General features: G+C 38.5%; 1 protein-coding gene across 1 annotated transcript; it reads right to left on the reverse strand.

Annotated features, from left to right (window-relative positions):
* Positions 1–9,339: 9,339 nt before the first annotated feature.
* satb1b (SATB homeobox 1b) lies at positions 9,340–81,043 on the reverse strand. The gene is made up of 11 exons (XM_030158528.1): positions 80,770–81,043; positions 75,853–76,029; positions 74,017–74,143; positions 67,221–67,344; positions 55,176–55,287; positions 48,762–49,255; positions 44,711–44,923; positions 40,438–40,509; positions 39,671–39,826; positions 15,985–16,191; positions 9,340–12,077 (listed from the first exon to the last, which is right to left on the reverse strand). The coding sequence occupies exons 2-11, from the start codon at positions 76,022–76,024 to the stop codon at positions 11,409–11,411; spliced, it is 2,346 nt and encodes a 781-aa protein (XP_030014388.1). The 5' UTR covers positions 76,025–76,029; positions 80,770–81,043; the 3' UTR covers positions 9,340–11,408.
* Positions 81,044–144,179: the final 63,136 nt, after the last annotated feature.

Consider the following 144,179-nt stretch of genomic DNA (forward strand, 5'->3'; position numbering starts at 1 on the left):
ATCAATATATAAATGAACTACTTACTGCTCCTGTGCCCTGTATGCTAATGCTAATGCTAGGTACTGTGTGTATGTATTAACATGGGTAAAATGCAGAGACCGAACGTATATACACTTTTTTTTTTTCAAATATTTCAAACACGGTGTGATATTCCTCCAGCTTTTCACCATACAGTGAACGAATATTAATTTGGTAGATTTCATAAATTCATGCAACTTGGAATTATACTTTTCATAACAACATTTGAGCCTTTTAAGAGGAAAATGGCCAGTGTGTGAATAGGTTCAGTGAATTTTTCATTTTATTTAAGCATAAATTATACATAAATGAATGAATGAATGAAGGAATGAATTAGTGAAAAAAAAAAGTTAAATAAATAAATAAAAGGCTGTTGCTGAGATTTGGACACTGTACTTATTGAGATTTGCATAATATTTTTGTGTTAGAATCAGATTTAGGGTCACATTTGAGCCGCGTTTGCCCCTGGTGGGATTTAGATTCAAGTTTAAACCACATGCTAAACATAGAAATTTGGTGATATTTCAGCAAAAATGAAGTATAATACATATATTTTGGCCTTAAACTTCTACCAGTATAAAATCCTAACATGAAGTGAAAGGTCCATGAAAAGAGTGGATGTTAAATGTTTCACTGTTAAAGAGAAGCAAAGGGAAAATGCACTCCTTTAGCTAAAATCTCCATAAGACTAGACTCAAAACCCTTCTGTTTTTAAACTTCACCATGTCTAACTGGTATTGTACAATAAAATGAAGTAAAATGAAACACAGCATTGAGTTCATGAAAGTAAACAGCGGTCTGAGTGTGACTTTAGGTGGATTGTATTTACAAAAAGCTGGTCTTTTTGTAAATACAAAAAGCTGGTCTGCAGGGCCAGTGTCTTTATTTAGAGCTGTTAGCTGATAAAAAAACAAACAAAAAACAAACAAACAGCCTTAAAACAGATGTGTGGAATCTGCATTTCTAATTTAAAGCCATGTGGGTGTTCCTGTCTCTTCCCTTCCAGTGGTGTGTGATGTGTTAATATAAACCGCTGATTGACATCTTCATGAGTGGAACATCCTCTGGGGGTGGAGGGTGGGGGGGTGTTCAGCCAAGCATGTATATGTTCTTTAAATGTGTCCATCCTACAGCTACAGACTAAAAAAATAACATTATTTGAATATGCAAGAGTGAAGTTCCACTCCACAGTTTTTGTCCTTATTTTGTTTAAATTCCAGTTTTCATCCTCTGAGCGAATTTCTGAAGTATTCTAACTAATATGCCACTGAGTGTTTTCTGTTACTTAAATTATCACCTGAGTTAAAGCTGCGCCCGTTTTGATTTGAGCTTTAAGGTGTGACATACAAATATTTGGAGTTTACAGGAACTTTTTTTTAGCAGTTTGACCTCAGCCGTTCCACCCAAAGCCTCGACCGTCCACTGAAACCTTCATGTGGCGACTGTTTATTTACCCCGACACCAAATATCACAAGCAGATACTGTACCTGCTAAATGTGTGTCCAACGGGGTGAATGCTTTCTGGTATCTCTCGCCTGCTAAGCCTTAAAATAAGCGGCGGCGGCAGCATGAGCAGCCCCCGGTAACAGAGTCAGTGATTCATCAGTCACCATTCTTGTCATAATTATGATTTCTATTTTGACATCTGGAAAACTCTTTGAAGTGTGTGTATGTGTGTATGTGTGTGTGTGTTTTATTTATTTTTTTGATGCCGAAGAGAGCGTGGAGTTTAAACCGCTGTGTTTTGCATCATATTGGAGCAATCGCCCATGAAACCCCCCACAGAGACACTCCACAGACAGAGAAAAGCCTTTATTAACCTGAAAACGAAGCCATCTCTACAAATACTGTGTACTTTGTTATTGAACTCAGTACTCTTGTGGTAAAAAAAAAATCAAGGGAGACGTTGGGTTTTATCATATAGGGACAGATAATTTGTGCTGATGACAGCGCAGAGGGTGGGACACTCAACTAACGTTATCTGTTTTGCTGAGCAGGTCTCATATTTCAGACTGATCTCAAAAAATGGCGTTGTATGTCATGTCAGTTCTTTTGGCATTTGGCGTGCTATACCTACGCATTTTTGACATGACGCATGTTATTCAACACCATTTGATCGCATGTCAATTTATGCCAAGGTCTCTGGTTCACATAACCCTAACCCTAACTGTCAGTGCGTGTATATTTACGCGAGTCATGATATCACATTGCATATTAGACACCCCCCCTCGCAGCTGTATATAAGAAGTTGGGGTAACAAGACGCTTAAGCCCGGTTAGCCAATCACAACACAAAATACGAGACAAAAGACCAATGAGCTTTCCTTATCATAGAAAATCTCCACACAAAACTGAGTTTTCAGAAACCTTCGTTTTTGGTGGGCGTGGCCATTATTGTCATGTAAACAATAGGCGCAAACGCAGAGAAAAATCTGTTTTGCCAGATAACCGGCTACGTGTAAATGTCCCCTATATGTCAAGCCTAACCTAACATTACATTAATGCTAATAAAGTTGTTAGCTAGCTAATGTTAGTTAACAAGGCAGAAAATGTAAGCTCCAAACCTCAGCCGCACTGTTTACCTTTATTTATTTATGTATTTTTTATGACTGTTTTGCACATACATTTTGCATGTACATATTTACATATTTATATATATACATACAGGGTGGGGAAGCAAAATTTACAATATTTTGAGGCAGGGACTGAAAGACAGTGTATGACCAATTAGTTTATTGAAAGTCATGAGAATTTATTTGCCACAAGAAAATTTACATAATAGAAAATGTTTTGCATTTTGCAAATGAGTGCATTCAGCAAATCACACACTCTTTGACGTTTGCTTTCCTGATTACTCATATGGGCAAAAGTTTCTGAAAAGGTATGGATAATAGTGTTAAGTATGATTATGACATCAATATACGTTTGGTTTCAAAACAATTGACATAGCGCCTGCTGAGAAAAAACAACTAAATGTTCATTGTAAATTTTGCTTCCCCACCCTGTATATTTTTAAAATCTTTTTATCCTCATGGTGTTCATGTAATTGTTTTTATCGTGGCCAAAATGCACTATAATTTCATTCTGCAGTGCATCTCTGATGTAATGTCTGAATGACAACAAAGAAATCTGAATCTAACGTAAATGTTAGCTGTGTTATATCACGAGATTCTACCTTTGGTGACTGTCGTGGGTGAATAAAAGTAATGACTGCAATTCCTGACTCCTGATTTATCTATTAGGTTATTCATATTCTTTGACTTTTTTAAGAACCAGAAGTCCCTCAGAGAGCTTTGTCCTCCTGGTCACTTGGCCATGGAGCTGAAATTGTACCTGCGGGTGCTGGTACGACGCTTACTGACGTCAATCGAAGAATAATAAAATAAGAAATCCTGTTGTGTCATTGCATGTGTGTGCCCTCTCAGCCACAGTGTTTTAATCAATATGTGCAAAACACCCTAAATGTTGAAATAGCTGTAAACCACATTCATTGATCAAATGACATAAGGGGTGGAAAGGGGGGATGGCAGTTTTAGAAAGGGGGATGATTTTATCTGTTTATATTTCATACTCATTTTATACTCATTCCTCCTCAACTCAAGTACAGTCTATACTTGAGTTTTTATCTGGACTTAACTTGAGCATTAATCTTTCTGTCAAATGTTTATTTTTTCTCACTACATTTGAAAACAAATATCTGTACTTTCAACAGATCTATTCAAGGAACCAGAGGCTCACAACAACCACGCTGTGTAGAAAAATATTAAATGCAGTTCAAAACCTAGGATGAAAAACAGAATAGGACAATTTCCAATCAGTCCCAACATGACACACAGTCACAGTTGTGTGTAAAAGTCTTATTCCACTTTTATCTTAGTTGTTTTGTCAGGGCTTAAATGATCATACATATTCATTTCTCAGTCTCGTTTCTTCAGATACAACAAGAAAATACAGGAAATATCTGTACAGCCTTAAAAGAGACAAAAAACTGAACTAAATGTGTTGTAAAGGTTAATGTGACTATTTATTGTGACCTCTGACCCCATGACAAAAAACAGCACAAACAGAAACATCACGTGTTGAATGAAACCTGGTATAAAATATCAGTAAATGAATGCCATAAATCTCCTATAGAGTAAACTAAAGGGTTAAAAACTGTTAAGTTTAACAGGAGGTCACACTAACCACAACCACTTTGGTTTATAAAAACTGTCTTTAACCTGAAACTGTTGTTTTTCCTGCTGTTCATGCAGATTGGATCTAAATACAGAGTCTGACTAATCCATATGTGGTCATGAGAACTTTAATGAATCAACAAACCTATTATTGGACATAGAGTTTTTGACAGAACTGTATATAAATTAAATTTACAGACAAACTATGCTAATATTTGTGTTTTTAAACATGACTTGGTTAAGGCTCAGTCTTTTTTTTCTTTGCTTGGGAGGATTAAAGTGTTATTTATTTGTGCTATTTATTTTCATTTATCGTGTCCTCATCAATTGCATCATACAAAAGTGATGTCTGGCACAAAAGACCCTCCAAAAAAACTTCTTCTTGTTCTGGTTAGGAAAAGGAGTTGTCTAAGAAATTAAAAAAAGAAAGCTGAGTAATGATCACTGTGTTTGTTACATTAATAATCACATTATTATAGAATTATAGCTAGATTTGCAAAAGACATATGCAGTTAGGGAAAGGGTTTGGGGGAAATAGCTAAAATTAGAAAAGAAAGACAAACAATGTAATCTTGATTTGAATAGATGAAAATACAAGTAACAAGTGAGAAAGTAGGCGGAGCTTACTAATATCCCCACCCAGTCGCACAACACTTTGGCCCTCCTGCTCACCGATACCCTGTCTACCCAGGGGTTCACTTTGAGTCTTAACATTCAATCTGTTCAAAAAACTTTTTAAAATTTTGTAAAAATAAATAAATAAATAAATTGAGAGACATGCACATGTAACGAATGTGTGTGAAATGTGAACATAATCAGGTGAATAATGTTCGAGAAATCGGTTGGACAAAAATCTCGGATGGACGGAGGTCATCATGGTCATCAGATGTGACTATATGGACGTTCAGAGGCTCCGTAGTTAATGCAGAAACACCGTCATCTTCTACCACACTGAGCCCGTTTACATTCACGCCAATACTCCGATCAGTATCCGATTTCTGGAGTTGTTCAAGTGATCATGTAAACAGGATAATCTGATCTGTTTTATCAGGTAACAGCAGTAATCTGATTATGAGAAATCTGATTAACACAACTGGATTTCTCCCCAATACCCCGAAGTCTTCCTGCATGTGTACAGGTTAATCTTTCATTCTTTTACACCTGCACATGTATAAACACAAGTAAAATTATAGAAAACAGAAGTTACATAGTCAAATGTAGGTGGAAGACAACAACAGAAAGTTTGATTTTACCATCACTACGTATGTACGTACTCTGAAAGAAATCTGATAATGGACTGGAGCGTCGAAACCAGGGTTTTTCGATTATCGCATTTCTTAAGTGCATGTAAAAGCGTTAAATCTGATTGCAATTACACTTGCAACAAGTCGTGCCAGGCACAACAAACCCCGCCCCTTGCACATATTGAAGCTTACTTTGGCATTGATCCAGCTGATGTCATCATGCCTATGCGTGTGCTGATGTCAGCTGAGACATAGACAGCATAGACACATTTCAGCCATCATAAGTAAATGGGGGAAAAAGATTTGAAAAATTCAAAAAAAAAATTTGAACTTTGACCTGCTTTTCCCAAAATGAAATCACATCTATTATGGGTCACTGGCAATCTGTAAACCCAGCTTGGTATGAAATGAACCAATAGTTTTGCTGCTAAAATGTTAATTAACAAACAAAAAAACTGAACCTAAGACAATACCCTTTTACTCCTAGTTATCAGACTTTTATGCTCATGTAAACAGGATCATGGATTCACCAGTAAAACCCATGGAGTTGGATCAATGACAGTGGATGGAGACACTTGGTTTATGTTCAGTTAATGATAGATTTTGTTGGAAAAGTCACTTTTTGATTTAATAACCTTTGAATTTAATGACATTTTATGAAATCTACATGATCAGAGAATCAAATTTTGGAAAATACCTGATTTTCACTGAAAAATCAGGTTTTTTTATATGGAGGATAAAATTATAAAAAATGGTAATAAGACAGAACATCTCTAATTTGCACATATTTCGATGGCACACTATTTTATATATTTATTTAACAGTGGCAGCTGCTCGTCTTTCAGACAGGGGAAGGTCATTGTCGGCTTACATCAAAAAAATTGTCAAGTTATTTCAACATACATTCGGCCCTCCATTCCTTTTTAAGAAAATGGTCAGTGACCTTATCGTACCAAGAAGGCGTCTTTTCCAGGGACTGGACCAGTGTGTGACGATATCAAACTCAAACAAGAAATGATTAAATTATGTAACTGAAACAAGAAAACGCTGAAATTATGTTAAATTGAAACAAGGAAGTCCAATGAGTGTGTTTTATTTACAGTGCAAGAAATGAACGAGTAATTTCGTAGTGGTTTCTCTCTCCATTTCACAGCAGAATGCGCGACGGTATTAAACTGAACTGTGTCAGTGAAGGAGTAGATCTCTAAATAGCTGTCAATCAAACGGGATTCAGCCTTTCAACTGATCCTCCAATCAGCACGTGGAAGCCCATCGTCCAGCCCAGCCAAGGTCCGCCCACAGCTCCATTCACCCCCAGAGACGCCCGGTGTCCGGGGGCGGGACAACATCGTGGCATTTATCCAATTAAAGTCCAATTTTGAGGCAATGAAAAAAACTGTTCCACTCAGTCCCATTGAAGTGCATGGACGCTGAGCATCTACGGACAAATGCACTGAGCAGAGATCGAATGAGAAAACAGCGCAACGGGAATGTATGAGAAGTGAACAACATCGAGTCTGATAATTTGGGATAAAGCTGATTCTGAACGAACTCATCTGTGAGATGAACGTGTTCTAATACATTTGTAGTCAATGAAATGTCAACAAAACCGAACATATTTAACCATTTAATTTTCGTCTTTGAGAAATCGCCTCTGTTATTTAATACACACCTGTATCTTATTATTATTATTATTATTATTATTATTATTATTATTATTATTAAAGCCTATTCTATTCTATTCTATTCTATTCTATAAATCACTTGGGAAAGACAAAAAACATTTGGAAGTTGTGACAAAAATCGTGTGCGTCTTTCAGGGTTAACTGGACAAATGTGTGAATTCAGTAAGTCTTTCTCCTTTTTGCCTCCTTCTCCTTTTAAAAGAATATTTTACTTTTATTATTGAAGCACAATCCCTTTCAAAATAACCCCAGAAATCAGTGCACAAACTCCTCCAAAGCGCCCCCAAAGGTTCTTACCATTGTTATGGGAAGTATTAGCCATCTGTGTGGAAAAACACTTAGTAAGGCTGAGGCAAACATGGCTGATCCTTCAGAAAACACTTCTAATGAGGAGGAGCATTATGCTGGAGTTCCTGTTGTTTGTTGCTGCCGTCACCTCTGTTTGTCAGTGAGGAAGTCACTTGTAATGTCAAATTGGAGAAATAATGAAGTGTAGTGACGCCTCTTCTGCTTCCCGTTCTTTACGAAGACTCCATCTACAGCGATAACGTATCTGTACGATCAGTCGTCCACGTCCATTTAACACTTTAATATCAACCGTCGTCCAATGATTTTATTCTTTTATCTCATGGCTTGTTTCAATAGTTTCTTTTAGTATTATTTTTATGGTGTTTTATACATGATAAGTGGTAAATAAGTACTGCATCATGGCTGCGACTGGCAGTTATATTTATTATTGATTTGTTGGTTATTTTCTAGAATCAGTAATTTGTATTTTGGTTTTGTAAATGTTTTCCAAAAAGTGTTTCTGAAAGAACTTAAATGTCTTGTTTGATCCAAAAACCAAAGTTGCTCAGTTTATGGAATAGAATAAACCAGAAAGTACTCAATTTTTTTGTTGTTAAATCAATATCAAAATAGCTGATTAATAACTGAAAACTAGTTGTTTAATTGTGGCTCTGAAATGGTTGGTGAATATTCGTTAAGAAGCTGAATCCATTTCTTCTAACTATAGTCTATAATTTTACCAAGTGACATATATGGACCTAAATATATGTACAGTTCAGTGGGACAGCTGAGTCTCTTCAGATTAAGTCATTCTCCAAAAGTAGCTGAATAAGAGGAGGTTGAATTTTTTTATTTTTTTTTTCTGCAAGAATTTCAGTATTTTGAAGAGATCATAAACAGAAAATCAGGATCTCATTATTGTGAGAAGTTAAACCTTGTGAATTGTTACATATGAATTGCATTGCAAAAAAGCTCCTTTTGATTGAAGCACTAACATCCAAAATAATGACGTGTATGTTATTTGTCCAGTTCCATATCCAACAGACGACATAAACACAACTGGAAAAATGTAATTTTCTATTCAAATACGTCAACTTAGAGGTCAGGATCTTGTAATTATGAGAAAATATGAACCTGTTTATCAATTAGTGTCACATAATGTGGAAACTGATTGGAAAAATTTTTATTTTTTATTTTTTTTTTACAAAAAACACTTCATATTAAATATAAGCAGTAAAATCCATTGAAGTAAGTTGTATCTTATTGATTATAGAGTAGTTCAATAATTTGACAGTCTGGGACTCACTGAGTTGTACGACAGGGAAAATATAGTCTTTTTTTAATGTTTTAGTAAAACAGTAGTGCAAAAAAAAAAAAAAAAAATATTGTATTTAAACATCACTTAAGCTCTTTCTTAAAATGTGTTATCATGTAATTGAAGTAGCCGATGTTAAGATTCCTCAGTATGTCTTTTAATTCAGATTTTAGTGCGATTCATGATGGTTTTGTTTTTAAAAACATTTTTTGAAAAAGTCAGTTTTTATTTTTGAAGCTCGGGCTCAACATCTTGTAACTGTAATTAGTTATTTTCACATAACCTGGAAATCTACTGACATTTGGATTTTTGCATAAAAATTGAGGAGCAGTGGAGATGTACGAAAAAAAAAAATCTAAAATGAATTTGTTTTACACAAATATTATTACTGCACTGGACAAATATGCATGGCTTGTTGAACTTCTAATTTTTTATGAAAAAAATGTGCCTGCTGTTTTAATGTAGAGATCAGAATCTTGAAATTACAAGATAAGGTGTATTTTTCTGTGTGGTACTCATTTGTTTTTGTTTTTTTAATTCTACTCCAACTTTCCCCTCACCCTTCTGTACACTCTGTTTTGTATGATTTCTTTTCTTCTGAACACACACACTCGTACACTGTGGCTTTTTATTCAGATTTCTTTTTCTCGTTATTAAAAACATCAGTGAGCAGTGCAGACGTGGCTGCCACACATGGCCTGGTGTGGAACAGGTGAGGGTTGAACACCTGGTCACCACACCTGTGCACCTCCGTTATGTTCTACCTTCGCTCCCTGTAGAGAGCACTCTCTCTTCCTCTTTTTTTTGCTATTCCAGGTGTTCACACCTAACATTTATTTATTTCAGATTTCACAGGTGCTTATTACAGCAGTAGAAGAAAAGAAGAAGAAGTGAAGATGCAGAAGAAGAAGAAGGAGGAAGAGGAGAAGAGGAAGAGCCCAGGGTACAGTTGCTCCAAGAGAGAAGAGGCACAACAGAATTTCAATCTGGTACGGTGAGCTCTTGCACAAACTTCAAATATATTTACAATAAACAATCAATGATTCATAAGATGTGATATTTACAGTTATTACAAATACATGTGTTGAGTGACTGCAGCTGAAATGATAATGATCTTAGCAGGAAAAACATTTCACATTGTTGCTTCTTTCGGTTTTGCAGAGGAGGAAGAAGGGAAAAAACAAACCAAAAAAAACAAAAAAAAAACACCCAACCCTCCTCCTCTTCCTCTGGAGTCTGGTTGAGTTAATGCCAAGAAAATCTGTGGTACAATACAAACAGTTTAATCGTGTCATTAACAATCAATAACCACTTCTAGTTAGAACATTTCTGCAGAAAGGAACCGAAGAAACACTTATAAAACAGTCAGTCGTAACAAAATAACTGGTGTTCTCATTGAAATAAACTCATAAAAAAGAAACACTTTTATACAGAATATTTATACAGGAATAGCTTCTTGAATTGGATTGTTAACCAAAAGGAAGACACATCGCAGACATCGATTTTCACACAGATTGCATATGTTTTTCTTTCTAAGGTGTTTCTATAGGTTAGTCATTTTACCTAAGCTTATTTGCATGATAGTAAAAATTGCATACAACATTAAATTGTGAAGCTTGTAGCATGAGTTGCTCGACATACAGCACTTTTTATAGGCAACCTTTAAAGCACATTTCTCCATTTAAAACGTTTAAGACACTTTTTGTTTTTACTGCCCATCGAAAATTACATTTATAAATAGAAAAAACATCGGTGGAATTAAAAATAAAACAAAAGAGAAAAAAGCTCCATGTAACACAAACTCTTTAAAAAAGTAATTACATCAGAAAAACACTGCATGAACTGCAAATAAATAAGAATGGAGGACAACATAAACATGGTGCAATTCACATTTCAAACTGTGGCGATTCAGAAAGTTACAGTGACAAAGGTTTTGCAAAATAATCTAACATCGGCAGTGCCGTATAGTACAAGGCATTTGTTGGCATAGTTTCTTTAAGACTGTATTTTTTACAGTTACAATATATGTCTATATATATATATATTTATATTTCTTCCCTAACAAATAATATGTAAAGACTGAGCTATTCTTGAAGATGCACCTGGGCTGGGTGATTCCAGAGTTTGGAGTAAATCACATTATGCACTTTTTAAAAGAATAACTAATCTTGCCAGCAGGCTCCAGACTTAATACCTCATCATTAAGGCCTTGTCAAACCACTTGGTCCTTGATTTGCTATTTTTTCTTAAAAAATCCAGTTAAACATCACGTACGTAAACACCTATCAAAGTCCTAGCAAACTCCAGGGGGGACTTCGTCGACTTTTTTTTTTCTCTTTTTAAATAGAATCAGTAGCTCAAAAAGTTAATCAGTGTAAAACGACAGACATAGAGAGTGCAGTCAGCAAATATCCACGGCAACATACTTAGAATTATTTTTGTGCAGGTTATTTAAATGATGCATCAGTCTTTTACAGTGAATAATACAAGTTTTACAAAATCCAAAAAGTCTGAAATGGGGGGGTTCCTTTCCAGTGTGAGCCTTCGCGTCGGCCTCGTGTCAGTCTGTGGCTGATACATAAACCCTCCTCCGGTGCTCAGTAAAAACACTACTGTTTCTGTTCGCAGTGCGGTGGTTCAGCTCCGTTACCTTCAGCACAGTCCTGAGTCTGTGTGCGCTCCGTTACTCCTTGGCCTGCTCACCGTCCTGGGCCTCCACCCCCCCTCCTCCTCGGCCCAGCTGCTCCTCCATCTTGATGGAGAAGATGGTGTTATTATTGTCGGTCTGCGTGCTCTCGTCCAGATCCTTCAGCAGCTCGCCGCTCTCTCTGAAGTCCGTCATCTCCTCGTCGAAGGCCGGGCTGCTGCCGCTGCTGCTGCTGCTGGTGTTGTTGTTTGCGTTGATGGCGCCGCCGCTGTTGTTGTTGTTGCTGCTGGGCTCTTTGGGCCCCGCCCTGGCCGGGTGGCTCACATAGAAGCGCTGGTTCTGGAAGAAGTTGATGATGGTGAGCTTGGGCAGGTCAAGCTGGGCCGACAGCGTGTGGATGGCCTCCTCGTCTGGGTACAGGCCCACGTCCTGGATGAAGCTCTGCAGGATCCCCAGGGCCTCCAGGGAGATCTTGCCTCCGCCGGAGCCGCGGGACTTGACGCCACCGATGCTGCCGCCGCTCGCCACGCGACTGCTCTCGTCCTCCGTCTCGGCCGGAGATGCGGTGGACGGCTGGCGAGGGGGTAGACGGGGGACGGCCAACGGCTGCTGCTGCTGCAAGGGCTGCTGGGACAGTAGGGGCTGAGAGGGGTGTTGGAGGGACAGGGAGGGCTGGTGCTGCTGCTGCGACTGGAGTGGCTGGGCCTGAAAACACAACAGGAAGGAACAACGTATCATCAGTGACCAGAGGAAAATCTCAAATCTGTAAATTCTACTCTTTACTCCTTACATTTTGTAAATTTAGTTTTAATCACTTAACGCCTGAATTTACCAACAGGTATATTAAAAAAATAGTTAATTATTTCTATTTATTGCTTTCAAGCAGATGCTAAATTCAGCGGACATTGTTAATTTAACTATAACATAAAATACATAAAAATTTAGGTTTGATGCAAATTTGAGACAACAGTCATAATGGTCAAAAGTAATGACCTGGTACTTGTACTTTTACTGCAGTTAAGACCTGGTACTTGTACTGTTTACAGCAGAAAAGACCTGGTGCTTGTACTTTTACTGCAGTCTGCGCTGTATGTGTACTTCTCCTGGAGGAGGAGACATGTAGGTTTGCTCGAGGGAAAGGAAAGACGACAGGGATGTTATCAGTGAACACTTATCGGCGTCCTAATAAGGCCTTTCATTAAAATCAATTGAGTTGTGTGGGGAAACGGGCCCGCTGTGTACAGAGCAGCCACTTTGGTCAGAGGAATTTTCGATGTAATATCTCACTGAGTGTAATCAGTTGTGCTGATATGATTTTTCCCTTCTTTTTTCAGTGGGAGATTTTGTCTCATTGTGCAGAAGAGCTGGAGCACACACACACACACACACACACACACACACACACACACACACACTGACTAGAAAGACACAATGTCCACTACACACAGTGGGAATTCACAGGAAAACTAGCCCCTCTATTCTATCCTTATCAGGTTCTATTGCTGAGCAGTGACAAACAAACTCCCCGTGCACACAATTGGCGTTGTGATGCTCGTCCTGATTGGCCTCTGTGTGAGAATGCTATCGATGGCTTTCACTCGGCCGTTAGTGTAAACGCATGACATTACTCGTAAAATGTCTCATTGTGTTGTTTGGAGGGGGAGTGAGTGGGCTACTCGTGGTCCCTATTGACCCCAGAGAAAATGGGCGCTCTTTTTTATTTATTTATTTATTTTCATTTCTGAGTCACACACTGTAGAATAGGTGTTTCATAATGAAGTTTACAGAACAGCACTTTGCAGATATTCGGCTGCCAAGTTGCATAAATGCGCCCAAAGATGTGATTTTACACTGAGCTATGATGGTTCGTGTTGAACAAATTTGAGCTAATGTGGCTAATGTGTCGAAATATTTAAATACTAGTCTCTTATGGACAGTGTAAACAACACCCTTAGATCAGAAATAATCCCATTTTAATCTACAACGTTGCTGTTTGCATGTAAAGTGTGCACAAAACTCCCTCATTCCATATCAGCTGCTCAAATTCAAATTGTAAAAGAAATCCTATTACCTTATTTATACCCACTAAATGGCAGCCTTTGTGAAACACTGGCCATGTCTCCAAGTAACCAAATAACTAATCAAGCGCTCAGCTGTGGCTCCGACTTTTAATAGAAGTATTATTGTACTTCATTAAGATAGTTCGACCGTTCACCGAGCCTCTGTGTTATTTTCCATTCATCTGCCAGATGTCGTTTATAAAGCGGCTCTGTTAAATAAGTTCAGGCTAATGATATCTTTCAGAACGGCTTTCACTGAAAAGTAGGAACTTTTAAGTGTTTCTGTGTTTCTAATTAACAGGAGTTCATAAAAAAAAGCCCCTAAGTGCTGTTTATTACAAAATGCCTGGAAATTAGTAAAGATTAAATAAGAAAAGCAGGGAGAAATATGCTGTTTGTATTTAGTTTTGATACAGTACTTCAGAAAATGTAGGAAAATATGCTCTAATATAGTATGGGATGTTCTATAGAGAAGTGTGTTTTTATGTTTTTGTCGCTCTAATTTCAACTGTCTTATCTTTATCCTACCGTCGTTTCAGTTGTTTGGATGATGATATGTATATAGGGTAAACAGCTAAATGGGGGTACAAAATAATGAGACTACTCAACAGAGAGTTGAGAGTATGAGAGTTAAATTTCTTTGTAGAAGATGCTTAAATTGAATAATAATAATTACGTGAACCATAAACTGGATCATTTTAACCTGGTATTATATCAGTTTTACTAAAAGAATTTCTCAGCTTGTGAGTGTTTAGCCTTTGATCCTTTTAATTGTTGGAATTATTAAATGGATAATGTATTTACAGTTATTTAAAAATAAATACTCACATTAGTCAACAATGTGGTTATTGAAAAGCTGAATACAGTATCAGAAGTTGCTTAAAATCAGTTTTTATGTGACATTAAATGACTTTTCAATATGACTTTTAATGATCTAATTACAAAGGATTTATTTAACAATATTTTCAAATATTTTTCCCGCATTATTGTACTTGTAACAAGGTTGTATCCTGTTACCATATAATTTCAATCCTGTTACCCTATCTTTTTTTTTTTATCCCATTGTCATTTTCATCATTTAATAATCATGTTTCATGTTCCTGTATTTGATCTGTCATGTGAACATAAACACTGAAAAAAAAAAAAAAATGAAATGACTATTCAATGTAACTTTCTTTACATAATGGTGAAGGATTCATGAAAAAATTATTCATCAGGTTCCTCAGTACTTCTAACAGAGTCATAATCATAGCACATAAATTAAACATGTAAAAATGTATGTTTGATGCCTGGAACAAATCAAATTACCTGCTGGTTTTTCTTAAACCCATACCAGAACAACAAAGTTGAAGGCAGACCCATCCACCTGCAGTGTGGCGCAAATATTTGTTATTTTACCCGTGTTTGTGTTGGCATGTTCCTCTTTTAAACTGTCGCCCTGCTTTACATAGTATGCTTGTGAATTACATTCTAAGTCATGCACATTAACTTTTGTTTTTTGTTTTTTTTTGCGTTTGTGTCACAAATATTTGTACAGGATGTGTTGAGTTTGCACGTGTACATATTTGCATTTAAGCTTGAAGAAGAGGCTGTTCTAACCCAGGGAATCTTGCAGTGTGAGTAAGTTCTGGCTTAGTGTCTTAACTAGAAGAACTATGTCAACAACATTTCTCCAGGTTTCAACAAAATAAAATTAAGACTTTTAAGATTATTAAGAAAGCAATTTAAGACCTGTTTCTGTTCTAAGGGTCATTGAACTTGTACTTGCCCTTATTAGAAGAGACTAGAGCTGAAACGAGTAATCGACTTGAAACAATTAAAATAATTAGTCGGCTTGAGGTGAATTTTCCTAAATCGAAGCTTCGTTTCCTTAATTTTGCTCCCACAAAACATTGGTTCCACTGTTGTGTTTCAGATGGACGCTTATTGTGACGCACATGATGCCAGGATCAACACAAAGTTGTGCTAGTTCCATCTTAAGTTGTTAACAAGTTGGATCCAAATGTATTGAAGACTGCAGTGCACATATTGTTTGTAGATGTCATTTGACTTGTTTGTTGTTGTTTCTATCTATAGATAATTTTATAGTTATTCCTACATAGATATTTTTGATACATTATTTTACTTTTAAACATTTTGTGGTTGTTGTTTCAACTTGTTCTGGAATAAGGGACAAGTTGTTTGTCATCTTCATGGATATCTGTTTCACATTTCTACTATTTTTTTTTCTTTACCTATTCAAATAATCATTTAATCGAAGAAAATAATTGATGATTAATCAGTTGCAAAAATCACTAACAGCTGCAGCTCTAGATGAAACACTAGCTGAAACTTTTAAGTTATTAAACATACATAAGAGGTCATTTCACTGCATTGGTTACATTAGTGCTAGTTTGTTCAGTGGTGAATTTGTTTGTGGTTTTGTAACAATGTGTGTATTTTCAAAAGACACTTTAAAGAAACAAAACTTACATATGACTAACTTCATTTAAGTAAAATTACCATCATGACTCTGTCACACATTGTGATTCTTCCACGTGGGTCGTACTCACCTGTAGCTGCTCGGTGGAGATGTGCATCAGGTGCGACGGCCTCTCGTTGTGGTGCTGCTGCATCGCGCTGCTCTCCTGCTCGTAGATGGCGTCCCGTTCGGCCTGGGACAGGCTCAGGAAGCGCCTGATGGTGGAGATGTTCTCCCACAGCGTCCGGTTCTCTGGGGTGGGATCCTCCTTCCAGCGAAGGAGCTCACAAAGCCAACCCTGAGGAAGGATCAGAGGGGTTAGCATTAGTCTGGACATCACGAAATAGAAAGAAAATGTCTTTACAACCTTCAACTGATGCTGATTTGGCACAGTAAATAGCGGTGTGTATTGGCAAGAATCTGGTGATGCAATACAAATCACAATACTAGGATCACGCTACTGTTAACTAGGCGATATTTTTTGGTTTGTTTCATTTCTTTCATTAAAACATTATTTCCTGGAAAAATTGAATTACATCAGAAACATACAAATACTAAACACATTTTTATTTGATCAGAACAAGACAAAACTTTCCTCTGTAAAAACTTAAAGTGCAGGATTTGGATAAATAAAGTTTTAACATCCCTAAAAATTACGTTTTACAGATATTATGGTTTAAGATCCTGCTCAAATGTTCATATTCTATTAGTTCTGAAAAAAATGCGTAGTACACATTCCCTGAATCAACATCATAAAATGATTTTTGTGCAATCCCAACAACAATCTGCCTCTTTCAGACAGTAAAAAGTGATTTTAGGATGCTTGAAATAACCATTATTTAACAAAACACTATTATCAATAAAAAACATGGATGACCTGCGATATCACAATACCACTTTTTTTAGTAAACAAAATGCCAATATGAATATATAAATTAAGAGCTTGCAGAATTCCCAAAAAATATTTAAAAAAAACCCCAAAAAACAAAACTGAACCTCTGACATGTCTGCATTTGAATACATACCTAAAAATATGGATACAGTACTTTTTATTATCAGTATAGTATCATGAAATGAAATATCTAGATATATTGCAATATTTTCTTAAAACCTCTACCAATAAATGTAAAAATATTGGACTTTAGAAAGAAAAATAAACAGACTCTCTTTAGCAGAGATGAGTAGAAAGAAATAGTTGCGCAACTGTTGAGGAAAAGTGAACTGTTGGATATTTGTTTGGCTGTGATATTTCATCTAAAACCACCCAAATGTTTCTGGGGCAACTGAGCAAATCACAACAGCACTGGGATAAACCAGCTTTAATACAACACCATTTCAACTGATTTACCAATTTAAATAAATCAGAGATATTATATTGTTCTCAGTAGTGCTGAAAATAAATCACTATGAAAAATGGCACACGTACATGAAAGAAAGCCCATGTTATTTGATGAAAGCGGCACCTGCAGCCCCCTTTTCTACTGTGGGGGAGCTGAGGATGTGAATTAGCCAAGGTCAAGCAACACAGCAGGAACGAATAATTTAACATGACGAGAAACACACACTGGCATATTGAAAGGCACCCTTGGGAGGAAGAAAGTGACTCCCATATTTGAGATGCTCCAGCAGAGGGCCATGAAACACAAAGCTGAGGAATGGGACAATCAGAAAAGCTCCAATCTGGGAAACAACGGCTGCACAATTAGCCCGAGTCTGATCACTTTTTTGTGATGCGTAAAAGACACCGACGCAGCAGTGGAAGGAGAACATCATCTAAATAACTGAGGTTTGGAGAACGATTCTCTTACAATAACATGGTTTCAAGTTCACTCTCATTTGTGATGAGTTTGATCATGTGTTTCTTGCAGACTTTTGATATAACTGTGGGTTCAAGTTCTTTGCTCTATAAGACAATAAAATCTAGTATTTTAATACTTTTAAAAATAGCTGTAACTTTTGTTTTTAAAGCACAAACCACCACAGGCCTAAAATGTAAACAAAAACGTTCACTTGTGTGTGAGATTTCAGAGCAGTACTTGGGTTTCTCTCACACATCACAAAACAAGCACCATCTGCCACAAATCCTCACACGTAAAAGAGTAAAATAACCACAGATACAGTATTTCTAAGAGATTCAAAAATGCAACAAAATGTAATATTTTTATAGTAAGTGTATCAATAAGTTCTTAGGAGTCAACAGTAATTTTAAGTTTTGGAGTTGATAACAGAAATATGTGGTCAGACATGCAGAACGGCCGTTGGAAATTCATGAGAAAACAGCAGCCTATAGTTGAAGCACAAGCATCCCAGACTTTGGATTATCCTGGAAAAGAATAAAAGTAAAAAGAAGTTGTCTAGTTGGATTATGAAAGGCCAGTGAAAAATGACACTTTTGTCATAGTTGTTACATGAGAAATAAAACACTTTGACTATGGACAGAAACATTGAGCAGCTAGAGCCCAAGCGTCACCCTTATACAGACTTAGATTGTCCTGAGACCCAGCATTTTGGTCCTCTGTAGTGGACAAGAGTTTCACAGCTTTACTTGAACGCTGTCTACTGCAAAGGCATTCCATAAAATAAATAAATGAATGTACTGGGGGAAAAAAACTGTGGCATCATGCAGTTTCCAATCAAGGCTATTATTTAATGTAAAAAAGTCAGACCTTTTACTTACTGGGTCTCAAGAGGACATACAGATACTTAAAATAGTTGAGATTATGAGCAGACACAAGTGGATCCTTTTCCCAAACCTGAACCCTGACACTCAACTGAAAGGACAAGTGTAAAGAAAACGGAAACGTTCAACCCCCTTCCTATTGACAATAGAACGATGATGAGATGTTTGAGGATCAGGACATTTCTACAGCTGACAAATGATGGCCTGATGACTTCTAAAAGTGAAGGTGTGCGACGTCATGACCCAAACCTTCACAGTGTATGAGTGAAAGGAAACAGTGTGTAGAGCTGGGGTTAGCCTTAGTAAAGCTATGAGAGAGCTGTAAAGGGACAAGAGCTGATGAAGGAGGAGGGCCGGTCAGGGAGTGGAACCAATGAGGAGGAAATGCAGTGTCAAAGAGACGCAGCGAGGTGTGTGTTTGTGTTTGTGTGTGTGCGTTTTGGGGGCTACTCGCTGAGCCGGGTCGGTCCTGGCAGTGTGACAGAGCGGCGCTGTAATCTCCCGGCCAGTGAGCGGCAGCACCTTTCATTTCCACCGGATTACACCGCGCTGCTGGTCCACGTGCGTGCGCACACACACGCGCGCACACACACACACACAGTTGTGTGGACACACACATAAACATGCACACACATAGGGCAGAGCCACGCCACCACACTGCATGCAAGAGATAACTCAGCAGTTTGGTTGTCCCCTGTTCCAACTCCTCCCATAAGCCACATCAAACCCAGGAGGGGTTTTGGAGGAAGCCGAGAGGGAGAGAAAGCGAGCGAGAGACATAAAGTGAGACAGAGGAGAGCGAGTAGAGGGGGCCATAAAGCCTGCATGCCCACCTTGTTCCTTTGCCACGTTTATTGTTGCGTTTTTAATTTGCATGCAGAGGGATTTGGACGGCGCTCTGGTTGGGCTGTCTGTGGTTTCAGCTGATTCGGTAGTGAAGGAGAACACACACAAACACTGCCCCCCCACCCCCACCACACACACACACACACACAAACAAAACACAAACAGACACACAAACCACACACCATCTTGTCAAAGCCAGAGAAACAGTACCCCAGCCCAACGATGGAGTAATCCAACTCAAACACTCCCCAAACCAGCAGGATTAAACCCAAAGTAGCAGAGCCAATCAAACAAAGGCACGACGTGAACTCCATTTCAATGCCAGGAAGTCCATTTGATGAAATAAAGTACAGAGTTATTAGTTCACTAGTGTGAACGCTTGTTTTGTGGGACTGAATATGTTTGATAATTTCTGCAGTTTTTTGAGCTGACATTTGGCATTTACAGAATAAACAAAAGAAAGAAAAAAACACTTGCTACGAAAATGAACATTTGCTAAATGTTTCGACGTGTTGTACAGCAAACAGCCGTTAGCGCCGCTCCCGACCGGCTCCGTGGACACTGGACAGTCAGCGTTTTCCAGGGCAGTTTCAAGAGCTTTGTTTGTGTTTGTCTAATTGCATTGCTTCCACAGAGCAGGCAGAGGCAGAGGGAGGGGGAGACGCTCACACAACTTTAACTACTCTTTGCAAATCACGACAAAAACTAAAGATAAAATAACTAGTTTATAAACTCATAAAACACATCTCCTCTAAAAATTATTTCATTTAAAACTTTATTTATTTGTCAGTGTACTTTACCGAGAAGCACTAAATCATTAATATTTTATGTTTAGCATTCCTGCACTGTGCTGATGTTACCATACTGCTCCAAATCTGTTTTCCTCTTTATTGTTTAATGTAATTTGTTGAGACTCTCCACCGCAGCTGACAAGCACCAACCGCTCTTGATTGGATCATGGAACTTGCTGCCCCTGCTGCTAAAGTGTTCCAACACTGTCCAGAAAACAAAAATCTAGGGCTCTTCAATCCAGTGTACTCTCTGTTTTGTTGAAGATCATTAAGGGCCCTCTATAAATAAATAGCACAGGTAGTTGAGAACAGGCCTAGTTATTGGCCAACAGTGAACACACCGTACACAGGATTTTACATTAAAAGTCAGGGACAGCAGACACTTTTTGTGCCCGAGTCACATTAAAATACTGCACAAATCTTGTAAAATTAACAAGACAGCCAACAAATGACTAGATTATCACTGACTGAAACCTCTGAGAGGCTACCGAACAAACATTTTGGTCATGAACATTTTATAGTTAACTTGTATAAAACTAGAGATTTCGACCAATAACCCAGGACAAGTTGCCTCATATAAGCACAAAGAACTGAGAGTGAAAAGGTGAATGATAGAGTAATAGAGTAGCTTCCATTGGTAATAAGGATGTTCACACTCTGCTTTTTGTCACCTGCTAGTTATGTAAGGAGGCAATATTTGCTCAAACATGAAGCATATCAACCTTAACTCTTAGACTAGATTCTGTCTCCTGAAAAATTAAAATGTACTATTGTGGGCATGTGGCATAATTTGGTTTTGTAAAATTAGGGGGATAAAACAGTGCAATGTTACTTGGACGGACTGCCCAGGTATATTAACAGCCATCTGAGTGTATCTGGCAACATGGGGCATATTTTTATTTATCCATCCATCCAAGAAAATGACACCATCCGCAGTCGATTAACAAGTGGACAGCGGCCACTCGCTCTGCCCTTCCTGTGCCTGTTCAATCTGCCGGCAACACAAGGGTTTACAGACAACGACACAAACTGTAGACAAACACCTACAGAGGCATCCTCTGGCATTACAGCAACAGATGCAGCTATTTATTGGACGCACACTGTATATAATTACTGAATAGAGAAACCGTGATGTCACCCACTGATTTCTGAAAAGCTGTTCTGAAGCTATGCTTTGCTATTTGGTCATGGCCATATTGTTTTTTAGAGCCAGGAGTGACTATACTGGGACAGAAGGGGCTACAAAAAGGGCTAATGCTAAGCACCAGCTTACCAACTCAGTCAAACTATCTGCCATGAAAAAAATGTGTTTTATTAAACAAAGCAAAAAATAAAACAGTTCAACTAGACAGGCAGCGAGCTGTCATACAGACATGTCAATCAAAGTGCAACATCGCAGACATTGAAGCTTCTATTTGACCTGAGATCTGAACACAGGAAAAATGTAACGATGGTCCAGATCAGTCAGAGCAGAGGTGTCAAACTCATTTTAGTTCAGGGGCCACATACAGCCAAATTTGATCTCAAGTGGACTGGACCAGTAAAATAATAGCATAATAACCTATAAATAATTAGAATTTTTCTCTGTGTTTAAATGCAAAAAAAGCTAAATTAAATTATGAAAGTTTTTACATTTCCAAACTATCCTTTCACAAAACTGAATAACCTGAAAAACCTGAAATTTCTTGAGAAAAATAAGTGCAATATTATGCCTATACTAGATTTATACATGTGAGTTTTATGTAGACCACAGTGGATCTACAAACGTACCAAACATTTAGGAACAGACACAATATTGTTGGAATTTGGAGTTTGGAACTAAACTGAATTTAACACACTTGACTATTAAAATAATGTAAATTAAAAAGTGTAAATTTCCCTATGGGATGAATAAAGTTATCTATCTATCTATCTATCTATCTATCTATCTATCTATCTATCTATCTATCTATCTATCTATCTATCTATTACTATCTTTTTACGCAAATTCATCCTGCAGGCCAGATTGGAATCTTTGGCGGGCTGGTTTTGGCCCATGAGCCGTACGTTTGACACCCATGAGTTAGAGGGTCCAAATAACAATGATGTTGGAGTGACTTGTGAAAATAACACTGACTTAGTATTATTGGAAAGTTTCACTGTTTGTGAATGTGAGTAGACCCCAGTGGCCGTCAGTAGAATCACAACTGTGAGATATTTCTGCAATGCCTTCATGTTGGACCCGAGGTCTTCACCTCACTGTTTTTATTTTTTTTATATTTGCTGTGTTGGCTGATGAAGTTTCTCAACCTTTAAAGTAAAATAAGTGAAATAATAAAAATCACGTACATTTTCGATGCTTAGTTTGTTGTACAAAAACTGGCTCTGATTGTGGCTGATGAGGTTTCTCAACTGGAAATACCTTTAAAGAAAAATAATAAGTGAAATAATAAAAATTGCCTACATTTTTGATGCTTAGTTTGATATTCAATTCCAATATACTGAGTTATTCATTTAGTTGATTACTTTGACTTAGGTGCCCATTTATAATAAAGAAAAAAAGAACAGTGAAATTTCCTTTAAAAAACACACTATTGGTCTATATTTTTATTACTATTATACTTCTATAGAATAAATTAACTATCACACCCCTGCTTTTGTAATTCAGTCGTTAAATAATGCCATAAGTCTACACATTCGTAACTGACTGACTCAAAGTGATTAAAATAACATCACTAGTTTTATGACATTTTTGTTGAGTGAAACCATATTGTGCATCTACAAAATTAATGAAACACAAAAAAACTTTTAAAGATATTGCTAAATTTTAATCTTTGGGATTATGCTGAATATGACTACCATTGATAAGAGCAGTCGTCATACAGTTAAAGGTCATAAAATATGCAGAAGATTTCTCAACAGGAAAAAACTGCCATGAACCTTAGCACTCATGCAAGAAAGCTAACTTTGCTTACCGGCCGCCAAACCTAAAACAACTTAAAATAGCAACCTATTGTAAAAAAAAATTACGAAACTAAACTGAGACAAAAAGCTCACAGGAAATAAAAAGCTAAATTATTCTAACCTGTGACTGATATATTCATTCATGATATATTCTTTCATTCTTTCATAATCAAACTTTCTTTTGATTTTGTTTCAAGTTTTGTTCATTTTACAGCTCACAGCTTGCAGACGTCAAATTGCTCAATACAGTTTGTGAGGCACTGATAGAGGGCACAATTACGCTGGAAAAAAGAAAAAAAAAAACAACAAATACTGATAAGCTTTTCAATCAACTTCCTCAAATAAAGCTGTGCATTTTTCAACCCAGATTACCTGGTAAAACTGTGGAGTGCCTACTGAACTGGAATGCTGGCTTATTTTGTAGCTAAATGCATCTTTCAGTCGAAATCACAGATGCTGCAAACAGGTTCATCCAAGCACTAAGTACTGACAGGCATAGGATTATTTTGCTATGTTGGCACACACCTGTGACAATATTGCACAATAATCCGCTGCCTCTGGGTCATCGTCGCTTAATTATTAATTAGTTTTAAACAAGGCAACTGGCAATCAGGAGGGGTTTTTTTTGTTTTGTTTTTTGTTGAGCAGCAGACAGATCTGACCGCAGAACTCTAGGGTCATAAGGTGCCAAATTAAAAAGGGTAATAAACTCTTCAGCAGCCCATTGTATGCTCTTTGTATAAATAGCAACCGGGTGTTCTGATAAAAATATTTCCCTCTCAGCACAATAGTTGAATTCATGCGCGAGATTCAACCAGCTATGCAACGCTTATACACCGTGTATGTGAACGCTGCAGTCACAAGCTGCCAATGAGAGCATAGGCCTGCTCTGTCACAGAACAGCATGGTATTCACCGCCCAAACCGCCCACCCGTTCACCATTCACTGCCACAAGTACGGCTCAAGAAAAAAATTTAAAAAAGAAAGAAAACCAACATGTAAGCTCACAAAAAACCCGCTAATGAACAACTGGCTTTGCTATCAAATAAGGGACCAAGGTGGTGGACGAATCTGCAGTTGTAGGGACAGTTTGAGGGCTGTCACACGGCCCCGGCCAACACCTTCTCTATAATCTCATTTACTTCTTATCAGTCCCATCAGGCTGACCTCGGCCACAGCAAAATAAATAAATAAAATAAGCCAACAGATGTCCATCAATTTGCCTTTTTTCCCTGCTCCCTCGGATTGCTGCATGACTGAATGTAAAGCTTCAGAGTCGAGAGCTGAAAAAGAACAGGGTCGTATATTCAATCAGAGCTGGAACAAACTGACTCTGGAATAGATTTATTTTCTATGAGGTTTACTGCAATATTAAAAATAAAGGAATTTTCAACAGTGGGCTTGAACGGTTCTATTTGGAAAGACTTAACCATTGCAGAGTGATTGGGGTGATTGTTTTATAGATGGAGTACATCTACATAGAAAATTAACCAAACACAAATACTAAAAAGCTGAAAAAGGATTTCAGTGCAAAGACAGCCCTACTAGAAAGAAGCCAAAAATTCTCCAATATAACCAAACTGACATGTATTAAGCAAAGAAATCCGCCAATGGGGTAAAGACAAGCAACAGAAGACCACAAACAGCCTTAAAATTAGAAAATAAATAAATAAATACAAATTAACCACAGTCAGGTGGGCTTAATATTTGGAAAATGACAAGATCAAGTGTTCACACCCTTAAAATGAGGAAAACAATCTAGTTTGTCTCCTGTGAAATTATACAAACTGTTGTTTCAGCTGTAGTGCTAAATCCAGCTCAAAGTTAGATATATCTTCTTAAAATGAAATTACTGTTCTAATGAAAAACTAATGAGAAGACTGATTCCCCAGAAAAAAAGGAGTTTTTTTTTCCAGTGTTTTTCTTGTAAATGTCAATGCTACACTTGGATTGAAAGCATGAAACACATCAGCAGGTGAAGGCAGGGACGAGCCAAAATAATTCAGTTCTACTGACATTACTTTTCTTTTTGCAACTTCCTTTTTGTTGTTTTTTTTTCTGGTTCCTCACTTATTTTCAGGTTGTAGTTTAGTTAATCTGCCTTATTTGACAGTGCATGTCAGTATTGTGTGACTAGCAGCCGCACATTTCAAAGACGAGGCCAAAACCGTACATTGTGCAACCCTATATGGAGCTCCATCTGGTTAATAGGGTTTCAGTTTTTAGATGGCCATGAAGACAAAGCCTGCATGATATGCCTGAAGATGAAGAAAGGAACGATCACAGATAGAAATGATTGTGGTCATTGTTGTGGCGGGCTGGTCTGGGGGACAGGACTGGTCCAGAGGCGTCCAGACAAACCTCTCCTGTGTCTGAACAAGAGGGAGAGAAAGAAGCTAAAAGTAGGGGGAAGACAATGCATTATTGTCTGTCTTCCTCCTTGAACCTGGCACAGACCCAGGACTGGCAGACAGCACAGTGCAGATAAATGCAGCCGATAACACGGTGCATTCAAACCTGTTTCTCCTCCCTGAACAGGCTAAACCAGTGGCTGCACGTGTGCATTCGAGACCCCCCCCCCGCCCCCCTTCCCCCTCCCCAAGTAAATGTGTGCTATGCTGTAAATACATTACGCCACGGTGAACGCCCATCTGCTGACGACGGCGCTGTCTCGAAACGTTCCTGATGCTTGCACATATGTGAATATCCCACAACAATAAGCAATAATTGACTGCACAATTCAGGGCTGGCTTTCTGGAGAGAATATGTCTTTATATGCAGAACAGCTCACAGTCACTATATGAATGGTCTTTGGTAAAGTGAGGAGGAGGCAGGGCAGTGAAAACGGGGTCAGCGGCCTGAACTGAACTGAAACAGCCGTTACAAGAACAGCCATGATATTCCATTTATCTCTTTCATTCTTCAATTTGAATATTTGGAAATCCAGGAAAATGTTAATGTGAGGAGTGGGGAAAGCGAATAAAAACACTATTTTGTTGCCATTCATCTCTAAAAAGGCTAAACTGAGTAATCAAAGTCATTAATGCTCCTTGCAGGGGTATTCTGGTGGACTTATTCGTGTTCATACATCAATTATTGCACATGGATACAGAGTACAGGACCGGGGAATGTGATCAATATATTGTGTGCCCAAAGTAAAGTCATTGCCCTTGTATGTTTGCAAGTTTCTTTGTTGGACAGGATCATGCAAAAATTACTGCAGCGATTCTAAAATTTGCAGAGATTGCCAAAATGCACCAGCTTAATATCTGACAATATATAGACTAATTATCAGAAATATTTACATTTTCACATCAGCCCCAACTATCCAGTAAAGGTGTGGAAGTAGTGAACAAGCTTCTTGTTCCCATTATATGAACAGATAATCAGGATGAGGAAAAGAAAAACCAAGATCATAGAGTATTAAATATGACAAACATGATTTACACATAAAGAAAACTAATGTGTCTTATGTGTTGTTTATACAACATCAAGGGGCTGTTCGCCATATGGTGATTAAGGAGTTGAATGTACAGTTTGCCCATTTGCATGTATTTTCATAACATCTGACTTTAATTCACATGCTGCATCTGAAAGTTGTGCAGAGGCACAATATAAAAACCATCGCAGTGAGGGCTGGACGTATTTTCAAATGACAGATAGGCCCTAAGGAGTGTTGGATTTGCAACCAGAAATGGATGATGAAATTTGTAGCTCTTATGTGTACTAAACATTAAGCCATTTCTCCTTTGAGGGAAGCTTTTGAGGATTAAAACTGAGTCATCTAAATCATTTGAAAGTTGCCTTTAAAAATCTGAATTTTTTTCATTATTATTAAATAAGGTTGATATAAGTCTGACGTCTTGTCAGAGTGGAGGCTTTCCAGATTGCGGTTGCCAGATTGTGTCACTATCCTCTTTTGTCAGGATGTCAGTAGCTGAGCTTCAGGAGAGAAAATTTGCCAGTGTGAATCATACATGCCAAACAATTAATCTCTATTGGAGCACCAACATGGAGAGGTCTTAGCCAAACAGTGAACATTCCCTGAAAGAGGGGTCGCGACCTCTGCAGATACAATAAGCGAGTTGACAACAATAACAGACTGACAGCTAACACGGCGCACATTGTGGAGGCAAAGCATGACTGTGCAGGAAACAGCCCTGTCTGTGTCAGCACCGGCTCCCGAAAACAATACCAACCAGCTCTGTGGTGGTTTACGTCATGGCTGCCGTACCAATAAAGTGTGCAGAGAAATTTTAAGTGCCCAAATAGAAGCAGATGGAGCATAAAGAATAACCAAAGGCAAATGACCAGTCCATCTAAAATGGAGCACATTAAACATCTGTGTGTGTGTGTTTTTTTTCATTTGTTTTATTTTTTTCCTGCAAAATCCTGCCTCACACAACCTGGGAGATCCCCAGTATAACCCTGGTTTGGCAGGTGCTGCAGAAAAATGCCTTGCTCAAAAGCTGTGGTTAAGTGATTAAACAAGCCATTTACCTTTAAACATTATGATAATTGCCATCTGTAAATTGGAAAACAAAGATAATTTAAAGGTCTTTCCACACTGTCAATATACGTGCCTACATGTTTTGTAAGGTCTTTTTTTTTTGGTATTTTTGTTGCAAATAATTTGCTTTACATGTCAATCAATGACCAAAATCTGTTCACTTTGCCCAGTAGAACACTACAGCTTCTGTATTTGTTTAAAAAAATAAAATGAAAATCCAGTCCGTTTTGATGTACCATGTGCGTTTTTGTACCAAATATTAGTGTTGTTCAAACTGCACAATAATCCACTTTAGTTGGGCGGTGGTGGGCTGATATTTGGGGAGCAGTACAGTCTGCACACAGCTCCGCTCAATGTTCAAACGCTCTTCTCCCACTCCAAATTTACCTCTTATTTATAATCTTTTCTGTTCGATACTGCTGAGGCAGATGGAGAATGAATGCACAGAGGACAACAAACACAGCAAAGATGAAGTTGGGAGATAAACAACAGCAGCAGCAGCGACGACATTACAAACGGAGAAAGCACCTACATGGAGTCTGATTCCATCAATTATAAGAGCTTGATTGAGATTTAATTCAAAGCTGGGGTTTAATTGCTAATATCAAAGCATAATTAAGATGATAAATCATGACTGATCTTATTGAATTAGGGATTGAAATAGCGGAGAACCTGTAAATTGTCTATGTCAGCTAAATAAGTGTTCTTAATTGGCCTACAAGTTTGCTTCAGATACTAATGAAACTGAACAAATTTCCTCCAAAATAGTGTTCAGAAATGCAAGTCCATGTATGTAGTTGCTAGTTCACTTTTATAGTTGTGTTGTCTTCCACTTGAACCTCAAATGGAATATCTACACAAGTGGCAACAGGCTAAAAAGAGCATCTGAAATGTGTGTGGAGACTTTTGTGTCCTCCTTCAGGCACTTTTGTAGAACATTGCAAAATCATTGAATAGAGATTAAGGACTGATCTGATTTATTTCATTATTTAAGGCATTTATTACTTTGACTTAGATGTTCAGTTAAGCAGTTAAGTTTCTCATCGAGTCAAAGAGCTGTAGTGATAAACTGGATAGAGACGGTAGCGTAATCAACAACTGTTTTGTTGACTAAGAATTGGTTTGAGTCATTTTTGCAAAATAAAATTCTGTATTCTGTGATTCTTTGGATATGAACCACATGAGATATCTGAGGACGTCATCTTGGGTGTTCTGCAACTAATAATTAATTTTAAAAATAATTGAGCAATTAATTGGGAATGAAAATGATTATTAGCGACAGCCTTATTTCCAACAGTGACAGATTTTTTTTTTTTCGAGTAAGGATTGGTTACTATATCATCTATTAATCAGCTTTCACCTGCTTCCTGTTCTGAACTATTATCATCATGATGACTTTTAGATATCTTAACATCCATCAGGCCATATGGAGACTTACTGTAGGTTTAGGTTACATTTGTACCTTGTTTGAGTTGTGTTTTAGCCACATGACAATGCACTTAGAATTGCACTCCTTACGATTAAACAGATGTTCTATGAAAAACGTGAATGAGAAAGAGTAAAAAAACTATTCCATCAATCAATTGTTCAGTAATGGAAACTGATTAATATCAATTAAGGAGATTCATTATTAATATACATATACATTAAAAAGTCTTGGTGTTAACTTTTTGTCTACCACAAACACAACTGAATCAATCACTGGATGCTGATTAACCCTCAAAGACCCAAATATCCACCATTGACCAAAAACATTCACTAAAGTAAACTGTTTAATACCTGTTGATCCACTAATCCTATCAATACATGTAAATCATTGGTGTAAAATGCAGTTTGTCATCTTTTCATGGTCATCAGATATGACCCATTTGGACATTCAGAGCCTCCGTAGTGAACGTGGAAACACTGCCATCTTCTAAAACATTGATTCACCAGTAAAACCCATGGAGTTGAATCAATGACAGTGGATGGAGATGCTTGGTTTATCTTCAGTTATTGACATATTTGCTGAAAAACTTTCTGTTTTGATATAAAAACCTTTGAGTTTCCTTTCATGAACTTCTATATGATCTACAATGATTTACACTGAAAATGTAAAATACAGAAGATAATATTATAACACATGGTAATAAATCACTTAAGAAAGGCTAAATAGAGAAAAAATCATTGGGAACTGGTGCAAAAATAGCACTGGGTCTATAAGGGTTCACCTTTGAGCATATACTCTTTTCATGGAACCATAAACCTAAGACAAGGTTCACTGAAGTTAGGATTCAACAAAATGTATAAAATTTCATTTGAATGAGAACATGTTCTAATTTCTAATGTTAAAGCCTTATGGCTTAAAAACAACCTAAACTACTTCAGTTTCAGTTCAGTTGTAACCCCTAACCCACGAATCTGAGACGTTAGAATGGTAGATGTTAGAAAGTTATCTCAGTTTTATTAACACTACAAGTAAAACACTGCTAGTGACGCACCGTAGGAAAAATGAATAAAGAGATGAGTACAGAAGGATTGTGAAAGACAGAGGGAGAGAAAATAATACGAGAAAAACCAAGTGCACACAAGCACCAGCATGAGCACTTGGATAGGCCTAATGTCTCCCCATGCGCTTCCCACTTCTAGACACACACACACACACACACACACACACACACACACACACACACACACACACACACACACACACACACACACACTTTCTCTCCCCTCTCTCAGACTGCATCTGCTGGAGCTAGTGGCTGTAGTTAAATTGAATATTTCCCGGCGTGTGTCAGAAGCATGCAGAATGGTAATTATGACAGATCTGATTAGGCAGGCCGAGTCGGGCGGCTCCGGGCTGCAGGTGCGACCTTGTGCATTCCTGCGTGTGTAAATAAAATTAATTACAAGCGTAGGGGGCGCGCGGCGCGTGACATCAGCGCGCGCAGGGGGGACTCCCACGGGGGGCACCCTAATGGAATATTTTCCCCGAGTCTAATAATACAGTTGGTATTGACTTGAGGTAATTAGGGGGATCATTAAAGCGCTTTTCCCGGCGTATTTGCCTGCCTGATCAGATTAGCGAGAATGGGCCTCAGAACAAGCCCTGTGTGGTCTGTCAGGAGAAGTGGAGACAGTGGAAGAGGGTTAGCTAGCTAACATTTGTAAGAGAGAACTAGCTAGCAACATCCATACAAGGATGGCCATTTGGGAAAGTGTGCACATGACTAGTAACATCAGATACACAACTAACAGGGTGAGCCCTGATCAGACCTGTGAAATGTGCGAAGGCTGCTGAACTATTAGTGAGGCTACCTAGCAAACAGGCTAACATTTTGCCCATTTGTCACTGAGTAATGTATCAGAGGTGATGATGAAGAGACACTTTGGAGTCCTGACAGGAGAGGCAGCCTCCGAGTTTGGACTGGAGGGTAGGTGGTAGGCAAGGAAGAGGAGGGAGGGAGCTGTGCGATTGGAGACAGATGGGGTGAGAGGTGGCATGTAAGGCGTAAGTGAGAGAGATGGAAGGAGAGACACACACAAAGTGCTCTGGGCATGCTCAGCGAGACCCCCAGGCTCTTGCTATAAGAGGATGAGGAGGAGGAGGGCTTGATTTAAAAAAAAAAAGGCAGTGAAGAGAAAAACAGGCTGGTGGGAATTCCACTGTCCATTAAACAATAAGAGAAAGGGTCATTTCAGAGGGAGGGGAAGACTTACGTTAGTGAGATAATTCATTCGCTAAATTAATTATTCAGACAGCTGGGTCTCTAGTTCAAGAAAATGTGTCTTTAATAATAGAGAGGATCTGGCCTAGCCTGTTTCCCATGGCAACCTAATAACCAAGCAGGCACTGGAGATAAATAAATAAATCAATTAATAAACAGTCACGATCTTTTAGATCCCTAGAGGCTGTGATATGCTCAGTCTGAGCTGCCTAATTTAAGGGAGATGTTCGGAGATCTATAAACCCATAAATGAAAATTTAACATGGTTTCATACTTGTTCAAACACATTGAACACATTGAAAAAAGTAAACTTATAGGGGAAAAATGTGCCAAAAAAGTAAAACTCTGCAACAGCCAGCAGCAGCTTGCAGTGTTCCAGATTAGAGATAGACTGATCAATTGGTCTGGATGATCAGCTGGCACCAGTAAGACACTTTTTGGTTCTGGTATCAGTGGAACTTGGCTCCAATAGTGGCCTTTGCCTGATGTTAGGCTTGTCAACAGGAATTAGCTCAAAATAAAAAAAAAATTGCTAGTTTGCTAAACCTAACCCAACATCTATGATTTTTTTGTTTCCTCCTCCAAACAATTGATATATGCGCCTTCACAAATCCACTATCAGTTGACCTCTATTTCAGATTTTATGTGATTTCCAAGTCTGTCCTTAGACTCTTGTTTGTATAATTGCACATGCACAACATGACTTCTAACACACTGACCCCAAGAGCCTTCTCAGTAACAGACGAGCCTCTGAACGGTCACAATCTAGAAACAGACACCCAAAAGGTCAGCCATCTGCCCCTCTTGAAAAGCAGCCATTGGACGGAGCAGAGTGATAGTGGTTGTGTGTTTCTGTACGTGTGTCGTTGGTCTGGTTGGATGGGTCATGTGCTAAATCTGCGGAATTAGAGCTAAGAAAAGCATTTAAGCCGCCATAAAACATGACAAGCGCATACACATTCCACCCTGTAACAGGAAATTAGTCATTTTTGAAACATGGAGGAGGCTAGTAATTCTGTCAACCCTGTTCCTACTTGTGTCAGTGTCCCCGCCCGCCCCCTCCGCCCCCTACACCCTCCCCCACCCACCTCTCCCACACCTCTCCAGACCAGCGACACACTCACTCACTCCACCCCTACCTCCTACCGCCCCCACCCTCCACTCCAGGGACTGCCGTGCCAGGCGGGTGCAGGGTGACAGATGGCATACACCACCCTCCCTCCCTCGCTCTCCTCTCCCCCCTACTGCACCAGCCCCCCTGCCCGGCCCCCCCGGTGGCGCAGCGGCAGACCAGATCAGTGCCATTCTGTCTCATTAGAGCCTGGCTAATTAGCGTAGCCTCTTCCAGGGGAGAATGACTGAGTGAGAGAGAGACAGAGAGAAAAAGAGAAATGGAAGGGGGGGGGGGGCATTGTTGGCGGCAGTGGTTTGCGTTCTCTACTCTACTGGTCATTGAGGAGTCGGAGGGCTTTGAACCCCATGGTGCGCTGGACTCCCAGGGCGCTTGTTTTATGACAGCAGGGACTCTGATTCCATCCGTTGCGCAATTCCTCTCAGGAAGTGTTGGGTTGTTTCAACATTAAAGTCGTGTTAAAGGAATGTCCCCAGCCCGATGTACCCCACCCTCAGCTAACCTCCCATCGCTCAACTGAACATTAGCCATCCTCTGCCAGGCTAGCCAACACAGCAAGCCTTTTCTGTTACCGCAAATGGAAACAAAGCACTGTTAACCATCAGTATTAAGTACAGTCTATCAGATCATAGTCTGTGTTCAGAATCTACTGGACACCACACGACCACATACTTACACTGACAACTTACTGATACTACTATAACTACTTACTACCCAATTACTTTAATATAAAGCACTGTCAGTGAAAGCCGTCAACATCAAAATGCTCAGTGTCAAACAAAACATATACAGGTAAGTTATGTAACTCTAGTCGTTTAAATGAAATAAACTACATGCTGCTCCACCATTTATGGATTTGATGTGTTCATGGCATCGTTTAGCTTTATTTTTTGCTTGGTGCACATTCAGCAGGTTACATATTAATGTTTAACTTCTTTTCATTACAATATAATTGCTATCAGACATTTTTTGACAGTCAAGAGTTTGTTGTTTTTTTTGGCGGTGCTGCTTTAAAATGAAAACATCCAGACCTTAACTTCTATTATATTTCAGAAGTTCGACAGTCATCAGTGTTGAGTACTGTGGGGAGGACAACACTGTCCAGTCTATATTTGGGTGTTTTTAGTAGTTTCACCACATTGTGATCCAGTTCAAAACATTTGTGAGAAAAATCACAAATAACTGACTGTAATACATTATATTAAGTACAAGTTGCATTGCTCATTGCCTTTTCAACAGGACAACTAGTAATTTGTAACCTTCCCAACACTATACGCTAGAATCACGAAAAGCAACTGTCCATGTCGGTTTCCGGCAATTAGCCCTTTTCAGTGTCTCAAACTGAAAAAGTATGTCATCTGTTTGAAAAATGTTCTCATTTTCAAAGCTCCTAATTCTGTTTTTGCCTAAATTGGCTGCATATCCCTATTGAGTTTCTATGAATAAGGAACTCAAGGCCTACACTCCAGCATAGTAGGTGGAAGTAATGCACTTACTGACATATTGCAATTCTACTTCTTATGCGAATATGTATATAGCCTACAGGGTTTTATTACTTACTACTATTATTTTTTTGCATTGTGTGTATTTTGCATCTTTATGCATGCACCTTTTCCTGCATGTTATTCTGTATTTGCCTTGACCTGGGAATTACCCTGTTGTGGGACTAATAAAGTTTCATAAAGCTTCTGATCTAATCTTAAACACTAGTTTCCATCTGCCATGAAACAAAAGAAGAAAATGAACAGAATGCATTGAGGAATGCATCACATCATGCAGGCATTGGCACAACCTGGTAAGTGTAGTATTGATTAGGCATTTCTGGTATTTTTAGTGTCGAAAGTTCTCAATTCAATTCTCAATTTAAAGATCAACTGTAACACAGAGATCCTAATATCATAATACATGTGAAATGTATTCTAAGGTTTACATGCAGATACTGGGATTAACAAGATGCAGGTGAATACCATAAACTGTAGGAGTCTGACTTTTGAACTTTCTAAATAATATGGAGCTCGGATTGATCTGCTTTTATTAACTCATTAAACTGAGGATGTGAAAAGCAGGCGAATCTTGAATCAAATTGTGACGCCAGAGAAGATTCACACCTCTGTTTTACATACTAATTTTCATGTTTGTCACGTGCGTCTTACTTCTGGTGCAACTCAACGTGCCAGTCGTAGAGTCAGCCATTTTGAACACAACCTCAGTATGCACCTCTGCAGGCAAAAATGAAATGGACTGTTGACTGATACTACCTACTTCTGGCAGTGTAATCTCTGGATCCAAACCAGTTGCTTTCTCCAAGCCTCCTGAAGCTAAATGGAGATGAAGCATTCTTGGAGCATTCGATCAGTCTGAATCACCGAGGAACAGATCAAGAATAATGATTTTGATTTTATCACAATAAAGTTAATATCTGCTCTAATAAATCAGAGTAGCTGCATGGATGACTTCAAAAATAATATGTATGCTCAGACTTGAAATGAACAGGGGCTGTAAATCTGACAAAGTAATACATCTTGGGTTAGATTCACTGCACTGTGCTTATATGCTGAATATGTGGCAGTAAAAGGGTGATTGAAATGCAACATTGAATATGGGTGGGGGTTGGTGGGTGCGAGTTAAGGGCTGGCAGTGGCCTGCTGTGGTTACGAGCCTGAGGAGGGGACAGGATGGCAGCGTTCCAGGAACCCCCGTAACAAACATACACACCAAGACACACAGTCCAAGCCCAGTGCACATATTCAAATGTACAGCATATAAAGCTTTATCTGATGCACAGCCGTTTACTGTCGATATGGACGGTGCACCAACCAGCTCCTGTTTGCCTCTTCTCCACTCAGACCTTCAATTCTTCCCCCTTTTCTTTTTAACAGCTCCACCTCTTCTCATAACTCCCATCATTCCCCTATTATTTGACTCCAAAGACACAAATGCTCACTTCACTACTAACATCACCTGATCCTGTGTCTGCATAAGCATGGTGGGAAATCCCGAGCAGGTCGTCAGAGGCGGAGGGCGAACAGCACGCCGAGCTGACAGTCCAGTGCCAGCCTCTGTGATGAGGCCTTTTCCCCACCCCCTCTTATTATTTCCCAGAACCCCATATGGGCGTGCTGCCAATCTGGCCCATCCTCCATCCTCATCACTCCCAACCTCAGCACCAGCCGCCCCTACTGCCATGGCGCTGAGCTCCACCATTGGATGGCACTCATTTTGTTCCCCCTTTATCCTCACTGGACATAAAGCTGTGCAGCGACACAGACCAGGTCGTTTAAATGTCTGTTGGTGCTGAAAGATTCAAGCTGTAATCAGCTTATGGACAATTTACAGTGACCAACCTGATTTGGAAAACGGTAACATAAGTGATCATTTCATTGGTTCAAGGTGTGTTCAGATGTTTTGGGAGGAAGTGACTGGCTAAACAAAGTACCATTATTTAAAGCAACTTTCTAGAATTTTATGGCAATTTCTTACATTTTCCGCACATTAAACATACATTGGGATGTTTTTCTACAAAGAGGACTTGTCTATGTTAGTCGTCTCTGGTTAACACTAGGCTTCCCAGTTACTGACATACATACTTGGCATTACTGACTGAGATCACTTTAATATCAAAGTCAGCTTTTATTGTCAGCTTTGCCATATGTACAACACATACAGAAGACTGAAATGGCAAAACTACGGTGCATCAAGGAACACACTAAAAAAATAGAATACAACAATATACAACAAAGGGCTGAATAAAGAAATAAAACTTAAGCGAAACCTAAGAGAATAAAGTTACAGCATAAGGTACTTGTTCTTCTGTTTTTTTTTTCCTTCATGAAATGTTTTTGTGGAATTTAGAAGAAAATATTTCAAATGGAAGAGGGCAAATCAGACTTTATTCCTATAGCCATCTAAATTAATTTCCTAATTCCTCATAGTGTGCATGCTTAAATCATATTTAATTATTTGTCTTTCAAGGTGTTCGTTGCTTACATGTTTACTTCAAAACGCATCTAACAGGGTTAGAGATGTTTGACACTTGGGGAAAAACATAAAATAAAAATCAGCTTTTTCCAGCTGAAAATATAATCTAATTACTTATTTGGTCTTTCTATTCCTACTGTTGGTTGGCATGTAACTGAGCCTCCATCAAGTCTATGCCATTCCACCAAGAGTCAATTTTGTGTTTCTATTGTCAACAGAGCAGAAGATCCAAAGACAAAGACTACCTTTACTTTGAGAATGATGTGAAATATGTAAAGTAACATCCAAAACATTAGAACTCTGTCTTTTAAAAAGCCCCAAAGAATCAAAAATAATTTTCCAAATCTGATCTAATTCCACATTTTATGAAAAGGAAAAGAGGAGAATGATTTGAAATTATACTTTAGGGAAACAAAACAAAAAAATTGTCTTGTGGGCATTGGATTTTTGAGTCATTTTTGGGTCATCATAGGTCTGGATGGTGCAGGAGCAGCAGCCTCTGGCCCGGTGGTGCTGGTAGCTGTGGCAATGCCGGCTGGGTTCGTAAAGGGGGGAGACCAGCTGCCCGCCGAGCGCCCATTACGAGATGGAGCCAGAGATAAGTGCTCTCCCAGGCCCCCTTTCACAGGCATAATTAGCACACTTCTTATCTGCTGCTCAATTCACATTCACACCCGCCTGCCATGAATGAAAACGTGAAAGAGAGGCAGAAATCGAGGGGGGGGGGGGTGAGAGAGAGGTAGAGGAGGCAAGGAAGGCAGAAAGAAGAACAGGAAGGGAGGGGAGAGGAGGCGGCGAAGGCACGGTGGAAACCTGTTCCCAGACAAACGATCATTTGAGAAGAAGAGTGAGTTAATACTGTGACTGCCCCCCCTACGCACACACACCTCCCCAACACACACACCTCCCTTTCTCTTTCTCCATCCTTCCAAGGACTCTTTGAACTCCTTAACAAAAACAGTGGTTTGTGCATCAAACTGCAATTTGGTAAAACAAAGCTATCTGAGGGTATAATCATCCTAATCAGCAAGAAAAAAAATAAAGCCTTTGCAGATATTTCCAGATTATTCCGCCCTTGGTGATCTATTACCCCTCCCATCTTCTTCATCAAGCACAATTGTGGAAATCTTCCCCAACTTTGCCTCAGACAGGCAAAACCTTTAATAAGAACTCCTAAGTGCTGCATTTGAAAATTCCTTTTAATAAAGAGATAAACTAGCGGTGTGTTTTCTCTCTCTCTCTTTTTTTTCCCCAGTACATACACAAGCTGGTATTGTGCAAGCATTCTCTGGGAGAAGATAACAGGGGGCCCCCTTCGTCTTAGCCAGCGAGGCTAATATAAACAGGTTTGTTTGGTGTTGAAACAGTGTCGGCTGCTAAACTCCAAACCCGCAATAAGACAACACATGTCATTATGGTGATAAATTATCAGTCATGAGGCATGCTAAGCTGAATTTCTCCTTTTTTTTTTCTTACCTTTAACAAATATTTTACTGTTTGTGCTGTTATTCAAACCCAAACACCTGCAAAGACAGTTCACACATTCTGTGACCATGGGAGTAAGAGATCTATATGCATTTTATTGCAAATTTATGTAATGTGTGAAGTGCATCAGTTTCCTAAGGGTATCTGGAAGTCAGCTATTGCCTTTAGTTATTTTCTTTTGATTGCCACAGTCTGTTTAAAACTGAATAACTCAATATAATAGAGGGTTTATTCTCCACCAGGTCACCCGACCATCTAATAAACGGTTAGACTTATAAAAGATGTGTAATGCTGATATTAGACTTCCTCTGAAAGGGAACATTGTATAGTAACTATGTTGTAGCTGAAAAACAACCTAAACTACCTCAGTTTCAACATGGCTCCAATGTGATCCTACTGCATCCTTGCAGACTAGAACTACATCTGCAAATGGACGTCCATCAGTCCTGGTGCATCTATAGCCTGTCCGTCCATGGGAGTGGATCTCTTCTTCACTGTGGTTCTCCCCGAGGTTTCTCCCTTTTCCCACTGGGTTTTGAGTTTTTCCTTGCCGAGAAGGAGGGTCTAAGGACGGGGGATGCCCTGGACACTACTCATTTTCTTGCTGTTTATTTGACTGTTGTTTACTCCAACTGCCTCTGTAAAGCCCTTTGAGATAACCTTGTTGTGATATTGGGCTATACAAATAAAGTTGAATTGAATTGAATTGATGCTGTTCGATTTGAAAAGGCTCAAAAATAACAGAGAGGCTAAGGACAACATCTCTACTTTGACTCAGCCTCTTTTCCATTCTCCTCTCCACTGGTCTCATACTCATTACATATGCAGCTTCTGAACAAATATCATGTGTACCATTAAGAAACAACACACTGATAACTGTAACTGACTTCTCACACCGTACATGCTGTGTTCTAAAGAATAATGGCTCATTTTAATCTTTCACTTGCAAAATGAGATTTTCTCAGTTGAAAATTTGAATGTCTATACACCTTATTGTCTTTTTGGTTAAATGGGAAATTGGTTCTGAAGAAGTATGTATCGTTTAGAATCAGTACTGCAGCAAATAAAGAACCTTGATATTCAGCCACATATACTGAACTTCATGCTCTTTTCCCTCTCAGAAGGATCGGCTGACTTTTTGGGAATCAGTGCTTTGCTAATAGTAACCTGTGCTCTTAGCTTTTTTCACGGTTTTTAAGACTTTTTTTCATGACTGCAATTTAATACCTATTTTTGCTGAGGCTGGACTGATGTAAATACAGAACAATACTGGATGATAGAAGATGTTTCCTGGTACTTTCATGTTTTTCTATTAGTTGCTTCCACTCATCCACAAACACTACATTGTTAACATTACTGGTCACTTGTATCTTTATTTATTTTATGTTTGACTGAAATAAATATCAAGCTCGACTGGTCATGTGTGGACTTCTCTTTGCTGCCTTTAAGTCCGGTTTTGACAAATGCCATTATACAAAGTTTGTAATTTGAGAGTTGTGCAGAATTCATATTTGTTATTTTTAACAGCCTTCAACCAAGAAGTAAATCCAATTTTCTGTCTGCTGTCTGTCTGCTACTTTTCTGTCAAAATCATATTTAAGACATTTTAAGGCCTAAAGTTCAGATGATTGGGTTTCAGACGACTAGATTTTAGAAACCCTCGTTTTTACTGAGTGTTGTGTGTTTGTCTAATGGTACATACCTGACTCTTGGAGGCAGCCACCTTGGCAAAGAGGGCCTGGGAAACCTTGGCCCTTTTCATCTCTTGCTGGATCTCGTCGTAGATGGTGGAGTTGATGTTAATGACACAGCTCTCTGTCTTGCCGTTCCACTCGCTGGGCAGAGGGGATGGCTTCACCTGGTCAAACAGATAGAAGGAAAAGAGGCTGAAGATGATCCTAAACATCCAAAACAATGGGATACAAGGCAACACAACATGTGTGAAGTACAGTCTATGGAAACCTCAGTGTCCAACAATACTTTTCCAAAGTGTTTGAGTCTAAGTTACGGTTAAAACAATATATATGTTGAAGGCCAGATGTGGCTGTTTGGCATATAAACAATTTGAATGTATATCTTTCTGTTTCAAGTATTAAAAAAAGTATTGATATTGATGGTAATGCGTTCTTTATCCTAAGACAGCTTTCCAAAAATCACACCAAAAAAAAAAAAAAAAAATCATTATATATCTCCTTATTTAGGGCTCCATAATAAACAGAATTTTTGAGCCCTGCATCATCATACAGATCAAATCGCCAGATGCTCACCCATATACAGCCCTACTGTCTCTGGCTGTCAAAAACTGACTTTGCACTTAACAGATGTCACATCTCCTAATTCTGTTATCTGCTCAATGCATTTGTATATTCTTTACCGGCAACCTAGTGAGTGTTTTAAGATGATCAACAGTATTTGTGTTTTCAGGTTGGTCATGGTGGGGAAGTGAGTTGGGTGTAGTTATTTGCTCACAGGGGAAATGCCCACGGGGATTCTGGGATTCCAGTCCTCAGGCCTTACGCTGTTACCGTCTTCCCTCCAGGGCTGCAGTGTCAAAAAACACAACACAATCATGTTTGTTCAGGCTCACGTGAGGAAAAATAAAAGGAGTGGGATGGGACTGGGCTAAAAACATGCTCATGCATGAACAGTCACACACACAGTGGAGTATAGATATGACCCATGTACAACACCGCACACTCAGATGAGCTGGACTAAATGGTGTTATTCATTTATAAAGCTGAAGATTAAAAAATAAATGCAAGTTAAGTGAAACTGAAACATCCTCATTCACCGGCTTGCTGCGTCTTGACAAAAATCCTTTGACAAGGTAACAAGTATCCTAATAAAAGCATTAGCCAAGAACTATTAGCATATGAATCATTCCATCAGTGAAAGGAGACATTGACAGGGAAAAAATACAGGGGTGTGAATACGTTCAAAGAAACCATAATACCAACTGTCACTACCACACAACACTGTGTGCTCATAAGTCACCTTCTATTTATGGTATATATTCTAGCTGTCGTCTAGACACCTAATAAATACATTCAAAACATTCAGATAATCCTCAAATTTAAGGTGGAACTGGAATGTGGGAACACCAGGGGGTGGGGAGGGTGGTTTTATGACAACTTGACTTGTCAGCCAGAGCGGTAGGTTACCATGTCGAGCTAATTGTTAAGGCTGGGACGTGCACTAACTGGCTTTGGGGAGTCGAGCAGACCCATCAGCACACGTGAAAGAAACATACCTCTGCATCTGTTTTTATGAGGCCAATAAAAAGCCTCCTCTGTCTCGGACTCAATTGCCACCCTGGCTGATTTATGTGCTTAAATTCACACCGCATTGCTCCATAGGAGAGGCTGGCAGATGGCCAGGTGTATGAGTGTGCGAACCAACAACGTGTGTGTGTGTTTGTGGGGGTGTGTGAGAACTGCCTTGTGTAGGAGCAGGTCTACATGATAAATGTCAATGGGCTTAAGTCATACGGGCGAAGTATATCAGACCTCAAGTTATTGTACTTTTGAGCCAGCAACCCTTTGAAATAATAGGAGACAAATTTAAAGTGCAACCCGGAGGCTTTTTGCTCCTGTTAGTTACAGATGGTGTAGCATGTAGGATTCATTAGTCATATTGCTACCTTACAAATATATACACATTTACTCAAAATTTTATGACCAGGTTCAGCAATACTGAGGAGTCCCAGTCTGAAATCTCAACCTCAAGTTATGCTATTTTAAAGGATCCAAGCACCAATGACAACACAACCATGTTGTTGCTGTAATATTTTATCATTATTATTTTTATTCAGATGGTAAAAACAGGCACTAAATTTAACATGGTGCAAAAGTGAAATGACAAGGGGCCCTGCAATTAAAAAAAAAAAAAAAAATTAATGAATCATAGTCATACTAAGCTGCGTCAGCTGATACAGGTCGCTGATACAGTTGTTTTTTCCACAAAAAATTAAAAAAAAAATAAAAATAAAAAAATAAAAAGCAAAACTGGCTTCAAACATAAGCTGGTGTCAAATCAAACTTTGGAACATCATAGTGAAAAGCTATCATATAAGCTATACGTCTCCATTTTGCAAGTCATGTGACATTTACATCGTTTGATGCTGTGGTTACACTTTTAATTTTCAGATTAAACACTTGACCAGACAATTTACAAAAGACACGAGACAGTTTATACACTTGTTGAGTGTGTGTTCTGAATTCAGGATTTAAAAAAAACAAACAAACAAACAAACAAACAAAAAAAAAAAAAACGGATGTGAATACACATCTAGAATGTAAATCTTTTTATGGATACTTAGGTTTTTGTTTTTTTTCCATTTTACACAACAAGTTTAAAGCTAAATCTACACATTAGTAGAGTTGTAATTAGTTTTATTTAGCTTTTAACATTTGTATGACTTCTGTGTTAATGACTCAACATTTATCTAGTAGTTTATTCTGATCCTGAGGTTTTTGGAGTCATCATCTGCTGGGCTATACATTTTACCAAATGTAATTTTTTTTTTTTTTGTTTTTTTTTTTAATAATTTGTAATGTACAAACTGCATATTCAAAAACCTCTTATCTATGTATTCTTTGTAAGAGGATTCTTTGTATGTTCATTTCAGTCTAAAAACTGCATTATGAAAAAAACAAAGGCGTTACAGCTCTCAGTTGCATGCAGGGGCTTCAGGTTGGTATGTATCATGTGATGGTATTAGGATCCTGTTATAACTGCTTACAACTCTGGTTCAAAACTTCAGATATTTATTTTAGCTTCCGAGATGCTAAAGAAAACACAAACAGTTGGATTGCAAGCCTTCCAGGTTTTTCTTTTTTTTTTTTTTTTTGTTAAATCACAAGACATTCATAGGGACAGATTTTCAGTTTCTCTGACTTTCCTTGGTTTGAATCTGTGACACAGTGTCTGATTGTGAGAATAAGCCGTGTTCTGCAAAGTGGCCCTGTTTAGGTTCAGCACCGCTGCTTCAGAATGATGCCCTCACAGTTTTTAAAACACAGTAACTGTGATCACACTGAGCCATTTAAAGAGAAGGCTCCATTTTAGAGGTGGGTGGCCTTCGAGGAACTTCTCTAACTCTTTCTTTTCATCTCCTCACCTCTTCACTGAGGACAGGACAGGACAATGACGGTCTTTGTCCACATCTCTCACCTCCCAGATACAGATGACCACACCTCAAATGGGCTTAAGTGGTGCAGAGCTGCCACATAACTTCAAATGATGGCCACTGATTTGTGGTAAAGGGAGAAAAAATGCGATTCAGTCGGTGGATAAGTAGCTAGTTTGTGATTTACGAAGAAACTGACAAGGAGAGGAAATGATGTTTGATCTTCCACAGAGCTTATTATCACTCACAGAGCTTTATTTTGAAAATGGGAGGGCTGTTAATGCTGCCTAATGGATGGTAAAAGGTCAAATTAGCACAAAAAATTATCCGTCATTTGTGCACCATTCTCACCTGTGTGGTGAAGGTGGGGATGATGCAGAACTCATTTACATGCAGGGGGAATGTAAAGTATGTTCTCTACTGAGTACACTGTTGGAACAAATTGGCTTGTTATTCCTCATGTTCCCACAGAGGTTGCTGCCTGATGCAATAGATGGGAATGAGAGGTGTGGAACGAGGCAATGTGCTTGGGTGGTGCTTGTATCCATACTCACTGTCATCACATGAATACAATAATGAGTACTTGCAGCATGTTCTTACAGTCTGATATACTCTAAACTACAAAGGGCTGATTTCAGATCTGACATTAACCTTTAACTTGGGTTATGCTCCCAACGGTACTGATACTATTAAAAACTCAGTAGCAGCGTAGATAAACAAATGCAGACACTGACCATAATATTTTGAGTCTACTGAGTACAGAAAAATACCTCAATATTAAGTATGAATTTCAATATTGGAGGAGTAAAGATCTAAAACAGTGGTGGTCATATGACCCTAGATGCCACAGCTTAATACATCCCATCAGTTTCACAATGAACCAAAACTATTTTTTAACTTCTCATAACAAATGATTTTCAATATTGTGTTTTGTGTTTGGCTAAGTGTCTGTGTAAAACCAGAATTACTGCTCAGTTGGTATGCTTTTAAGTTATTATAATGTCATTGCCCAAGAGGCAAAAATACACATAAACACGCCTGCAGGTTCAAGCATACTAACTTAACACAGATGCTATATCAGTATAAAAAGACTTAAAGCCACTCATTGGTTCTGTAATGTTATTGCTATAAATTAACATTAATGAAGTTGGAAGGTTTGCATAGCAATGTCACTACATCATGCAATAGAGTATGTGCATGAGATATGCACGGTTTTATACATTCTTTTTTACTAGTATTATAACAGAAAACTTCAAGCCATGGCTAATAAGTTCAGTTTCTGTTCTGTAAAACTGCTTTGAAGTAAAATGCCAGAGTGCTGAAACAAAAAACTAAAGAATTGTAACAGCCAACTTAAATTCAACCACATGGTGGTAAATATGTTTAGATTTTTTATGAAAGTGCTGAAAGTATAAATGCCAAGGAGCTAAAAAACAAAACTAAACATTCATCTAGAACTATAATGAGTATCATTAATATATTTTTTTTTATTACCTATTATAAAATAGTTATTGAGAAGGCATCAAGGAATAAAGCCAAGGTATCAGCTCAAGCATGGATACCCAGCCCAGTGCAGTAAACCAGGGTTAAGAACAGAAGCATGCAGGGTGGTACCTGTACAGGCCTGCTGGGGGGGGTACTGATGAGGGGGGCGGAGGCCATGGCCGACGCGGCCGTCAGGCTGCGCTCCCTCTCCTCTTGGTAGATGCGATCACGTTCTGCTTCTGGCAGCTGCAGGAAGTTCTGCATGGCACGCAGGTTGACCAGCAGAGACTGGGATGCAGTCTTGGGGTCCTCCTCCTTACGTAGGATCTCAGAGAGCAACCCCTGCATGATGGAGTGGGGTGGGGGGTGGGCGTAGGGGGAAAACAGCAGAGCAAAAGGAGAGAAAGGTACAAGGAGAGGTGGTGAAGAGAGAAGAGGAATAATCACATTAGAGAATTCTTAAATAAGCCTGTGAGAGAAAGCCTTAAGTGAAAACTGAGACTGTAATGACAGTGGAAATGTGGCGCTCTGGTACCTCCTTAAACTGAAAACTAATACTATTTCACTGATGCAGTTTCATACTCCAGTGTTTCAGTGCAGCCAGGTTTACCTGACTGCGGACATCTGAAGATCCATCACCATAACATCTCAGTCAATCACAGACAGTGGCCTTTTCTGTCATATTCTACTTTGAGCAGCAGCTATCCATTATTTTTGTAATTAATTAATCTAGCGATTATTGTCCTTGATTAGATTTGATTAAACACTTATTTGAACAGGCAAAAGAAATAATATTAAAAATGTGAAAATGTCAAACAACTTCTTGTTTATTCCAGAACCAGCTGAAACAACCACAACAAGTATAAAAGTAAACGGATATATAAAAAAATATCTATATAGTAATAACAACAATAACAGTATGAAAGTATATATAAAAACATCTATAGATATAAACAACAACAAATAAGTTGAATGACACCAACAAACAATATGTGCTCGGCCGTCTTCAACACATTTGTATCTAACTTTCTAACAACTTAAGACTGAACTAACATAACAACTGAAAAAAATAAAGACAAATGTTATGTGAAAGATTAAAAGTTTAATGGAGTAAGTGATGGTTCCAATGTAGAAAAGTGAACATATGACATTTTCTGCCTTTTTGTCCTCGTCTCTTTTTAGCTACACTCCATGTTGTTTGTGTTGATCCTGGCATCATGTGCATCACAATAAGTGTCCGTGTGAAACACAACAGTGGAACCAATGTTTAGGGGCAGCAAAATTAAGGAAACAAAGCTTTGATTCAGGAAAACGTTTTTTTTAATCAATTAAAGTCGATTAATTGTTTCAGCTCTGATCCTACTGCTGTTTCCAAACTTAATAACTTCAATGTTCACATTAATAACATGGATCTGCACTATATCAACAGTCCAGTAGAGCTGTACGACCTAATAAAGGACTCTGCTCATTAGACAAATTACTTCATGTGTCTGTTTGTCCCTAATGTAAGGCAGAAGACAAATGACAGAGGTTTCATTTTCCTTTCTACTGTCAAATTCTACTGTTGGCTCTTGATGGATTTGTTGTGTGTTTTTGTATTGACCTTATGGTGCGCTAAATACCTTAAGAGGGTTTTTGTTGTGATTTGGTTCTACATACAGAAAATTGACCCGAGGCTAAAATGAAATGTCCTCATTTTCAAGGGAAATATTTAAACTTTTGTTTTTATATTATTATTTTTCTGAATTACACCATTAACTCACATATTGATCTACATTTCAAATGATTACAAACATGGGTGTATGATCCTCTGCCCACATCTACTTGTTTTTCAGTCTCCGCTTTCCTTCTTTTCTCACTAAAGAGGCCTTTGTCTTCAATTCCTCAGGTGATTACAGCAAAACTACTTCATTCAACCACACTGCCCGGACCACTTTGATAGTACATTTTCTTGGACATTTTCTTTGAGCTGTACAGTACTTTAGATAAGCGCTTGCAGATTAAAAAAAGGAAAACCATACAGCTGAGATGTACAAGTCTTGTACGGCGGGGTAATCAGTGTATCCTCTGTTTACTTTTCAATAGCGCTCAATTCCATCATTATGAGTCTACGATGACTCCATTATCAGAGACGTGTGATTGGGCCTTTTCATCAGCTCGTGGCCACACACTGTGTAAACCATCGCTTTCGCTTCCCTCACCATCAATAGGTGTGATTTGGTAATAAAACAAGGTGATGGAGAAAACATGCTCCCGTTTATTTATTTATTTTTGTTGTTTAATTTATTTATTTATTTATTTTTAAGAGGAAAAGTCCCATCGGCAAACAAAGAATGCTGCAAATAATTGATGTCTATTGAATATTCTATGCATCTATATGTGGTTGAATGTGTTGCTCTCTGAGGTATTCCGACAAGCACGCACATGAAATCAGATGCACGCTGATGTTTTTATGGGGACTGTACAGAAATGTACACAAATGTTCAGAGACAGATTAGTGGCATTTAGACTTTACTGTCTGTCTGCATTCTTCAGTGTGTACATGCTTATCATTCTTCACTATCAGTCCTTCTGTTTATCTTCTCAATCAGTTTTTACCTCTAAAAAAAAAATTCTCAGCTCCTCCTCCTCTACCTTGTCTGATTCACCTCCTGTATCGACAACAGCCCCTTTATGTAAAACCCTCCCCCATTTTCTCCTTTTATTAAGACATGAAAAAAAGAAAAGCACACATGCACACATGCCTAATAAATAATTCTCTAAAGGCAAATTCTCCAGTGATGCATTGGGCTAATTCCTCATATCAGCCACAGATAAGAATGTGTTTGTGCAGGAGCTTGCCAGGCTGCACCGCTGTCTGTCTGTCTGCTTCTACTATGTAATACACATATTTATTTATTTTTTTAAAGGGGGTGGGGGCTGCTGCTGTACGTTCCAATTTCAATAGATCTTTATCACTTGTAGCTTTTTTTCCAGTTTCATACACTTCAAAGTGATTGCAGTAGTAATGAGGTTTGCCGTTCACCTCATCTGTAACCCCCCCCCGCGCCACAGTACATCTTCAGACATTATCGCTGCCGTCTTTGTGTGTGGGACTATCAAGTGAAACCACATATTTGAGCAGGGAGCGAACGCACTCTACCAGAATGAGCCCAGGTCTGTCACATCAGAGCCTGTCAGTAAGACTGGGGTGGAGGTACTAGAATTATGAATGAGCTTTAACAGCTTGAAATGCAACAAACAGACTTTTCATAGTATCAAGGAAGCCATGGAATATTTTCATGACTTCCTTAATGTCAGATATTTCCTTCTGAAACCGGATGTTTGGGAATGGAATGGACAGAAGAGCTGGGATGTTTGAAAACTTCAAACTTTTAGCTCATTGGTAAAGACAAAAAATAGTTTTCATGGAAGTCCAAGTGATTGTGCAGCTATGGACAACATGACAACTCTTCCTCCTACTATGTCATTAATTAATATTGCCTAATTGCTTCTGTACTGATTCACTGTCATTGCCATTACAGCTGTAGATCACCTGTTTCTTTGAAATTACCAAATAAGTAAAATAAGTAAAATTAACAATGACTTGGCTGCACGTCGGCCTATACAAGCCCACTCAAAAAGACAAAATCCTCCTTCCAGAACAATTTTTAAGTCATGACACTGTGTCAATTATTAACAGTTTTACTCCTCTAACTGCTTTTGTAATTGTGTTATAGATTTATAATTTTGGGCACTTTACAGTGCATAAAAACAAAAGTTTAGTTTTGTATTTCTGGAATAAGAATAAACCTTATTCCTGTTAACAATGGACTGGTCAAAAAATTAGTTTTCATCAACATATTTGATGGAAATGGCTTGAGGTGGTTTTTGGACAGGGAAACACCTTCGGAAATATTCCTAAAAATATAAAAAATAAAAAAAAAAAAAAAAAAAAGGCTAGTAGTACAACAGGTGGTGTGAGATGTTAAGGAGACCAACATTTTCTTCATCTTTATCCATGAAAAAAACATCAAACCCACTTTAAATACAAGTCAGTCTGGCTTCTTCTACTCTACGTCTTATGGCCACATAGACTACAGCACCACCTGCTGTCAACACTAAACAGCCTAGTTTATTTACCCTTCACTTCTTTTTGGAAACCCTCTTTTTTTCCAGGTCATTTGTGATCCCTTCTCACCTGTGTCCTGTTGAAGGCCACACGGGCGAAGACGGCCTGTGAGATGCCTGCCCTCTTCAGCTCATCTCTAACCCACTGGTAAATCTCGGAGGACACGTCAGTGTTGGATGCCACCTGTGGCTCCAGGGGCTTGGTGTGGGAGCTGCGGTTGACAGGAGGGTGGTTGAGGTACTGCTGCGACAGGGACTGCTGTGCCAGCAGCCGGTTCACTGCGTACTGCTGGTTGAGGATTTGGGCCATCACAAGCTGCTGGTTGACCAGCTGGGGGCTGATGGGCGTGGACACCAAGCCCGGGTGGTGCAGACCGGGAAGCTGAGGCTGCCGGCCGCCTGTCTGGCCGCCATGAGGAGGCGGAGCATGAGGCAGTGGAGGAACCGGTGAGGAAGGAGTCTGCTCTGCTGTGCTGCCAGGGATGGGCTGCTGCTGCTGGGAGAATCCCAGGTGGTTGTGGTTGGAGCCGGGAGGGGAGAGGTCCGACAAGCCGTCCATCTCCGCTGGAAGAGAAAGAAGAAAAGCAAAGAGAGAGAGGATGTTAGAAGTGGATTCAAATCTACCAAGTGGCTATGAACATTGAAAGGAAAAAAAAACAAAACAAAAGCATGGCCATGTGTATTTACCAGTCATTTTTTACAAGGTCAAAGTGCACAGTTGAATATGGTTAAAAAAAAAAAAAAGTTCCTTAAATTGACATCTTCCACTGTTCTCCAACATTGTCAAAAGTAAACAAGCTGGAATCTAAAATATAAATTTTTATGCTACATTTATATGCTGGGCACTTGATACTTCTTGCTTCCACTATGTCGTTGTGCACCAGTGTCTTCAGTTTTCCACACCCCTGTGATATTACATATTGTACTTACAGGTCCACCTCAAAAATTAATTTAAAACTTGAAACACCGACTTACACAATGTAAACTTGAAATAAAAACACTTACATTTACATTTGTGTAAAGAGGGAAAAAAAAAAGAAAAAAGGTGCTCCTTACTGGGGAATGGAAACTTTTCCACAATCTAAAGGGACAATATTGCAGAACATACTGTAATCACATTTGACAAACAAAAAAACCCAGCAGCTGAGTGTCAGTGTGTTCTTTTCCTTAGCCACTTTCCTCGCTGATTGGAAATGACACAGCTGATCGGCCAACGAGCAGTTTAAAAAAAGAAAAAGATGGAAAAGACAGATAAGAGCCTCATTGTGTTTGACCTATGTCTTGCACAGTCCATGCCTTCAAAATTAAGTTCAGAACGTCTGTGGCCTCATCATGTGAAAAAACAATCTGGGACAGACAGTGGAGTGTGTGTACATGGAAGTACAGGGCTCACATGTGTGTGTATGTGGCTGATCAGCACTGCTGATAAATCGGATTCACTATTTGCATCCTTAATTCTAAAATAAGGAACATAAGCTTGGTAATATCACATTTTATGGAGGGCTGACCTTGGTATCAATGAGAGGATGAGTAATTAATGTGTAATCAGGGCTGACCAAGACTGACCAAACGGAAGTAAGCCGTCTATATGGGAAAAAATAAAAATATTTTAAAAAATAAAATCACGTGGTGTTATTTCACAACAGTTTGGGCAGGGGTTCACCAACAAGGCTTAATTTAATCCAAGACTGGGTCTAATGAAGGTAAACCAAGTTTCAAATGAGTAAAAACAGATGCACACTGTTGCACACTTACAAAAGTTTATGCTGAAATTGATGCTGATGCTGAAATAAAATGGAGTTTAATCAATACAGAGATGATTGATAACCTAAATTAAAACAAATTAATAAATTATTTACGATTAATTTGCGTACTGTCACTACTGAAGGAGGATGTTTCTAATCAATAGTTCAAATCTGGCTAAAAGTCACTATTTAGACTAAACCTAATTACTTGCTAAAGAGGCTTTTAACTTTTTCACTTTGAAGACAAACCTGTGAGCTGAATAAATGAGCACTATAGCCAAATAACAGTTAAAATAAAACATGAAAAAAATGGTTGAGTAAAACAATTGATTTGAGCCAAGTTTCTTACAAAAAATCAAATCATACCTACAAAGTCGCTAGCTAGTTAGCGTACTCTTAGCAGAAAAGCTCTAATTTCTTTCCCTTAAGGAAAATTTTGAAGCAAATAATAATAATAATAATAATAATAATAATAATAATAATAATAATAATAATAATAAGCAGCAGGACAAAAGCAGAGATATACATGATGTCAATTAACTTCATTATTTTCCTCAATCGACCTCAAAAAGGCAGCTATTTTAAAAGTTAAACCTCCTCAAATCTAATGTTGAAGCCGGATCAAGTTTAAACTTCTGGTTCAGAAAGATTTAAATGTAATCTGTATTTAGAGTAAAAACTAAAAAGAGATGTAAACTTAATCTTCATTCCATGCTGGTTTTAAAGTTTGGTGCAATGTAATTTAATGTTAAACCCTGATTTAATGAGATTTAAAAATTAATCCTTGGTGGTGAAACCCAGCCTTGGAGTTTGTTTTGTTGCATGTCTTGCTTTGCCAAATCTTTACGTCTATAACGGCTGAGATGGAATATTTTAAGATGGTTTAAAATTATGTACTCAGATGATGAAAACAATGATTTAACATTCAACGTACTAGCCACAGTGAAATGAATGAGCATTTGGAGCTGAATGTGTTCAGGGTTCCTCCTCTTTTTAAAGAAATTCACATATGCCAAGGCTTTTCGCGTCAGTTCACTAAGTGAGTGAGTGAGGGGGCAGAATTTAAGATTTCTTACGGATGGCAACATTAACACCTTAGAAGTGTGTTGCGGCCTCCACATCCCACAGAACAGCATCATAGGGATTGTGAAAAGCGTAAATTGCTTTTATGGCGATGAGGGTGGGGGGGTGTCTTCAACAAGCTGAATTTTTCAGCAGATGAAAGATTAAGTGCATGGATGTTTTCCAAAAATACCCACAATAATCGTGTGTTCAAGCTGCCTGTTTCTTAACTGTAAGCAAACCACTAAACACCCAGCCAAGACGGGTCTATTGAGCATTTGTCGAAAACAAATGATGTGGGAAAAACACACACACATACGCACACATACACACACACAAAACAGAAAAAAGTCTTGGTAATAATCATCTCTTCCCCATAATCCCTGGCATTCCCTGGCTCTGATGGTATGGCGTGTCTATTCACTCATATGTGAATGTGTGTGTGCATATGCTCGCTCACATAGACTGCTGGGGGGCATGCTCGCTACACACAAACTTACACACACACATACACACACACACACTGAGGCATTTCCATGCAAATTGAAAAGAGAAGGGGTGACAGAAGAGCATGGCAGGCCCTGGGAGAAAAAGGCTGCCACAGAAGCGGGAGTCCTCGTGTGGAATCCTGCCACAAAAGGGCCCCGGATTAAACACACAATGGGAATGGGATGTGGGCTGAGGGAGGGAGGGAGTGTGTATGTGTGTTTGTGTGTGCCTGTGATAGAAGGGAATGAAGTAGAGACACACACTAAGTGACCCAACTCTGTCCTGCGTGGCCGCCCTGTGCTGGCTTTGCCATGTCAAAAGAGGAGACACCAGTGCTGGTACTTGAGTGGCAGGTGGACCGTACCTGAGCCCAGGTACCCACTCCACACCACTCCACTCCACTCCACTACGCTGGCTGAAAATGGCTCATGGTGAAGTAAATGCAGAGTCACATGTGACGACACTGCCAAGGCACAAAGGGATGCCCATCCTCTGCCTTCCAAACCTGGCGCCTCACCATGGGCTCAGACAGACAGCGGCCCATCATGAATATTGAGGTCAGGGGTGGGGGTGGGGGGTGGCAGGAGCCGCCGCAGGCCTGTGGTGGGCACCTGACGCTCATGTGCCAGGTTTCTGAGTCTGGGGTTTGGCTAACATGACTCCAGGGCACTAGAGTGAGTGCGGATGTGTGTAGAACATCTACAGATGTTATCGTTGCCTGTGTGTGCGCATACGAGTACATGTGTGGTTTCGGTCTTATCAGTGGAGAAAGATGTGAGAGCCCCTAAAAGGATGGCAGGGCAGTTTGGCAACCCAAAGTCAAGAGGAAACAGCACTTTGATAAACCATATATGATGAGAATATTGATAAACGGTGATATCGTGTTGGTGCTCATCTAATTTAACTTAACCAATTTTTAATACACAGTATAGAGCATTTCCACATAGAAATATCCAAAAGTACTGGGCCTGTGTAGTATATTCTACTGACTTCTGCACTTAGACTAACGTCAATGTTTTCCATGATTTAAAAATTCTGATGAATTCATATTTTATTAACTGAAAGAGTCTGTTTTATGTGGCCAACCACCACCTGTTTGCTTAGTTTCCATTAACATTATGGCTATATCACTAGAATGAAATAGTTTGGAAATGTACATTACTAAGTGTGATGTGAAACAACTGTAAGCCATTTAACTGAGTTCAGCTAAAGATTATATATATATATATATATATATATATATATGTATATATATGTATATATATATATATATATATATATATATATATATATATATATATATATATATATATATACACACGTTATATATAAAGGTAATTTATGAATCTGCAATTGTGGGGCAGTTGATATTATTTGCTACTGTTTTGAGTGGAAGAGTTGTAGAGAATACATACTGTGAGTTTAAGTTAAAGGCTGACGTGAGGGAATAAAGGAAACAAGTGGTGACTGGGTAAACACGAGATGTCAGAGATGTAGCTGATGGCAACATATGACCAGTGGTTGAGTCACCATACTTATGTGTACATAATGCTAACAGCTAATAGTGTTCAGTCAGAATTAACATTAGCTAATGTTACTTGCAGTCATTTCAACAGAATCCAATGAAATATAGAGTATGTCACTAAGTAAATCATCATGTGACATGATCTGGTCTGTAGACACGAGCTCTAACTGAGTCAAGTTAGATCTTCATCACTAGTGATGTGGGCTCCCATGATCAGACTATGCCTTTTGCTATTGTTTTGACTGAGAGACCCTTCATGGCAAAAATAACACACTGTGTGTTTAAAGCCAGTCATAACATGTTTGAGTCTTAGTGTGTGTCATAATGTTGTATGCACGGCAACACTACAGAGACAAAGCAGGTACTCACAGGGTTGAAAGGGTGAGTATAGTTAGTGTAACGGTTGAGGTTTGATGAGTAGTGGTAAAGGTTAAGACAGGTCTTCAGGAAACAAACCAAGAAACCAGTGTGTGCGTGTTGTGTGTAATGTTTGTGCCCATGATGCGACATACCTAGTGCATTGGCACGCGGACTCTCACGGAGGACACATGTCCCCAGGTAGCCCTCCAGCTGGGAGGGTTGGCGCATGCCTGCACAGTCAGATAGCATGGCACGCACATGTACACATGTCAAAAACACATGCACACACACACGCACACACACACACACACACACACACACACACACACACATATACAACAGAGTGAAGAGTTGTGAGGGAAAAACAAAACAGGGTTAGGGCTTTCTACAGTACTTCTCTCCCACTCTAACTAAAGCAGAATACGACTGTTCAGCCACCACTAGCCCCACTTTTGAAGACAACAGGGAGAGAGAAAACAATTGTGACAGAAAAATGTGTAGGAGTATGCAACAGAATACACAAGTACAGCAGGTCTGAAGTAAATAATGTTCCCAGCATATGTTCCCACTTTAACAGAAAGAAATAAACATCAGATAAGATATGATCACAACACGCTATTTGCATGGAGGATGTGAAAACAGTTTGATATAATATCTCTGTTATCAGTGCAAGCAGTCACACAGTGGCAAAGAAAAAAAGATTGTTCAACAGATTGTTAAGGCTAATATCTCAGCATTGCCTTATAAGTCTCGCAACACAGTAGTGTTCTGATTAATCAAAAACATAAAAATATATCAGAATTCTATCTCCAGCTAGGGTGCTACTGGAATTATATAACCTCATTTCCTGGTGGGTCAAAGGGGATTTTTTTGGAGATAATATAAAGCATGCGTTGTTCGAAGGTTGATAAGAAGATCTAATTGAATTTCAGACTAGGCGGTGGCTAGTTAAAGTCATCACCGCCTTTTGTTGGTGGCGAACTAAAGAGCTCACACACAAACAAAAACTAAAAGCATCAGAGGCCTCGATTTGGCTGCATCATTATTGTTACTTACAGCAATAATAGATAAATCAAAGATAAAAACTGTGCTCAGCAGCAAAACTGTACAGAGAAATCTTGAATTATTAGATAACAAGATAAATGTATTTTTGCTTCATGCAACAGCGGGAAGACAAAGAGACGGTTGGTTAGAGAACATATTGTAATAGTGACTGGTGTGTGTGTGTGTGTGCGTGTGTGTGTATGTGTGCAAAGAGACAAAAGTGTGAGCGCCATACTTTGCACCCCTCCGTTTTGCTTACCCATCATATCTTTTGTCTTCTTGAAATGTTTATACCAGCGCCCAAATTCCTGACACTTTGCCGCCGACACATTTGCATAGTAAGTGCTGTTCACAATGGAGGAAATCATACTCTGAAAGAGAGAGATTGATTGAGAGAGAGAAAAAGAGAGAGAGAGAGAGTAAGAGAGAGAGACTTTAGATTCTCATTGTAGGAGAAAGAAAAAAAAATACAGACATAATATTAAAGCTTGTGAAACATGCAGTAAGCGCTGTCTCCTGTCAAAGCAAAGAAAAGATAGGGGACAGAAGTAAAACCCAGTACTAAAAAAAGCCAACTCATAAGTATCACACATGCAGGAATTTGGATCTCGTCTTCTAAAACAAATTAAATGAATCATACAAGACTTTGTCTGTTTTATTATTATATATATATTTTTATCAAATGCCGTTGAGTTTGTCTGTGGGTAAATTATAAGGGTGACTCACATTGAGAGCAGGTGGTAGGAAAGATATTTACCTTCAAAAGAAAAGATAGAGGCTTACTGAGTATCAGCATCTGGGGAGTTGGGCGATGTAAACAGATAAACCTCTTTTATTTCCCGGTTCTTTATTTATACAATCTGTTAAAGACAACAACTTCAAGCGCTTTGAGGGCCGCACTGAGCATGTAGCTCTTTGACGATCGTGTGCTCCCATCAGTCGACTCTTTGCCCTCTCTACATTTAATTCAGCCGTCCTCCTTCGCCTGAGAAAAAAACAAAGATTTTTTTTTTTCCTCCGACCCCCCCCCTTTCTCTTCCAGTTTCATTAAAATGAATGTTTTAACACCTTGCTGGCCTCCAGGCGAATAGCGAGGTTGGTGCAGGAGAAATTGTTTTTGATTGTTATAAATATTCAAAAGAACCAAACCATCTGTTTTCAAATTACAGGTATGCCATCTTTATCATTTTCTATAATATATGCACTTGGAGGACGGTGGGGGAACCTTCTGGCAGAGCAGCAAGATGGTGGTGGGAGCACAATGAAATGGTACGAGATAATTCTGCTGCTTTGGACAAAGCATTAAAGCAGGGCAAAGGGTGGAGGCTGGGCTTCAGAAAGTTGATCTAACCCTGAACTCCAGATTCAACAGAGTCTAGAAGCTTCAGTCCATTCCTCAACACAAGACCTACATTACTTTAACCTTTGAGAAAAGTAAGGAGAAAAAAAAGGGGGGGTGGAGGCAGCACTAGGACATGCAAAGTTCCTTTTCTTCTTGACAATTAAAACTTTCGCAGGGTGAAATATGCTCTAGGCTGAAACAGAATATCAAAGAAAGAAATGTGTCTTATGCATGAAAGCTTAATACTCAACTAGAGCTGTGACTAATGGTGACACTAATAATGTCTTGATAATACAAGACAGAGATGAAAGCCAAGTGTTTATTGATCATCCTGAGTGGGAAACATGGTTGTAACCTTTGGCTTTTGGAGGACTTTTGCATTTAAAGCTTTGCTGGACTAGGATGAAAGTTCAGTTTCCTTTTTATAAACAGTATGTGAAGTGTGAAAATCCACCAGCTCCTGGCAAACTGTTTATAGGGTTAAGGTTAGATTTGACAGATGAGTTATGAGGTCTGCTGAGTCCAGATTGAGCATGTTCCAGAGGAGAGACGTTTATGAAATGATTACCCATCATGCCTAGTGCCTACAGGACAAGCCTTTAGCAGCAGTGTTATGATCTGAGGTTGCTTCAGTTGGTCGGGTCTACATTCAGCAACGCTATGTGTGCAAAAAAAACTGATGGAAATAAATGTTCTGACGTTAATAAACTTATTGAAACATGCCACGTGAATCTGTGCTGTAATAGATAGATAGATAGATAGATAGATAGATAGATAGATAGATAGATAGATAGATAGATAGATAGATAGATAGATAGATAGATAGATAGATAGATAGATAGATAGATAGATAGATAGATAGATAGATAGATACTTTATTAATCCCGAGGGAAATTCAAGAAATAATGTGGGACTTGTTTTTGGCCATTTATGTGGACTTAGCCTATATTTTTCTGAAATGCGTTCAGTTTTCATTTGCACACCAAAGACACAAAAAATCCCGCAGAAACGCTGACTTTACAGTGTCAGTAGAACATGTTGCTCCTGCAAAATTAAGTGGACAAACTGAACACTTTTAGTGCCAACTATAAACAGACATACTCACTAGCCTAGCAACATTAAGGCCACAAACAATCCACAACACAATGCTTTCTGTAAGACACCATATTTAGACTTGTACTCAGACCAGCACTATCAGAGACAGCAAAAAAAGCAAAATGTCATGCTGTCAGCTTAAAAAAAACACAACTTGATGTGTTTGCAATTAAATTTGTTCTTTATATTGACAATGTAGTTATTATTAATACCCCCCCCCCAAATAAAAAAAAGTTGCACAATACATCACATACATTTGACAGAATGCAAACTGCAAACTGTTATAGAGAAGTAACAAATCAGTTTCTTTACTTTTACAAGCTAAATTAAATCCACATCATTCATTTCAAATTGGATTTGCTGTAGCTGTCAGGAATTTGCAATTGCTATGAAAGGAGCTGCCAATGCATCATTTGGTTATATGCATTATATTTCTATTTTCACATTGCAGATATTAACATACCAACCCAATGATTATTCACAATAGCTGTGCATACTTGTTTCTGTCAGGTGTTGTCAAACACATTTATATGATGCCCACACCTACACAAGATCCACGTGAGGCAAACGTCACACTGAAATCTGCAGCAGAGTGTGAACTTAAACTAATCATATGTGTACTGCATCAGTGTATATGAGAGAAGTTTGTCCTTCCAGATACAGTGGTGAAATGTAATTAAGTGTTTTTTTCTAAAATATTCTTGGATATTTGCTATACTTTGAAATACATATGCCAAGCATTTCTATTTTCTCCAACTTTATCTTCTACTCTACAACACCTAGGAGGCAAAGATTGTACTTTTTACAACATTTGTCTGACAGCTTTTTTCCATCTTCATTTGCATTCTACTTTTTTTCCCAGTGATGTATTGATGTGTTCAATATATGTTGAGTTTCTTATTCAGCTCCTTCTTAAGCTAAATAAACTCTTTAAAAACCTTCCTGGGTTCACTTAAAAATACATCACAAAGTTGTAAACAGGCCTGACAGCCAAAAGCCTATGATGATCATATAGAAAATTATGGTTTGCTGCTGAGCTCAACCTTAAGCATGCACAGCAGTAAAATGTGAAATAAACATGAACATAGCAGAAAAAAAATAAATAAATAAAAAATAAAAAAATATCCTACATAACAGTGACAGGGGCTGTTTCACTGCACTACCTCTACTTTCATACTTTGCATACTTGGTGTGATATTAGTACTTTTACACAAGTAAAGAATCTGAATACTTGTCCTGCTGCTGCAGATAAGTGACTAATGAAAGAATAAACCCAATGGGAGTGGTCTGCTCCAGGATGACAAGACCTCGCTTTCATATTCAATGAACATAAAAATGATGTACATCATATGTTACAGCATTCACAGCTTCACAAAGACAGATCTGGACTGAAGCTTACATTTACAGAATAGTCACTTCAGTTAGATGTCTCAATGTATCTGTTGCATGTTACTAGCTGTTTTTGACTTCGGTCAGACCAATTTGATCAAAACTTTTTGTAGTAAAATAAGTCTTCTTTAACTCTTAAAGACCCAAACAGTTGCTGGTAACCAAAATCGTGTACTGATGTACAATGTTTGATCCATTGAGCTGACCAATACATGTAAATAACTGGTGTAAAAAGCAGTTTGTCATCTTTTCATGGTCATCAGATATGACCCATTTGGACGTTCAGAGGCTCCATAGTGAACATGGAAACACCATCATCTTCTACAACATTTATTCACCAGTAGAAACCTATGGTGTTTGATACATAACAGGGGATGGAGACACTTGTTTTTCCCTTCAGTTATTGGTATATTTGCTGAAAAAGTCAATTTTTCTTCAGATTTTTATTTTTTCAATGAAAAGTACAAAATACATATAGAGGTTAATATTATAATAAATGGTGATATATCACTTAAGAAAGGTTAAATATAGAGAAAAATTCATTTGAGAGCTGCCACACAAGTAGCACTGGGTTCTTATGGGTTAAAATGAAAAACCTGGTTTATGTGCCACCACTTCAAACCACTCCAGAAAACTTGAATTCCAAAATATTTTATTCGTACAATTCAGGTAGAGTATTGACCCTAACCTTAAGTGAAAGTTCATGGAACTTCAGCTGAGGTTTAGAACTGAAGAACCAATATACATGTTTGACTTCATTTGAATAGGAAAGTCGTCTATCTTATGTGTAGACCTTGTGGCCAAAACACAGACTACATTCATAAAGACAACTAAAATATAATCCTGACCCAACAAGATGAAGTTTTGATGTTAAAAAATAAAAGTACTAGTCAAAACGTATGCCAGGTAATGTGGCAGAGCTCAGGTTTCAGACTGTTCTAACATTAGACCAGTCTGAAATGCATAGAAAAATGTGAAGATGTGAAGTTACATTAACATCTACAGCAGATTTTGGAGTATTATGTTGGACAGCACTCATCTAAATCTTTTCCTTTCATTTCTTACCCACATGTGAAGTAAAAAGCTTTCAATTCATTCAATAACAAGTGGTGCCAGGCACAACAAACACCACCCCTTGCACGTATTGTATCTTGTTTTAGCATCAATCCAGCTGATGTCATCAGGTCTATGCGTGTGCTGATGTCAGCATAGACATAAACAGCACAGACAAATTTTAGCCATTGTAAGTAAATGGGAGGAAAAAAGATTTTAAAAATTCATAAAAATTTGAACTTTAACCAACTTTTCTCAAAATGTAATCACATCTATTCTGGATCACTGGCAATCGATAAACCAAATTTCATATGAATTCAACCAATAGTTTTGCTGCTAAATTGTTAAACAAACAAACCAAACAAAAAACAATACCCCCTGCCCTCCCCAAAGGGAGGGCAGGGTCAAACACTTCAGGGGGTCAAACACTTCCTTTTTTATGCATTTCTACATGTAGGTATAAATCTTCACTTATTCTTACACATGAAATTTTGCCTTGTGTTTATGTCTTCATTCATTCATCTTCTGAACCTGCTTTATCCTTACTATGGTAATGGGCGTCCTACCCCAGCTACTTATGGGCGAAGGCGGGGTACACCCTCGACATGTCGCCAGTTCATCACAGGGCCGACGTATAGAGATGAACAACCAATCACTCTCATGTTCAAATGTGCAATTTTAGGTTGAGCAATTAACGTATCAGTGCATGTCTTTGGATGGTGGGAGGAAGCCGGAGTGCGCAGAGAGAACCCACGCAAACACAGGAAGAACATGCAAACTCTGCACAGAAAGGTCCCTGGTTGGAGTTGAACCCAGGATCTTCTTGCTGTGAGGCGATAGTGCTATCCACTGCACCACCATGTCGCCCTGTGTTTATTACTTCTGAGGTAAAAGCTAGCACTTTCAAGATTGTCTCTCGTTTCACAAAAACTACATACAAGAGAAAATGACTCAAGTAGGAAAATAATATGAGTCTCAACAAACAGAGCCCGATGTCTGGAACCAAAAGGCATTCTGGGAGGTTGAGTTCATGTCCCTGGGTCTGGCTTCATCGCAAACTCATCTGTTTGTTAGGCCACACCCTCAATGATGTGTTTACTGACACTACAAATACACGCTCAGTCCATTCCCACCCCATATCCACTGTCCGTCCACTGTCTATACTTGTCCCTGTTCACGTGTCTGTGAATCATATCTGTGTTAGTTCTTCTGTATTAAAATAATGTAGATTGTACTTTCTCTAGTTTAGTTATTGATTTACTACCTCACCAAGAAAAAAGGAAACATTTTTGGATGTGAAACGTTGAGAAGCAAACCGCAAATTCCAGTTTAACCTGCCTCCAGCTGCCAAAAATCCATCTGAAAACCATATATTCAACGTAGGACGAATTCTCCTTTAAGTCGAATAGATAATGAACTCCTCTTCCCCCAGCCTGCCATGTTTTATTTACAGTATATCTGGGCTAAAGAAGCTCCAGGCAACAAACAAGAGGCCTGCAGAAGACGGTGTGCCTCTCTCTCTCTCTCTCCCCATCTTTCTTTCTATCTCTCTTACTCCCTCTTTTCTCCGCCATCTTTGACACAGATGTTCTAATAAACGCTCCTCATTAATCAGCCCTCTCCCTCAATACATCACTCTACCTCTCACAGGGGGCCCTGCCATGGATGTGTGAACCAAACAATGCACACACCTACTCCCCCTACGTACGTACGCACACACACATCCACGTGCACACTAAGTGAAATCAAGCAGATAACCAGAGCCTCTTGCTGCCACTGCGGTGCCAGCGGGGGGGCTGTGCTAGGGCTTGTCAACAGGTAGCATGGCTGTGTGTGTGCGAGAGTGTGTGTATGTGTGCACGGCCGCATGTGTGGACCCTTTAAGTGATAGCCATCTGCAGCACAGAGAGCTTATCAGCAAGACCAGGAAGTGGCACTGGGCTACTATCGGTCCCCAACATCTACTCCACTCCCCCATCATGGGAGACAGGAAGAGAGAAAGAGTGTGTGGTAGAGTGTGTGTGTGTGTGTGTGTGTGTGTGTGTGTGTGTGTGTGTATGTATGTGTGTGTATGGAGGAGAATAGCGGTGCACCAGGTACTGTAGGCGCCCAGCTGCCAGTGTTAGAGCGTGGAAGAACACAAACAAAGTACAACCCCTGCAGACAAACACACACGGCTGTGTTACTCAAGTGCACACATGCAGATTAACACACATGCATGTACACAATTAGACCCCCCCGACACACACATAGATACTTCCCAACTTAGCCTGATTTCTTAAATCAGCTGGGGAAAAGACATTTGCAACACTGTCTTGTCTCTCGCCAGCATCTAAAACGGCTCAATTATGGCATGTATCCACCTCTATTGGAGCAAGTCCGCCTTGATCCAGTCACACAAACACTTATATATTTATACTACACACACACACACACACACACACACACACACACACACACTGGCATCCAGGTTGTGCCTATGGCAGTCTTGGTGGCGAAGGCCTGCAAAGATGGCATTTTGATGACTATTTGCTGCTATGCAACGCAGCAGCTGGTGCATCAGGGGCCGCCCAGTGAGACTGAAGCAGGGGGTGGGCTACAAGAAGAGGTGGTGGTGGTGGTGTCGGCAAAGGGAGAAGGGTGGAGGGAACTCATTTGTTGCCATAGTTTCCAGAAACATGGGCGCTGGGGGTTGTTAAGCTCACTAGAAACCTTCCATTAGGATAAAAACGTAAGTCTGATTGAGGTGGAATCAGGAGAAGTTTGATTCCAATGGATTAGGGCGACACCATATTGGAAAGAACTGACATTGTAATGTTTTGTGATATTAAAAAAATATAGTCATTTTCACCAGAGGACCTAAGTAGCTCTGTTTGGAACAAATTAATCCTTCAAGCCTGATTTTAAAAGGGAGTGGGTCTGCATAGAAAACATTAATAGAAGGCTGAAAAATTACTTTTTACTATGAACACATTTTTGGAATGTGAACTGTCCTCTTTTTAACATTTTCAACACATTTTATAATATATGGTGTGAACCACTGTGCCATGTTTTTGGCATTAGTGTTTGTCCATTTGCTCTGGGCACTGAATTTCAATACTTAAATGGCACGAATCAAATTGCTTAAATACTTGTGACTGTTAAAATGCCTGATATTGTGTGGTACTGTATTAACACCAGTATTTGAAAGACCTGCTTTTAACTGTGTTCATGGTGAGTCTGTCTGCACTTACAGTGTATAGTTAGTCCACTTTATCCTGCTCCAGTTTATGTACAGTGTGTTACTGACAATGAAGAAGTCCTGACAAATGAAACAAGCTGTGATCATCTCATTACAGTGACTCCATTCAGTCGTTAGTGGCTGTGGACTCCAATGGCGATGGTTTTACTCACAAGAGATGGTTGTGTTGATTTTATGTTGTAATTTTAAGAGTAATAATATTTTCAGTTCATCATGAGACTGAGGGACAAGTTACTCAGTTACAATAAACTCTGTATCCATGAACCCTTAAATCAGCGTAAATTATGTTCATGGAAAGAACTGTGGGTTTTTTTTTTTCATTTTTATATCAAATAGCAGCAAAAAATTTGTAGAATTTGTTAAATTACCTAATGTGACATTGCATGTTGTGCACTCTGACTATCATGTTTGCACATAACAAAATGCTGCTCATAGGATAAATCGTGCAGGCCTGTAATGGATGCTTTCACAGCTGTTAACAGTCAACGTTTAAGCCTGTCATATGCGAGCAGGGCAGAATTAGCTCCTCAAGAGGAATGACAATTGGCATAAGTGAATACATTTTCTCTCCCTGAGTTTCTACATGCTATTTGTAGGCCAAACACACAAAGCATGACCTCCCTGCTACAAAAGAATCAAACTAAATGTTTGACAAGGCCAAAGACAAAAGCGGCGTTTCACAAAATCACCCCCCACTGCCACCCTCCCCTCGCTGCTCCGCTCCCTCCCGTCTCTCTTCAGAGGTGGGCTAATTCTCTTTCACTCTCGCTGTGATTCTCTCTCATCTGTTAACCTCTCCTTTCGGTCTGGGATTACGCTGTACAATATCAAGGAGACACTAATCCTATAAAAAGGTGCCAATCCTCCACAGCCCTCTGTCACGCCCCTTCTCCCTCCTACTCATGTCACTTTTTTGGTCAGCTTAAAATGTCGCAGGGGAGGGGCTAAATGCCTTCTGGCCCTTCACCTGTATCCCACCTCCTGCCCATGGGGGCTGACATCACAGTTCAGAGGGCGGGGCTCAGCGCACTGGGGCAACACAGGGCATCGATCAAAAGCTACTCCCACAGACGTGAAACCAGTAGCACTTTGGAGGAACAAACAGACACAATATGGGTGTAGCTGAGCACAGAAAACCCATGGAGTAACAGATGTCAGACGCTTTGGGGCTGCCATGTTTCAACAGCGCACATATACATACTAGGACCCAATGTTAGCCAATGACAAGAGTCTTAGGGGGCGTCTCCTGTTATGGACCGCCCCATGCCTCAGTTGTTTTTCATGACAACAGCCTTGCATGTCTTGCTCTAATTGGTCTTAAAATTCAAATGTTTCACTATGTTCTTGAACCATGATTCAATTTGATCCAGACCAATACGTGTTGGCTGAAGAGACCAATGTTTGAGTGGAATTAGTTGAACAGGTTTTGACGGGTTGACCGGTCACAGAAAGTGAACACTCAGGCCCTGTCCATATGAAGACGGTTTCAGTGGATCCACAAAAGTTTGTATCGGACAGGCCTTTCATTCACATGAAACCAGCATTTTCAGTCACTGAAACCTCAACTTTTTGAAACTGGGTCCCAGAGCAGATACATTTGAAAACGTTGGTTTTGTGTCTTCGTCTGTACGATCAAACCATAACTTTTCTAAAACGATGATGTCATAGCCCCACCTCTCTAACCTTTCACCCAAGAAGCAAGACGCCACTTCACAACAACAACAACAACAATGGCGGACTACAGAGTAGCTATTGAGCTTATTGGAAATACTGAATCAAAATCTTCAGCTACTCTTTCATCACAATGAGCAACAAACCATAGCTAACAATATTCACTACATGCTCTTGAATCTACCATGGAGAGGGGCAACCAGAAGGGCAACCAGGAAGAAATATTGGATCAGACCCAGTAGAACCAAGCAAGCTTTATGTGCATGCTCCACATCTTCTTTGTTTTATGCGAGAGCATTACAACGCCACATACAGGCCTGGCATTTTGTACTACATTGTTTCAGTGGTTTTGTGGTGGACGCAGATATTTCCTGAAATGGCTCCGTGTTTACAGAGCACTTTTTTTGAAAACGACAAAGAAAACGATCGGATAGAAAAAGATGTGGTTTCGTGTGGACATGGCCTCAGTCCGTCATGAAGAGACATTATTCTTTACACAGTTCATTCCTCATCCTCATTTGATGTGTTTTTTCAGCAGACTTGAAGTGTGAGACTATTCTTAAAGTATGTGGTTAACTCTGAAGAAAAACATTCTTTAACCTCAAACATGGATGTAGCCTGACATTATCCACTGACCCTGGTTGCTTACTCCAGTGTTAGCTAGTCCAGATAAATATGCGGTATCAAGCTGTTTGAGGGGACTGGGGAAGTTAAATTGTTTCAGTTACTGCATATTTCTACTGTGATGAAATAATGTTGCTCTGGTTGTTGTGAGACATTCAAATTATTAGTGGTTTGGCCAGCATTGTATATAAATGTTCCATTTATGTGAAAGTAGGCTAACCATAGCCACTTAGCATAGCTGCTTGCTCTAATGTTAGCTAGCCCAGATAACGAACTGTGATTAGTCTTATCCAGGTGTTCAGAGACTTCACTTGGCAAAATAATGTCGGTAAGTCATTTAATGCTATGGTTTATAAGTGATATCAATACTCGTCAACACATACACATTACATTATAGTGATTAAAAAGACTAAAACAAGAACATCTTTCTATTTCTGTAAAGTATTAATTTTTCAGCACTAATGATAATTTAAACTCACAAATGTATTATTCTTTGGCGAAAGGCTGAATATCTTTGGAGATTGAGCTTGGGTAATTTAATATAATTTAAGTCCTATGAGCATTGTTTAATTTCAAATTATTGATGGAGAACATGCTCAATAAGAAGAGTGGGAAAAGGGGTTACATATTACATTTTTTCTGTGATAACTTCTCTTTTGCCTCTCATGGATAAATAGTTTTTTGTGATTCTGATAGCAAAGCAGTAACTGTTTTTTTTTCTTAATTTTTCCAAAACAATGCGGTTCTAAAACTAGGACCAACCTGTCAGTTAAAACACACACAGCGAAGAAAGAGATAGATCAGTTCAAGATATTTTCAGGAAAACACTCACACTGAAAAAATGTGCTTGTGTGTGTGTGTAAGTGTGTGTGTGTGTGTGTTTGAGATCCTCTGAGCTGTCTTCACATATGGACCGTAAACACAGTGATTACCGGACCGGCCTGGGCTCCGCCTGAACGCCACCCAGGGACTCTTTACATCATCAGCGCACTGCTCATGCCCGGCAAAACACACAAACACACACCGGTGGTGGAGAGTGGCTCACGCGCACCACACACACACATACCCACAATGCAAATGAGGGTCTCCAGGTGACCATACGGAGGCCTGGGAGGAGAGCTGGCTTCGTACAGACGGCACCTACGCACATGCTCAGACTGAAGCACAGACGCATGCAAAACACACTCTTGGTACGTTCATATACATTTCACAAACACTGGGTACACATATATCCTGGCACTGTAACAAACACGCACACAAACACACACATTATTGGCCCCTGTGAGAGATATACTGCTGTTTCATTCCATTCACTCCAGAGCTGCCTCCATGATATACTGACTCCAGTTAATACAATATCTAGCGCTAGTGCTTTCTCTCCAGCCTCCTGCCGACACAAAACAGAAAATCTGACGCCTAACATGGGAACATACAGTCGACCGTATATATCCACAGCTTGGTACAATGAAATGCAGAGAAAGAACTAAATGAAAAAAAAAAAAAAAAAAAAAAGAACAAAAGCAATCCAGATCATTCTGGGCTGGAGCCAATGTTTATCTAACAATAACCATACGTTCGGCAACACCTCTGCTTTCTGGCTGCCAAGTGTGTGTGTGTGTGTGTGTGTGTGTGTGTGTGTGTGTATTATATATAAGCGTGTGTATTTAGTAGAAGAAACAGGAAAAGAAAAATGTACGAAACAAATGACAATAGCTTTTGATTTCAATTTTCTATGCTGATTCTTTTCCCCACTTGATCAAACTCATGGCATTTGATAAGTCAAGATAAAGGATGGAGGAGATCGGTTTTGCTGTACAGTATGATATCAGAAGGGGAGTTGGGGCTGGGCTTTTACATTTTTTGTTAACAAGCAGACTGGGCTTCAGCACCTGTGATAAGGGACATTCTTTAGCCAGAGAGCTTTGATTCATGTCTTTGAGTAACTCCTTGAGGGCGTTTCTTACTGTAGAGTGGCTCCATTGCTCGGGCGGCAGGTCCTCCAGCTTAGGACAACTGTAGAAACAAGACACAGATTTGGGGTGTAGGATAAAAAAAAAAAAGAGAGAGAGAGGGAGGGGGGGAAGAAGGGAGGAGGGGAAAACAGATCAGATGAAGAGCAGACAGGACAGCCAAAAGCCCTGATTAAATAATGTAAATTCAGTATCACAAAATGTTTTCATCTTATTATAAAAGTGGGACATTTCCCTGAAATCTGCTGCAAATGAACACAACACAGATCTTTACATATGGAAATAAACTTGAACCTATCAACACACAGTTGCATGTTCGTGAGATGCAGGTTTGGGGAACAGGTTTATTCACCTAATGTTGTCAAATGTAATAATATCGGATATGGTTTGACTCACTGTGGCATTATTCTTAGATTTAAGGTGAGACACAGCAGGCAAAAACATCACTTTTTCATGCAGTGGTCAATTTTGAGATTTTGGGTGAGTTCACTCCTGCAGTATGTGTTTTATCAAGCTGCTATAAAGAAAACACCGAAAATATACACTAAGATGTGTATTTTATTTCAGTTTGTTTACTTGCGGCAGCAAATTTCACCGGAATTTACAAAAAAATCTGCATTCCAAAGCGACGTGCCATGTTTCGCCTGTTTACTGAAGTCTGTCATGTCGGGTATTGTTGTAAAGCTCTGAGTCTCGTGCACAACGCTATGTAACCCAAATAAGGGCATCTCCTTTCTATCAGGAAACAATCATGAATGTCCAAAGGGGGATTTAATGCTAATGACAAAATCTGATTGGCTACTGCTAGTTTTGGCTAACGTGATTCGCTCAGATGCATCACATGGTGTACTCTGATACTTTGGTGTTTAGCTTCAGGACCTCCGAAAATGCTCCTAACACCGCAACTTTCAAGGAAAAGAAAGCAGCAATTTCACCTTGCAAGATGGGAAAAGGGAAATCAATCTATTGGATGAGCTGAAAAACCACCAGGAAGCAGCACATCTGACCATAAGCTGCTATTGGGAAACTGGGAGGGGCTGATTATGCATGTCACACATCTCAGTGAACTGATATGCGATTTCTTGTGCCCTAATTGCGCTGCATTGGGTCTATTTCTAAACACTGATTCTTTAAAAAGATTTTAGAAAACTGTGACATCTATGGTTGGTCTGGTTCTGGGTCCGTTTTCTTATTTTTATTGTTCTTCTTATTATATTATAAAGCTGTGATATCTATGGTTGGTCTGGTTCTGGGTCCATATTATTATTATTATTATTATTATTATTATTATTATAAAGCTGTGACATCTACTGTTGGTCTGGTTCTGGGTCCATCCAACTGTCTAGCCTGGGTTTTGTTCCCAACTTTGCACGTGACATGTCAATGTTAATTCATTGAGTTACTGCAGTTGTAGGCATTATATGCCTGCCATGTTATTCAATAATCAGTTTTCATGAGCTTGAAATATTCTATATTATTATTACTAAGGGCCTGAGCATTTATTCTGATTTTGAGCAATTGTTTCCTATAGAAATGCATTAAATTCTCCCATGTAAATCTTTAAATGCCGTTTTCTCAAAATGAGTTTTTTGCCACACTCCCGTAGAAACATCTCAGCATATGTAGCACCTATGTACACCAAACTTTCCCGTTACACACTTAGCGGTACTCTGAAGATATTTACAGAAGGATTTGTTAATAAATCATTCCTGGCCTGATTTGTGTGACATTTTTATCCAAAAATAGGGGCTATGAACAGTATATTTAGATTTCCTAGGTAATGAAAGAAAAATATCCTGAAATCCCTCTGTAATTTTTTTTCATCTTGTGTCTGAACAAACTGAAAAAAGAATTTTGCACCTGGCTTTATCATATGTTCAGATCTCTGTACTGAAAATGTATGCAAAATTGTGCATATTTAATGAGATGATGCCTAATTTACAAAATTAAACATACAAATTTCAAACACTTATAATACATTTTTTTCTTACTGTGTAAGCAGTAAAGTAAGTTTCATGGTGATATGTATTAATTTAAAATTTGACCTTATTCACCTGTAGTGTCTCGCCTTAAGGAAAGAACAACTGAAAAAATGTCAACTACCTGATAAGAAAATTTACCAATAACTATATAAGTTATTAATTTACAATCAAGGTTATATTCAAGTGAAACTGCCAAACATGTCATGGCTCCAGCTCATAGAAATAAATAAATAAAATATTTGATAACACTAATTGGCAATCATTCCATTACTTCTGATGTTTTACAGAACAAAGAATTAATTCCTAAATTCAGCAGAAGTTTAAGACTTTTTAAGAACTTTTTTACATTATGCAGGGTTCATACACATTTTTACCATTTTTATCAAAACATGACAATGCAGTCTCTAAAACATCTGTGAATACATAAAAAATATTATTCATTTCCAAATGTATTGTATTTTATATAAATGATTGTCTGTGTGCCTGATGCAAAATAAACATTATTTAAGTAGTAGCATTGCCTCTTCCCCACATTGTCTGTTTTTCTACATAGTCCAGACTTGAGTCATACCTCATCCTTGTGAAGCAGAGTAATATTACATGGCCACTGATAATTACTTGATTCATTTTATTCAACTTTGTTTGATATTGTGCTGATGGAAAAGGGCTTTCATCTTGAGGATAAGTAATGTTAATATGTATTTTTCTGGCAATGTACAAATTTACACCTGGAAGTTAATGTAACTTCATAACATTAACTTATGACATTAACTTTAATCCATCCAGTCTCAAAGACAAAGTTAGTCTAAAGTGTCCTTAAGTGAAGTTTGAGTTGGGAGCTGGTCATTCACTGACATTAGCTAACTCAAATTCTTATGGTAGTGAGTACTGTTTGCTGCTGCCACTGTAGAAGAAAAGCACAGAGGAACTTGTGCGCAAATGTTAAAATTATGCAAAAAAAGAGCAAAAAATTACGGAAAAAATGTGTTGAATCCTCTACGTTGAACTCAGTGTACAGGTCACCATCATGGATGTAGGCATGTTACAAGCAAGCACAATCAACACATGGCAAACAAGATGTAAATACTGAGCTTGTCAAAACTGAGCTGGACAAATGGATTGTACATTCACTTCATTTAACCAATGACATCCAACCTCAACAATCCATCAGTGACTCTCACATTACTTGGTGTCAATTTTGGAGTGAATGCGAGGTTAGTTTACTTACTGCTAATCATAATTAGAACTGAAACGATGAATCAATTCAAACAGATTTTAAAAATTGATTACAATTACAATATTTTCCTAATTAAAAGCTTTGATTCTTATTTCACTGTCGCTAACATTGGTTCCACTGGTGTGTTTCACACGGATGCTTACTGTGACACACACGCCAGGATCAACACAAACAACATGAAGCGCAGATAGAAGAGACGAGGACAAAAAGACAGAAAACGTCTATATGTTCACTTTTCTACATTGTAACCATCACTTACTCCTTTAAACTTTTAAGCTTCAACAGTAACATTACAAATAATTGTCTTATTTGTCTTTGTATTTTTTTCAGTTGTATGTTAGTTCTATGGCTATATAGTTAGTTATATATGCTGTTGTTATTGTTGTTGTTATTTCTATATAGATATTCTTTATATATCCTTTTACTTCATACTTTTTTGTGGCTGTCATTTCATTCGGTTCTGGAATAAAGGACAAGTTGTCAATTTCCGACAAATCCGTTTCACATTTTTACTTTTTTTTTTTTTTTTTTTTTTTTACACCTGCTCAAATAATCTTTTTCATCAAAAAAAAAAATCTATAGATTAGTTGATTACAAAAAAACTGATAGCTGCAGCTTTAGTCATAATCATTGCAACTGTGAAAAATGTTCTCACATCCTAGATGTTTCCCCACATCATGCAGGCCTAGTTCACTATAACATTGAAAATAAAGTCATTAAAACATGCAGAGCTTTTCACATAGTTACATATTATGCTTATAAAGGCCAAAAAACTCAGATACTGGATTTTAGCTTTTTAAAAAGGACCCACAGGAACCCAGATAGTGCAAACATATCTGGCAGATTAGTTATTATTTGCAGCCCTAAACACATGCCATCATTAAAACAACGTATGAAACACCAAATGTTCTGTATGAAAGGCAATATATAACCTAATTACCACTGCTCTCCCCAACAGCAGAGGTGTACAACAGTAATGCCTTGTTACTCTGTGCCCGTTTAGTATATACAGTATATATTGATGAATTGGCAGAATCAGTAGAGCAATCAGATAGAGAGCGAGGTAGAGACAGAAAAGAGGCAGACACACAGAGACCTGAGCACACATGGGCCCCCGCTCGTTTTTCCTGCTGCAAGCGCCCCTCCAAGACAGACAGATTTCATTTGGCGCATCAAGCAGATGCATCTGGAGATTGCTCTCTCTCTCTCTCTCTCTCTCTCTCTGTCTCTCTCATTCTGCCTCTTTCATATTCTCCCTCTCTCTCACTCTCTTTCTCTCTCTCTCCTGATTGTTCTGATTAGTAATTACTTTATACAACACATCTGCTGGATTGATGCATGAATTATACATCAGCTGCATGTGGCGACTATTATTTCGTGTTACTTCTACCTTCCTGGCTCGTTGTGCTCGGCGAAACAATTTAAGGTGTTACTGGCTAGATTTCTGCGGCAGCGTGGTGGGTATGGGTGTGGGGGGGGGCAGTGTGTGTGTGTGTGTGTGTGTGTGTGTGTGTGTGGGGGGGGGGGTTAGCGCAAAAACAAATACAAAACAATAATAACAATACTGACAACAAGACGAAAACCCAGCATATATCAGATAGAGAGGTTTTGTCCTCAGCAACAGGGAATTGGTTAAACCTAAAAAAAAACTCCTCTGTTCTGATTTTTTAAAATAAGGAACAGATTTACATGCAGGTGGGGGCATGATACAGTACCTGAGCCAAGCCTCAGTGAGCACCCCACTTTTTCCCTGCTCTGGATGAACACTTCTGGTGTGCATAAAGACATATGTTTGTCGTGTTCCATACGTATCACTGAATTACTTTTTGTTAAACCTGCTTCGACACTGACAAGTGCGAGAGATGAGAGAATAAGCGAGGGGTGATGAGACATTGTGCTTTGTGTGTGCGTTGTTTTTTTGTGCGTGTGTGTGTCCGTAAATCTGTCAGCTGCTGTGTTGGAGAGAACGTTATGAGCGAGAGATAACAGGAGAAGCGGAATAGAAAAGGGATGCGTGCAACGGTCGAGGCTAACATCTGCTTGTAGGAGAACATACAGGGCTGACACACACACACACACACACACACACACACACACACACTACAACACACAAACAATGGATTTTCCAGAACACCTTAAACTGCTCCAGCAGCTAGAAAGAAGCCTCTGGGGAGAAGGAAGCGAACAGAGTGGGGTGGGGGGGGTATGGGGCAGCAAAGAAAGACAGCTATCCATGCCGGAAATAAATGCGGGGCCCTGTGTATTCTGGCTGGTGGACGCATCAGTGTGTCGGTTTGCTGTGTGTGTCTGTGCTTCAGCGGTGAAGGTGGGTGGTTGGTGGGGAGACAGAAGGAAGAGAGAGTAGAACAGCTCTCCAGAGGGTTGCAGAACACTGGGTTAGTGTGCAGCTGGCACAAACCTCCACACCAGCTCCAATCCGTGCTTGTGGTTGTGTGTGTTTGCACACGAGTCTATGGTCTATAAATGCTCGTCGCTTGTGTATAAATACGACAACGCTTCACACCTACAGGGCAGCGTTTAGCATACAATATGGTGAGTGATGGCAGGAGACAACTAGCAGTGTGAGAAGGTTGCTCTTCGTCAAGCGGAATGTAGATTCACAGAAATATATTTGACTTAAAATAGCCAGTGTAGCCAGGTGTATTTATGGAAGTACAGCATTTCAGGTGAACAACCTCGTATTCATCTGCTGCAGAGGCATTTCAAGCTGCAGCCTTGGGTTGCCCACCACATTCATTTATTTTTTCTTTTATGAAAACAACTAAATTAGTCCGGGTTCAATAACATTCATTTATGCTATAGCAATCTCAGATGCATCAAAGAATTATCTGCTTCCATTTTTAATACTAGCTGCAAACTTTGCATTTACTCACTTCAAAAATAACCTGCAAGCCTTCTGTCACTCATTACAGTATTTACTAAAGTGATAACACGGACACATGGGCAATTTTGATGAGCTCTGCTCATTCGACATACATTCAACATCCCAACGTCTGCTTTCTTTAAGCGTTTGCGCCTGTGAGTAATACTACTATTTTGGGTTTTGAAAATGTAGAGGGCACCTGCCTCTGGGCAAACGTCTCTGTAGTAATGTTGGGGAAAAAAAGTGTACAGAGCACCAATAAATGGTCACAAGCTAATTCTACGACAGGGAAAAGCACATTTCTGCTGAGATAAATATGTGTTTCTTCCTTGTTCTTTATTATATAGGCCCAATATAGGTTACGTCAAATCATCAGCAACTGTCCTCATTATGTTTTAAGCCTAGATGAGCTCTCTTTGAAAGCATATATATTATATGTGACTACAGCAACCAGATGCTTAAATTCTGCTTGTCAAGACCTTCTCAAGATTAGATTTCACACTATATAATGACATCTAAGGCTTCACAGTCTATGTTTGGGCAGACTTTTGGATGTGCAGATGTTTTCTAGTCTACATAGAAGTCTATATAGAGGCTCTGTTAGTTTCTCACCTGTGCAGCTGGATCTTAAGTGTGACCACGTGGTAGACGTCTTGCAGCATGTCAGCCACTGTGGCGTCCGGTGCATCTGTCACGTATGACAGGGGGACAGGGTTCCACTTCCCCACCTGAATCATGCCTGCAAGATGAAACCGTACAACAGAAACAGTCCAATGAAATAATAGCAGAGGAGGAACAGTGACTACATCTGATCAAATCATTGAAAGCACTTTCTTTCTGTTACTACGGTTCTAAAGCCATACAGAGTTACTTAATAAAAATAACCCATAGTGTATAAATGAAGTCACTGGGGCCGTGCAATATCACAATATACATCATGTGGTAATAGCAAAACATCTATTATTTATTTCTGTTTTGCAGATCACTCTCTCTATATCTTTGGCCATTTGAATACTTTGCTTTCTTCACTGATGCATAAAAAGTAAATCCCTGAAACAACATAGACAAACATGGAGTTTGGTGAAGGACGACGGCTGTGAAAAGTCTGGACAAAAAGGACCAAAAAACAGGCTGCTTTTTGTCACATGGATGTGGTTTAGGTATGAAATGTCTTTGCATATTTGTTTATTTTGCTTGTAACCAGGTTAGGAAGTGTTTTCTAATGACTATTTTTTATATAATACATTAATATTTCATATGCGGTTCCATGCTTAATTGAGATTTCACACAACAATTTTAAATAAATGCAAGAAAATAATCAAATTTGATTAAGTGCCTTTTATTTGCTGGGTATATTATTCAATACGGAATACAAACTAGGACATTCATTTGGTCACTGTATAGAAAATTTACTGGATTTACAAAAAACTTGATCAAACTTAATCAAACTAGTAGTTGTGTGTATTTGTAGAGGGTTATGGCTTCTATTGTGAAGAATGTGTTTTATGTTGGCATTTTTTTACTAAGAAGAATGCACATTATCTTTACATATGGCATCTGTACAGTATTTAGATGAAGGGAAATGTGCAGTTTTAACGCCACATATGTTTTTGTGCACAAAGATTATAATGCAACACACCAGCAGTTTGACTGTATATGTGTGGAGAACCAGTGTACTGTTATGGCACCTGCACAGGAGACCAAAAAGGTTAAATTAACCCAAAATGTCGTACACTACGATAAGTGCTGATATCTGGACATGAAGTGATGTATAAAGGCATATGAGATTATGGTCATATCGCACAGCCCTAGTTACTAATAATGCCTCCAGAGATATTTTGGTGACATACACTCCCAAAATCCCAACACACGGAGGAATTTCTCCCGAGACTGGAGCAGAAAAAAGTGGCAGCCCACACAGCAGGAAGTTAGGAGAAAGAGTGTGTGTGAGAGGTGGACTATGGTGTGTGTGTGTGAGAAGCGGACTATGATGTGTGTGTCTGTGTGTGTGATGGACAGGCTATAATAAAAGAGCAGGCTAAGAGGCACCTTGAAACCGCCACCCTCAGCCTGCGTGAGCTCAAGAGCAATTAGTAGACCCACATCATATATATATATATATATATATATATATATATATATATATATATATATATATATATATATATAGCATTTGTGTGTCCAAGCATATATCTGTGTGTGAGTGAACCCTGGGAGACTCGAGCATCTCCTTTTCGGGATCAGTGTCAGGATGTGTTACTGTGGCTTCAGATCTGCTGGCAGTGGGCTATTATGGTCACGCAGTGTGTGTTTCGTGTGTGTGTGCGCAGAGAGAGTGCATGTCAGAAAGCTTCATATACACAAAGTAAACAGGCATTAGGGAGATGGGACAAGACAAGACAGAGAAAGATGTGAAAATGAGTGGATGCATGACGTTGGTGGGTTTACCTTTGGCCTGGGCCGCTGAGCTGTGTGAGTAGCCCAGTGAGAGCAGGGCCATCTCGATGAGCTGGTTGAAGAGCATGTCCTTACGCACCAGGACGAACTCGGCATGCTCCTCCTTGCTGTCAAAATCCATGGGGTTCTCGTAGTGCTCGACCACACAGAACACGGGCAGCATGTTGCCTGTGGACACACACACACATTTCACAGTCAGCCTCACGTTTCTTCATATGCAGACTCCTGACCTTCAATGATGTGTGTGAGTTCGCGCAGGGATGAGATTAATATTTAGCACTGATGATTAAGTTACAGTGTGGTCAAGTGTCGAGGGATTATGAGCGAGTGACTGGAGCGCTGCCGAGTGGAAGTTCAGTGTTAGAAATTAAAGGATGTGTTTGGAATAAAAAGGCCTGTTTCATCATTTCTACCATGATCTCCATCTGAACCCTCACCTTTCTGCATGAATGCCAAACTTTAAAAAACACTCCACATTTGAAACACTTGTTTTATCTCTTGTTTTTTGTTTTTTTTATGTAAATTATATTGCTCTAACTCATTGGTTCCACAGGCATATATCATATGATTTCTTTTCAGTGTTTAACTATTGATTACTTTCTTTATTAATGAGAACTATGTGAAGACACAAAAATGGGGTTTGCTGGGCCTTCACGCAACAAAACTGTATGGTAGACTGTGGCTCAAGAGGTAGAGTGGGATGTCTGATAACCAGATGGTAGGTGGCTCAAATCCCACTCTCGTCTCGACAAGACATTTGACTCCCATTTTGCCTCCAGAGCTACTCCCATTGGTGTGTGTGTGATGGTAAAATAGAAAAGCGCTATACAAATCTAATCCATTATTATAAAATTAAACATTTTTCATGCTCTCCACCACTGCTTTGAAATGAATTAACTGTTATACTGCATCTTGTAATGGTAGAAAACCCCTGGCTATCCATGCTGAAGTAAGAACAGGACTTTTATACAGAAGTACTTGTTTAAAATCCCTACAGTTTGATGTTGAAACTGACAATATTGTTGAACAATTCCATACGAGTTCCCTTACTTGTTAGTCGGCTTAAAGGCTGGTTCAGGCATTCTCCCTCCTTTGTCCAACAAAGTTTTGTGTTTTAACACTAAGATTCTTATTTTAAAAGTCTTTACTGCAACATTACTATGGGTTCCAAATCTCAATTGTTGCTTTTCTTGATGACCGCTCATCTGTATCAGCCCTCTGTAAACGTACTGGTCTGGCCCATACAGTGCTATTTATCTCAATGTTTCCATGATCCCTCACCACTTTATGCCATTTTTAAAAAGCCTTTCATTAACTCTTCAAAGTCTCTTTCCTGCATTCTTACATTCTTCCTCAGGGCTTTGGGACAGTGATGTAAAGTTAAACAGAAGGGATGCACTTTGGTCTGTAAACTCTACTACGACAATGTGAAAAAAATACTAAAATCCTCACATTCCTTTTTGGCTCAATAAACAGTTTTATTCACTGTCAAGGTGCCGGGATCACATTAGCTTTTCCTCCTTCTTGCCAACTCCAAATCATCTTCCCATGATGCAGTGCTTCAAAATTGTGAGCCACCTCTACAGCCTAAAGGTTTACTAGTCTGTGTCAACAGTAGCTCTGCTGTGAGGTGGAATGAGCAAACCTTGTCCAAAGACTGACGAACATTCAAGGGACCCACTGTGTAAATATCACCCACTGTGCCGTTTTTTTTTTTTTCTATAAACTAAAATAACATCCTGGGAAATGTACGGAAGTTTAATGGCATGGAATAGAGCTTAGGCTTTTGAAGCCTTCCAAGCTGAATACAGAAAAGAAACTGGCTCACTGTCCTCACCTGGATATGTGTCTTTACATGTATTGTTATTGGTGATTAAAATGATTAAATAATATTTTCCAATTCCAGGCATTCCAGAAGATGCACACAGCTCTGGCAAAAACAATCAATAAGCCGACAGATGCCAGGGAATGTGCTGAAAGAGCTGCTTTTCTCCTCCCCTGATTTTAATAGATAAAGATCTAACAATAAAGACTGCTGTGTAGGTTCATTTGAGGGATCAATACTGGCTTTGTTTCCAGGGAGCCCAGAGAGGGCTGCGGTAAATATTGTTTCGGGCTCGGACACAATGCCCACTGTGGGCCCTCTGCGAAGCCTCCACGGCGGACTGGACTCCCTGCCTCCTCTCAGCAACGCTGTTTCACCCTTTACTGGGTAAGAAGACTGAAAAGAGGGAGGAGGGACAAAAGGAGGGGTGGGGGGATAGCAAGGAGGAAGCCAAACATCGCAGGAGGCCAAAAGACGCCGAGATGATGGAGGTGAAAAATTAGGCTCTCTCAGCTGGAGTGCAACACATAGAAATAAAGGAGCAAATAAGAGAAACGGCCCATCGGAGGATGTTCGCACAGCTACATTCCAAGAGTTCCTGAGTCCCTTTTGCCCAGAGAAAACCAAAGCAGCCAAACAAACAAACACACAGCGGCCAAGTGCTATTACAACTCCAAACCTGCAGGTTCACAAACTCATTTCCAGCCCAATGAAATAAAAAACAAAACAAAAAAATAAATAAAAAAAACAACAAAACACATGATCATAAAAAGGTTCATTTTTTCGATAGCTTTTTTGCCCATCGTGTTTTTCACCAGATGACAACAGTTATATTAAAACGCTATGTCATAATCTCAAAGTAAGGGCTCCTGTTAAACAGAAATGGCTCTTAAAGGACTGAAAGTTTCCCTTAATAAACAAATGTCGGAGCAGGAGGGCTGCGGTAGGAGAGAAGAGCAGTGACACAGCGCTCTGCAGCACGACACACGAATAATTCTCACAGCGCTCTTCTATTAGCTATTGTCTGGGCAAATAAGTGGGAGTGTGTGTGTGTGTGTGTGTGTGTGTGTGTGTGTGTGTGAGTGCAGATGACTAAAGGAGCATTGTAAAAAAGAAGGTTTGGAAAAGGTTTAAGAGTTTAAGTTTAAGAGAGCATGTGGTGGTGGAAGGTGGCATGCATGTGGTGTGGGGGGCTGTTTAAACTGCATTTCCTAGCTTTGCTGTATTTGCATGGTTTATTCTACTATTACTCATGCAAAATAAATAAATAAATGAACTAAATAATAAATAATTAAAAAACAAAGAAACTCTGATCAAGTGCATTTCTTTTATAAGCAATTTGTTAAAAATTACACCTAGCACATATCTTGGTATCAGTGAATCTGCAAAAGCGGCTGATTCATCACTGAGCCTGTGAGATGTCAAAGAATTAATATGCTCATCAAACTTTCCCAGAAACAGGAGAAGGGTGAGAGCAGGAATTTGATCAATTTGTGCAGCAAACACTTAGAATACAACATTAGGAAAACACATAAAGCTGCTAATCTGCACACTTCAAATGCATGTTAGCTGCATTTGATAAGTGACAGTAAATGATTGCATCTTTACAGTGATTATATTAATATATTTCTGGTGTCATCTGATTCATACCACCTTGGACTTCTTGTAATTTCAATTAGAGATTTCTACAGATACCATTTAAGTTTAAACTATAACACTAACATTAGACTTCTCATCTGAAAGTACTGACATGGAGGGAAAATTAAAAGAAACTAAAGAAGAAAAATCACTGCCACCTTGTACAATTACTTTGTTTGGTTTCAGATCCATTTCCTACTTTGACCTTTGACACTGAGTTCAATAACTATCACAATATACTTTCCACAATACCAATATGCCAAAAGCTGGATGTGATATTTATCGACTAGACACAGGCACTGACTCAGTGTTGTGTCTACTCTGAATAACCCATAAAGAAGAAAAAAGAGGAAAAGAAGGAAGAAGGCCAGCACACTGTATTGTTTACACTTGAACCATCTTGTTCTACCACAGATCAGCAAAATTTTCTGTTATTCGAAACAGTGTTTGTCAAACTTTGACCATAAACAACTTTAAAACCACAATTAATCACCTTCAACTTTCACTCAAGAGTACAAGTCAATCGTAAAAGAAAGAAGGACTTGATATTTACCATGATGACTACTAATAATGACTGATATGAAAACTTTTAATGTCACATTTCTGGACGTTTCATCCTTTGGCACTTTCAGTTCAACTGTTGAATTCTAGTTAAATCAAAAAGAGTTACTTTGATATTATCAGATTAATCTTTTTTTTTCCTATTACATTACTATTGTTAATTTGATGGAGACTGGGTTGTGTCTGGTCCAGAGTTATGGGGTCCATGCCAAAGAAAGTTTAACGTTTTTAAAGTGTTAAAATGATGTCACATTATTTGGAGAATTACTGTATAAAACTTGTGTGTATAAAAACGCTTAAACAAGTAATAAACAACAACAGCAAAACTTGGGCTGGGGAACCAACTACAACCAGCCGATGTGGAAGAAGTTGGTTGGTTCTGGAGCTCTCCACATACAGTCACGAAAAAATTATTAGACCATCAAAAGTCATCAAAAACAATGGTTTATACAATCAAGTTCTAACTCCTGTGTGTATCATGTGACTAAAACAGACAGGAAAAGAAAACATGAAATGCTAAAAGCACTGTTTTTGGCAGTACAATGCCATAGCTATTGATGTAAGAACTTAAGTGACTTTGGTTATTATCAAGAAAACCATGGAAGTGGTTAGGTATCAGCTCTTAAATAGTAGTAATAGTAGTAGTAGTAGTGGCAGCATTAAAATGACCAAGAAATTGAAGAAAACAAAGGGTGGTCTAATAATTTTTCTGTGACTGTAGATCTCAAATTCATCTGTCTGGTCTAAAATGACCTGCTTGCTGTGCTTAAGCTTTCTAATCATCAGGAAAACCTTGCATATGATTTACTCATTAATGAATTCAGTAATGAATCATCCTCAGTCTGTAATAAACCCAAACCGAGCCCCCTGCCCGTCCCTCTTACCTCTCTTGTGGCAGGACTTCAGCAGGTGGCTGGTGGGTTTGTACGGGACCCCAGATAGTTTGGCCCCGGTGCTGCCCAGCCGGGCCCGTCCCAGGGGGCTGCCGTTCTGCTCCAGCCGGGGCAGCTTGGCTGGGGGGGCTGCCTGACCAACAGGGCCGTTTTGCTCCAGCCGGGGCAGCTTGGCCGGCAGGGCGGCTTGGCCGATGGGGCCGTTCTGCTCCAGCCGGGGCAGCTTGGATGGCGGGCTTTGGCCTCTGCCATGCTGTTGACCAGCTCAGAGTTCTCCTTGCCCAGACACGTTCGCTGAGATGTTCCATCATTCTCAGCACCTCTGCTCACTATCACCTGGGGAGACAAAAGCAGAATGATTCAGCTCTCTGATATATGTGTGGCATAAAAGAAGCAGAAAAAAAAGAATGAGTGGCTGAAATATGACACAGGGGCTGCATTGACCCTGAGTCTTTTATGTTGATATCACCAACATGTGAAGACGTGAAGGGACATTTTTATAGGCCAAAAATGCACTTATAGTAACTGAGACCTCTGAGAACTGAGCCATTACAGCAGTAACTGTCAATTCGGCTCAGTCACAACGACTCAGTCCGCAGTGACGTTTTCTTGCAGCTGTAATGTTCCTATTTTCAACACATGTTTTATGTAGTGTGTCCCACTAGACATTCCCCACGCGAGAGGGGGCAAACAAGCCCCAGTTTTAGTGCAAATACATTAATTTGCAGGGAAATTCCACTTGAATGAATACAGTGTAGTTCAAGGAACAAGGTTGAGCTCCGGCACACGCACAGAGGGGGAAACTAAAGTAATTCGGTTTCTGAGTCACTTCGGGTGGCTTCACATTCATGACGCAGCTCAGAGGGGAAGGTGGAGGGGGGTGACAAGGCCTGGGGCACGGTCGCAACGTCACCTCACTGTGACAAACACACACAACCTGTACACAACCTGGAGTTTAAAGGCTGGAAGTTTATTTTTAGAATTTGCAGGATTTATAAGTTTTAAATTGAGTTAAAAAAAAAAAAAAGCTCTGGATCACTTTAAGACAGTTGCTGACTCATGAGGCTGTTCATCAAAAGTTAAAGAGGGGGAAGAAAAGTACAAAAAAAAAAGATGCACAGATAGAAAAGATGGCAGCTTCACTAACAGGTGTGGTAATTCAGAGATCCCAAGTAACACAGAGAAACTAAAGCTGAACATTAATACTCACTGAAAAACTTTAAAAATCCAAACACCTGACATGACCAGTCCTCGTTTATTTGTGCTCATTTTTTTTTTTACACAAACTCTTCCGCTGATGCTGCAGATTAATGCACTGGGCTGGAATGCTGTTGTCAAAGAGTAAAAAGGGCAAAATCATCCACCCCCACTGAAAAAGATCATGAACTCCCTCATTCATAACAGGCAATGAGGCAACTAATTCCCCCCACCCCAAAAAAAATAAAAAAAAATATAAAAAAAAAATAAAAAATAGGGGGCCACAGAAAATCCAGACCCGGATATGGTCCGGATCCAGGTCAGGATTTTTACATGACCTTAAAACACAGAAAACAAGAGAAGTAGTTGAAATGCATTAAGTTGAGTGGAAATCTTGCATAAAAACCAACCTGGAACGCAGCAATTGAGCACAGGAGAGCATAGAACACCGGCTGGAGAACGCGTCTTCTTCAAGTTTGTCCAGGGTAGAAAAGAAGAAGGGGGAAAGCCCAGAACAAGTGCCCGCTTCCCGGTTCCGTCTCGTTTTTATCTCTGTCTACGTGTGCATGACAGCGAATGGAATCAGATCAGTTTCAGTAAATAAAACAGATACGCGTTCTTGTCTTCTGTTCTGTTCTTCCTCACAGTGCGAAAAAAAACCAACCACCGGGTTCTGTTTCTGTGGAAGACACGACGAGGTGGAGATGGACCGTGATGGTGAGCACCGATGAGTGTGTGTATGTAAATATATAGATGAGAGAGAGAGGGAGAGAGAGAGAGAGAGAGAGAGGCTGTGTGTTGTGTTGTGTGTAGCCCTAACGTTAGCTAATTCCGTCCAAGTGGAGGAAAAAAACGGCAACCGATACCGTTAGAACGAGCGACATCGGTTAGCCGCGTCCATCGGTTACAAGTGAAAGCGACTTCTGCTTTAGTTCGCACCACAACATCCAAATATCGACAGAGAGGCAGGCAGCATTCACCGGAACAGAACAGTTAGCAGGCGGCAGGATCAACCCCAGCACCCCGGACACTGTGGTGATAACACCCGCCGACGAGACCTGATAAATAAACCCCACGGAGCGACTGAACGTACACAAAAATGGCTCAACGGCGGCTTAGCTACATCGGACTACCGGCAGAGACTGAAAAATAATCATAATAATGATAATAATAACCGACAGTGTGCTCTGGCTCGTTGGAGGCGATGTGGAGACGATATGCGGACAGTCGAAACAGGTTCGAGGAATAAAACAACAAGGCGAAGAGTGGGGTCAGAAAGTGCGGTTTACTTTCCGATGTCGAGGATAAATAAGGCTGGCTGTGGATGCATAAGAGAGCTGCCTGCGATAGTAACAGTAGGAGGAATAGTCCTGTTGGTTGGGGATTGGCGTCCGGTCGGAGCTCCTCTTTCTTTCTGTCTCTCCCCCCGTCTCTCCCTCTCTGTCCCCATTAAATTATTAGTTGTATTGACTCATCACTCCCCCCTCTCCTCTACTCTCCTCTCCTCTCCTCTCCTCTCTTCGCTTTGCCTGTGCTTTCCCTTTCTCCTCCTCATTTCAGATGGCGTGGTAGAGGGGTAAAAAAAAAAAAAAAAAAAATTGGGGGAAAAAAAGAAGACCGCGGCGGAAAGCGGATGATTCCTCCGCAGGCCGAAAAAAAGTCCAGGCGGAGACGAATAAAAGTGGAGAAAGTGGACGGAGAGAGAAACGCGTAGACACGCGTGGACGTGGACACGCTAGTAGTACACACTCGCGCACGCTTCCGCGCGGATACACACACACTTACACGTGCACGCGGAGGGGGACGTTTGGTGCGATTTCCGGCTGTGCGCGCAGGCATTTTTAATCAGCTTGATTAGAGTGAGGCGGTCCCGCATTTATTACTGCGTAGTATGTGCACGCGCGCACACACTGTTAGCTAAAATATCCTTTATTCATTATGTGTATTATTTTAATTTATCCTAATAGAGTCTATATCATTCCTTTCCCCGAAATAATTGGTGTGCAGTGATTTTCCCGTTAACAATGAAAGGTTTCTGAACTTGACCTCCGGCCTCTCCTTTCCCTTCACAAAGCACCATGTAACATATTAGCTTATTTTTCATTAGCATTAAATCTGTCAAAAGTCTCCTTTTAACTTGTTTCTTTAAACGAATTAAAAAGCAGACGTAAATTGTACTTAACCCATAGAGTCAGTGCTACTTTTGTGGCAACTCTCAAATGAATTTTTGTCCCTAAGATTTCGCAAGAAATGTATCATCATTTATTATATTATCCTCTACATTTCATATTTTCAGTGTTAATCATGCAGTTTCCTATATTTAATTCAACAATCATGTAGACATTCATAAATGCTCAGAGTAAAAGGTTATCAAAACAAAAAACTGAAGAAAAAGTGTTTTTCAGCAAAGATATTAGTAACTTAACATAAAAACAAGTGCCTCCATCCACTCATTTATCAAACTCAGTGGGTTTTACTGGTGAATCCATGTTGTAGAACGGGGGTGTCAAACTCATTTTAGTTCAGGGGCCACATTCAGCTAAATTTCATCTGAAGTGGGCCAAACCAGTATAATAACATAACATAATAATATATAAATAATGTCAACTCAAAAACTTTTCTCTATATTGTACAGTGAAAAAAGTAAATTAAACAATGAAGATGTTTACATCTACAAACTATCCTTTCAAACAATGTAAATAACTTCAACAAACTGAAAGAATAAGTGTAATTTTAACAATATTCTTCCTCAGTTTATCATTTCCACATGTTCATTATAACGTACAGATTCCAGTGGATCTACAAATACACAAAACAGTATCGTTTAGTATATATAGTGTCGGGCAGAATATTGTTAAAATTGCACTTATTTTTCTTAAGACATTTCAAGTTTTTCACATTTGTTCAGATTATTCACATTTTTTGTGAAACTATACTTTGTTTTAGTGAAAATATTTACATTTACAAAGGGAAAAATCTGGAGTTGTGAGTATTTATAGATTATCATTATAGAATTTTACTGGTCTGACCTACTGGAGGTTGAATTGGTCTGCATGTGAAACCTGAACTAAAATGACTGTTAATTTCTTAATATCTATTTTTGCATTTCATAAATACATTCCAAGGGCCAGACTGGATCATTTGGCGGGCCAGATTTGGCCCCCGGGCCGTATGTTTGACACCTGTGTTGTAGAAGATGACAGTGTTTCCACATTCACTGTGGAGCCTCTGAACGTCCAAATGGGTCATATGTGATGACCATGAAAAGATGACAAACTTTATTTTACACCAATTACTTACATGTATGGATAGGATTAGAAGTTCAGAAGTTATTAAACTTTTAGATCAGTAGATGATTTTGGTTGCCAGCGGCTGTTTAGGTCTTTGAGGGTTAAACTCCTTATTTTGTGCACTGACTTTAGCTGGTGTTCATTATAAGATAACTATATAGGACTATATGAAGAGACATTAATATTTCATGGAACTATTAATTTGACCCATACATTTTTAAAGGCATATTAACAAGTGCATTTACACAAATGCATATTTTTGCTTGCTTTTAAACAGGTGGAATTCTCATTCTGCACACTTTTGGTGAGTATTTTATTTCATTTATGGATTGTCCATTTGTAAAAGCCACACACTAAGAGGCTTAACCAAATAATATTTGCCAATGTCTACCATAGAAGTGCTACTTGTGTACTGTTTTCTAATTTAAATATTTCAATGGTGTAATAGCCAAAAAAAAATAATGTCTGTGTAAAAGTTGTCATACCTCTAAACACAAGAAAAAAGGTAATTTCTTTGGTGGGATGTCCTATTATATCTCTAGCAGTATCAGAGCATTATCTTTCATCTCAATATTTATCTATTTTTTTATATAATTCTGCTATTACCACATAAACTTTCCTTCACAGCAGGTCATGCTGTATTATGTCAAACTGGATTTTTGCCTAAATATTAGACAAGCTAATCTTTGTTTATACTGTCAACACAACCCTGAACTGTCAAAGTGGAAGTAAGAAATGAAAGGAGGTAAGAAAAAAAAGTAAGAATATTTAGCAGATACAGAGAGATAACAACACAATAATATCTAGACACAATAAAGCTGTGAGGTTTTATTATATACAGGTGCTATTGTTATTATTATTTTGTAATTATTTCATAAAGCTTTCCCTGGCCGCCAAGTTTGTTGTTTGGGAGAAAACTGGGTTGTGCAAAAGATAATCTCTGTTGATATTGTCAATAAAAGCCTGATATGGTGTCTTTCCCGTAACCTTAAGATGCTTTAATAATACCTGTTTTAACTTGGGGTTTATGAACATTATTTGGTGGACACTCCCACACACACACACACACGCACGCACGCGCACACACACACACACACACACACACACACACACAGACATTATTAAAATAAGAGGCCATAAAGTCTATAGTAGTATCAGAAGTGTAGGTGTTTTTAGATCCTGAGCCAAAGATGGGAGTATGTGTGGTGGTGTTTCATCTTTAGACCACAGTTTTTTGTAGTTTCCTATGATAATATTATCATGAACACTGTGATGGATAAAAGCACAATTGTTTAAAAGAAGAAAAAAAAGAAGTGTTTTCATTCATTTTCTCTGTGCCACAATTTGAACATGTGACTTTTATCTGTTGGCAGAAAATGTACATAACAGGTGCGGCAGTGCGATCTCATCCGACTCCTCAGGCCAATATCTAAATCAAACCAAAACGAACGTGCACGCCTGTCCAGGTTGTGAAAGAACAAAAACAGGAAACCAACACAAAACAGGAAATGTGTTCACCTATCACACCGTCGAAGCTTGGAGGTTTGCAAGCCGACCTGTGGAGGTCAGGCGTATGTGAACGCTACATAACATACTATGTGCTCGCTAATAAATCTTTGCGCAGACCATAAATTCCCTTTGTGTATGTGTGTGTGTGTGTGTGTGTGTGAGAGAGAGAGAGAGACCGTAAATACAGTAAGAGTACATCATCTTGCACAAAGCTGTTGTTTCATAAACAGCCAAAGATGTGAGCTTAGCTGCAGTCTGGTGACAGCAGCCAAAGAAACAATGAAGATAACATTGAAATTTACAGCAATTTTTTTTTTTTTTTTTACAAAAATAATTTGCTGGAGCTCTTTAAGCTCTTTAAGAAATTGTGACGGAAACAGCAATGGCATATTGTATCACCACACGGTACAGTTACACCTCTCATTCAACCCCTAGATGTGAAACTAAATCATTGTTCCACCCACCCAAGTGAGGTCAAAAGTTTGCTCATTTCAAAATATATTCAAAATGCTGCAATTAGGAATTCACCACAGACGGCCAGCAGAGAAGCTTTTAACGGAAAAAGACAATGTGAAAGTAACCTTTTCAGACCTGAGATGGAACAATGTCTTGTGATATTGACACCTGGGGAGACAGAAGTGTAAGTTTTGAGGGGGTGGCTGCATTTTAAAAGGGTCCCGTGTATGTGTGTGTGTGTGTGTCTGTGTTTTTTTTTTTTTTTTTTGTCAACAGGAAATGGTGAGAGTCGTTGAAACTGCTTGTATAAGACCCCCAGCAGTACTATTGTGTTGCACGACTAAAAAAGGCTGCCACACAGATTCAGTGATCAATTCTTATCTAACCATTCCATGGGTTTCAGTGAGCTGCCAACACTGTGTACTAAACACAGCTGCGGTGTGCTGTGTGGTTAAATGGCTCTGCTATGTCTCTGAATAAAGCACCCAAAACTGTGGAATAATTACTGTATTTTTCAGAGTTTCATTCCAACGTGAGGTATTACTCGCTTTCCGAAAACTGTGAAAGGGATTCCCACAAAGTCACAGCAAACATGAAAGTAAGATTTGCTTATGAGTCATAAAGAACCATCTATCTTGAGCCATTTACGTTAAAGAGGACAATATTACTCTTTACATGTTTTTTATATTGTGATATTTCTAGCAAAAGTGAGCAGCGTTTAAGGGTAAGATGTTTCTTGTGTTTTTGAAGGTCCATTAGTATCAAGGCAATATCTAGCACACGCTCCAGCCCCCACCGCACACCCTTCCTCATTGTGCATCACCTAAACCTGCACAGCAAACGCTGCACCAAGTTTATGCGTGCTGACATGTTTACCATGTTTTACATGATGTTTGCCGCAGCTCTCGTTCTCTTTGTTTTGTTTTTGTTTTTTTTTTCTCGTTGGCCACAGTTAGCAGCATTCGGAAAACAGAGAAACACGACGGTGAAAGCGAGCCATTGTCGGCAAATGCTCTTTTCTATCTGGCATGACGCAAGCAGCCGCAGTCATTTCCACTGTGATTGTCGGGCACCATCAGAGAGCATCGATAACCCCTGCCAGGCCTTGGCACCGCCAACAGGTGCCGGCACTGCCAGCTAGGTTGGCACCGACGTGGCTGTGAAAACCCTCTGACATCCAGAAGGGCACAGATTTGCACTGAATGCACCACTGAATCAACACTGCTGATTATCAATTAACATATACCGTTTTGTATCTCACAGAAAAGAGGGGAAAATGGGTTTTTGAAACACAGAAAGCCTGTTTAAAAATAGTGTGCTGTTATAATCACGCGCTGAATTCAGATTAAGCTCTGTTCAAGGTGGGTTTTTACAAGCCTGTGCTGCTTTGTGCAGGGGGAGATACTACAGTACGTTGGTGCGCGACGCATGTACACTAGTGTAATTGTTCAGGTTGGATTTTGTGCATGTTGGCTCCATTTGTAAAGAAAACAGGAAAAAGGACATGAGGAACGAGAGAGACTAAATGCTAAATAACAACAAAAGGCAGCACACGTTTAAACATCAGGAGTCATAGTATTATACCGCAGATGCATTTCATCTTCACTGTGTGTGTGTATTATTGCAGGTACTGTATGTTTTCATCATAACACACTTATCAGAACTATCACATGTGGCTTGCCGATTTTTAAACCACATGTTTATGTCTCAGCATGGATGGAACCATTACTTCTTCTAAAATCAACAGACAAAGAGGAGAAATGACTCAAAGTGAAAAAGAAAATTGGCTCAGCGACATGAAGCGTCTTTATTTACTGTGTCAGACTGATGCCGGCGCCATCACTTACTGCACGTAGGTGTTGTGATGTCTTCATGCTCGCCACTTGTGATGCTTTTAATGGGCATTAATACGATTATTTGGATTACTAATACAAATTAGTCTGCGCGTCTAGTCTCGGCAAACAAACAACAGCGTCGGGGTGTAAGCGCTGTCACCGGTTTGACTCTGAGCTTTTCTTCAAGTGTCTCCCACATTCAGGAACACACACACACATAAACATAATGGTATTATTAGAGGCTGCAAAAAGGATTTAATAATCTGTCGGAGAAACGTGTCAAAACAAGCCTGTATCAGTGTGGGTTCGCAAGAGGAACCTCAGCGAGACACAAGATGTCATGTACAGTGAAAAAGGGAATATGAAGGCGGTGTACAGTAGACTGTGCTGCCGTGCACAACCAAGGAGCAAGTATTAACACATAAAATGAATCTGCTGTCCAAACAAAAGCTTTTTTCTGTTGTATTGTCACAGCAGTTGTATTGTTATTAGGCTGAAATTACCACAAATGAGAGGCTTTTGAATTACAAAACAAAAACGACTCACTTTTTTTTGGACATTCTTCAATAAAACCAGGCCGTGTGAAAGAACTATGACTGAAACAAGTCATTAACAAACAAATAAAACAAACTCACAAGTTTTATCCATCTGAAATGAACTGAAAGTCACTGCACACGGAATACAACAGGTTTCTTTCTACTGACCTGACAACTGTAAAGCACTTCGGTACAGAGTTCAGTAATATATGTAGTTATGTTTCTTTATAAAGCATCAAAGGGTGACGAAATGTCGACAGCTTTCATACAAAACCAAGTAGCAGTTAAATAAGTCAAATGAAATTAGTCTCCATTTAAGACAAAAAGTATTGTATTAGCGCAGATGTAGTGTTTCCTATTAACAAATATTACACCGGTAATTGTTATCAGGCTGAAATTACTACAAAAGAGACGCTTTTTGACATTTGACATTTGTGGCCCTTGTGGGATAGTTTACAGGAAAAACAGGCTATGCTTTAAAATGTGTGGAAGAAATCTGACTACAGAGAAAATCAAAATGCAAAACAATAATAGTTGTTCTCAATGTTAGAAAATCCTTGCATGCATTTGCTGTCAAACTCAGTTACAACAGGTTTGTTTCCAAGTGATTGACCTCCTGACAACTGTTAATCACTTCTGTCCAGGGTTATTAATTTTTCTTCATAAGACAACTAAAGATTTGACAAAAAAATTGCTTAATCAGTTGTTACAAGGCAGCAAAGCCGCACCAAAGATTCCATAATGAACATAGATTCCAAATCAAATTAGTTTCATGTTTTCCATTAGCCTCTCGTACAGCGAGTGTGGCTTTCAATTACTAGAGAAATAAGGTGATTTCTACATTTCTCATATGTCCGCGCTTTGACGGTGTAGGAGGAGGAGGAGGAGAAAGAAAAGAGACGGAAAGAACGAAAGAAAAGAAACAAGGGGGATGTAATGAACCGAGAGTCAGCTCCTAAGTGCTTAATTGTTTTATAATCACATGAAGTCGACAGAAATAGAAAGAAGAAGTGGTCTCCACCTCAGGTCTGCTGACATGAAGGGCCTAATGCCAGTTCGCCTCAACGGCCATTTGTGTCGCTGTGGATAGGGTTTATTTCCCTCCGCCCTTGTAAGGCTTCCATGACAGCCACCCCTTCTTCTTCTTCTTCTTCTTCTTCTTCTTCCTCTTCTTCTTCTTCTTCTCAAACTCTTTTCTACGCCCACCTTTACATCATGTGGTATGCACTGTACGCAATGCAAACACACACACACACAAAGACCTGTACATCTGTACATCCGGCGTCGATCTGGTTTCGGCGTTTCAAAGAGGTTCCCTCTCCGGCCTCTCGAGGTGCTCTGAAAACTTGGTCGCCAATTATCACCAGGGCAGTTCGGGCCAGAGGAATCTCAAACGATTCAGCTTCACTAAGAGGACCTTTCATCAACTTCTTTAAATCACCCCCTCCTTCTTTTATCGAATTATAAAACCAATTAGTCATACAACAATCAATGGCTATCAGAGGCTTGTTATAAAAGAAATGACTTTTCTGTCACTGCTCGCTGAACCCCTCCCCACCCAACACCACCCTTTGGTCATCACATGAGCGAATAATTAAAGTCTAATTTCTGCCTCGTGGATCGCAACAAATAAACAATTAATAGAAAGACAGGAGTGTTTGTGTGTTGAGTGTAAGAAACAGAGAGAGAGAGAGAGACAGTGACTGTGGAGAGAGGACAGAAAAGGGGAGTGAGAAAGGTTTTCCACATTTTCCCGCTGTGGAGGAGATTCGCGGTGAAGGGCACGTTGTGGGGAGTTCTGGGAGTGTTACGGAAAAACCAGGCAGGTGACGGGATGGTGTTACTCGCCTCAAAGATGAAGGGAAAAGATGGGAATGCGCAGGGGGAAAAAGGCTCTTAATATCGACGCTTAGACAAGAAGTATTGAATACAAAGTAGTGATTTAAGGATGCGCTTCTTTATCTACATATTTTTCCTTTGCGCGTTTAATCCCTTGTCAAAGGATGCAACATCCATCCAGTGGAGAACAAAACAGTTGATAAGGCAAGAGTGTGTATGTGTGTATGTGAGAATACAGTATGTGTTCAAATTGTTTCATTGGAGTATGTGGGTGGGTATTAACAACCTGATCTTAGCAGGATGCGCTTTCCTCTAAATCGCTCTCTTTTTTTTCTCTCCTGAACAAAGGATTCAGCAAAACCTACACAGATCGGATAAAGACAAGCATCAAGAATAAAAGACAATGAGGTTGTTTTTTTTTTCTCCCTAAAAAAACATATGTTGAGACCTGTAATAATGTGATTTAAATAAAGTTAGATGTATATGCTTTTTTTAAATTGTATTTGCTACGGTAGCATGAAGCACGCTCAACAACAACCCCCCCCCAAAAAAGCAAAGGAACGATGTCATTTTGTTAAAGCGTGACAAAACCAATATGACGGACTTTGGTGTTTTTTGTTTTATCTCCCGGGGAGGAAACACCAACCCAACCCGGCGAATGGGACCCAAAAAACACAATGTGATGCTTTTTTATTGCTAAGCCAAGAAATCTGGATCAACAGCATGTGAAATGTACGCCAGAATAAATGTCCAACATGCTGGGACAACATAACCCCCCCCCCCTTACTCTCCTCTTTTTTCTTTCTTTTTTTTTTTTTTTTTTTTGTATTCTAAAGAACTTTCCACATAATGACAAAATGAGCTAAGTCACACACTAAGCATGCACCCAGGGTGGTATGTCTGGAGCTTTAATACATTTTTGCAATGAGCGCTGGAATGCAGCAGTCCCTATTAATACACCTTTTCTTTTCCAAACTAGTCGCGACATGTCATCAAAAAAAAAAAGTGGGGGGGCTGGGAATCATTGTTATCTTTCTTCTCTATTAGCAATCATAACAGAGCTATTTCACTCAGAGGAGGGCAGAGGAGGGGGGGTGGGGGGTGGTGGAATCCCCAAAGAGCCACACATTAAAAAAACGAGACAGGCCTCTTATTTACTGGCGACAGTCTAATAAATACATTTGCTGGCAGCTAAACAGGTATTTACTCTGCTCCCTACCACAGGTATAATTTCACTGTTTGCTGAGCTGTTATTTCGCTACAGCGATAATTATCGAGGTGGTAACGAAAAAAAGACGATTAATGGTTTTAGCTGAGATATCAGCCTCAGCAAAGTGAGGCACGGCCCTGCTCAAAAGATAGGAAAAAGGAGAAAAAAAAAAAAAAAAACTCCGAGCAAACACTCAACAGTAGGGGTTTTAATAATCTGCATATTTTGCTGTGGGAATTTAAAGACTCTCCTTAGGATAACAACATTTAAGGCACTGTCGCTGCTGAAACACACTGATTTCCCTTCTTTTTATGTAATGACAACAAGTTCCCTGGACATTTATTTTTTACTCGGAACTCAATAAAACTAATGATTCAGTGCATAATTCAATTTTTAAGTACAAAGCTCTTCATATAATTTTAGAGCAGACTGCACCGCAAAGACAACAACACCCCAAAAAAAAAAAAAAAATCACTACCTGTCCGTGTGCAGACTAATTGGTCTCCGAGGGTCACGGGATGACTTTGTCATTTACTCTCACTCTCAACTTAACAACCGGCTCATCACTGTCTGTTAGCAGCATCTCACACACACACACACACACACACACACACACACACACACACACAGAATCATACAGATCCTACTGATCCTACAAGGTTAGAACAAGGTGCAAACCTGCTACAAACGTGTTAAACTGGGGTCACAGTCAAAGAACCATGTGGAACAAAAGCATCGATAAGATTCAAACCTGCGACATTCATTTCATTCAGCTGCTTTAACAGTAAGTACATCATCAGTTTTATTTATGAGCAGCAAGGTTTGAACGGCAGAGTTTGCAGAGAGTACAAACCTGCAACGCTAAAGGGAGCTGTGATACTAAGGTGATGCTGGATTTTAAAGGGGAAACATTTCTTACATATATGCATTATTTCATGCAGTCTCTACAGTACACAGTTTGTACAGTAGACACCTGCAACTGAATATACATTTACAGGAGCGGTGACACATATGTGTAGTGTATTTTTTCATGCAGTGTGTCAGTCTATTTAGTCTATATAGCATTCATTCTTTTTAATCTGAGCCTAGCGGTCGGGTTTTTTCACAAAATAAGTGTGAGGCCATAAAAGCGTGGATTAGACTTCAACAGAATGGGAACATCTTCAGGCGTCTCTGTTGTAGCACAAGCCAAACTACATCAGGTTAAAGGGTACGGGTTTTGAACGGCAGAGCATCCTTCAGCGTAATAAACCGAAGTCACATTTAAGGGACTTACAGGTCCCAGAGTGTCGGTGGGATTTCAATTTTACAGGCAACAAGAAAGTTTGATTTACTGCTCCACAGTATGGATGTAGTTTGTTTAAAGTGTACAAGGGAGTACAAACCTGAAACACAACAAGCTGAAGTCGTCTTTAAGGAAGATGTCAAACAAAAGTGTTGCTGGGATTTAAAGAGGACGTTTTCTATAGAGACTGTTCTTCCAGCAGATGCCAAACAGTGCAGTAACTAGATTTGTTTTTAAGGGCTAAGATTGAACAGCAGGTCACATCTAACAAAAGCGCTCTGGTGACAGTACGGGGGGGAATCTCCAACAGAAGCATTTCTTTCATGCAGCTGCTGTCTAGTAAATTCTTATTGTCTAAATGGCCCAAGGCTTGAAAATCAGAGTTTGCCAGAAGTATGAACATGCAGTACAATAAACTAAAGCCACATTTAACAGAGCTGTGATAATGAAGTGTTGCCGGGGCTGAAATTGTTGTAGCAACCAAAGGAAACATTTTTCACATTTCTACAGAATTTTTTAACTGTTTTATTAGGTTTGAAAAGTACTGTTTTCTGAAGTTACAAACATGCAACATAACAAACTAAAGTCATATTTTATGACACAAGTGTTTCTCAGAGTTGAATCTTTGTGCTGGTCCTTACATTAGTGCCTTTATTTCATGCAGCTGCTGTACCGCACATACTGTAACTGGATTCATTTAACAGCACGACAAACTGAACGTCACATTCAAGGGACCATGTGGCACAAATGTGTGGCTGGGATTTAAATCATAGGAGCTTAAATAGATGCATTTATTTCTGGTTTGCACATTATAAACTCATTTCCTGCTTCTTACAACACCTTAAACCCAGTGTGCACCAGTTTCGATTAGTAGTAATGAAAACCAAACTGATCTCTGAGGAGACAGAAAAAAAAAATCTGAGGATAACAGACTTGTAAGTCACAAACAGAAAGGTAAAGATGGAAACACTTTAGGTGTTTTCCCAAATCCCCTTCTAATTGTTAATCACAGTAGAGTTATTGTAAGAACTGTGAACACGACAGAACACATTCAGAGGAATTAATTACACACTAATAAGCCACGACAGATGTTTAGGCTTTACTAGTGGATCTGTGTGACCTGGCAAGTCATACGCGTACACTCTTGATTCTTATCATTCCTGCCAAACAAGTTTATGAGGACAGACTTTGCCAAAGACGCCTGGCTGACACACATCAATGTGCAGGCGACGTTTCTTTTGTGCCACTTTTCTCAATCACAAAACTTAATGAAGAAGTGTTTGAAAATGCTCAAGACGACCTAAGAACCGAGGAGTAAAACTGAGAAGTCCGGTCCTAATGTCTGAGGATGTTTTTTTTTTTTTTTTTTAATTTCCAAGAAGTGACACATCGCAGCATGAAACAGGAAAAAAAGGCATGTTTGTGTGTGTCTTACTGTCAAAAAGGCACTGACCAGATAAGCCACAGCACCTTGAAGTGCAACAGATCTGCACAGATAAAAACATCAAGAGTACTGTGCTGTAACCTGTTTTTTTTTTTTTTCCATGTAGAGATGCCACGGCTTGACCTCGTAAGTAAATGCATGTAAGCGGGTGTGAAGAAGCATGCGAGGTAGTAAACAACCAGCGTGGCTGGATGTGAAGAACAATGTCGTGAGATTTACACAGGACTACAGCTTTTAAACCCTACGATCACATTCTGTTTCAGAGATTTTGCTTTTTTTTTTTTTAACAGTAAAAAGAAAAAAAATGCAAACACCACCACGGTTTATGCAGATGTGTTTGCAGTGCACATGTAAATAATAGTCACCGTGGTGTGATGTCAGCTCAAAGAAAGAACTGAGTGAAACCTTTAAAAACCTGTAAACCACAGAGCATCAGTGCCCACGCACTTTTAACATGGTAATACATCTTCTCATAACTGCTGTCCCTATCTCTTTTTCTCAAACATACTCACACACACACACACACACACACACACACAAGTACAGGTTCCACTCTACCTGAAATGACTTTATCAGCACTGTGACAAAAAGCCACAAGACAGACCAAACAGCATTTACTACAACACACATATCTGTCTCATCACATCTGAGTTCCTCACACCAAGCCGGGCAGAAAAAGAAAAGTCACAAACACACAAAGAAATGTGCTGTGTTTTTTTCCTGTGTCTAATTTTTATTTTATTTTACTTTTTTTTTTACTTTGTCAATGTTTCTGAGAGTTACACCAAAAGCAATAAAAAGTGTTGAAGCACGGTGATGCGTAATTAAATAGTAAATATATGGAGAGAATAAATGAAGTGGCTCTAATGGCCTAATAAAAAGTAGTAAAAGTAGATGGGCAGTTGGGCTGCAGTAGCTTCAGTATTTCTAATAGACATGTCAGTGCTTTGAGAACAGCACACACATTACGAAAGTTGCAAAAAAGAGGGGAAAAGGCCCTTGTCAGCGTGTAAAAATATTTGTTCAAGCACGTTTAGTGTCAGACCAGAGCATCCTGTGTTCCTATACTGCCCTGATGAAGTTGTTAAGTGACTAAGATGGAGATGGATGGACTTAACCCGAGTATGACGAGGATCTGAACATCAGGCCCCGTTTGAGCAACATGTAAAATGAACTGGCAAAAAGGAAGACAAAACAGAAAGTTCAGTGTGCCATCCATAATGTGTGTTTTTATTTATAGCAGCCACTTTTTGGTTTGTGTGGGTTTAAAGTGATTTGTTGAGATATAAGGCGTTTGGAAGTGAATTGGTTTTAATTCGTTTGGAGCGATTTATTTATTCTGTTAATTCCAAAGAGGCGCGCCTGATTTCATTTTTTTTTTTTCTTTGTGCAATAAAAACTAAATGAGAAGCAGATATGTGACAGTGCGTGAGATCGTACCTTTAAAGTCAGCAGTCGACCGACCTCTTGTTTTCCATCAAAAGTTGAGCAACCTCCAGTCACCGCTCCACGACGACAGATCCAAAAAAGAAAAGACTTTTACTGTGGGAAGCAAAAAAAAAATTACACAATATGTTTAAAAAGTCAAAAGTCCTGCGGGTTTACAAGAAGGAGAAGAGGAGGAGGTGTTGGAGGTGGAGGAAGTTTTTTTTTTTTTTTTTAGGGGAGCGCACACCGGCGGCGGCGGAGGAGGAAGAAGAAGAGGATGATGGTGATGGTCGGAGAAGAGCGCGTAAAAGAAGAAATGTGAGCAACCGTGCGCAACCGGGGTGAAGTGGAGGAGAAGGAGAGTGGCGGCATGTGAGGAGGACTGGCTTTGAGAGAGAGAGGAGAGGAGAGGAGGAGGAGGAGGAGGGTGGCAGGTAAACGAACCGCCCCTCCCCGTTTTTCTGATGCTCAAATCGATGATTTGCCAGCTGTGGCGCAGCTTGTCTCATTGCCCCACTTTGGTTTTACAGCCGCTCCTCTCCGACGCGCTGCTCTCCGGGGACGCGGAGAGAGAGAGAGAGAGACGGAGAGAGAGAGGAGTCAGAGCCAGGAGAGCTCTCACACTCATTCATTTTCATATTTACACGCCACATGTTTGCATGTCAAGAAGAAGAAGAAGAAGAAGACGGGGGGAAAAGTCTGGTAAATAGTAGATCGCGTTGCGCGCAGCGGCGGTGTGCGCTTTTTTTGTGTGTGTGTCGCTCCGTATAGAGTAAAAAAGCCTGTTGTTTTAGGAACGGCGGAGGGCAACCTGCCAGCGACCCCCCCCCACCACCACCAACTCCCCCACCACCACCACACACCTGAGCGGAATGTGAAACCATATAGCCGCTATAACAGTCAGTCAGATGGCATATTTCACATACAGACAGCCGCTTATTAAAGCAGATGGGGCTTGATTTGTGCAAAAGCCACAAAAAGAGAAAAGAGAAGAAAAAAAAAAAAGTTTTCGAGAATAATTAAGTTTGAACAATACTCACTGTAAGGGGAGCTTATATCTACTGCAGTCTGTTCTGTGCGTACTGTTTGCCGAAAGCTGTGTTTTCAATTAATTTAGCAAATTTAAACAAGGGCTTTTAGTGGGACAATAATTATTACTCACACTTCTATTTAGCGCACAACATTTAATGCGTCATTACCGCACACTTATTTTTGATCAATCCAACCTGTTTTCCCACCTTTTTCTTCTTTTTTCTTTTTGCAACTTTCAAGTCCGACAATCACACACACATACACACACACCTAGTTACTGCGGGCCTTTCCAAAAAATAAAATTACCTTAAAAATGAATTGCAGATTTTACGTGCATAGAAAGAATAACTTAACAGATTTTTTTTTTTCCTTCCCATGGACATCTTTAAGAACATTGCCTGAAGCAGGTTGGAAGCCGAGGCACAGAGAGAGGACACTGACAGATAACGACAAAAAAAAATGAAGCTTTTTTTTTTTATTATTATTTTCGCCCTCACAGTGTCTAAAACGCACTGTTTGTGTTGTGCTATTTGAATGGAATTTTTTGGCTGTAAACGCATTGACTTTGCAGACTATACCTCGTTTAACTTCCCACAAAAATGAGATTGTACAGAAAGAGGTGAATAAAATGTAGTAAATGAATAAGATATTAAAAGGTAAGAAATGTTCCTGTTGCATCACTTTACATGAATGTCTTTTTTTTTTTTTAATCATTATAACATTTTTTTTGCAAGAATTTCTCCTTCACCCAGTCTGTGTGATCATGTACACGTCCATCATTTGCATGTAAGAATCCTCTGCATATGGTATGTGTTACATATGCAAGTGTGTGTACATCACTATACATTTTGATTTGTGCCACATGTGTATTTTTGAGTTTGTGTGAGCCCTTGTACAGTTTTAGACTATTTCTTGTGCATATACCTTTGTCTAAGTGTGTGCATTTGTATGTGTGAATGTGCAATGATTGACAGTTTGCATCTGCACACAGGTTAACTGCTCTGCACTAGCAGGTGTGCAGGAGCCCACAGGTAATGCAGCTGTTTACTTACAATCTGAATGTGTTTCTCGCACCGAGTTTAGCATAAATAACACACCCGATCCATTTTCATGTACACTTAATTTACACATCCCATTGAAAATAGAATTAGTGAGAAAGGAAGAAGGAGAAGAGGGGGAAGGAGCCAGTGCAAGGAAAAACAAGAAGAAAAGAGCTTTTTTAGTCTGGAAAAAATGGCATTGACTGTTAATTGTGAAGTCATTTATTAAAGATTCTATAAAGGCCTTATTGTAAGATGGTACCTACAAATACTTCACAGACAAAAGTGCATCTGTTGTGGCTCTGGGACTCTAGAAAAGTTTCATTATGAACCATCTGAAGTCTGCATTTTAAGAAAGGTGGAAAAAAAATCACACACTACCCATATCTCTGCATATGATTCACACCATCTCTCTCTCTCTCTCTCTTTTTCTGTCTTTCTTATTCTCCCAGGAGATTGAACGGGAATTGGAAAGTTCCAGTAAAAGAGATTCAGATTTGCTTTGTGCGTCATTATAAATTCATGCTCAAGTTAGGGATGTTTTCATCATTACGGACAACAGCTGGTGATTTCAATGCTGTGTTTTGTGTGTGTGTATGTGTTTGTGTGTGTGTTTTTTTATCCTACAGTTTATGCTGGTGTCTTCTTCACAGTACTCAGTTTGGCCACAAGGGGGCTCAGTGAGTTTCATGTGGAGCAGAGTGAGAAGAGAGAGGAGGGCCGATGATGATGACCTTTACATTATTAACATTAGGGCAAGAGTTAATCCCTTCATAGTTAGGGAAAGGGTTATAATAGAAGTATTAGACTTCATTTTTCATATAGTTTCTGTGTTTAATGTGAAAAACAACAGAAATCACATGAGTTTAGACGTGGTTTAAACATTACCCTGTAGGGTTATGGTTAGAGACCTCAGATGAGCAGCACAAAACCACTGGATCAAAAGAATAAACATCAACACACACAAGAGATTAACCCTTAATGACCCAGATCTAGTTTTGTGCCATCTTCCAAATGAAGTCCAGCCTTTCTAAAGTGATTTATCACCATTTATCATAATATTATTCTCTGCATCTTGCATTTTTCAGTGTGAATCATATATTTTCCTATATTTCATTTACTGATCATGTAGATGCTCATTAAAACTCAGGATAAATTCAATGTTTAATTTATCAAAATAGAAAAAAACTGAAGAAAAAGTTCCTTTTTCGGCAAAATATATCATTAACTGAACAAAAAAACTAGTGTCTCCATCCACTGTCATTTATTAAACGCCATGGGTTTTACTGGTGAATCAATGTTGTAGAAGATGACGGTGTTTCCATGTTCACTACGGAGCCTTTGAATGTCCAAATGGATCATATCTGATGACCAAGAGAAGATGACATCAATTATTCACATGTATTGATAGGATTAGTGGATCAACAGGTATTAAACATTTTAGATCAGTAGATGGTTTTGGTCGACAGTGTGTGTTTGGGCCTTTATGAGTTAAAGGTTTTTTAAAAAAAACAAGAAGAAATGACTAAAAGGCAGATAGGACTGAAGTGTGAAGGCACAGAAATCTTGTTAAGTGTTGTCATTTTGTTTAATTATATGTAATTTTATTTATTTTGTAAGAACTTATTTTTGGGTTTCAGTATTTTTTTCATAGCACTTACTTAACCCAGTTTGGTGGGGTTGTTTTTAGAGTTTCTTTGTGAGCCTTTTTTGTGGAATAAAAAAAATACATATTCCTGCTGTGATATGAAAAAATAGTAATAGATGTACATGTGTGGGTCTGGCACCAGTATTCTAAATCATTGTAGTTTAGATCACTATTTTTTATTTATTTATTTGACAAGGAAGGTGTTAATTAAGACTTAAGTGTCCATGCTTCTTCCTTGTCCATTATACATTCTTAGGATTAAAGTTAGACTAAGACGTGTAAGACCTTAAACCATTCATTTGACTTCACTTAAAGAGGACAAACACTGTTCTGTGTTGATCATGTGGCTGAAAGACAACTATCTGTTTAAACTTGGCTCAAATGTAAAAATAAACCCAACCCTAACCCGAAAACTGGGTTGATGGAGACCTGGTGGACATTAAAAGGTTAAACAGTCCTCATAATATGTTTGAATAACTTTCAATCCGGCTGCTCATGCCAATATGTTTTCCTCTTTTATATGTTAAAAGCTGCAGTCCCTGACCTCTGCATTCTAGCTCTGCACAGAGGATTATTCTCAGTGGATGCGCTCCAAATTGTTAATGTGCATCTAAAAGAGGGAACTTGTACAGAAACAAGAAAGAGAACAAAACGTGTACACTAAGAACAAATCAAAGTAGACCTGCGTGGAGGCATCTCCGCCATCTGCACTTTCTTTCCCCCCTTGAAAACAATAAACAGCTCTTGGAAAATTATAAGGGTTATACACCCCAGAATTAATCTTTCCAACCCATAACTAAATGGAGAGACACAGTTGCCTCTCTATCAAGTGGGTATATTTTAATTACAGGCTATTGACGTCTGAAAAGTAATTTGTCTCAGAAAGATGCCCAAGAGCTAAAAGACAGACGTCTCGTCTAAATCTGGAATGCCTTCTCGTTTCTCTGCTCTGCTTTTGTGGTTAGCCTTTTGCGACTTTCCTCAGTGGCTCTTTTATAATTGCTCACCTTTTAAAGATTAACAAGGATTCCTGAGGAGACTAACACTTGTCTGCTGGTTTTATCCGGAGTAAGCACTGGATTCTTTTCTTCTCTGATCACCTTAAACTGGAACTAAAGTGGGTATTTTTTTCTGCTCTTCTCTGTTCAGGACTTCTTTTGAGTTCCTGTTTTTATAACAGAAGTCTTCCGACTCAGATGAAACACTATTAATCCTCATTTGCGAGGACAGCAGAGATGAGAGCCCATCAGAACAATAAAAGCTGACCCTCGGCGGAGCCTCAAAAGAATGTGTGTGCCTACAGCTGTTAATAGGATGTCAGTTAGCTGTTAGTTGAGCGACGGAAACCAGCCTAGAAGTATAATTACTGTCTGGAGTGAATTCTCCCATCAGCTGTGGCAGCGTAATGTCACTTAGTAAATTACTACTTGTACACAACGCAAGTGAACACCAGTGTCAGCAGCCCAGAGGTCTAGAGGACTCTCACCTAGGACTGCAAAGTTGCCAGTTCCATTCCCTGGATCAGCCTGGTCTTACAGAATTTCGTGTAATGACGATGGACTTTTGACACAAAATCTATGATGACATCACGGAATCGCCGAAAATTCCGTGATTGGCCCACAGAAGTGATACCAATGTGAGTCAGTGACAGGCATCAACCGTGGTCCACGCACAGATCCACTGTCTCAACAGATCATGCAGATTTGTAGACCTGTTGTTATCGTCATTGTCATCATCATCATCACCATCATCATCATCATCAACATCATCATCATCATCATCATCATCATCATCATCATCATCATCATCATCATCATCATCATCATCATCATCATTTCTAGAAGCATTTTCTTGACCAAGTCTTCCCAGGTGATTTTCTTCATGCCTTTCCAATCTGTTGCATAGGTTACCCAACATCCTGTGAATTCACAGAATTTAAGAGCTCTTTCATTTTCTCATTTGTAATCTTCAACTCCTCTTGAGTTAGGTTACAATAGCAACTTGGTAATAGACCTAACCTGATATTTTCTCCTTTCGTCATAAGTCTAACATTATTCCGATAATGGTTGTAGGCCTGTAATTTTGAGTCAATAACTGAAACCCGTGATCAGAACACAGTGGCCTATCCATGGGCGACACACAGATTGTCAGCTCTGGTTAATGGGCTTCAATCAGAAACTCTAAAAAGCAGCCTATTAGAATATTATCAGACTATTAGAAAGCTTAACAGTCGACTTTGTTACAGTGTCAACGTCATTGCTCCGTCGTGGTTCCTGCAGCGTAATGAACAGAGACTACTCAATGTTTGCATATGTGTTTCCATCAACATGTTTTTATGCTGAAAAAAAGTCGATGAATCGAGGAGAATTAAAAAAAAAAAAAAAGCTAGTTTAGGTGTAGTTTTATGCTTACATGATGTGTTTTAGCCAACCTTTTAGTGTTTTAAGCAAAAGTTGATGGAATTTTGCTTTAGGTCACTCTCACACCTTCCTCCTTTGGTCCAAACTTTCAGACTTTCCAGTTTGACCTGAACAAAACTTTGCAGGTGTGAATAATCCCTTGGACCAAGTTAGAGGCCCAACAGTTGGACTGTGGGTTCTTTAAGTGTGAACTAAGCGGAAAAATAGTATGTTTCATTTACAGTGACAATATACGCTGTTACCCATAAAGTTGGAATACAATATTTATACCTCTTCTCATGAAATAATTGTAACAATTTATTATTTATCGCTGAGTGTAACTGTGACTCCGTATGTAATCATTGCACCTGGTCAAAGGTGATTAAATAGGAATAAAAAAGAGGAATGTGTCTGAAAACAAAATTATCCCAACCAAAATCAATATGCTGATGACAGACCATTGTCTTTCTTTTTCTATGATATTGTTGCCCATATTGGAAATGGTGCATAATGGAGAAAAACAGGTAGAGTGGGTTAAGAGAGGGGAAGATGCACAGTAAAGGACCTGGGCTGGAATCAAACCCATGTGAGCCACTGGGACACCCTGGATGATCGCTTATCTGTAAATGACTCAATGTCGAGTAGAGGGAGATGCAACATATATGATGATAACGGCAGGATGTAGGTATTTCATGTAAAGTTGTTTAGTCCACTCCCACAATTACACACGAGAATGCAAACTAACCAGACAAAAACGTGAACCTTCATTTGGACATTGGTTCAGACTTCCTGTCGTGTGACTGGAACCAGAAGACGAGACCACATTACCCCTGTGCTGGCTTCCTGTCACTTACAGGATCCATTGTTTGTTTTTAGGTGCTTCTTTACCTTTCAGCACTTGTAAGTGTGCGAACTTCAGCCAAGGAAACACGATCTTCATATTGGCTGATTTTAGATGTGTTGAAAACTGTTGAACAGACGGAGCCTTTTCTGTTCAGGTCCAAGACTCTGGAACACTCTGCCCCAACAAATCACATGTGTTTAGTCCAAGAGTCCATTGAGCACTTAAAATCTCTTTTAAAGATGCACCTATTTGCATTGGCTTTTAATCCAAGGGAGTGATTTTCATTCATTTTATCTAGTTGTGTTTTAGATGTTCTTGTCCTGTTTATCCTATTTTATGTTTTTTTTATCAGTTTTAGTACATCTTATTCTTAATTTTACTAGTTGACCATATCATATATTTTGATGTATATCTTCGTACAGCTCTTTCAGCAGCTTACATTGTTTTTAATGTGCCATAGAAATAAACTTGACCTTGACCAAACTACCACGTGTATTCAACAAGTTTGACCAAGTGCATGCAAACTGTTGTAGCTCATGTCATTGTGTTTCTCTCAAAAAAATATTCTGTTTTGGATCTTTTTCACTGTACTTCACTTTCCTGCTCCCACCTTAGACACATCTGACCAAAAAGACAAATTATCACAAACTAGTTTACAGATGCAATTATGCCCACTCAGAGTTATTTGCAGTTTGAAAAAAATCCAAACTAACTCTAGGTGTGAAAACATCCTTAGACGTCATTTGAAAAGGAACTTCTTCTAGTCTGTGTTTAGCATGTGAATAAATACATAAAGAAATAAAGAAGAAGAAGAAAGGCAAACTGTATCTGTTGTCTTCCTGAATGTAAAGCATGAACACATGGTTTCTAATATGTTGTAAATATGTATATATTCTGTATAGTTCTTAAGCACAACTGTAAATAGCATGGTGTAGTATAGCTTTTTCGATTTGTCTTTCTTTTTTTGATTTTGCACAAATAAAGGCATATCTTATCTTATCTTATTAATAATCTATCTATCTATCTATCTATCTATCTATCTATCTATCTATCTATCTATCTATCTATCTATCTATCTATCTATCTATCTATCTATCTATCTATCTATCTATCTATCTATCTATCTATGTTTTTGTTTGCTTTTTGCACTATCTTTATGCATGCATACTTTTTCTTGCACTTTATTCCGTTGCTTCCTTAACTGTTGAAATTCTCCATTGTGGGATCAGTAAAGTCTAATCTAATCTAATCTAATCTAATCTAATCTAATCTAATCTAATCTAATCTAAAATAATCTAAGATAATACATAGACATTTACATACAATAGATGTAGACTATGTATCAGCCACTGAATCAATGAGTCAATGCAACACATACATAAACTAAATAAACTTAAAAATAAGAAACTAATTACACTGAGTTGTTTTTTATCCAAGGGTTTATGATGTGTGTTAAAAGTATCACATCTTTTCAGAAACTTCAGTCTTGATTATATAATTTTAGACCACCTCATGCTTCTGTCTGCTGATGACCTTTATGGAAAGACAAATTTCCTTTTCCAGGAGGATTTTATCACTCACCCTCAGTGATGCAGTAAATGCACAAAACGAGCCTTAACCAAGTATTAGAGTGCATAAATGAACATACTGTACTGTATTTCTGAATCACAAATTTATATTTGTAGTTATTTTATGAAATATTCTAATACAAAAAAAGCCTTGAAACATTTAATATATTACGTGTAAAAGAATTTAAATTACTTACAGGTTTCACTATTTGAATTTAGTTATAGAAATAAAAAGAACTTTTCCACAATATTCAAATTTTTTGAGCTGCACCTGTATATGGACTTGCATCTCATAATTAGATTTTTTTAATTTCCCGTCATGAACTGTCTTAAATCTATATTATCTTTGAGGTCTAACTTGTTGACAAGAAACAAATCCTACTGTATGATCAAGTGGATCATTTTGAAGGCTAAGTATTTACTTTGGGAAAGCATTGCCCCAGTGAGATGGAATGAAAACCTAGGATTAAAGTGTAGACTTTGCCATTGGTGCATCTGTTCCACCACCAGACCACAGACTCCAAGGGTTACGGTTAAAATTCATGTTTTATACAAGTATCCTTTCTTTCTTTCTTTTTCTTTCTTTCTTTCTTTCTTTCTTTCTTTCTTTCTTTCTTTCTTTCTTTCTTTCTTTCTTTCTTTCTTTCTTAACATGCATCATATTTCACAATATTGCAATTACTTCAATACTAGAAACTCTCAAACATAATCCCATCTCATTGCATCTTCCATGTCATGAGATATCAACAAGAAAGTGTTGCAGTCTTTGCACTTCAAAGTAACTGAAAGTCTGAAAAAGTCGACTGAAAGTTGGGATGATTGTACTTTGAGTATGGAGGAAGCGTTTAAGTTAAAAGATCTATGAAGATGTGCTGTGGTGGTGGATATTTGTCTGAAATATGGTCAGTAAACTCATGAAACTCATGAAAGATACAAAATTGTCATTGAAAGACTCAAGACACTGAAACTGATAGAGCAGAAATTTCCAAACAGCATGACAGACCTTCTACTTTCAGAGCAGTAGTAATTAATTTTTTGCACCTTGAGGGAAGAATAACTGTGAAACAAGAGATTTAAGTTGAGTTTCTGATGGATTTAACTTGTTTAATCAAGGTTCGGGGATATAACTGTTTCACCCCAAACGCCACCCCTAGATCCACCGCTGGATCCACTGCCGAATATCCTTCATGTGAACACAATAACTAGGACAGATTTGGTTGGATTTCTTCTCCCTTGATAACCAACATAGTGGACCCCTAGTGGAAGAACCCTATCGATTTCAGCTTCTCTATGAGTATTACAAGTCAACCAAATGGGGGTGCTTGAGTTGAAAATCAGTTTTTTGAACATAAATCAAGCAATAATAGGCTGATTGAGATAAAATTTGGTTCATATTGATCATCTTACAAATGTCCATTTTCTCGCCACCATCCAGAGTTCATATGGTGTCATTTTCATTCACTAGGTGGAGTTTTGTGGGGACAAATTGGTTCTCTGACCATTATTCTTCCTCTATCAGGTCGATGTAGCTCAAACTGAGTTCATATCAATTGTCTAACAATTATCATGGATAGATTTATTTATAGCAGAGGATTGGGGGGATTTTGAGGATATAACCTTGCTTGTCGGCCCCCGACAGCATAAGCCTCGTTTTAGTTTTTAGTTTGATGCTTAGCTACTCGATCAGCAAAATACTTACTGAATGAAAGTGCTTTTGGAGCAGGTTGTTGAGGCAAAAGCAGATTTTAAATTATTAACATGTGAACTGCACTCTAATAATGAACCTGATCTAATGTAGAAGTGTGTTTGAGTAACCTGATATTTTATTGAACTCACTGATTGGTTGTGTAGCTCTGGTGACATGGTTGGGGGTTTGGTTTTTCAGATTGTGAGGTCACATTCAACCCCGTCCATGGGAGGAATTGGACTTAAATATTGACAAAGGTTTATCTGACAAAGGGCAGGTTTGATAGGATGAATGACAGAGGAGAGCTGTGGAGGCTAATGTCAAATGGTATTTTGAATCCACTGATGTGTTCATATTAAACAAATCAGACAGTATATTTTCTAACCTATTAACCTTTAAGGTGCTGGAGTTTTTTGTTTTTTTTTAAATTACATTTTCAAGATTTCAAAAAGCTGACTGTTTTATTCAGTTTTGTTGCTTGTTGCAATATTGTGACATTGATGCTTAAAGGGTTAACACTAACCAGACCAATCTAAGTCTTAGGTTTGGATTTGAACTATACTGGAAAAACAGACTGTTTATAATTTGTTCACAAAGGAACTGTAACATCACCCACTTGTTTCTGACATGATGTTTTTAAGTCACTTAACTTTTTAATCACAACTACAGTGGAGCTGTCTGTCCAACTCAGCTCAGTGAAACTATTACTGACTTAGTGTCTTCAAAGAGACGTTCATTGTAAGTCTATGGCAGTCGGGGTTTTTTGAAGTCACCACAGTGGTATCACATCTTTAACATACTTTCACATTTACTTCATTTTGGTGCTGAGATCCTGCTGTTGTGTTTTAGCCATATGCTAGCCTCAAAAACTAAAAATAATTCCTTTCAAATTACATCTAATACAAGCATTTTGGCCATTTCTACTGTTGGAAAACCAACTTTAACCCAAACCCTGAGTGAAAGATGCATGAAAAGGACAGTTGTTGAAGTTACTTAGAGCTTAAAGCCTTCATTGCTAATGATGTGTTTTCTGTACTTCAGCGGGATTTGCTTGAAGCTGAATTTAATGCCAAACATTTTGCTGCCGATGGGTTAGGGTTAGGGTTAGAGATAAGATTAGAACTGAAACGACTAATCAATTATTAAACTTGAATAGACCAAAAAAAAGAAATATTCATTGACAGTTTTCATGAATCAAAGTTTTGTTTCCTTAAATTCGCTGCCACTAAACATTGGTTCCTCTGGATGCTTATTGTAATACACATGACGCCAGGATCAACACAATGTTGTATGTTAATTCCATGTTAAGTTGTTAGTAGGTTGGATCCAAATGTGTTGAAGACTGCAGTGCACATATTGTTTGTAGATGTCATTTGACTCGTTTGTTGTTAATATTTGGGGATATTTTTATATATCCTTTTACTTTTGTACTTTCTGTGGTTGTTGTTTGAGCTGGTTCTTGAATAAAGGACACATTGTCATTTTCAGACATGTCTTTTTCATAATTTTAGTTTTTTATGCCTATTCAAATAATCATTTAATCAAATTGAAGAAAACAATCAATATATTAATCGATTACAAAAATAATCAATGGCTTTAGCTCTAGTTGCAGGTCTATTATTCACAGAGGCATTTGGTTTGTGCCCACTGAAAACGTCCCTTCTCCGTAACAAAGCTGTTTTGGTGCCTAAACTTAACCAGACCTCAGTCGTGGCATTGTTGTAATCTAAATGCAACACTTGAACTGTATGTTTTAAATGTAAGCTTTGGTGCTTTGAATGATTTATCCTGCTGTGTACATCCACTAATCCATGGTGCTACGGAGGCACTAGACCAGCAAATCTACAAACACTCATATATGTCGTTCTGAGAGTCTTTGGCAATCAGCCCTTACTGTCACTGAGGTATGAAGACGTGTTGGATAGGAACATAGGTTTTTTGTCATTCCGTTGACATCTAGCATTAACACCTCTTCCTAACATCTGTAACCTTCAGCATCTAACCTCCAGCTTGTTTGTGTCAGCCTGGCAAACATGGCTGGATGTCAGGCATGTCAACTCGTACAGAGCCATGGGAGCTGCAGCGATAGCAGGCCTCTGTGTTTGACATGCATCTCAATGCAGCGCCGCTGTCACAGCGAGACACCCTATCTCCTGGAGAGTCTATTAGCTGTGCTTAATTAAACAAATGTGATTAGACTGATCCAAACTCACACAACTGAATCCCCGGTAAGGAGTCAGCCATGAGGAGCGGCTGCAGAGAGAAAGTCGAGTCACGCATGGCTTGGCTTTATTAATAGCGTCTATTACACACTAACGCGCACCTCGGCGAGCGGCAGAGTTTATGTGTGAGTAATGTGTGCAGACAGCAACGTACAGGTCCACTTCTGAAGTTTGTCAATCATGCTTTAGCGCTGACAGTCGAGAGAAAATGAGGCTCAGCATGTCAGGATAAAGGTGATAGCTAATAGCAGATTGATTACTGGTAATTTGGTGCGAGATGAGTGGGTGGGATTTAGCTACAGCTGTCAGTTGTAACCAGGTGGAAAGCAACAGGGAAATTTCCACTAACTTGTCAAAGATGAATCACTAAGAGAAACAGAGAAAAGGAACTCCATGTACTAATATTTTAAAGGGGATTTTACTATGAGTCATTTGAGTTCATCAAGTGTAAACTGTTTCTGTCAAAAAAATATAACTTGCTACTCAGAACTACTTATGTCGAGGAAAGAAGTAGCAGAACAAAGCAGAACCTCTGAAGAAGCTCAGTTAAAGTTTGAACTTTGTGTGGCCTCGCCATCTCCTGAATTTGATTGTGCACTCATTAGTCAATCACAGGAGACCTAGACATCCAGGGCAATGCTATTTAAAACAATGGTCTGTCTATGTCTGAGTGAGCTCAAGGGTTCTGACGAGACACTGCAGGTAAAATAGGCCTGATATGTTATTGGGTCAGTGCCAGTAAAACAAACGTGGCCTTCATTAGATGCTCAAAAAGTTTATGAAACAGTTCACTGGGCTCGGTTCATTTAGTCTAGACTTTACTTTTATTGAGCTCTGGATAAAGACTGTGTTTGGGTCTGTGGCGCATTCCATATATTCTAGCATTTGTATTTTTTTTTTTTGTAAAATAATTCCTCAAATTAAAGTCTGGTCTAAATAATTTTCCTTCTCAACCAGAACTGATTAAGTTGACTTTAAGGCGAAGACACACCAACCCGATTTTCGGCGGTCGGACGTCGTTGGGCAGTCTGGTGAGGTCGGTGACATGAGTCTGTTTGGTGTGTTCCAAGCAATTGGTTGTTGTTAATGCCGTCGCCAGTCTTTTCAGCCGATTCAACATGTGTAATCAGCCACTACCAGTCATTCAGTCGGACCAATCTGATTGGTGGAGGGATAGCCCTTGACTAGTGAATCAGTGAATGAGAAGTTTCCATGTGAATACAGCTATGCCAAGGTACTTCACACTATTATTGTCTTCTATAATAGGCCATGAACTGCTCATATCATATCTGAATGAGTGGCAGTCAGTGTTGCCTATGGACTTCATTCATTCCATGAAGTGAACACTATTAGCAATGTTAACATAGTGCAATTTCTCTTCAGTTTTCACGTATGACATCCTTCTTCTTCCACAAGAAACACCCTTAAAGTTACAATGTGTAAAATTTCCACATGAAAAAGTCTGAAAACAACTAACTTGTACACTTACATTATATTCAATTTATACAAAATGCAAAAATTCGGAGAAATCAGTATTTTTTTCACTATAACATTGCCTGTCAGAAGCATGACATCCTCTTTACAGGAAAACATGATAAACATTGCATTTAACATTAGGTTAATGTTACTAGGATGAACTAAATAATGCTTATCAACAAGTGTTGTTTTTTGGGAAGCTTCCTGTAACATGGTAGACTATGTTTACAAGGATTTGTGCAAATATGTCACATATACAGGAAAATGCAGAAATGTGACCTGACCTTGGCAGGAAAATGCCAAAAATATAATTCAGTTGCAAGTACAGGACATAAGAAACTGAAACTAGGTGAAAGCAGTTTCAGAGACAAATATCAGAACAATGCAACAACAATTTATTTTAGCTTTCATTTGCTTCTAAACAGGAACCTTTTCCAGAAAATATGAACGGTTTTGCAGGGCCCAGCATCTATATATAGTTAGAATTTATGTTAACCCCCCCCCCCCCAAAAAAGTATCTATTTAAGGGTAACATCACTGACTGGTCTGTCAGTTTTATAGAGCTGTACACATAAAAACAGTTTTTCATGGTGCTTGTACACTTTACTTTGGAATTACAGAATTAACCAAGCGAAAGATAGACCAATGACAAAGCACCGGCCTTCTTTAGCATTTGTTGCATGACCTCCATCTTTTTCTGCTTTTTAAATTCACCTATCCTTTGTAGTGATGCAAATAACCAGGGGTCTGATGGAACCTTTTAGTACCTGGTACTAGAGTTCAGATACTAAAAGTTGCTGTACTTTGGGGGAAGACATGTCTAATGATGCCCTGAAGGTACAATGCAATGTATGGGTTACACATGGTGCTGCAAAAAGCTCCCGAAGCACATTCGTGACCTTGATGATCATGATATTTCTTTCAGCAAAATGTTTCCAAAGCAGGAGCAATTTGGAGAACACATCATTGATAAGTGTGCAGATAATGGTACAATGACCTGACAATGCAACATGACCTGAAAACACAGGATAAAAATAGCTATTCAGTGGGTTGAATGACATAGATACTCTATTTCATTGCCTTGGCATCATTATTTAGAATAAGTTATTGTAAATTCAAAACTTAAATTTTAAGCCAATTAAATACTCAGTTTTTGCTGTGTTAGATTGCAATAGATGTATTCATGTCAGTTGTATTATGTTGTTATAACGTTGATTCTGTTTCTTTCCAAACTGCAGCAGAGTAGAGAGACCAGAAGAAAAGGAGGCTTTGTCATACATTTGTTTTGTTAAAGAACAATGTCTTGGTATCCCACATAATTATATAGGACAGGTAGGCATGATGTAACCATGGCAACATCTGTAGGGCACACCTGTGTGTCTGTGTGTGTGTTGTGGAGGAAGTAAACTACTTTGCGATCACGGCTGAAGTTCAAGCTTCAGTGGAGATGTCAAAACAGTGAGACGTAACATTAAGACTCTGATTCAATTAACATTTTGTCCGAGAGAGAAGCTTTAAAGGTCCAACAGTATGGTACTCAGAATGTTAAATACATAAATGTTGATGCAAAGTGTACATAATATTTGCCAGAGAGGTTTCAATGCTATAAATACTTTTTTTTTTCCTGTTGTGCAGCTGTTGTTTCTATTAAGTTAATAAATGTGTTTAAGTGAACATAAACATTTAATTATTGTCTGAATACATTCTTTTCTCTACTCTGGCAACAAATATATAGTATCAATGTCCATGAGCAGTTATGTGTTCCATGCACAGCACATGCAACATGCAAATGGCACACATTAGCAGAAACACAAAACCAGCAACAGTTTTAATGTTTGGAACAGAGGCCGGAAATAGATCTACATGCTTAGCATAGTGGACAGTGGACAGGGACTTCCATGGTTATGAAGAAGTATGATGTTTAGCTGTGTTTTAAGCTTACTCTGAAGTCATTTTATACACAATAGAGAGCAGAAGAGCAGAAGTCCGACTCCCCTCCACTGTGCTCCATGGAACCACCTGCATTAATGTCGCTTTAACCCATAAAGACCCAAACCCCCACCGCCGACCAAAACTATCTACTGATCTAAAATGTTTGATACCTGTTGATCCACTAACCCTATCAATACATGTAAATAATTGGTGTAAAATGCAGTTTGTTGTCTTTTCATGGTCATTTGGATGTTCAGAGGCTCCATAGGGAAAGTGGAAACACCATCATCTTCTACAACCTTGATTCCCCAGTAAAACCCATGGAGTTAGACCAATTAAAGTGGATGGAGATACTTGGTTTATGCACAGTTATTAAACTCTTTGCTGAAAACGTCACTTTTTCTTGAGTTTTCTCTGTTTTTGATATAATAACCCATCCATTTTCTACCGCTTATCCGGGGCCAGGTCGCGGGGGCAACAGTGTAAGCAGGGATGCCCAGACTTCCCTCTCCCCAGACACCTCCTCTATAATAACATATTATAATATTATAATAACTCTCAACTTTAATCTGAGCTTTTATGAACATCTACATGATCAGTGAATTAAATGAGGGAAAATACCTGATTTTTACAAAAAAAACTGCAAAATACAGACGATAATATAATAATAAATGGTGATAAATCACTTAAGAAAAGTTAAATATAAAGAAAAAAATATTTTGGAACTGCTACAAAAGAAGCACTGGGTCTTTATGGGTTAATCGTGAACCATATTTAAGTGAGAACCTGTTACCAAAGCCAGACATCCTGCTGTGTCTTTGTTGGTGAGTTTATTTAATTTGTCCACTCTGGCCAAAAACACTTGAATGGACAGTAAAGAAATACATTTTTTCTACTAATGTTTGTTTGTGGAGTGTCTAGAGCAGAGAGAGGAATGGATGATGCTGGACTTTTTGGATTGGCCTTAAAGGGACTGGAGTTAAACCAGTGACAAGACAGTATGAGACAACATTAGAAGTTTTTACAATGTACATCATACAAAACTGTTCTATAGTTGAATAAAATGGACCCTGAAATGCAAATAGAATACATATAATATAAACTAATAATGCCAACATGTAGAATGTTTAACTGTAACTAATCATCCTTGGATTAAGAATAAGTTTTTTGCAATAAAAACATGATCGCCTAACACTTCAGAAAAGTTTGTATTCTATTTCTTCACACTGGTGTCATTTAAATGTACTTTTCAGAGGTCTATTTTCCAGTTGTTCCATTACTGTGGAACACAGAGACTGCTTGTATCTATCTTTTAACATAGCTATATCTGTACTGAACCATTTATTCCGGCCTGTAATACCACTTTGTACTGGTGCATCCATCACATCACCATTAAGAATTGCAATGCCTTTAAGCCTCTTAGGCACATTTCCCTTTTAGCCACCATGACTTTTTTTGATACTGGTGCAACCACAGGAATCTCTAATTCTGCATAAATTTTAGCAAAGCCTTCTTAACCTAATTGTGAATTGTGAAGACACAGCAGGTTATAAATTTCCAGCAACTCTTTGGACCATTAACAGGTTTAATATGGTTTAATCGATAAAAATGTCTGAGGAAGAATTATGATCATTCTGATGATGATGATTGTAAGTTCAAGTACAGGTTTTAAAGTCTCACAAAATAATATTCACTTTTCATGTGTGTACACTTTTTATTGCATTGAAGATACGCTGTCATTAAAATAATAGGCTGAGGAGATCTACAGTCTGTAATACAATAAATACATGATTAGAATAAAAACTTACGTTTAAACTTCTGCTGAAATGAATAAATACAGGGCTTCACCCACCGCCCACACATTAACTCAGTATTCTCACAAATCATTGTCTTTTTAGAGCAAAATTTCCTATTCCCTTGAACACTTTTTTCCATTTTTGGTAGACATTAATTTACACAGCATCACCACGACAATGATATCCACTTGATTTGTTGAATCCTATTAGCTTCAGCAGGAATGTGGACTGAATTTTTTTTCTTACATAAAACAGTCAGTATAGAGAGAATTGGAATTTAAAGAAAAGGCAAATTATAGGTAACATGTCCACATTTAACTGAATGACCTAAAACAAATCTAAAACAACTTGTGACTTGATATGATATAATGTACATACATTATACCATATCCCATTTGTAGGGAAACATGGTAGACAGCACCAGTGTTTTATGATGACACTACAAATTGTATTTATAAAAAAAAAAAAAAAAAAAAAAAAAAATATATATATATATATATATATATATATATATATATATATATATATATATATATATATATATATATATATATATATATATTTTTTTTTTTTTTTTTTAAATTTATTTATTTATTTATTTTTGTCCCCTGGCCATTTTACAACAATAATCCAGTAGAGAGCTCATTTATTGTGACTTTGTAACTGTTCTAGATTTTTACAATGCTAACTTATTACTTACTTACCTTGGTTTCTAAGTTAAGCTAGCATTGTACACTGTTGCTGCTGTAGAGGAGCAGAAAAGTGACACTAAAGAACCCAGACGTGAGCATTTTTAATATAGCATATTTAAATAAAAAAAATAACCTTCTGATAATCTTCACAACTAACTTATGAGTAATGGAAAATTTACGCTTCACAAAAACTGATTTGATTTATATCGTGATACATATCGATATCATCTGATTTGAAAAAAAAATCATTGTGATACATTTTTTTCCATATCGACCAGCCCTACATATGCACATTAGCACTTACATGATGAATCTTTAAAAAAGTATAGTGGCAAATATTACTCATGACTTTATCCATTACTGGTGAAAAATCAATAAAACTTTATACTTCACATCAACTTTTTATCTGTAATAATGATGAAAACATTTCTCATGATCCTAGTCGACATCATAGCATCATCAAACTCCATCTTTTGTTACCATTTTGATTGACAGTGTGTATTTTGTTAACATTGTTCTGTTAGATGGTGACATATTTAGTGACATCTAGTGGTGAAGTTGCAGATTACAGCTACCTGAATATCCCACATCTCACTGTTCCCTACAGTGGCCACTAAAAATGTGAAAGCTCTTGATTATTTTAACTGGTTTTCAGTCAGTAGTGGCACCAGTGCTTAACCCTTGATGCCTCCTACTATTTAACAGGAAAAGAAGAAGAACAAGTCTGTTTGAAGTAGAAACAGTGGTGAACATTAACCCAATCAGACTGACAATATCACCGGGTCAATCTAACCTTGTTCTCGGTTTCCTCAATTCTCAGTTTGAGGTGATCATACAGTGATGAAAACTTTTGGAAATTACATGCGATTTTTGCAGCTAGAACTAGAGTTAAAGCGATTCATCAATTAATCAACTTGAATCAATTAAAGAAATTATTTTATCACAATTTTCCTGAATCAAAGCTTTGTTTCCTTAATTTCACTGCCTTTAAACATTGGTTCCACTGTTGTGTTTCACATGGACGCTTATTGTGATGCACCTGACACCAGGGGCAACACAAAGTTGCATGTTAGTTCCATCTTAAGTTGTTAATAAGTTGGATCCAAATATGTTGTAGACCGCAGTGCACATATTGTTTGTAGATGTCATTGGAAGTGTTTGTTGTTTATATCAATGGATATTTTTAAATATACTTTTATTCTGTTGTTCTTATTGTTGCTGTTATTTCAATATAAATATTTGTATATATTCTTTTTGTGGTTGTTGTTTCAGCTGGTTCTGGAATAAAGGACAGATTTGTCATTTTCAGACATGTCTGTTTCACCTTTTTACCATTTTAACCTAATTCAAATAACTGTTTAATCCAGTGTTTCTCAACCTTTTTATGTTATCATGGCCCTCCTATCGCCCTACCACCCCCCCCCCCCAAAAAAAAAAATTTGCAAAGTGGGGGTGGGGTGCGGGTAATAAGTTGTCGGGGGGCAGTTATAGCAGTCCGTAACTAATTGTCAAGGGGGGTCTGATCGACCTTAAATGTGCTGCCTAGGGCATGTTGCACTGCTCTGACTATCATAGACTGCTACAACCCTTGCTCCCACCGCTACTACCCCCACCCCCCTTGACAATCACAGACCGTCATCTCCCTGCTCGGACCCCCCACCCCCAGCTCCGACAGATTGTTTCCAGTGACTTTCTTGTAGCAACATGATTACGTTTCAGGGAGCCCAAAATTGGTAGCGGCACCCAAGCATGTTAGATAGGTAGTGCTCCCCTGGCAACCGGGGGGTCAGACTTTACCACCGAATAGTGGTTTAAAAAAACAAATTGATAGCAGTTGTAGGTCTATCCACCTCCATCCAAGGTCTGTGCCCACTGTGCTCATCCCCTCTCAACAACAAAGCTTTTTTGGCGCCTAAACTTAACCAAAACCTTAACCGTGGCTTTGACATACTCTAAATGCAAATGTAAATTGTACTAGACCAGCAAATCTGCAAACACTCATACCTATATAAAGCATTCTGAGAGTTTTTTAAATGTATTTTTTTGGCTTTTCAAATAATAGCTGATCAAATTGAAGGAAATAATCAACAAATGAATCACTTACAAACAATAATCGATAGCTGCAGCTCTATCTAGAACCCTCTAAATGCCCCTAAATGTTGAATGCTAGAACTTTAGCGTACAGTTTACCATGTAAGGACTTCATTCAGAAAGACTAAAGCAGGTCCTTCACCATAACAGAACTCTGAACACCAGATCAAGGCCAAGTGAGCTTACTTAATACTGCACATCAAGGCACTGTTCAATTTTTAAGTGTGCATGAAAATGTCTCTGGATCATCCATCAATCCAAAGACATCTCCATACCGTACACGCATCACTTCATTTTTAACAATCACTCATACAGCAAACCTCTAATCCAGCTCACACTCTGGAGTTGCCTTTGACAGCAGCTTAGCCACCCTGCCATCCAGCGGAACACAGCGGGTGTGGAGGGGCCCTCAGGGGTGAGATATCCTCCGCCCCTTTTCCACCTCCTCCCCGGTTGCCCCGGTGACAGTGACAGAAGTCTGTAATTGCCATCTCGTCAGACGGCTTCATTAAGACGAGCATTGTCTGCGCAGCTGAACGGCGGCGGATAGGGAAAGAGCTGAGCGCGAGCCGAGGAGAGCGCCGAGCCCACAATGCAATTACTGCATCGCCGTGACAGGTGGGGCCTCCAATCCTCTGCGTCGATGGGGCCCTGATGCATGTTGGGGAGTCGTGGTGGGCTCGCATCATTTTTCACCCCCCCCTCGTCATTAGTTGGTAATGATTGGATTATTTTGCAGATGAATCGCAGTATATATCTTACTCACAAACATTTCCTGGCCATATTAATCAAAACCATCAAGGCAGAGCAGTCAGAGTGAATTAAAAAAACAACACGTCTAGATTAAAAATGACCGTAATTCTTCATCAGCGGGTTTTTAACCCTTTCATTGGGGCTGTGTTGTGGTGTGTGTCGACATTTCTGAATGACTTTGACACTTTGACAGTCTCTATGCATTGGAACTGTTAGATTAGTGACTATAGTCCAGGTTTGTAACAGTAATAAACTGTAGCAATAATCAAACAAAATTACAGTCTTTTAGAATTTAGATTATTTTATTCAATACTGCATCTAGCACTTGAAAATGTACAGATCAGTTGTTTAACTGAATATATCTACTTGTGTATCAAACAGTTGTGCAGCTAATTAATTCCCTCTGGTAAAAGTGCAAATGATTTAACTTCTTTACTACAGTAAAACTAGACTAAGAAGTTAGTCTTTGATGGACATTTTCAAGTGAAATGAAACACACATCATATTAATACACACAATACAATTTCATCCATCTTGTTACACATTTAACTTTATTCTTTATTTTAATTTTTATATTATGCCTTTTACATTGTTTGTTTTTGAATGTTTTATTTTTTTACATTTCATTTTCATTTCATTACGTCTTTTATGTCTGTTTTGTCTCATTTCATTGTTTTTGTCTTGTCTCTTTTATGTCTTTTTTTTTTTTAACCTCCATTTTATCTTATGTATTTTATATTGTTTGGGTCATTTTTGTAATGTGTTGTTTTGTCTTTTTCAATCATTTCCATCTTGTTGCATCTTATACACATATTTGTGTTTAAATGAAGAGTGTAAAAGCAAAAATGAATATTTGGGTAACATACAGATACATTAAAAATTCTGTGTTTAGGGTAGTTCACCTCTGCTCAAATGTGAAAAACACCTTACAAATTAAGAAAAGAAAAAACAAATGTGTGGAAAGAGAATGGTACAGAATCAGTCATTCACATGCCCACATGCTAGTAATACTATTAAAGGGAAGCTGTTTATGTAGAAGTAAAACCATCAGTATATGTTCAGTTGAGTAAGACCACACAGAGTCAAACTGAATTAATGAAAACACAACACACATCTAATCCTGTACAACAGATTCTATAACATGTTAATGTTACTGTAAAACAGTTGCACTTGCACAAAGTCGGCAAACAGATTCGTCTTCATTTATGATGTGGCCATCTGTGGCGTCTACAGCTTCCATACTTTACTTTTCAGATGGTTTGATGATGATTGTCACTGGACTGTTATTTGGTCTTAGAATGTGAAAACAATAGAGTGAAATACAGAAGGAGGAAAACAGGAAAATTGGACAGATGGGGAAAAAGGAGAACAGAAAAAAACAACCACATTACCTGATTCAATTACACATAGAGCTGCAGTTATCGATTATTTTAGCAAATCTATCAACTATTTTCTTTGATTTTATTAAATGATTATTTGAATGGGTGAAAAAATTGTAAAAATGTGAAACAGACATGTCTGAAAATGAAAAACAATTGTCCTTTATCACAGAACCAGCTGAAACACCAACCACAAAAAGTATAAAAGTTAAATGATATATAAACTACAAAAGCACTCGGAGAGCGCAGACCTCCGCTAAGGCAGATCACTGGTCCCCTGTGCCCCCCGATCACCACCAAAATTTAATCATTTGTTCCTTGTGCCAGTAAAAACATTTCCAGAAATTTTCATCCAAATCCATCAATAACTTTTTGAGTTATCTTGCACATGGACAGACAGACAAACCAATGCCGGCAAAAACATAACCTCCTTGGCATGGGTAAAAATATCCACATAGAAATAACAGGATAAAAGTATATATAAAAATTTCTGTAGATATAAACAATAACAAACAAGTCAAATGACATCTACAAACAATATGTGCACTGCAGTCTACAACGCATTTGGATCCAGTTTACTAACCACTTAAGATGGAACTAACAGACAACTTTGTGATGATCTTGGCGTCATGTGCAACCAATGTTTAACAGCAGCAAAATTAAGGAAACAAAGCTTTGATTCAAGAAAATTGTGATTAAATACATTTTTAAGTCAAATAATCAATTAATCGTTGCAGCTCAAACATATACGTCCCCATATGAATGTGGAATATATGACCCAATAACAGTTCCACACTCAGATACTCCAATGGAATATTTAGCTTTGACTATGAACCACATCATGGTAATGTCACAATATTTACCTCTGTCATTTTTTGAACACATAACATGGCTGAACATAGACATAAATCAACCTGAGTTCATGACACTGCCCCGACAGACTTGTACTGTAGGCACTAGGCATGATGGGTAATCACTTCATTCCCCTCTCCTCTCTACCACTGTGGTACAGGGTCAGTCTGAACTCATCAGACCACATAATCTACTGTGTTTAACACAAGAAATACATTCATTTAAAAATCAGTCACTTGCAATACTTTTTGTGAAAATGTTGTCTTTAGTGATTAGCCATGTAGTAGAGGCAGCCGGTTCGATTCCATGGACTGGCAGAAAAAGTTGTTGGCTGATGTGCCCTTGAGGAAGGCACTTAAACCCCCATTTGCTCCCCGCCTGCTGCTCCTAGTCTGCAGCGTGTGGTGTGTCCTGCATGTTCTAGTGATGGGTTAAAAGCACAAGTTACATTTCAGTGTGTGGTGCATGTACTGTATACTGACAATGAAGGATCTTAATCTTAAAAAAATAAATAAATAAGAGGGATAATGCACACTGTCCTGGTCAAAACATGTCATCGTATCAGAACATACAATTGAAATTCAAAGAAAATGTGAGAACCGCATTAAAAGTTAGAATTTCAGACAGAAGTTTCAAGTCTTTGGTGTGACCTCCCTTTGTACTTTACATGTAAACCATATGGGATTTACTGCACTGATATTCTGCTGTTTCATTCAGGACATGTAAAATGTTTCTTATTCTTATTTTAGCTTTTTTTGGCACAAGAGCAGAGGTCACATTAAATTTTGACTCATATTTGTAGAAGCCATTTAGTTCAGTTTTTTTTTTTTTTTTTACTTTACTGTCTGCAACAATTTCCTAGATTTTGTTGTAGCATCTTAATAAAGAGACAGAAATTACATTATAGCCCTGTAAAAATGGCACAGCTAAAGATGTCCCAAGATGTTTGAAAAGTACTGCATTTTATATATATTTTTGTTTTGTTTTGTTTATTTTGGAGGCACCCACCAGTGGTTTAGTCTTTTTAACTGAAATTACTTGTTGTACCGGGTTTATTTATTTATAAATAAATAAATAAATTACACACACAATTCTGTGTTTTTGAAGGATATGTAACACACAGGTTTGGAAATTATTATTATTTCTCAATGAATTCAATTAATCTTTTGATATTCTGTTCTTGGGATTGTAATTGTTTCTCATTGTTTTGTCCAATGTCATCCAAAATGTACTTGTTAATTAGAGCATTTTTTTGTCAGTCATTTCACTACTTTGGTTAAATGTCTAGTCATTGATTCATATATGTATATACAGTACATTTCACATATTGGGGTTCTGTGTACATATATTACATTTACACAGGGGACATGCAGCGTCTAATGTTTATTTCCTTTTAACTTCATTATATGTATTGTGTGTTCCCACCACAGAGGTCTCGTCATCTTTCTTTTCGGTACATTTCAGCATACTTTCTATGCTCCGATTACAGCAGAACGTCTTCATACTAAGGGCGAACATGTGAAGCCAGTGGCAGTCGTACTCGTTCTCTTTTAGTCCACCCCCAGGAAGATACATTCCTTTCATCCATCGAAATTCCGCATGATTGAAATTGCCCTCGGTGGAAACATATCATAGCCATCCACGGCTCTTGGACGGATCCCATTGGGCGGTTCGGCCCATGCCAAGCATCTGGGTTGGCCGAGAGCCTCCAGGGAGGCCGGGGCTTATGTCTCCATGGGCCAGTAAGCCTAGAGGCCCCGTAGCCCTGGGAGATGTAGCAAATCAGGGGAGCACCTTGGCAGTGGCGCCCCTCCTCTTAGCCTTAGGACTGTCATAGCTAAAAGAAGGCTAATGGTGGCCAACTGTGCAGCGAGTGGGTCTGGGGTGTTGGGGAAGCGTGTCTGTAGGTTCATCTGGATTGGCGTCGATAAGGATGTGCGCTCTTCGTCCTCTGCCTATCGCTGCCATGCACGGGGTGGGAGCCCAGCGTAACGTGTTTCTCAGTGTGTGTTTGTGTGTGTTTGTGTGCGTTTGTGCAGCAGTGGCACAATGATGAGGGACTGGCAGACCATCTCCAGAATGCCAGCAGTGACTGATGCCACACCAGACATTCCTTTCAGAGCAAACGGCAGCACACGGTCAGCATCATGCCAGCTTCCACAGGCCCTCAGGACAGCCCCCCCTCACCCCCCCTACCCCTCAACACCAGCAGCAGCAGCACGACAGCTCTACCCCTCCTTTAAGAAAAGGCCATAGCAGAGATGGCACGAGCTTCAAGCCAATGAGTGAAACTGTGGGGAAACAAACAAAGTAGGAAGATATGTGTTTGGCGTCAACTTTTCAGCATTCCCCTTTTTTGTGTAAAGTTATTAGTGCAACTTTTATTCTTTTCACTTTTTCCTGTTTTTGCTAAATCCATAAACATGTATAAAAAAATTCAATAATCAGATGTAACATATACTGCACATTTCTCTTGGCTATGTCAGAGCTGGAACATCCTCGGAATCAGTTTAATTATCTGTAATTAATGTCTTTAAAAACCTACAGATTCACTGGAATTCTTCAGCTGTATGTGTTTGTCTCCGTTTGTCTTGAAGAAGAGATTACATTATAAATCTCTGTTGTTCAGAACCAGAAATGGACATCACCCATGGGTGTGGAGACTGTTGCTGCAAAGCCTTAAGTTTGCCACTTTGGCCTTGTCATCCCGTCTGTTTGGAGCCAAAAATATCTATATTTGGACAGAGTGGAGCTGGAGAAGAGTGAATGGTGAAACTTGCCAATGCTGATTTGCTGGAAACGCTGACCACACTGCTAACTAGGGAATGCTCTGTTCGACATCACCAAGTAACACTTAAGGTTATTCAAGAACTGTAATGCCAACTTCATGTAATATTTTAACAAGTGCTGTGGTATAAAAATGGTAGATGTGCAGCTCTGATGATGTTGCCATTGAATAAAATTCTGTTTCACCTTTTATCACTGTAAGTTGTTTGACAGTACTCATGAGTACAGACATATAAGTGGAAAAAGACAAAATCGTGGTGCTGTTTGAGAACCATTTTCAGTCCAAAATGGCATAAAAGTGGTTCTGTTGTTGCCCCATTTTATTCCAATAAAACAATATATTGAGTTTCAATTGTTATAAACTTAAGATCTTTAAAATTTAATGGAGTACCACGGTAATCCGAACAACAGCTAATGTAGCTAAGCAATATTAACAAATAACCTCACAGAAAAAAGGTTCTGGGTTTGATTCAGCTTGAACCTGAGTCTTTCATGTTCTTCCAATGCTGTACAGGTTCTTCTGAGGCCTCCAGTTTTCCTACCATCAGTGTGCATGTATGCTAGGTTTATTCTCCAGTCAGTGCTCTAACCCCACTGAAGTGGAATAAGAAAAGTGCTGGATATTGCAAATACCAGTAAACTTCAAGGAATGTCCTTGTGACAGAATCCTCTGAAGGATTCTGTCTCATAGAAGTATTGTGAGTGTAACTTGTTAAAACCTTGTACACATTAATATGGATAATTTGCATTAACTGCAACATTTTTTCCTCTGTGTTTCGGCTTCTCATCTACATATCAACAGTGCTTTAGGACAACAAAACAGATTCTTTTTTTTTTATTTATTTTTTTTGTATTATTATTATGTATTTGAGTGCAATACAGGGTTTAGGAAACAATGTCACACCTCAGTACTCTATTATTGTTTTGTGTAATGATTCCACTTCCCCTGTCAATGCCTATTCCAACAACAACCAAAGCAGATGTATAGGATATATAGGTTTCTTGATACTTGGTTTGTCCTTGCAGTTATAATGGGATAGTTACATTTTTATAAGTGACACATATACTCCATATCCTCCTGAAACCCACAAGACTAGAGGAGTTGGTAGTTAGATATTTAAGAGAATCTAGCTGTTCAAAGAAATAAGGTTATCATATGCCCCTTATCATTCTCCACCATTAAGAGACATATAATCTGATAAGAATTAGTTGTCCAGTTGATCACAGATTGCATTTACTTTGATGGATTATTCTGTATTTTATTCATTCTAATCTGGATTTCTGCTTTCTTTTTTCTTGCTTTAATGTTCAAGGGAATATCACAACACTCAATGAGCATCTAGCAATCCATTATATAACACAACTAAGGTCACTGAAGGTACAGTCACTTTGTCAGTGTCCAGGATGGTGTTTTGAAAGAATTAAAATGATCTAATTACCCTCCTACTGATGAAACAAACTAATAATTTGTAAAAGAAGTGTAATATTCAAAAAGACCACAGAAAAACACCCAAAAAAGCAGAAACTTCCATTCCTGTTATTTTGAGCAAGAAGTCCATGAGGTGTTTTAGTTACGTCCCACAAACATGGCATCACTAGAAAATCCATGATGTCCTTTCGATGATACAGTCAGATTCAAATAGACTGCATGAGTGATGCTTAACCCAGGGGTCACAAACGCATGTCCCCCACAGGGAATGAAAAGGAATCACTGGCTCTAACAAGGATAAGTGCTGTGGTGAAATCTATATCATTTAAAGAATACACTTTAAAAAAAAAACAAAAAAACACAAAGTTCCATATGTTGCTGCTCAACTCCATATCAAACTAAAGTTTCTGCATCTGCTGTATCTAATATTATCTGTTTCAGTGTTTGTAGTTTATAGTCCTTTTTACATTCTTATGTGTACAGATATATTCTTTAAAATCCTGTTTTTAACCAGAGAAAATATACATTTAGAAAAATGTCTGTTATCGTGAACACATGGCAGTCAAAGGTATTAATAGTTAAAACTTCCACACTAGTTTCAATTTCAAGTTGTTTTGTTGATTAACATCAGGAAATACAAAATATAGTGTAACGTACATCATCAATGGCCTTTTTTCAAATATTTCAGATGTGACTCTTATGGAAATGTTCCACACAAAAAAAAAAGAGGACAAACAAAACTCCAGAGAGCGGGCAGATATCATAAACCCCCTCACCCTCCTTTAGTTTCCAGACGAGCCTCTGCATCTCATATGTGAGATTATTCCGAGGTTAGGGGGAGTATTCAATCGCCAGAGCCCCTCGTGCTCCACTAGGGCTTAAGTGATGACACAGAATGATTATAGCACAGTTAAATACCTGGTCTAATGAGCCAATTAGCCCCATTGACATCGGTGGATGTCTCGGAGGTGGAGCGAGCACCACGTACATGCTCCTTAATCAGAACCGATAACACCATTTAGCCTTCAAACGCTAATCCTGACTCGCGGGCTCTCTCCGGAATCCACTGTGATTTGTCTGTACTCATGCTGAGAAACTTCACACCTGATTCATTTTCAATTCTAGTCTTCCTCACACAGTTACAACTAAGCTACGGTATTACAACCATTATGACTGGTAAGTTTCTATTCTTTTTCTTTTTTTTTTTTTATTGCACAGGATGTAACCTTGCTTAATATCTCTTTTTTTTGCAGAGAGGATCTTTCTGGCACCTTTTTAACAACATTAACATATAGTCAAACCACAATACACCAAAGGCTTGTTCTTATTATTTCACAAGTTTGCAGAGCTGTAAAAAAAAAAAAAAAAAAAAAAAAAAAAGCAGACAGTGGAAAACGTTTAATGTCGATTTCCGTTTGGTCTACAAAAAATGAAACTGAAAAAACAAAGCGGTGACGACTACTTCAGGTAAATTTGGGGCATTTCATTAAAAACACGTGCCACAACAAAGAGAGTGAAAGACTTCGTTGTGACCACGAGCCTTGTTGAGTCACAATGGTGTGAATGTTTTGATATTATTCAAGTTACTGTAAAAAATCATGCATTCTCAGCCTCTGTGCACCGTGAGAATATCGCAATGTGCGCATATGAAACTGTTTTCTTATCAAAGTGCAGCCCTGAAAAAAAAAAAAGAAAAGAAATGAAAATCAGTTTGACCAGAGGCGTTGGTTTCTTCCTAGAAAAAACAAAAAACCTGCATTGCCTTCCAGCTCTTACCAAAAAAAAAAGTAAATGTCATATTCAAGGAAATGTGCAGGTTTTCTATCAAGCACAAACACAGGATGCACACGCAGGCTGAGTTCTAGTAAACTTAAGTTTGATATGGAATAAAGTGTCGGTCTTCTTTTGTGGTTCAAGAAGTGCAGGAAGGTGAAAGCCTGCTGCCTATCTGCTCATCTTCACTTCTGAGTACTAACAAACACACATCAAGGTCAGTTACACAACACTCACAAACCAAACACACACATTTACACACTAATGTCAGACGCGGGCAGGCAATTTTACCCACAAATGAACAAGTCAACACACGTTCACCCTCATTTTCCCGCTGAATTTACACATTAATTACATGCTAACTGCTAATAAAACACAGTCAGATTCAGTACGCTAATGCACAGATACAGCAACTCTTCACTCTTACAACCTCCTAATCAAATCTCAAACACTTACACACTGGCACACAGCGAGCCAACAGCACACATGACCTTTAAATCATCCCATATACTCCCACATTCACACATATTTGTACTCATTTACCAGTGAGAACTAACACAGACCAAGTGCACCTAACCTTAACTCAAATCACATTATTACTTTAACCTTAAAAGTCCAATCCCTCCCAAAAGCAGAACAGGCTAAATTGTGCTCAATAAAGATGTAATTTTAAAAACTATTCTTGCTTTTAATGAAATGTTGTCCCTTTTTTTAAGGGCAGATGCATTTCAGTTCAGCTGATTTATGATTATGAGTTCAATTTATACAAAAAAATATGAATGGAAATGGAAATATACACCGAATATACACAAAATCATGATATACTTCAAAAAGCTTTTTACACTTGGAAATAGATGTCACAATAATGACATTTTTAGTTGACAATTTATGGCACTATATATGCCTAATAAAGGTCAAATAATAAAAATAGTGTACACCAAGAGAAGATGGGCCATTTACTAGGTCCCACAAAAACAGAGTAAACTACTTTCATAGCCTTTCCACCAACATGGAACTGATGCCATTCTAGTTTGTGAACTTTTTTTTTTCTTTTTTCATTAGGTTAGGAACAACCAGAATTAACTGGTTCGGAACTCTTAACAGTTGGTTTTCTCTTGGGCTGAAGTGTGAACCATTGTGGTCACGTCATATTCCACAGATTGGAAGGACAAAATGGAGATGATAATAATTTATCTGAGAAACCAGTGGAAAAAAGAATATCTGCAATGACTACTCACTTAGTGCTTGGTGGAGTTGGAACAAAAAAGTAAGCCGATTGGTTTCACTTGAATGCAAGAACAAATAACAGAAAACAGTAATTAAAAAAAGAAAAATTAAAATTAAGGACTAGATCTGGGTGTGATAATACTATATTTAGCTCTATTGTATGCTATGCTCCACCCTTTGTAAAGGATGTGTCCTGATTTAAAATGGTCCTGTTTAACTCTTGTGGAAAAACAGGTTTACTAGATGGAACCAAATTTCCAAAAATCCTTAACAGAACCTGTTCAAAAGCCAGAAGTAGTCTGGTGGAAAACCACCTGCCACCGGTGTATAAAGGATGAATGAAGGAATGAAGTAGAAATCAAACACTATGAATTAAAACTGTTGGAAAGATTTGACATAAGTCCTTTAAATATGCTTAGAAATGACCGATAATGACCGATGCCAAAAGATGTGAACCACTTTGAGATAAAATTGGGTTGAAAAAATTGGTGTAAAAAAGCATAAGTATTAAAAGGAGCAAATCAACAACAGATTGAAAACAAATAGAAATGGATTCAACTAATAAATTATGATGTCCAGGCATGTGTGGACCAGGAGACTGGAACATTCCTACATCAAACAAATGCAAACATACATGAGGAACAACAGAAACCAATGTTGAACAAGGTTTGGACACGTCATGACAAAATTTCAGGCAGTGTGATTTTAAGTGAGAAATACTCACAACCTCCATCAACAGCTCAGGTGGGATGTTACTGTGTGAAACATTAATCTACTGAAATTGGAAATGTCTGAAAATACACTTTAACCCTTACATATTCGGGTCCAGTCTAACCCAATGGCATGACATAAAAACACCGTTACTTATATTTTGTCGTTTGAAATTGATCACTTTTAATATGAAATCAAGCTAACCACGAAGAAAGTGGATGGATGGATGGATGGATGGATGGATGGATGGATGCTTCATGATGGTTGTAAATGTTATAAATGAAAGCAGCAGCTCCACAATGTTTTTTTCTTTTGTAATAAATTTCTTCATTGTTGATGTTTTTACTCCATAAACAAATGGTTTAAATCTTAAAAACTACGCTGTTATTTCCCTCCAAAACATCAATTAAGGATTAACTAAATCACAGACAGGATATTCATACATTCTACATAGATTTGTGTTTAGAAAGTCAGTATTCCTATTGTGAAAGTATAGAAAATGGACAGTATGTAAAGGTTAAACGGACCTTATGTCACTATAAGTTGAGGTACACTGTGTAGACAAACACACTAGAACACATTGACTTCAGGTGTTTCATTGCTAACCAGGTTACAAAAGCATAATGGCTAATTTCATAATTCTATACTGCAATAAACGTCATAGCAGTAAAGGTATATGTGCTGTCTTTAGGGTTAATTGTGTTTACATTTTCATCATCCATGCTTACAAAATGCTACAGTTTGTTTGGACGTGACATATTTTATTTTACCAATAGAGTTGTTGGAAATGTTCTTAAAGATTTCTGAAATATTTGTCATGTTCTGACAATAAATAATCATTTTAAACCACAAGTAACCGCCTGATTACCAACTCTCACTTTGGAATTAAAAATCAGCCTTTAAACTACAAAAAATTACTTATAAGACATTTACTGTGATAATTATTGACAACAGACATGAAGGTTTTCTCATAATAATACTTATTATCAACAGGAATGGGGAGTCCCACAAACTGTAGGTGTAATGTGTCCCGATATTTTTGTCCATATAGTATACTTTATAATGAATGAGACACTGAAGGACTTGATTACACTTATTGTTTAAGTATTTGCGCTTTAGCTCAAACTGATAAAATATGACAATAATATTATGAAAGTACTGTTGATCTCTATGAACCAGCTCCTAATTCTCACATAATGTGGATGGAATTTTTCAGATTTTCTGTAAAATTGGTCAAACTCTGCAGTACTTCTGGATGTAAGCCTGACTAACACACAGTTAAAGGTTCAATATGTAAGATTTAGACTTATTTATGTGTTTACATCAGCTGTGTGTTGGAGTCTTTTTTGAATTTGGAGCTGTTGTTTATTAGCTCATCCGATTTGGATAGGGGCATGTTCACTGATGTCTATGAATGGACTATAAATGGACACAAGCTACTGTTGGCTGATAATGGTGGTAGCTAATGTCAACTGCCAGGGCCTGGCACAAAACAAAATCCAGCAAAAACTTCATATAATCATGTAAAGATGCACTAACTAAGCCTTTAAAATATGGAGCTACTTCTAAGACATATCTACTGATTATCTGCATGGATGGAAACATGATTAAAAATACAAAATTTGTGATTCATTTGGATGTACATTATGACTGAATATCTGAATATACACAGAATTATGATTATAGGAGCCATATGTAAGTTTTGTTTTTGTATTTGTGGTTTGATTTGTGTCTGTACACTGCACTGGTGCTCGTGTGAGGCGTGTGTTACTGAGGGTGTGTCATCAGTGGTTACTTGAAATTGTACTCACCTGTTCTCCTGGGCAGGTGTTTTGAACATGACGTGGGGTGGGATGTGGGAGTTTTCTGTTGACTGCTACGGTGCACTATATTTTGTCTTATTGTCTATGTACGGACGACTGTAAGCAAATGGAGCTTCTGTATGGTCATGAAATAGAAATAAAAATGTTAATGTTGCTTTGGAAGTGAGGATGGAGTTTGGCGCGTGTGTCAACAATTTTCTCCTGTTTAGCCTACTGCGGCTGATTGTTTCTTTTTTTTTTTTTTTTTTTTTTTTTACATTTGGAAATATAGATATCACAATACTGATATTTTAGTTAGTGATAATTTATGGCACTATATACACCTAATAATTTATATCATAAAAGTCAAGTGCCCTCTGTGTGTATGCACGTATGTGTGTCTGGGGATTCACACAAAAAAGAAAGTCAGAAAGAGCTGACTGCTGCAGCTTGGTATACTTATGTATTTTTGGTCAACGAACAGACTAGTGAAAACAGCAAGTTGACAGGTCCAATATTTTGGGAGATATTAGTAATTTTGGAATACAATAGCCTTACAATCATGTTGCTGTACCCAGAATGCTTTTGCAGTGACTGCCGGACAAATGTGGTACAGCATGCACGAATACAGAACAGCATAAAAACTACCACATCTAGAACCGGTGGATGCCCACAGGTCAACGCACCAGTAGTTAAGTAATAGACATAGAGTAAAAGTAAAGAAGTAGTGCTATTTACTAGGTCCTACAAAAAGAGAGTGAAATACTTTATTAGCCCTTTTCACCAACACAGAACTGGTGCCATTCTAGGTGAACTTTTTAAAATTATTATTATTATTTTAAACCGTTACGAACATATAGAACCAAAAATGATTGGTTGGAAACTCTGAACAGTAGGTTTTCTATTGAGCTGAAGTGTGAGCCATTGTACTCATGTCATATTCCACAGACTGGAAGGACAAAATGGAAATGATAATAATTTGTCTGAGAAACCAGTGGACTCATGACTGTTAGTTGTGGTCAAAATTCTTATCTTTCCATAAATAAATAAATGAATAATTCCCTTCTCCTTCCTTCACAATTAAATGTCTTTCTTTCCAGAAAATCCTCTAAAAGACAGGCACATACACATAGAAAAGCACATACATCCCAGTGGAAACATACATCTAAAAATGTCGTGTTGGGTGCATCTCATCCCGATGTGTTCATCAGTAAATCCGGTGTCCAGATGGTAACGGAAGGAGACATCAGACTGTCGTCCCTAAAGAAGAAGCAGAGACACGCAGCCACTGAGTCGGCGTGAATCTCTTATCTGCTGTGGTCCCTGTGGACCAGCACAAGAGCCTACCGGGCCACGTCTGCCTGCCTCTCCAAGTGGCCACAGGGGACGGCCAATTAGCAGATCCCATAAAGAGGCGCTGTGGCCCTAATAAGAGACGGAGGGAGAAGGAGAATCAATTAAACCTGCACTGACCCCCAGAAACGACATGGGACGATCTGTCTCGGTAGCACCTTTGAAATGAGGCAGCAGTGGGCCACCGCAAACTCTTATTGTTTGTTTTTGGTGACTCAGTGGAAAACAGGAGAGACTGTATGCTATAGAGGACTGACTCTAGGTGGGTTTCCATCCAAATACATCACCAAATCTTACCGAATATTCACAAATCTGCTAAAGAAAATGTGAATTTATGTGCATTTCCAGAGTTTGTCATGACTGTTTTCAATCTGACAATTCTGTTTGTTCCATGAATTCACTAATTGAATGTTGTAGACTCCTCTGCAGCTATTGATTATTTTCTTCAATTCGATTAAAAGATTATTTGAATACGTGAAAAAGAATTTTAAAATGTGAAAAAGATATGTCTGAAAATGACAACTTGTCCTTTATTCCAGAACCAGCTGAAACAACAACCACAAAAAGTATAAAAGTAAAAGGATATGTTAAAATATATCTATATAGAAATAACAACAGTATAAAAGTACATATAAAAAATATCTATAGATATAAACAACAATAAAACTAGTTAAATGACATCTACAAACAATATGTGCACTGCAGTCTACAACACATTTGGATCCAACTTATTAACAACTTAAGATGGAACTAACATACAGCTGTGTGTTGATCCTGGTGTCATGTGCATCACAATAAGCGTATGTGTGAAACACAACAGTGGAACCAAAATTAAGGAAAGAAAGCTTCAATTCTTGAAAACTGTTGTGAAATAATTGTGTTATTCGATTGGAGTCGATTAATCATTTCAGCTCTAGTCTCTCCATTGGACACACATTCACATGTAATTACTTACTAAATCATTAGACCATGTTTTCCACCTTTCCTGTGTGTACAAATGTTGTTTTCTTGTGTAGTTTCAAAGTTTAAGTATTAGTAATAAGAGTAGGAGTAATAAGTATAAGTAATAAGAGAATTATATAGGAAACATGGTAATGTTTAGTGTATTGAATATGGGTTCAGATTTCATCAGTTTAGATTTATTTTATCAATCCTGCAACAATGGATCAGCATGTTGTTTCTAGGGTTTAGCTCTAAAATCATTAGCCTCATAGCATAATTGCCTAAGTCATATTTTTGGCCATATTTATGATATCTGCATAAAATGAAACAGCAGAGTACTCCAAACTTGCTAGTGCAGGTTTCTGTTGTGATAGTGATTCTTTATTATGTCTAGTGCACTGGCAATGACTGAGGAGGGATTATTTTTTGTACAGTCTGTTGTTAGCTCTGTTTTGCTTTTTTTTCTGTTTTTTTTTTCTATGATGCTAGCTGTAATTGATTTACATCCATGTTTACTTCAGATTTTTCTAAGGACCATTCAGCACTGCACTTGTATTATATTGAGAAAACTTCAATAAAAAGATCTTGATCAGAAAAAAAAGAAAGAAAAAAGAAGCAGCAGAGTTAGGAGAGTAAAGTTACACAGATATCACAATTTGGCCAAAAATATGACAGGCAATAAAGCTATGAGGCTAATGATATTCCAAAAGTATGTGAATGTCTGAAATATGGAAGATGTGGAACAACAAAAAACAAAACTCCATAGTTTTAAGTAGAGGTTATTAAGGTGATGTACGGGAGATAAAATAAATATTATGGAAGACATGGTTCCTCTGTCAGGTCCTATTTTTTATTAACTACATTGGACCTTTCAGTCACATTTACAGAAATATCTGGGAAGATCTAACATGCTATTTCAGACCAGTTATAGATTGAAGGTGAACTCATTGGACATTTGAACTGAAACTGGGTCACCTTTTCCTTTTTTCTCCAACTATAACTACATTTTAACAGTTTTTCTCAAAACTGTCCTGAGTGAGTACATTTACTTCTGCTTACTAAATATGAATATATGGATTCTTGTCAGTAAAGTTGGATTTTTTTTTTTTTGGTTACAGTTTGCCATAGTTAAAACACAACAGTGTGTCCATTGTTTTTGGCAGATTTTTCATAGATGCAGGTGAAAAGGCCTGGTGTGTTTTATAAGTAGCCTTATGTTGGTGAAATTGAGGAATTTGTGGTGATTTAATAACAAATAAAGACACTGTATCAGGTTTCCAGAAGGAAGTTGGTGCTGGTGCATTGTGGGTAGCTTCCTCTCATTTCTGTTTACAGAGCTGTCAACAAAAGCAGCAGAGGCACCTCAGGAGGGAGGAGAGGATAATGAAAAGTTTGCACTCTGTTTTAGACAATAATTCATAGCAGAAATTAAATTCCGCATACAGTTTTCTTAATTTGACTTTAATTAAACAATACTCTATAAATGGTATTTTCAATGACCAAATGTTCCCATGTAGCCAAGCAGAGGGTCCCCAGCCATTAAGACTGATATAAAGTTGGTCTCCAGGGGCCCGACTGGAGTCTGATTTGCAGGAATGACAGCTGATGACTTCAGAAAGTTAATTAACTTTTCAATTAGGATTGCATCTGACATTGCAGTTGTGTCTGTGAGAGCAAACCAGACTGCTGTTCAGGGAGAAACAGACTTAGTGTGTAATAGATTGATGCACTTCAGTGTCTTTGAGCACTTGAATAATGGTTTGTAATGTGTGCATGTGGCATCAAAGTGATTGTGCTGCTTTTTATTTTATCATTAGATAGTTGTGATTATGTTTAAAGGTGATTTGGTTGGGTTCTCTCATCTCATCTCATCTCACTCACACATATTCTATTCAAATACAGGTTTTATCAAATATTTAACTCGTTTTGGATATTGTGGAGATATTGAAGCTGCTATGCTTGGTAGTTTTTGGGCATGATTGGGTAAAATTATCCTTCAGCATATTGTAATTCAAACGGTCTAATGCCCAGTTCACGATAACACAGATATTTTTCTGAGCAGATATTTCCTTTCTCCATTTAAAAAGAAAATTCTGTCCACAATCTTCATGTTACAAAATATCTCTGTCACAGAAACATGTACAAACTGACAGTTTAATGACTTCATATGTGGAGAAATCACCATAAACGATGCCCCCTTTGGGTTTATATATTTAATATGAAATAACAAGATAAAAAAAAAACACCTCTAGTTTCTGATTTCACGTCACTGATTTTGTTCACTCTCTTTATTTTAACTGAATGTTGTCAAAAACAGCATCTTTTACAAATAAAACCCATAAATGGTGTCTTCTTTTCACCCAGGACCCAAATCCATCCTGTGTCCACAATAATAACGAATATTTTGTTTTTGTTTTTGACAAAATATCTCAACGTAAATCGACTCCAAATGTGTCCAACATCTGGTCATGTCCATAGTTGTTGTCCAACCTCACAGACTTTAATCTGTGCGAAGTTCAGTTGTAAACTTGTGGGACCTTAAGTGTTGGTATTAAACTGTATTCTTTACATGATGTGGATTTGCCCATAATGCTGGTCCGGTCTGGTCCATGTCCCAAAGGTATCGGTGGTGACCTCGATCTCTTGCACCTGAATCTGATGTTTCAGGTGCAGCTTCATTACACAAGCACATAATAGACATGAACAGAATGGGGTGTGATGCCATTGTTTTATAATTACTCAGTTTTTCTTGAACACATGGATACACACAAACTGGACTTTTGGAGTTAGGAGTTTTTAAAAATATCTGGGGTTTTTTGTGATCTAACCCACTGTTTATAAGTGGATGAGAGGCCCACATGTAGAAAAAAATATCCATTTGGTAAAATATCTGCATTAGTGTGGATGGACATGAGAAGAAACTAGAATCCTACCAACATATGTGGACTTAACTGGAGGTTATAATCAATCACAGATATTTTCAGACAAGTAGAGGGTTAAATTTGGACTAAATCTGTTGACTGGAATTACATCAGCAAATGGATGTCCGTCAGTCCTGGTCACATCTACAGTCTGTCCGTCCATGGGGGTAGATCTCTCCTTCACTGTGGTTCTCCCCGAGGTTTCTCTTTTTTTAGCTCCGCCAAGGAGGTTATGTTTTTGCCGGCATTGGTTTGTTTGTTTGTCTGTCTGTGTCCAAGATGACTCAAAAAGTTATGGATGGATTTGGATGAAAATTTCAGGAAATGTTGATACTGGCACAAGGAACAAATGATTAAATTTTGGTGGTGATTGGGGGGGGCACTGATCTGCCTTGGCGGAGCTCTGTGCTCTCTGAGTGCTTTCCTTGTTCCCACTGTGTTTTTTGGAGTTTTTCCTCACCAAGATGGAGGTTCTAAGGACAGGGGACGCCTGGGACATTAATCCATTTCCTTTTTTATTTTAAATTTTAATTTTATTTAATTTTGTTTAATTTAATTTTATTTTTGTATTTGACTGTTGCTTATTTTCATATTCTACAAATTCTGTAAAGCCCTGTGAGGCGACCTTGTTGCGATATTGGGCTCTGCAAATAAAACTGAATTGAAATTGAATTGAATCTGTGACTGACAGCTGTAATCACCAATTATTGTTTGGGTTCAGTCAGATGTGACTCTCCTGTTCCAACACATGGATCCATATAGAAGCTTAGAACAAGTGGCTTCTCGTTTTCACAGCAGCATCAGGTTCAGGTTCAGCGAGCTTCTGTGGCTTTAACCTGGTTATCACATGACTTGGGTCATGTGACTAAGATTGTCACGATATTGACATTTGAATCAAAGATTAATTTCACAATAAATGACTGTGATTATTGTCTGTTCTGTTAATGCTCTGTAAGTCCAGTAGTTGGTCAGTTGTGCATGTATTCACATTATGAGGAAGAAAAATATATTAAATGAATTATATTTCAGTTTTCCTTTTGTTGATTAAAACTGGATGTGGCAGATATAATAGATCAGTATAACAATTATGAAAATGCTCATGACTGCTGGTGATTATGTAACAATAGTGACTAAAGTTTTTCCACTCAGGTCCATTACAGCTGGACAAGAACATGAACAATCAACAAACACACTCAAAAATTCAGACTGGACTCCAAAATTAAAATTACTCTATTATTAACATGGAAGAAAAATACATTGTTTCACTTAATTTCTGTGAGCCACTAAGCGCATATTTTTCCAAACTGTTATGGCTACACCCACAGTAGCATGTGTTTTATCTTTTATGCTTTCATGACAAGTGATTAATACACAGTTTGCTTGTCATTAGGACTATTTGTCTTCCTAAAGCTGCTTTTGCAATAAAGACTCAACCTTGACTGAAATTACTTGAAAAACAAATGTATGTATCTTGTCAAAAGTATAGTCTTTGTTGATTTTAATGTGGTTTTGTTATATTTTTTGTTAGTTAGTTTTGTTATAGTGTTGTTTCTCAAAAGCCAAACCAGGGACACGGTCTGCAAATTAGCTACAATGGCTTAAGTCCTTTATAGACTGAATTGGTAACATATTTTAAAATGTAACTGGTTAAATGTATTGGCCCTGTCAAATAAAATTTGAATTAGAAAAATAAAATAAAATATAGTCTGTTTCAGATTTAACAACTTCTCAACAAATGTCCTACTACGTGTCATGATATAACAAGACGAATTATATAGTTTAATTATGTCATAAGTTTGTGTCATAACATGAAAACCTCTTGATATAACATGAAAATAAAGGGTTAAAATGTGATAATGTCTTGATATGACATGAAAAAAAAAAAATCATGAAAATGTCAGTTTAAAAGGTGAAAAATATCTTGTTATAACATGATACTGGCAGTAATTCTATGACTGCATGCTATTTCAAATCAATTTCATACATTTTTGAAACATGCATCATTCTCTTTAAGTTTTACATTTGTATCAACAACATAATAGAGATGAAACAGTCATTTGTGAATTCTGTCCAAACATTATATCAGATGTCCTCACTTGTTTCCAGCCTTTCTGCTCTTGAATACGATTGTTTCAATTAGTCAATGATTCCTCAATTTTAAGCTAATATTGCATGTGGGCTGGGCTCTAATTGAAGGCAGGGTGGCGGTGTGCACTGACGTGGGGACAATGTGCTAGCGTGGCGCTACTCATTAGCCCGACTCTGCCTTACACCTGGGGTTCATTCAGAACACGGGTCAGAGGGCGCAGGAGTTTGTACGATAATTATTGACAAACAGATGTTATAAAATCATTTATGGTAATGCAATCATAATAAATGGGCTTTGTGTAGCCGGGCAGATGAGCAGAGGGAGAGGACGCCTATGCAAGAAAGAGGGAAAAGAGGGGCTGCTGAGTGATTGCATTAAAGGCTTTTTGATGATCGAAAAGTGTATGGCGTAAAGAGCACCTGCATCAGAAACACACTTTTACACAGTGACGATGCCAAATAATTGTGACTGAGGCTGCGTTTTTCTTCTTCAGTGTGCGTTCTTGCCTGTAAACTGTATAAAATCAAAAACAACCAGCCATTTCGAGCATATGCCTTAAAGTTTATATTGTAAAAAAACCTGGTGTGATGTTATGTCACACTGAGATGCAAAGTTCGAATAGAGGCATTCAGCTGTTCATCTGACTAAACACCTCCACCAACATTCTGGTTATTGTGTTATTACGTCATACCTCACTTTTAGACAAGTGTAAACCATGTCTTTAAAGTGTTATACTCAATAAGACACATTATCTGGGGACACAGAGTAGTATTTGAAATCCCAGCTGCCAAAAATATATGGTAGAACAATGTGGTATATTTTCCAATACTGCCTAAAACCAAACTAAGATTAGATTAGAAATCGAAGTTGTATAAAATGCCAAAATGTGACTCAAATAACAAAGTTTGAAAGGTAAAGTTGTCTATTTATTTATTTCATTGGTCCATATGTCCTGTCCTCTCTGCATTTTTCTGTGTTCAATGAATTAGATTTTTAAAGATAGATGATTTATTGGTCAATATCAGTCCTACAAATATGTGACACTGTTGGATATTAAAGATGTGGGAGAAAAATCAGGAGGGAAAAAAAAAAAAAAAAAAAGAGTTTGACAATGCACATCTTCCACTTTCGAATCTTAAGATTAAATATAAATACAGGTAATTCGATGTTGTTTTATGGCATCAGGAAATAGTGAAGTTACTTTTCCAAGCTTCAATGACAAGATGCGTAACCGAGCAGCAGAATCATGTCTGAGAGAATCTGATCAGCATCACGACATCAGTCTGAAAACGCCTGTGATTGGGTAAAATCTGAGCATCATGGAGTTGATTTCTAACAGCCTACAAAAAAAAAGCAAAGGTAAGGAATAGATGCAGAAGTCCCATGTCCTCTAAGACCACTTCAATTACAATAAACTGAAAGGTAAATGACCAGTGAGACTAAAAAGCGATCAAACAATGGCAGCTTTAAGTGTTTAAGTTAAAATAATGATCATCTAAATAAACACTTAATGCCAAACTCAAAAAGATTAATCAGTTAATCTGAGGATGAATCTCTAACTTAATCTTTTTTTCCATCAAAGTCGATAATTTCAGTGGTAAAGCCTAAGATTTGCAGATGGCCACAACTGCTAACACTAATACTTTATAAAAAAGAAATAAATTCTATTAGGGTGTGTTAAATAGATTACATGCTTTCTGAAATGGTTTGGTAAGACCATTTTTAACCCCATTCTCCCATCTAAAAGTCCAATATTCATGTTTTTCAACCACTGCATTAGCATCATCACTGCTTGTACCCATTTATTACTGCTTGCAACTATATTTCTAAATGAATGTTGCAACACATTTCCGAGTATAAAGTGGTTCCAGACTTTTCTTTTTAGATATTGTATTATTCATCTAATAACATATGACTGAGCTGTTGTTTGAGCAGCTGGCCTCTGATTGGCTATTCAACATCTGACACTTCACTGTTCTTCATGGATGATTCTGTTACTGTTTTCATCTACTGACATTCATACATGTTTTTAGCATTAATTGATTGAACACTGTACACCCCAAATTGGTCCAAACATGCATATCCACATTTAATTACCTTTAGTGATCAATTATTTGCTCGATTTGTTTCCATTGCACCCAGTTACAATTTATCAGTGCAGCAACTTTTCCACTTTCAACCAAGTCTGAAAACATTTTGAAACATCTCGACATTTTATTTTTCTGTTTTCTGTATGTTCCAGCTGATGTGCAAATTAAAATGCATGAAAAAACAGTTGGTTAGAAATACACGTACAGTTTGCCTCAGAATTAATAATAAGGAAGGTTTGTGCACATTTATGGGATTGTGGTTTTCTCTACACTGTAATCACATCGCATACAAACACACATACACACACACATTAGAACAGTGTGGATGCCAAATAATTGTGGCTAAAGCCGTGTTTTCTTTCTCATTAATGTATCTTTAATTTTAGTAAATTCCAAAATGACTGTCCATTTAGTGCACTCGTCTTTCGGTTTCTATTGTAAAAGGAACCTGATGTGATGTTATGTCGCATGCTGAGCCTCCTGTTCAGACCTACAGCCAAACCCAAGTGTGTGTTTAGGTATTTAGCTGCTTTTGATCATAACACCAACATTTAATTATAAAAATAACCTCTATCCCCAGCATAAGGAGCCTCCTCACAAATAAAATATTAGCAACTAAAAGGAGGGGAAAGCTAGGTGTCTTTACATATATTGTCATTTGCTATAAGACACCCTATCTGTCTCTCGAAATGTGTCAGGAATTACCGCCAATTCCAAAAACATGCATTAGCCCCCACCTTAGGTGCAATAGTTCTTTTTACAGCGGGCAAATATCGCAGTGAAACACGGCTGTGCGAGGCAGCTAACCTGGCAGCTGGTGGAGAATAACCCTGCACAGGAAGAAAGCAACCATGTTATCATGCACACACATGTGGCCTGGGTAAAGATTAAGCCGTATTCATCCCTGGCTGCTTTCACTCTCTCCTGCCTCAGTCCATCACAAGATATGGCAGCCGTTCAGCCAGGAAGCCAAGGAAGAGGTGCCACGGATTTCACGGCGTTCCCAAATCAGGCCGTCTGGAGACTCGGGCGAGGTGCTCCGCCGCTCCGCAAAAAAAAAAAAAAAAAAAAAAAACTCCTCGGCTTTTCCCACCGATCATAAGCTCTGCACTGATGCCGGGGGTTTGGAATTTTGTTGGATGGGAGTGTTAACAGAGCCCCCCCACCCCACCCCCACTAACACACACATATACCCTCAATACAATCCCCTGTTGTGTGCATGGAATTGGGAATCATCTGCTGATTCATGCTTTCTGAGGTCTATTGTCTTTTCGGAGGTGTTAATATTTTCATGGAGTTTTTTTGTTTTTTTGTTTTTTTTAGGGGAGTGGATTTACTTGAATGAAAGCCGGAGTGTAAGAAAGAAAATGATCATTTAGCATGGAGAAGTGAGGGATCATTGCATGTCCCAGCTGACATGTACATTATCACTGAATGGGGCTGTGGGGGGTGGGGGGGCTGTGGGGGGCCTCGCTGTGCTGTTGGCCTTGACTTGGGGAGAGAGGCTTACACCCCGAGAGCTACTTAGGGGCCTCTCGGTGCTAAGCCTCTAATAATTCCTGCAGTTCCTTTAAAAAAAGGAGAAACACAAAAGGGCAAACAAAGTGATGAATGCAGGGTGGATGGTAATACATCACACTGAGCTGCAGGATTTGCCTAAGACCTCTGTGTAGGTGTGACAGCACCGGTCAACACCGACAAGAATAAAAACATACTGAGGAAAGAGATACCAAATAGGGAAAAAATACAGATAAGCATAGACCAGATTCAGGCTTGGGCCCTGTCCACACTGGCCTCTCATTAACCTGTAAATGACAATTTAGGTCAGTTAAACACAGACTCTTCCTAGATTCCAGGTTCTGTGTATGAATGTATTCATACAACAGAGATTGGAAAATGATGACATGATGCTTTGACATGTTCTGTGTCTGTACCAGTGATACATGATGTCCAGTGTTTATGGTTAAAACTGACACAATGCTTTGAGGGGAAAAAGAAGGAAAACAGAATGTGTTTAAAAAAAAAACCCAAACATCTGTATTATTGTGACTAGGCCTTAGTTTTAAAAGGATAAAAGAAATGCATTTGTCAAAGTCTGTGTGAATTTGGTGCAAAAATCCTATTGTGATCATTGAGGAAATATTGTTCTTGTGATTATTGAGGCTATTGATGTTAAGATAAACATGCAAACACAGTAAAATGCATTTTACATTCTGTGTTAAGTATCACTAAATAAAAACATCATTGTATTTAATTTATATAATAATGTCACTTTAAATCCTCCTGTATATGGATCTAAAGTGCAGCCTTTTACTATTATCTATTAATACAGGCTGATATTGCATTTGTATTTATGATTGTAATTTGATTAATTGCAAATCCTGAGTGGTGAGTAAATTTGAGGTAAGGGATTTGTTTTGAAACTCGCTCTATGTCATAAAATGATGAAAACATGTGACGAGCCTGTGAACTCCGCAGTATTAAATTCTCATTTGTTCTAGAGTTGTCAGGCTGAATGATGACAGGAGCCATAATTAGCAGGATGCCCCTAAATATCAACAATAAAAATATAATAGTCACATTATCAATATTCTACAGACAGTTAGGTTGTGATAGTTGGTAATACAGATCACTTATCATTCTTTTTTTATTTTTGCTGCTGTAAACACTGTGGTTTTCTCACTATGGGATTAGTAAAGGATTATCCTATTTTATTTTATAATTTAATAACATCCATAACTTGAAAAAAATAGCGGGAAAAAGACGCTTGATATTTAACACTTTTAAAATGGTGAAAATCAGTCGTCAATAGGCCTCACCTTTAGAGAAGCTAAGCGATGTAAAATTTGTGTCTATAGTGGCTTTTCCATTGAACATCTGTGCAAAACTTTACCGACATTTACTAAATGTCAAAAAAGCAGAAGTGTGTAATGTCGATTTTTCCATTAAATCACAAATGCGATGATTTGTTTATTGATTATTGCGAAATGACACGAGAAGTCATTCCATAAACATGGCGACGAATATAAATATCACGTTGATTTACAGGTATATTCATGGTATTGTATTTTACCCCTCCATTCTGTACTAAGTTAAAAAAAATTTTCCTGGTGTGTCCACACAAACTGCGCCTTGTTTCTTTTAAAACTCTTCTTCTTCGCTTGTTGAAACATTTGTCAACATACGTTTTTTGTTTTTTTTTTTTATTCATGTGACTAGTTGCGAAAAAAAGGTCTTACCAATGCAGTTTAGTACCAATTTCGCTATGCCCGAAAAACCACCTCTTGCCAGCACAAAAACTTTTCAGCAAAAAACTAGAGTTTTGGTGAAATTGACATTTTTCCATTAGGCAAATTTTATGCGCAAGTTATACTCGCAAAACTTGAGGGTCAATGGAAAAGCGACTTATGTAAAGATGGTTGACGGCTGGTTGTTTGTTGATGTTAGCTGTATTTCAGGACGCCAATGTTTAATACTGTGGAAGCCGTGAAGACGCAGAAGAGGGACAAATGACTTTTGTGGAAAAAGTATCCTCTACATAGAAACCAGCATACAGGTGATTATTCTAACTGTTGGAAACTGGCACCATTATTAGCTTAGAATGTCGATACACAACCGGGTCATACTACAAGGAATCTGACCCAAACTTCATATTAGCACAAACACACACATTCTTTCAGACTGAACCTTTAACTTCAGTGTTAAAACTATTTAAGTCACACAATAAAATAAAAATGTGAAGGCAACAGTAGCTAATAGTTCCCACATTATTTGTTGTAAAATTGTTGTTTTTATCAAGGGAGTCTGGTGGCTCCAGTGAAAATATTCTGACTATAATGTAGTCTATACTTTAACTAAAGTGATATTGATGTTTTTAGATGGCTAAAAGATGTTTTTCTGTTACCTTCAACTATTTCTATGAATTGCATTTTTTTTTTTTTTTTTTTTTTAATACTGCTGCAGTTTTTTAACCATTCAGATTTGGCTGGGTGGTTAAAAACAAACGTTTTTTAGTGAAACTCAGAAACTCCTATTTTTTATTGCTTTGCACAAATATTAGGTAACAAAAGGGGTAAAAAATAAAAGATGCTGTTGATGATGACGCTATCCAGACTTACAGTTTTATCAGTTTGGCTCAAAAATTGATAATAAGAAAGTTCTCTACACATTTCTGAGTCTGTTTTTCTCTTTGTCTTGTAATCACAAGTTGTTAAAGCTCAAGAAATTATATTTATTGTTGCGGAGTTCAGTGATAAAGTCTTATTGTGTGGTCTGAACTTTTTAATGGAGCCAAATGAAAACAAAAGGCGCTGTGCATCGCCTTGAGAGAGCTCAGGAGTGATGCCAAAGGAGCCAGGTAATCACGATAGTGTATCCAGGCAGAAACGATTAGCTTACCCATCTGAATATTCAAGGTGATGCCCGAGCCATTTGCGTTGTGCTTCCTACATCCTCGCTTCACCACACACAGACGAGGAGGGGGGGCTGCATGTGGCAGAGAACCCAAAGTGGTTTCCCTGTGTCAGTAATTTTTTTTTATTTTCGAAAAAGCCACTGGTGCAGCATATTAGTCATAATTTATGTTTATCATCCCTTGTACCCCGGCTGACTTCAACAAACCGTTTAACGCTCCAAGCATATGTGCATATGGCTGCTTTAATAGCTATTCTGCATGGAGGAGCACTTTAAAGACTCTAAATCATTTCTTTGGACAAACACTAATGAATTATGTCACCGCAAGTGCAATTGAAAAGTGCAGGGCAAACCAGTGGTAATTATTGGGAGGCTTGGGAGATTTTAATTATCAGGAGTGGGCTCCTTTAAAGTGTGAGTAACA

The sequence above is a fragment of the Sphaeramia orbicularis genome, chromosome 16 (assembly GCF_902148855.1).
Source record: "Sphaeramia orbicularis chromosome 16, fSphaOr1.1, whole genome shotgun sequence".
Taxonomy (NCBI): Eukaryota; Metazoa; Chordata; class Actinopteri; order Kurtiformes; family Apogonidae; genus Sphaeramia; species Sphaeramia orbicularis.

What these genes read in the sequence shown, in the direction of transcription:
- satb1b (XM_030158528.1), bottom strand. Translation starts at nt 76,024, where the DNA reads ATGCTGCCCGTGTTCTGTGTGGTCGAGCACTACGAGAACCCCATGGAT. An exon ending in CCCCCAGCAGGCCTGTACAG is followed by an intron (nt 40,510 to 44,710) that starts GTACCACCCTGC and finishes TTGACACTGCAG; the next exon opens with CCCTGGAGGGAAGACGGTAA. An exon ending in TCTCCACCGAGCAGCTACAG is followed by an intron (nt 12,078 to 15,984) that starts GTGAGTACGACC and finishes TTGTGTTTTCAG; the next exon opens with GCCCAGCCACTCCAGTCGCA.